The sequence below is a fragment of the Pseudophryne corroboree genome, chromosome 2 (assembly GCF_028390025.1).
Source record: "Pseudophryne corroboree isolate aPseCor3 chromosome 2, aPseCor3.hap2, whole genome shotgun sequence".
NCBI classification, from domain to species: Eukaryota; Metazoa; Chordata; class Amphibia; order Anura; family Myobatrachidae; genus Pseudophryne; species Pseudophryne corroboree.
This window is the reverse complement of record NC_086445.1, coordinates 345281505-345425683: the sequence shown is the minus strand read 5'-3', so window position 1 is coordinate 345425683 and position 144179 is coordinate 345281505. Positions and strand designations below refer to the sequence as shown.

Genomic DNA, 144179 nt, shown 5'->3' with positions numbered 1-144179 from the left:
CAATGGCATCCTGGCCGCCATTATGCCAGCAATGGAGCAAGCACAAAGAGTCCCCTTGCGGGTTCGCTGCGCTCACCATGCTGTGGGCTAGGGTTCACGAGTGGGAATGGCCCATTTGTCGGGAATCTGGTTGGCGGCATTGTCAGCTGTCGGGATTCCAGCGCCGGTATCCAGACTGCCGGGATCCCGACAGCCGGCAAACTGTGTGTATGTATATATATATTTTATATATATATATATATAATTTTTTTTTTATCCCCCCATCTTGGAGTCTTCTGTGGCAATTTATCCTGGAAGATTCATGTACCCTGGGATGGGATACAGGATACTTGACTACTTTTGGGACATGAGGCCTAAAGAATTTAATCTGTGATTAGATTACATCAATTGTATGACCTAGAGCAGACCTGGGCAAAGTACGGCCCGCGGGCCACATACGGCCCTATGGCAATCCCTGTCCGGCCCACAGGCTCCCTGCACCATGGATGCTCGGGTCCTGCACGACGCGCTGTGAATCACAGTCCTGTGTGTGCCTCAGCCAATACTGAAATGCTATTGGCTGAGGCGCACACATGATGAGTGACTCACAGCGCATCCTGCAGGACACAATCGTTCCCCATTGCCCGCCTCCCCTGTCAGTCACAGCATGTTCCCAAGGCGCCTCCTGATACGTCCGTCGTCCTTCCTTGCCTGACAGCGCGCCGCTCAGTCAGCACCATGCTGTGGGACAACTGCACACAGCAAGATCACTGTCCGGGGCCGGCACGTACTGTATGTAATGTTGCTGACTAGAGGACCGTTCTCCTACCGCCAATATAGAGATCCTGGGCAGGTACTCATTATATCCCCTGTACATAAAAAAAAAAAAATAATAATAATAATAATAATAATAATAATAATAATTGTGTGTGTGTGTATCCTAAATTGTGTAGTAGTACTGCTTGTAGAACTACAAGTCCCAGGTTCGATTGTATCTTAATTTTCTCCTATAAATATCCAGCGCTGGATCTGGTGCACTTAAGACCTTCTTAATTAGGTTGGCGTCTTCCCCTTATTCCCGTATCCACCGTCAGGTAATGTGTGCAACTCAATTAAAAAGAAGGGGTGTGCACCACAGTGCATAAAACCACTAATTTATTAGGACAACCACATACAATTAAGTATAGAATCACGTACTAACAGTGGCGGTATAAACCACCGCAAGTAACATCAGCATCATTGGTTCAGTTCAGATTTTTCATGTGGCCCCCTATAGAAATTAATTGCCCACCCCTGACCTAGAGGGATACTTACTAAAAATCTATTTTGATCAATTTAAAAATCAATGTTGTACTTCCACTTTTTTCCCACACTTGGAGGGAAACTTACTAAAATACACATTTATTAATATTGAAAAGTAGAAATAAAAAATCACCTGGCTTAATGTGGACTCTTCCTGGTGTAATGCGTTTTACAGGCTCTGCCTGGCATAATGTGGGTCAATGTGGCATAATGTTTATCAGGGGCTCTGCCTGGCATAATGTGGGCTCTTGCTGGCGTAATGTGTATATTACTGGCTCTGCCTGGCATAATTTGGGCTTCACGTGGTGTAATGCGCATCAGGGGCTCTGTCTGGCTTAATGTGGGCTCTTCCTTTAGTAATGCATATCAAAGGCTCTGCCTTGCATAATGTGGGCTCTACCTCATCAGGAGTTCTACCTGGCATAATGTGTGCTCTTCCTGGTATAATGTGTATCAGGGGCTCTGCCTGGCATAATGTGTATCAGGGGCTCTGCCTGGCATAATGTGGGCTATTCCTGGTGTAATGTGTATCACTGGCTCTGCCTGGCATAATGTGGGCTTACATGGCGTAATGCGTATCAGGGGCTGTTTGACTTAATGTGGGCTCTTTCTGGTGTAATGCGTATCACAGGCTCTACCTGGCTTAATGGGGATTGGGGTTCTACTGTTGTGTAATTTGTGTAAAGGCCTCTACTGTAGTGTAATGTGTGTAAGGGGTACTACTGTGTGGCGTAATGTGAATAACAGATACAATTGTGCCATGTAATGTAATTGGTACTATTCTGTGACCACATCTCTTCCCAGTAAAGATACGCCTCTATTTGCAATATGGCGGGAGAGGGGGCACCAATTATTTTTCTGGCACAGAGCACCAAAATGTCTAATTACGGTACTGGCAAAAACAGGAGTGTCATTGCCGTTTTCAAGGCTTGTATCTGCTGTCAGCTGCGGGCTCCAACGTACAAAGAATAGGATTTTAATAACCTACCCGTAAATCCTTTTCTCGTAGTGCGTAGAGGATGCTGGGGTCCATTTTAGTACCATGGGGTCTAGACGGTTCCGCAGGAGCCTTCGTTAAGACTTTTCAACAGTGTGAACTGGCTCCTCCCTCTAGGCCCCTCCTCCAGACCTCAGTATAGGAACTGTGCCCGAGGAGACGTACATATTCGAGAGAGGATTTACTAATAAACTTGTGGCGAGATTCACACCAGCTCACACCATATACAAAAAACATGTCAGCTAACACGGCCTTTAACATAACTCATGCCAACCAGCATGTATAATGTAACAGCAACAGCTGTCAACTTCTAAACACGTGTGTAAATTTTTTTAAACGTAATCAGCAGGAAAATGGAGCACTGGGCGGGCGCCCAGCATCCTCTACGGACTACGAGAAGAGGATTTACCGGTAGGTTATTAAAATCCTATTTTCTCTTACGTCCTAGAGGATGCTGGGGTCCATTTTAGTACCATGGGGATATACCAAAGCTCCCAGTATGGGCGGGAAAGTGCTAATGTTCCTTTTTTAGGTCGTCAGCAGCCAAGGTGTCAAACTTAGCAAACGTGTTTGCACCTGACCAAGTCGCAGCTCAGCCGATTTGCAATGCCGAAACACCCCGGGCAGCCGCCCAGGACGAACCCACTTTCCTTGTAGAGTGAGCTTTCATCGAAGTCGGTAACGGCAATCCTGCCGTGGAAAATGCGTGCTGAATGGTACCCCTGATCCAGCAAGCAATAGTCTGCTTAGAAACAGGACCCCAATCTTCATAGAGAACAAACATTCCGTTTTCCTTCTCCTAGCCGTTCTTGCGACATAAGTCCTCAATGCTCTGACGACATCCAAGGACTTTGGGACGGCTGAGGTGTCAGAAGCCACTGGCACCACCACTGGTTGAAAAGAAGACACAACCTTCGGAAGAAAGTGCTGACGTGTTCTCAGTTCAGCCCTATCTTCATGAAATATTAAGTAAGGACTCTTGTGTGACAGAGCTCCTAACTCAGACACTGGTCTGCCTGAGGCCAAGGCCGACAGCATGACCACTTTCCAAGTGAGAAACTTCAACTCTATCTCTTGTAGAGGCTCAAACCAGTCCGATTTAAGGAACTGCAACACCACATTAAGATCCCATGGCGCCGCAGGAGGCACAAAGGGAGGTTGGATGCGCAGAACCCCTTTCACAAAGGTCTGAACCTCAGGCAGAGAAGCCAATTGTTTCTGAAAGAAAACTGACAAGGCCGAGATCTGAACCTTGATAGATCCTAATCTCAATCCAGCATCCACACCCGCCTGTGGAAATAGGAGAAGTCGTCCTAATTTAAACTCCACCGCAGGAGACTTCTTGGATTCACACCAAGATACATATTTTCTCCAAATACGATGGTAATGTTTGGACGTCACCCCTTTCCTGGCCAGAATAAGTGTGGGAATGACTTCATTGGGAATACCCTTACGGGCTAGGATCTGGCCATCAACAGCCATGCCGTCAAACGCAGCCACGGTAAGTCCTGATAAAACTAACGGCCCCTGCTGAAGCAGGTCCTAGCGAAGAGGAAGAGGCCGAGGATCTTCCAGTAATAACTCTTGAAGATCTGGATACCAAGCCTTCCTTGGCCAATCTGGAGCAATGAGTATTGCTCGAACTCTCGTTCTTCTGATGATTTTGAGAACTTTTGGAATAAGTGGAAGTGGAGGGAACAGATACACCGACTGAAACACCCACTGGGTCACAGGTGCATCTATCGCTATTGCTTGTGGGTCTCTGGACCTGGAACAATATTTCTGAAGCTTCTTGTTGAGGCGTGATGCCATCATATCCACTTGAGGAACGCCCCAACAACTTGCCACCTCCGAAAAGACTTCTGGGTGGAGGCTCCATTCTCCTGGATGGAGATCGTGTCTGCTGAGGAAGTCTGCTTCCCAGTTGTCCACTCCCGGAATGAAAATTGCCGACAGAGCTTCTGCATGTCTTTTTGCCCAGAGGAGTATCTTTGTCACCTCTGCCATTGCCGCTCTGCTTTTTGATCCGCCTTGCCGGTTTATGTAAGCTACTGTTGTTACCAAGTCTGACTCGATCTGTATGGGACGACCTTGAAAAAGGTGTGCCGCCTGATGAAGACTGTTGTACACAGCTCTCAATCTCAGAATGTCTATGTGAAGTCGAGTTTCTTGACTTGACCACCTTCCTTGGAAGCTTTTGCCTTGCGTGACTGCTCCCCATCCTCGGAGACTTCCATCCGTGGTCACCAGGATCCAGGTCTGAATCCCGAACCTGCGTCCCTCCAGGAGGTGAGAGATCTGTAGCCACCACAGGAGCAAAATTCTGGCTTTTGCTGACAAGATTATCTTTTGATGCATGTGGAGATGCGACCCGGACCACTTGTCCAGTAGGTCCCACTGGAAGACCCTGGCATGGAATCGGCCGTATTGTAGCGCCTCGTAAGCCGCTACCATTTTCTCCAACAGGCGAATGCACTGATGAATTGATACTGTTCTTGGTCTCAAAAGTTGTTTGACCATGCTCTGGATCTCCTGAGCCTTTTCCACCGGTAGAAATACTTTCTGTACCTCGGTGTCCAGTATCATTCACAAAAATGATAACCTCATCGTCGGTTCCAACTGAGATTTTGGAAAATTGATGATCCAACCGTGCTGTTGAAGTACCGTCAGGGATAATGCTATGTTCTGGATTAGCTTGTCCCTGGATCTCGCTTTTGTGAGGAGATCGTCCAAGTATGGAATTATGTTGACTCCTTGTTTGCGAAGGAGAACCATCATCTCCGCCATCACCTTGGTGAATATTCTCCGAGCCGTGGAGAGCCCGAACGGTAATGTCTGGAATTGGTAGTGGCAATCCTGAACCGCAAACCTCAGGTATGCTTGATGTGGCGGATAAATGGGGACATGCAAGTAAGCATCCTTGGTGTCCACTGACACCAGAAATTCCTTTTCTTCCAAGCTGGAAATTACCGCTCTCAAGGATTCCATTTTGAATTTGAATCTTTTTAAATAAAGATTCAGAGACTTTAGGCTTAAAATCGGCCTGACCGAGCCATCCGGCTTCGGTACTACAAACAGGCTTGAATAAAAGCCTTGATTCCTTTGTTCGGCAGGAACCAAGGCGATTACTTTGTCTTGACATAATTTGTGTATTGCATTCAAGACATTTGCGCTGTCCTGAGCAGAAACTGGTAAGGCTAATTTGAAATATCGGCATGGGGGAAGGTCTTGAAATTCCAACTTGTAACCTTGGGATATTATCTGTAAAGTCCAAGGCTGAAAAATAGTAGACGTACCCCCACCCGATCGAACTCCCGCAGAGGAGCCCTAGCGTCATGCTGTGTTTTTTTGCAGAAGTAGTTGCTGACATCTTTATCGACCGTGTCAATATTAACAATCACGTTATCTGCCCACTTTCGACTGCGTTACCTACCCACGCAGAAGCAATTGTGGGCCTGAGCAACGTACCCGTAGCAACATAGATGGACTTTAAATTAGTCTCTAATTTGCGGTCAGCAGGTTCTTTTAATGAAGCTGACCCTGGGGCAGGTAAAATGATTTTCTTTGACAACCTAGAAACTGAGGTGTCAATCATTGGGGGAGACTCCCATTTACGTCTATCCTCTTCTGGGAAAGGGTACGCTACCCGCAACCTTTTAGGGATAGCAAATTTATTTTCCGGGTTAGCCCAGGATTCCTCAAAAAATATATTTAAGTCCTTAGACGGAGGAAAAGTCACCACCTGTGTTTTATTTAAAATAATCTTTTTCCTCAGGTGGAGGTGTTGTGTCAGGAAATTCCAATACCTCTTTTATGGCGACTATCATACATTGAATGCTCTTAGCCAGTTTAGGATCTACCCCCCTCAAATCCACAGTGTCGACTTCAGTGTTGGAATCTGTGTCCGTGTCCCTTTGCATAATTTGGGCCAGGGACCTTTTCTGGGAACTGGAGGGGTCCCGAATGGATGCTGTGGAACAATCAGCAAATAGAGCATCTTCCACAGACTGTCCACAATGCTTTGTCTATTCCTCAGACTCAGAGAATTTCTTTGCTAGTTTAGCCATATTACTCTGCAGCTTTCTCACCCACACAGGCTCAGAACACTCTTGTGCCTCTAACATTTGTTCCTCTGGGGAAGAGCTTTCTCTAGACATGTTACACGCGTGTATAGTCACACCACTCACACTCACACGGGAGCTAATGGGGACAGACCTACACTAATGTCTGTCAGAGGGACCCAGAGGGAATTGCCAGTCCACACCACGCGCCTTTTATGTATTACATACAATGAATATACATATATACTAAAACAGCGCTTTTAATCCAATGTGAAGCCCGCAGACTTCAATAAATTATGTGCTCCCCTCCCCTTCTATAACACCCTGGTACTTGTATCAGCGATGTGTGAGGAGAAGTAGCCTGCAGGATCAGCGCTCCGGCGTCTCTGTGACGAGAAAATGGCGCCAAATGAGTGTTACAAGCAATTCTGTGAAGCCCTGCCCCCTGTAATGGCGCAGTTCAGCCACAGTAATATTTATACTGGCGGGGGTAGTGTACATCAGCGGCTCACATGTATGTACATTTTGCCAGTGAGAGTAAGGATTTATCATGCCCCTCAGAGCGCGCCCCCTCCCCGCGCGCTCTGCACCCTGTGTTGAGACGTGTTGCTGCGCAGCGTCCCGCGCTGCGCTGGTACCTTTATGCCGCCAAGATGACCGGAGGGCCCCTCTCTGCAGGTCTCCGGTATATACTCACCAGCCTTCTGACTTCTGGCTCTGTTAGGGGGTGGCGGCAGTGCTGTGGGAGTGAGCAGAAGCCAGGCAAGGGCTGTGTCCAGTACCCTTCAGGAGCTAATGGTGTCCTGTCAGCGGAAGCAGAGCCATTAAACTAAAGCTGGCCATACATCAGGACGATATCTTTCCAACCAATCAACTAGTTGGCTGGTTGGAAAGATAATCTGGCAGTGTGTGGGAGCAAACGATTATCAGCCGTTTGCTCCCACACGCTGAAAAACGGACAGAAACGGTCTGTCCAACTAGTTGGGAAAATCAAACCTGTTTGATTTTCCCAACCAATCGTTCAGGTGTAGGGGAAACTTTCCCCCCAACTGAACGATAAGTAGGCGGACACTGCCTGCTAGTGTCCGCCTACTGTGCCGGCAGCATGAAAAGCCCCCCTCCCCCCCCCAATCACCTGTGACAGCGGGCTGTGCAGTGCGGGGTCTGAAAAGGGGGCGGAGCTACGGCGGCACGAGGGGGCGGAGCTACACGGAATAGAGGGGCGGAGCTACACGGGACCAGACAGCTTTGCAGTGACGGCCAGCCAGACTTGGTAAGTGGAGGGTGAGAGAGAAGTGAGTGTGTGTGTGTTTGTATATATATGTGTGTGTGTGTGTGTTTGTATATATGTGTGTGTGTGTGTTTGTATATATGTGAAGTGTGTGTGTGTGTGTATGGTGGAGATGTGTGTGTGTGCAAGGTGGGGTGTGTGTGTGTGTCTGTATATATGTGTGAATTGTGTGTGTGTGAGGTATGTCTGTGTGTGCGCGCTTTATGGACGCCACTGCTAGGGGGGCCATTACATGCAAGGACGCTACTACTATAGGAGGGGCATTAGGTATAAGGACGCTACTACTATAGGGGGGGCATTACGTATAAGGACGCTACTATTGCTGGGGGGAGGGCATTACATATAACGATACTACTGCTGGGGGGGCATTATGTATAAGGACGCTACTATTACTGGGGGGGCATTACCTATAACAATGCTACTACTACTGGGGGGCATTATGTATAAGAACGCTACTACTACATGGGGGCATTACATATAACGATGCTACTACTACTGGGGGGGCATTATGTATAAGAACGCTACTACTACAGGGGGGCATTACATATAACGATGCTACTACTACTGGGGGGGCATTATGTATAAGGAGGCTACTAATACTGGGGGGGCATTACATATAAGGACGCTACTACTGGGGGGGCATTATGTATAAGGACTCTTACTACTGGGGGGCATTATGTATAAGGACTCTTACTACTGGGGGGCATTATGTATAAGGACGGTGCTACTACTACTGGGAGGGCATTACATGTAAGGATGCTACTACTACTGGGGGGGCATTATGTATAAGGACGGTACTACTACTGGGGGAACATTACGTATAAGGATGCTACTACTACAGGGGTGGCATTACGTATAAGGACGCTGGATCAGATGAGTATAATTATCTTTTATTTTCAGGTACCGGTGGATTCTACTTGGAGAAGAGGACCGACTGCTTCGTGTCAACATAGGTAAGTATGTGTGTGTCGACATGTGTGAAATAAAGTTTTACTGTCATGGTGTGTGTCTCCTGTTTTTATTTGGGTATTTTTTTTCCATTAGAACTGCAGGTACCAGCGGGCCCGTTTTTCTCCCGCATGCTGGTACTTGTGGTTCTCCAAGTACCAGCTTGCGGGGGAGGCTTGCTGGGACTTGTAGTACTACTGGAAAAAACAATATTCTTTACATTTTCTCAAGGCTATCAGCCCCCCATCCGCAGCCTTTGGATGGGGGGGGACAGCCTCGGGCTTCACCCCTGGCCCTTGGGTGGCTGGGGGGGGGACCCCTTGATTGAAGTGGTCCCCACTCCCCCAGGGTACCCCGGCCAGGGGTGACTAGTTGGATATTTAATGCCATGGCCGCAGGGCACTGTATAAAAGTGACCCCCGGCTGTGGCATTATCTGTCCAGCTAGTGGAGCCTGATGCTGGTGTAAAAAATATGGGGGACCCCTACTCTTTTTGTCCCCCGTATTTTTTGCACCAGCACCAGGCGCAGAGCCCGGTGCTGGTTTTAAAAATACGGGGGATCCCCTGTCCGTTTTTCCCCCGGATTTTTAGAACCAGGACCGGCTCGAAGAGCCCGAGGCTGGTTATGCGTTGGAGGGGGGACCCCACGCAAATTTTTTTCGGGTTTTTCCCATTCCATTAAAAAAAAAAAATATATATATATATATATATATATATATAATAATCTTTTTAAAAATATATAAATAATACTTGTGCCTCCAAAAAAGAGGGCACCAGGCAAGCTGTACATTTTACTACATTGGGAGTGCCGAATATCTACATCTTATATATATATACAGGTGGAGTATCCCTTATCCAAAATGCTTGGGACCAGAGGTATTTTGGATATGGGATTTTTCCGTATTTTGGAATAATTGCATACCATAATGAGATATCATGGTGATGGGACCCAAGTCTAAGCACATAATGTGTTTATGTTTCATATACACCTTATACACACAGTCTGAAGGTCATTTTAGCCAATATTTTTCATAACTTTGTGCATTAAACAAAGTGTGTGTACATTCACACAATTCATTTATGTTTCTTATACACCTTATACACACAGTCTGAAGGTCATTTAATACAATATTTTTAATAACTTTGTGTATTAAACAAAGTTTGTGTACATTGAGACATCAAAAAACAAAAGTTTCACTATCCTACTCTCACTCAAAAAAGTCCGTATTTCGGAATATTCTGTATTTCGGATATTTGGATATGGGATACTCAACCTGTATATATATATTTGCCTTGGCAGCCCAACCATGCTGGTATCCATAGTTCAGTATAAAAATAAGTAAATCTAATAAATGTATGGTGGTGAAAGAAAAGCCCAGTTTCACTGAAAAAAAGACACTTCTGCATGTTTTGAAATTAAAAAACAAAACAAAACTGAAGAACTGTAGGCAGGCACTGTCCGCCTACTTCGGTGACATCACAAGTTGGACAGAAGTTGGAAGGTTGGTTGTTCTGATGAAAAGTTGGTTAGATGTGTGGAGCACTGGTAAAAAGTTGGTGAGATGTGTGGGGCACTGTTTTAGTTGAACAGACAAGTTGGATGGTTGGAAGTTTGGAGTGTTGGAGAAAAGTTGGTCTGATGTATGGCTAGCATAACTGAGAAGTTGGTTCCTACTTCCCCCCCTAATGCTAGCCATACATCAGACCAACTTCAGACCAACTTTTCTCCAACACTCCAACCATCCAACTTGTCTGTTCAACTAAAACAGTGCCCCACACATCTAACCAACTTTTTTACCAGTGCTCCATACATCTAACCAACTTTTCATCAGACCAACCAACCTGCCAACTTCTGTCCAACTTGTGATGTCACCGAAGTAGGCGGACAGTGCCTGCCTACAGTAATTCAGTTTTTGTGTTTTTTTTTCAATTCAAAACATGCAGAAGTGTCTTTATTTCAGTGAAACTGGGCTTTTCTTTCAGACTGCTTACTCTCACCTACAAATGGGTGCCAGATATGCAGGGATAGAGTGAGTAGCGTCTCCCAGCAACGGCTTTTTGACATTATAAACGCTTTTGTTTATTTATAAGGACCGCCTGTGAACTTATCAATTAGAGCTATCGTTCGGATACATATATCCGAATAATTATAGTGGCTTATATGGACTTCAGCGGTTAAATAGCTCTGCTAAATATTAGATCATTTATATTCCTTCAGCTTCTTATCTGGACTGCATTTGAATGAGGAAAAAGGATACATGCACAGACTGAGTTGCAACATATGTAGAAGAATCAGCTACTATATAGTTTATCGCTACTTTTCATATTGTTACATGTATTTACAATTGGTCTTATTTGCTCTCCAGTAATGAGTACTTTTAGGGCGGTATTCAAATGATATATCACGCCTAATCTCCTTTCTAAAGTTATCCCCGTTATCGAGCATATCACGCCCATAGGGGTCAATTCTATTCAGCAACAGTTGAATAGCGCCGGGAGTTAGCTCCCGGCGCTATTCAATTCAGCTCATGTTAAGTCGGCGAAGGCCTGTTCTCGCCGACTTAACAGGTTGAATTGTCGGGAGAACGGGCATTCTCCGACTTAACTCCCCGCCGCGATGCTGATTCCCAACAGAATCAGTCTCGCGCCGGCCGCGCGGCAGCACTTTTGTCGTATTTCCTCTCTCATCCCCCAGTGGTGAGAGAAGAATTCCCGACAATTGGTGTCACTTGGCGCTGTATTGAATAGTGCCGGGAGCTAACTCCCGGCACTATTCAACTGTCGCTGAATAGAATTGACCCCATAGTAATCAGGTTTAGCTGCATAAAGGATTGGGTGCCCTCGCTACTGCGGGGGGTAGCGAGCTGAAAATAAGATTTTACTCACCGGTAAATCTATTATCTATTTCTCGTAGTCCGTAGTGGATGCTGGGAACTCCGTAAGGACCATGGGGAATAGACGGGCTCCGCAGAAGACTGGGCACTCTAAAAGAAAGATTAGGTACTATCTGGTGTGCACTGGCTCCTCCCACTATGACCCTCCTCCAGACCTCAGTTAGGATACTGTGCCCGGAAGAGCTGACACAATAAGGAAGGATTTTGAATCCCGGGTAAGACTCATACCAGCCACACCAATCACACCGTATAACTCGTGATACTATACCCAGTTAACAGTATGAAATATAACTGAGCCTCTCAACAGATGGCTCAACAATAACCCTTAGTTAGGCAATAACTACATACAAGTATTGCAGACAATCTGCACTTGGGATGGGCGCCCAGCATCCACTACGGACTACGAGAAATAGATTTACCGGTGAGTAAAATCTTATTTTCTCTGACGTCCTAGTGGATGCTGGGAACTCCGTAAGGACCATGGGGATTATACCAAAGCTCCCAAACGGGCGGGAGAGTGCGGATGACTCTGCAGCACCGAATAAGAGAACTCAAGATCCTCCTCAGCCAGGGTATCAAATTTGTAGAATTTAGCAAACGTGTTTGCCCCTGACCAAGTTGCGGCTCGGCAAAGTTGTAAAGCCGAGACCCCTCGGGCAGCCGCCCAAGATGAGCCCACTTTCCTCGTGGAATGGGCTTTTACTGATTTAGGATGCGGCAATCCAGCCGCAGAATGCTCCAGCTGAATTGTGCTACAAATTCAGCGAGCAATAGTCTGCTTAGAAGCAGGAGTACCTATTTTGTTGGGTGCCTACAGGATAAAAAGCGAGTCAGTTTTCCTGACTCCAGCCGTCCTGGAAATATAAATTTTTAAGGCCCTGACAACGTCCAGTAACTTGGAATCTTCCAAGTCCCTAGTAGCCGCAGGCACTACAATAGGTTGGTTCAAGTGAAAAGCTGATACCACCTTAGGGAGAAACTGGGGACGAGTCCTCAATTCTGCCCTATCCATATGGAAAATCAGATAAGGGCTTTTACATGACAAAGCCGCCAATTCTGAGACACGCCTGGCCGAAGCCAAGGCCAATAACATGACCACTTTCCACGTGAGATATTTCAAATCCACAGTTTTAAGTGGCTCAAACCAATGTGATTTTAAGAAACTCAACACCACGTTGAGATCCCAAGGTGCCACAGGAGGCACAAAAGGGGGCTGAATATGTAGCACTCCCTTTACAAATGTCTGAACTCCAGGCAGTGAAGCCAGTTCTTTCTGGAAGAAAATCGACATAGCCGAAATCTGGACCTTAATGGAACCCAAGTTTAAGCCCATAGTCACTCCTGACTGTAGGAAGTGCAGAAAACGACCCAGCTGAAATTCCTCTGTTGGGGCCTTCCTGGCCTCACACCACGCAACATATTTTCGCCAAATACGGTGATAATGGTTTGCGGTTACTTCTTTCCTGGCTTTTATCAGCGTAGGAATGACTTCCTCCGGAATGCCCTTTTCCTTTAGGATCCGGAATTCAACCGCCATGCCGTCAAACGCAGCCGCGGTAAGTCTTGGAACAGACAGGGCCCCTGCTGTAGCAGATCCTGTCTGAGCGGTAGAGGCCATGGGTCCTCTGATATCATTTCTTGAAGTTCTGGGTACCAAGCTCTTCTTGGCCCATCCGGAACCACGAGTATCGTTCTTACTCCTCGTTTTCTTATTATTCTCAGTACCTTTGGTATGAGAGGCAGAGGAGGGAATACATAAACCGACTGGTACACCCACGGTGTCACTAGAGCGTCCACAGCTATTGCCTGAGGGTCCCTTGACCTGGCGCAATATCTAGTTTTTTGTTTAGGCGGGACGCCATCATGTCCACCTGTGGCCTTTCCCAACGGTTTACCAACAGTTGGAAGACTTCTGGATGAAGTCCCCACTCTCCCGGGTGTAGGTCGTGTCTGCTGAGGAAGTCTGCTTCCCAGTTGTCCACTTCCGGAATGAACACTGCTGACAGTGCTAACACGTGATTTTCCGCCCATCGGAGAATCCTTGTGGCTTCTGCCATCGCCATCCTGCTTCTTGTGCCGCCCTGTCCGTTTACATGGGCGACTGCCGTGATGTTGTCTGATTGGATCAGTACCGGCTGGTTTTGAAGCAGAGGCCTTGCCAGACTTAGGGCATTGTAAATGGTCCTCAGTTCCAGAATATTTATGTGTAGGGACGACTCCTGACTTGACCAAAGTCCTTGGAAATTTCTTCCCTGTGTGACTGCCCCCCAGCCTCGAAGGCTGGCATCCGTGGTTACCAGGACCCAGTCCTGTATGCCGAATCTGCGGCCCTCTTGAAGATGAGCACTCTGCAGCCACCACAGTAGAGATAACCCTGTCTCCAAGGACCAGGGTATCAGCCGATGCATCTGAAGATGCGATCCCGACCATTTGTCCAAGGGGTCACACTGAAAGGTTCTTGCATGGAACCTGCCGAATGGAATTTTGCTTCGTAAGAAGCTACCATTTTTCCCAGGACTCGTGTGCAGTGATGCACCGATACCTGTTTTGGTTTCAGGAGGTCTCTGACTAGAGATGACAGCTCCTTGGCTTTCTCCTGCGGGAGAAACACTTTTTTCTGTTCTGTGTCCAGAACCATCCCCAGGAACAGTAGGCGTATGGTAGGAACCAGCTGTGACTTTGGAATGTATAGAATCCATCCGTGCTGTTGTAGCACTTCCTGAGATAGTGCTACTCCGACCAACAACTGCTCCTTGGACCTCGCCTTTATAAGGAGATCGTCCAAGTACGGGATAATTAAAACTCCCTTTTTTCGAAGGAGTATCATCATTTCTGCAATTACCTTGGTAAAGACCCTCGGTGCCGTGGACAGTCCAAACGGCAGTGTTTGGAATTGGTAATGGCAATCCTGTACCACAAATCTGAGGTACTCCTGGTGAGGATGGTAAATGGGGACATGTAGGTAAGCATCCTTGTAATCCCCCTCCTCCAGGCTTGCAATAACCACCCTGAGCGATTCCATCTTGAACTTGAATTTTTTTATGTATGTGTTCAAGGATTTCAAATTTAAAATGGGTCTCACCGAACCGTCCGGTTTCGGTACCACAAACAGTGTGGAATAGTAACCCCGTCCTTGTTGAAGTAGGGGCACCTTGACTATCACCTGCTGGGAATACAGCTTGTGAATTGCCTCTAGCACAGCCTCCCTGCCTGAGGGAGTTGTCGGCAAGGCAGATTTGAGGAAACGGCGGGGGGGGGAGACGCCTCGAATTCCAGCTTGTACCCCTGAGATACTACTTGAAGGATCCAGGGATCCACCTGTGAGCGAGCCCACTGATCGCTGAAATTTTTGAGGCGGCCCCCCACCGTACCTGGCTACGCCTGTGGAGCCCCCGCGTCATGCGGTGGACTCAGATGAAGCGGGGGAAGAATTTTGATTCTGGGAACTGGCTGACTAGTGCAGCTTTTTCCCTCTTCCCTCGTCTCTGTGCAGAAAGGAAGCGCCTTTGACCCACTTGCTTTTTCTGAAGCCGAAAGGACTGTACCTGATAATACAGTGCTTTCTTAGGCTGTGAGGAAACCTGAGGTAAAAAAATTTTCTTCCCAGCTGTTGCTGTGGATACGAGGTCCCAGAGACCATCCCCAAACAATTCCTCAGCCTTATAAGGCTCTATGTGCCTTTTAAAGTCAGCATCACCTGTCCAGTGTCGGGTCTCTAATACCCTCCTGACAGAATGGACATTGCATTAATTCTGGATGCCAGCCGGCAAAATATCCCTCTGTGCATCCCTCATATATAAGACGACGTCTTTAATATGCTCTTATGTTCGCAAAATAGTATCCCTGTTTGACAGGGTCACAGACCACGCTGCAGCAGCACTATCTGCAGGTCTCAGTCTAGTACCTGAGTGTGTAAATACAGACTTCAGGATAGCCTCCTGCTTTTTATCAGCAGGTACCTTCAAAGTGGCCGTATCCTAAGACGGCAGTGCCACCTTTTTTGACAAACGTGTGAGCGCCTTATCACCCTAGGGGGTATCTCCCAGCGTAACTTATCCTCTGGCGGGAAAGGGTACGCCATCAGTAACTTTTTAGAAATTACCAGTTTCTTATCGGGGGAACCCACGCTTTTTCACAGTTCATTCACTCATTTGATGGGGGAACAAAACACTGCCTGCTTTCCCCAAACATAAAACCCTTTTTTTTTTAGTGGTACTTGGGTTAATGTCAGAAATGTGTAACACATTTTTTATTGCCGGGATCATGTAACGGATGTTCCTAGTGGATTGTGTATATGTCTCAACCTCGTCGACACTGGAGTCAGACTCCGTGTCGACATCTGTGTCTGCCATCTGAGGGAGCGGGCGTTTTTGAGCCCCTGATGGCCTTTGAGACGCCTGGGCAGGCGCGGGCTGAGAAGCCGGCTGTCCCACAGCTGTTACGTCATCCAGCCTTTTTGTAAGGAGTTGACACTGTCGTTTTATACCTTCCACCTATCCATCCACTCTGGTGTCGGCCCCACAGGGGGCGACATCACATTTATCGGCATCTGCTCTGCCACCACATAAGCCTCCTCATCAAACGTGTCGACACAGCCGTACCGACACACCGCACACACACAGGGAATGCTCTGAGGACAGGACCCCAGACAGCCCTTTGGGGAGACAGAGAGAGAGTATGCCAGCACACACCAGAGCGCTATATAATTTAGGGATTAACACTATATTGAGTGAATTTTTCCCAATAGCTGCTTGTATATACAATATTGCGCCTAAATTTTGTGCCCCCCCTCTCTTTTTAACCCTTTGAGCCTGCAAACTACAGGGGAGAGCCTGGGGAGCTGTCTTCCAGCTGCACTGTGAAGAGAAAATGGCGCCAGTGTGCTGAGGGAGATAGCTCCGCCCCTTTTTCGCGGACTTTTCTCCCGCTTTTTTATGGATTCTGGCAGGGGTATTTATCACATATATCGCCTCTGGGGCTATATATTGTGATATATTTGCCAGCCAAGGTGTTTTTATTGCTGCTCAGGGCGCCCCCCCCCCAGCGCCCTGCACCCTCAGTGACCGGAGTGTGAAGTGTGTATGAGGAGCAATGGCGCACAGCTGCAGTGCTGTGCGCTACCTTGGTGTAGACTGATGTCTTCTGCCGCCGATTTTCCGGACCTCTTCTTGCTTCTGGCTCTGTAAGGGGGACGGCGGCGCGGCTCCGGGAACGAACACCAAGGCCAGTTCCATGCGGTCGATCCCTCTGGAGCTAATGGTGTCCAGTAGCCTAAGAAGCCCAAGCTAGCTGCAAGCAGGTAGGTTCTCTTCTTCTCCCCTTAGTCCCTCGATGCAGTGAGCCTGTTGCCAGCAGGTCTCACTGTAAAAATAAGAATTTACTTACCGATAATTCTATTTCTCATAGTCCGTAGTGGATGCTGGGACTCCGTCAGGACCATGGGGAATAGCGGGCTCCGCAGGAGACAGGGCACATCTAAAAAAGCTTTTAGGTCACATGGTGCGTACTGGCTCCTCCCCCTATGACCCTCCTCCAAGCCTCAGTTAGGTACTGTGCCCGGACGAGCGTACACAATAAGGAAGGATCTTGAATCCCGGGTAAGACTCATACCAGCCACACCAATCACACCGTACAACTTGTGATCTGAACCCAGTTAACAGTATGATAACACAAACGAAGTAGCCTCTGAACAGATGGCTCACAACAACAGTAATAACCCGATTTTTGTAACAATAACTATGTACAAGCATTGCAGACAATCCGCACTTGGGATGGGCGCCCAGCATCCACTACGGACTATGAGAAATAGAATTATCGGTAAGTAAATTCTTATTTTCTCTAACGTCCTAGTGGATGCTGGGACTCCGTCAGGACCATGGGGATTATACCAAAGCTCCCAAACGGGCGGGAGAGTGCGGATGACTCTGCAGCACCGAATGAGAGAACTCCAGGTCCTCTTTAGCCAGAGTATCAAATTTGTAAAATTTTACAAACGTGTTCTCCCCTGACCACGTAGCTGCTCGGCAAAGTTGTAATGCCGAGACTCCTCGGGCAGCCGCCCAGGATGAGCCCACTTTCCTTGTGGAATGGGCCTTTACAGATTTAGGCTGTGGCAGGCCTGCCACAGAATGTGCAAGTTGGATTGTACTACATATCCAACGTGCAATCGTCTGTTTAGACGCAGGAGCACCCAACTTGTTGGGTGCATACAATGTAAACAACGAGTCAGATTTTCTGACTCCAGCTGTCCTTGAAATATATATTTTTAATGCTCTGACAACGTCCAGTAACTTGGAGTCCTCCAAGTCGCTAGTAGCCGCAGGCACCACAATAGGCTGGTTCAAGTGAAATGCCGAAACCACCTTAGGGAGAAATTGAGGACGTGTCCTCAATTCTGCCCTGTCCGAATGGAATATCAGATATGGGCTTTTGTATGACAAAGCTGCCAACTCCGAAACTCTCCTGGCTGAAGCCAGGGCCAACAGCATGGTTACCTTCCATGTAAGGTATTTTAAATCTACCGATTTTAAAGGCTCAAACCAATGAGATTTGAGAAAATTTAGAACCACGTTCAAATCCCACGGTGCCACTGGAGGCACTATTGGGGGTTGTATATGTAGTACACCTTTGACAAAAGTTTGTACTTCAGGCACTGACGCCAATTCCTTCTGGAAGAAAATTGATAAGGCCGAAATTTGAACTTTAATGGACCCCAATTTGAGGCCCATAGACAATCCTGCTTGCAGGAAATGTAAGAATCGACCCAATTGAAATTCTTCCGTTGGAGCCTTCTTGGCCTCACACCACGCAACATATTTTCTCCAAATGCGGTGATAATGTTGTGCGGTCACTTCTTTCCTGGCTTTAATTAAAGTAGGAATAACTTCCTCAGGAATGCCCTTCTCTTTTAGAATCCGGCGTTCAACCGCCATGCCGTCAAACGCAGCCGCGGTAAGTCTTGGAACATACAAGGTCCCTGCTGAAGCAGATCCCTTCTTAGAGGTAGAGGCCACGGATCCTCCGTGAGCATCTCTTGAAGTTCCGGATACCAAGTTCTTCTTGGCCAGTCCGGAGCTACCAGTATTGTTCTTACTCCTCTTTTCCGTATAATTCTCAGTACCTTTGGTATGAGAGGCAGAGGAGGGAACACATACACTGACTGGTACACCCACGGTGTTACCAGAGCGTCCACAGCTATTGCCTGAGGGTCTCTTGACCTGGCGCAATACCTGTCCAATTTTTTGTTGAGGCGAGACGCCATCATGTCCACCTTTGGTTTTTCCCAACGGTTCACAATCATGTGGAAAACTTCTGGATGAAGTCCCCACTCTCCCGGGTGAAGGTCGTGTCTGCTGAGGAAATCTGCTTCCCAGTTGTCCACTCCCGGGATGAACACTGCTGACAGTGCTACGACATGATTCTCCGCCCAGCGCAGAATCCTTGCAGCTTCTGCCATTGCACTCCTGCTTCTGGTGCCGCCTTGTCGGTTTACGTGGGCGACTGCCGTGATGTTGTCGGACTGGATCAACACCGGCTGACCCTGAAGCAGCGATTTTGCCAGGCTTAGAGCATTGTAGATCGCTCTTAGCTCCAGTATATTTATGTGAAGAGACGTCTCCAGGTTTGACCACACGCCCTGGAAGTTTCTTCCCTTTGTGACTGCTCCCCAACCTCGTAGGCTGGCATCCGTAGTCACCAGGACCCAGTCCTGTATGCCGAATCTGCGGCCCACTAATAGATGGGCAGTCTGCAACCACCACAGGAGAGACAACCTTGTTCTCGGTGACAGTGTTATCCGCTGATGCATGTGCAGATGCGATCCGGACCATTTGTCCAGCAGATCCCACTGAAATGTTCGTGCATGGAATCTGCCGAATGGAATCGCTTCGTACGAAGCCACCATCTTTCCCAGGACTCTTGTGCATTGATGTACTGACACAGTTCCTGGTTTTAGGAGGTTCTTGACAAGTTCGGATAACTCCCTTGCTTTCTCTTCCGGGAGAAATACCTTTTTCTGAACCGTGTCCAGAATCATGCCCAGGAACAGCAGATGTGTTGTCGGGGTCAATTGAGATTTTGGAAGATTTAGAATCCACCCGTGTTGCTGAAGCACTACTTGTGTTAGCGCTACACCGACTTCCAGCTGTTCTCTGGACTTTGCCCTTATCAGGAGATCGTCCAAGTAAGGGATAATTAATACGCCTTTTCTTCGTAGAAGAACCATCATTTCGGTCATTACCTTGGTAAAGACCCGAGGGGCCGTGGACAACCCAAACGGCAGCGTTTGAAACTGATAATGACAGTCTTGTATCACGAACCTGAGATACCCTTGGTGTGAGGGGTAAATCGGGACATGTAGATAAGCATCTTTTATGTCCAAGGACACCATGAAGTCTCCTTCTTCCAGATTCGCTATCACTGCTCTGAGTGACTCCATCTTGAACTTGAATTTCTTTATGTACAGGTTCAAGGATTTCAGATTTAGAATAGGCCTTACCGAACCGTCCGGTTTTGGTACCACAAATAGTGTGGAATAATACCCCTTTCCCTGTTGTAGGAGGGGTACCTTGACTATCACCTGCTGAGAATACAGCTTGTGAATGACTTCCAAAACCGACGTCCTTTCTGAGGGAGACGTTGGTAAAGCAGACTTCAGGAACCGGCGAGGGGGAGACCTTTCGAACTCCAGCATGTAACCCTGAGATACTATCTGCAGGACCCACGGGTCCACTTGTGAGTGAACCCATTGATTGCTGAAAATCTTGAGTCGACCCCCCACCGTTCCTGAGTCCGCTTGTAAAGCCCCAGCGTCATGCTGATGGCTTTGTAGAAGCCGGGGCGGGCTTCTGTTCCTGGGCAGGGGCTGCTTGCTGCCCTTTCTTACCCTTTCCTCTGCCTCGCGGCAGATAAGACTGTCCTTTTGGTCGCTTTTTATAGGAGCGAAAGGACTGCGGCTGAAAAGACGGTGTCTTTTTCTGTTGGGAGGGGGTCTGAGGTAAAAAAGTGGATTTGCCGGCAGTTGCCGTGGCCACCAGGTCCGAAAGACCGACCCCAAACAATTCCTCTCCTTTATATGGCAATACTTCCATATGCCTCTTGGAATCCGCATCACCTGACCACTGTCGCGTCCATAAACTTCTTCTGGCAGATATGGACATCGCGCTTACTCTTGATGCTAGAGTACAAACATCCCTCTGAGCATCTCGCATATAAAGGAAAGCATCCTTTAATTGCTCTAGAGTCAATAAAATACTGTCCCTATCCAGGGTATCAATATTTTCAGTCAGAGAATCCAACCACACTACCCCAGCACTGCACATCCAGGCTGAGGCTATTGCCGGTCGCAGTATAACACCAGTATGTGTGTATATACTCTTCAGTGTAGTTTCCAGCCTCCTATCTGCTGGATCCTTGAGGGCGGCCGTATCAGGAGACGGCAACGCCACTTGCTTTGATAAACGTGTGAGCGCCTTATCCACCCTAGGGGGTGTTTCCCAGCGCGCCCTAACCTCTGGTGGGAAAGGGTATAATGCCAATAACTTCTTGGAAATTAGCAGTTTTCTATCGGGGTTAACCCACGCTTCATCACACACGTCATTCAATTCCTCTGATTCTGGAAAAAATACAGGTAGTTTTTTCACCCCCCACATAATACCCCTTTTTGAGGTACCAGCAGTATCAGAGATCTGCAAAGCCTCCTTCATTGCCGTGATCATATAACGTGTGGCCCTATTGGAAAATACGTTTGTTTCTTCACCGTCGACACTAGATTCATCTGCGTCGGTACCCGTGTCGACTGACTGAGGTAAAGGACGTTTTACAGCCCCTGACGGTGTCTGAGACGCCTGAACCGGTACTAACTGGTTTGCCGGGCGTCTTATTTCGTCAACTGACTTTTGTAATGTGCTGACATTATCACGTAATTCCATAACTAAAGCCATCCATTCCGGTGTCGACTCCCTAGGGGGTGACATTACCATCATCGGCAATTGCTCTGCCTCCACACCAACATCGTCCTCATACATGTCGACACACACGTACCGACACACAGCAGCCACACAGGGAATGCTCTAATCGAAGACAGGACCCCCTAGCCCTTTGGGGAGACAGAGGGAGAGTTTGCCAGCACACACCAAAAGCGCTATAAATGTATATAAACAACCCTAGAAGGTGTTGTTTACTATATATTAGAGATGAGCGGGTTCGGTTTCTCTGAATCCGAACCCGCCAGAACTTCATGTTTTTTTTCACGGGTCCGAGCGACTCGGATCTTCCCGCCTTGCTCGGTTAACCCGAGCGCGCCCGAACGTCATCATGACGCTGTCGGATTCTCGCGAGGCTCGGATTCTATCGCGAGACTCGGATTCTATATAAGGAGCCGCGCGTCGCCGCCATTTTCACACGTGCATTGAGATTGATAGGGAGAGGACGTGGCTGGCGTCCTCTCCGTTTAGAATTAGAATAGATTAGAGAGACACTTGATTTACTAATTTTGGGGAGCATTAGGAGTACTCAGTAGTGTACAGTGCAGAGTTTTGCTGATAGTGACCAGTGACCACCACTTTTATTTATAATCCGTTCTCTGCCTGAAAAAAGCGATACACAGCACACAGTGACTCAGTCACATACCATATCTGTGTGCACTGCTTAGGCTCAGGCCAGTGTGCTGCATCATCTATTATCTATATATAATATTATATATATCTGTCTGACTGCTCAGCTCACACAGCTTATAATTGTGGGGGAGACTGGGGAGCACTACTGCAGTGCCAGTTATAGGTTATAGCAGGAGCCAGGAGTACATAATATATTATATAGTGAGTGACCACCAGACACACAGTGCAGTTTATTTAATATATCCGTTCTCTGCCTGAAAAAAGCGATACACACAGTGACTCAGTCAGTCACATACCATATCTGTGTGCACTGCTCAGGCTCAGGCCAGTGTGCTGCATCATCTATATATATATTATATATCTGTCTGACTGCTCAGCTCACACAGCTTATAATTGTGGGGGAGACTGGGGAGCACTACTGCAGTGCCAGTTATAGGTTATAGCAGGAGCCAGGAGTACATAATATATTATATAGTGAGTGACCACCAGACACACAGTGCAGTTTATTTAATATATCCGTTCTCTGCCTGAAAAAAGCAATACACACAGTGACTCAGTCAGTCACATACCATATCTGTGTGCACTGCTCAGGCTCAGGCCAGTGTGCTGCATCATCTATATATATATTATATATCTGTCTGACTGCTCAGCTCACACAGCTTATAATTGTGGGGGAGACTGGGGAGCACTACTGCAGTGCCAGTTATAGGTTATAGCAGGAGCCAGGAGTACATAATACTATATTAAAATTAAACAGTGCACACTTTTGCTGCAGGAGTGCCACTGCCAGTGTGACTAGTGACCAGTGACCTGACCACCAGTATATAATATTAGTAGTATACTATCTCTTTATCAACCAGTCTATATTAGCAGCAGACACAGTACAGTGCGGTAGTTCACGGCTGTGGCTACCTCTGTGTCGGCACTCGGCAGCCCGTCCATAATTGTATATACCACCTAACCGTGGTTTTTTTTTCTTTCTTTATACATACATACTAGTTACGAGTATACTATCTCTTTATCAACCAGTCTATATATTAGCAGCAGACACAGTACAGTGCGGTAGTTCACGGCTGTGGCTACCTCTGTGTCGGCACTCGGCAGCCCGTCCATAATTGTATATACCACCTAACCGTGGTTTTTTTTTCTTTCTTTATACATACATACTAGTTACGAGTATACTATCTCTTTATCAACCAGTCTATATTAGCAGCAGACACAGTACAGTGCGGTAGTTCACGGCTGTGGCTACCTCTGTGTCGGCACTCGGCAGCCCGTCCATAATTGTATATACCACCTAACCGTGGTTTTTTTTTCCTTCTTTATACATACATACTAGTTACGAGTATACTATCTCTTTATCAACCAGTCTATATATTAGCAGCAGACACAGTACAGTGCGGTAGTTCACGGCTGTGGCTACCTCTGTGTCGGCACTCGGCAGCCCGTCCATAATTGTATATACCACCTAACCGTGGTTTTTTTTTCTTTCTTTATACATACATACTAGTTACGAGTATACTATCTCTTTATCAACCAGTCTATATATTAGCAGCAGACACAGTACAGTGCGGTAGTTCACGGCTGTGGCTACCTCTGTGTCGGCACTCGGCAGCCCGTCCATAATTGTATATACCACCTAACCGTGGTTTTTTTTTCTTTCTTTATACATACATACTAGTTACGAGTATACTATCTCTTTATCAACCAGTCTATATATTAGCAGCAGACACAGTACAGTGCGGTAGTTCACGGCTGTGGCTACCTCTGTGTCGGCACTCGGCAGCCCGTCCATAATTGTATATACCACCTAACCGTGGTTTTTTTTTCTTTCTTTATACATACATACTAGTTACGAGTATACTATCTCTTTATCAACCAGTCTATATATTAGCAGCAGACACAGTACAGTGCGGTAGTTCACGGCTGTGGCTACCTCTGTGTCGGCACTCGGCAGCCCGTCCATAATTGTATATACCACCTAACCGTGGTTTTTTTTTCTTTCTTTATACATACATACTAGTTACGAGTATACTATCTCTTTATCAACCAGTCTATATATTAGCAGCAGACACAGTACAGTGCGGTAGTTCACGGCTGTGGCTACCTCTGTGTCGGCACTCGGCAGCCCGTCCATAATTGTATATACCACCTAACCGTGGTTTTTTTTTCTTTCTTTATACATACATACTAGTTACGAGTATACTATCTCTTTATCAACCAGTCTATATACTAGCAGCAGACACAGTACAGTGCGGTAGTTCACGGCTGTGGCTACCTCTGTGTCGGCACTCGGCAGCCCGTCCATAATTGTATACTAGTATCCAATCCATCCATCTCCATTGTTTACCTGAGGTGCCTTTTAGTTGTGCCTATTAAAATATGGAGAACAAAAATGTTGAGGTTCCAAAATTAGGGAAAGATCAAGATCCACTTCCACCTCGTGCTGAAGCTGCTGCCACTAGTCATGGCCGAGACGATGAAATGCCAGCAACGTCGTCTGCCAAGGCCGATGCCCAATGGCATAGTACAGAGCATGTCAAAACCAAAACACCAAATATCAGTAAAAAAAGGACTCCAAAACCTAAAATAAAATTGTCGGAGGAGAAGCGTAAACTTGCCAATATGCCATTTACCACACGGAGTGGCAAGGAACGGCTGAGGCCCTGGCCTATGTTCATGGCTAGTGGTTCAGCTTCACATGAGGATGGAAGCACTCAGCCTCTCGCTAGAAAACTGAAAAGACTCAAGCTGGCAAAAGCACCGCAAAGAACTGTGCGTTCTTTGAAATCCCAAATCCACAAGGAGAGTCCAATTGTGTCGGTTGCGATGCCTGACCTTCCCAACACTGGACGTGAAGAGCATGCGCCTTCCACCATTTGCACGCCCCCTGCAAGTGCTGGAAGGAGCACCCGCAGTCCAGTTCCTGATAGTCAGATTGAAGATGTCAGTGTTGAAGTACACCAGGATGAGGAGGATATGGGTGTTGCTGGCGCTGGGGAGGAAATTGACCAGGAGGATTCTGATGGTGAGGTGGTTTGTTTAAGTCAGGCACCCGGGGAGACACCTGTTGTCCGTGGGAGGAATATGGCCGTTGACATGCCAGGTGAAAATACCAAAAAAATCAGCTCTTCGGTGTGGAGGTATTTCACCAGAAATGCGGACAACAGGTGTCAAGCCGTGTGTTCCCTTTGTCAAGCTGTAATAAGTAGGGGTAAGGACGTTAACCACCTCGGAACATCCTCCCTTATACGTCACCTGCAGCGCATTCATAATAAGTCAGTGACAAGTTCAAAAACTTTGGGTGACAGCGGAAGCAGTCCACTGACCAGTAAATCCCTTCCTCTTGTAACCAAGCTCACGCAAACCACCCCACCAACTCCCTCAGTGTCAATTTCCTCCTTCCCCAGGAATGCCAATAGTCCTGCAGGCCATGTCACTGGCAATTCTGACGAGTCCTCTCCTGCCTGGGATTCCTCCGATGCATCCTTGCGTGTAACGCCTACTGCTGCTGGCGCTGCTGTTGTTGCCGCTGGGAGTCGATGGTCATCCCAGAGGGGAAGTCGTAAGCCCACTTGTACTACTTCCAGTAAGCAATTGACTGTTCAACAGTCCTTTGCGAGGAAGATGAAATATCACAGCAGTCATCCTACTGCAAAGCGGATAACTGAGTCCTTGACAACTATGTTGGTGTTAGACGTGCGTCCGGTATCCGCCGTTAGTTCACAGGGAACTAGACAATTTATTGAGGCAGTGTGCCCCCGTTACCAAATACCATCTAGGTTCCACTTCTCTAGGCAGGCGATACCGAGAATGTACACGGACGTCAGAAAAAGACTCACCAGTGTCCTAAAAAATGCAGTTGTACCCAATGTCCACTTAACCACGGACATGTGGACAAGTGGAGCAGGGCAGGGTCAGGACTATATGACTGTGACAGCCCACTGGGTAGATGTATGGACTCCCGCCGCAAGAACAGCAGCGGCGGCACCAGTAGCAGCATCTCGCAAACGCCAACTCTTTCCTAGGCAGGCTACGCTTTGTATCACCGGTTTCCAGAATACGCACACAGCTGAAAACCTCTTACGGCAACTGAGGAAGATCATCGCGGAATGGCTTACCCCAATTGGACTCTCCTGTGGATTTGTGGCATCGGACAACGCCAGCAATATTGTGTGTGCATTAAATATGGGCAAATTCCAGCACGTCCCATGTTTTGCACATACCTTGAATTTGGTGGTGCAGAATTTTTTAAAAAACGACAGGGGCGTGCAAGAGATGCTGTCGGTGGCCAGAAAAATTGCGGGACACTTTCGGCGTACAGGCACCACGTACAGAAGACTGGAGCACCACCAAAAACTACTGAACCTGCCCTGCCATCATCTGAAGCAAGAAGTGGTAACGAGGTGGAATTCAACCCTCTATATGCTTCAGAGGTTGGAGGAGCAGCAAAAGGCCATTCAAGCCTATACAATTGAGCACGATATAGGAGATGGAATGCACCTGTCTCAAGTGCAGTGGAGAATGATTTCAACGTTGTGCAAGGTTCTGATGCCCTTTGAACTTGCCACACGTGAAGTCAGTTCAGACACTGCCAGCCTGAGTCAGGTCATTCCCCTCATCAGGCTTTTGCAGAAGAAGCTGGAGGCATTGAAGAAGGAGCTAAAAGGGAGCGATTCCGCTAGGCATGTGGGACTTGTGGATGCAGCCCTTAATTCGCTTAACAAGGATTCACGGGTGGTCAATCTGTTGAAATCAGAGCACTACATTTTGGCCACCGTGCTCGATCCTAGATTTAAAGCCTACCTTGGATCTCTCTTTCCGGCAGACACAGGTCTGCTGGGGTTGAAAGACCTGCTGGTGACAAAATTGTCAAGTCAAGCGGAACGCGACCTGTCAACATCTCCTCCTTCACATTCTCCCGCAACTGGGGGTGCGAGGAAAAGGCTCAGAATTCCGAGCCCACCCGCTGGCGGTGATGCAGGGCAGTCTGGAGCGACTGCTGATGCTGACATCTGGTCCGGACTGAAGGACCTGACAACGATTACGGACATGTCGTCTACTGTCACTGCATATGATTCTCTCAACATTGATAGAATGGTGGAGGATTATATGAGTGACCGCATCCAAGTAGGCACGTCACACAGTCCGTACTTATACTGGCAGGAAAAAGAGGCAATTTGGAGGCCCTTGCACAAACTGGCTTTATTCTACCTAAGTTGCCCTCCCACAAGTGTGTACTCCGAAAGAGTGTTTAGTGCCGCCGCTCACCTTGTCAGCAATCGGCGTACGAGGTTACATCCAGAAAATGTGGAGAAGATGATGTTCATTAAAATGAATTATAATCAATTCCTCCGCGGAGACATTGACCAGCAGCAATTGCCTCCACAAAGTACACAGGGAGCTGAGATGGTGGATTCCAGTGGGGACGAATTGATAATCTGTGAGGAGGGGGATGTACACGGTGATATATCGGAGGGTGAAGATGAGGTGGACATCTTGCCTCTGTAGAGCCAGTTTGTGCAAGGAGAGATTAATTGCTTCTTTTTTGGGGGGGGTCCAAACCAACCCGTCATATCAGTCACAGTCGTGTGGCAGACCCTGTCACTGAAATGATGGGTTGGTTAAAGTGTGCATGTCCTGTTTTGTTTATACAACATAAGGGTGGGTGGGAGGGCCCAAGGACAATTCCATCTTGCACCTCTTTTTTCTTTTCTTTTTCTTTGCATCATGTGCTGATTGGGGTTTTTTTGGAAGGGACATCCTGCGTGACACTGCAGTGCCACTCCTAGATGGGCCCGGTGTTTGTGTCGGCCACTAGGGTCGCTAATCTTACTCACACAGTCAGCTACCTCATTGCGCCTCTTTTTTTCTTTGCGTCATGTGCTGTTTGGGGAGGGTTTTTTGGAAGGGACATCCTGCGTGACACTGCAGTGCCACTCCTAGATGGGCCCGGTGTTTGTGTCGGCCACTAGGGTCGCTAATCTTACTCACACAGCTACCTCATTGCGCCTCTTTTTTTCTTTGCGTCATGTGCTGTTTGGGGAGGGTTTTTTGGAAGGGACATCCTGCGTGACACTGCAGTGCCACTCCTAGATGGGCCCGGTGTTTGTGTCGGCCACTAGGGTCGCTAATCTTACTCACACAGCTACCTCATTGCGCCTCTTTTTTTCTTTGCGTCATGTGCTGTTTGGGGAGGGTTTTTTGGAAGGGACATCCTGCGTGACACTGCAGTGCCACTCCTAGATGGGCCCGGTGTTTGTGTCGGCCACTAGGGTCGCTAATCTTACTCACACAGCTACCTCATTGCGCCTCTTTTTTTCTTTGCGTCATGTGCTGTTTGGGGAGGGTTTTTTGGAAGGGCCATCCTGCGTGACACTGCAGTGCCACTCCTAGATGGGCCCGGTGTTTGTGTCGGCCACTAGGGTCGCTAATCTTACTCACACAGCTACCTCATTGCCCCTCTTTTTTTCTTTGCGTCATGTGCTGTTTGGGGAGGGTTTTTTGGAAGGGCCATCCTGCGTGACACTGCAGTGCCACTCCTAGATGGGCCCGGTGTTTGTGTCGGCCACTAGGGTCGCTAATCTTACTCACACAGCTACCTCATTGCGCCTCTTTTTTTCTTTGCGTCATGTGCTGTTTGGGGAGGGTTTTTTGGAAGGGACATCCTGCGTGACACTGCAGTGCCACTCCTAGATGGGCCCGGTGTTTGTGTCGGCCACTAGGGTCGCTTATCTTACTCACACAGCGACCTCGGTGCAAATTTTAGGACTAAAAATAATATTGTGAGGTGTGAGGTATTCAGAATAGACTGAAAATGAGTGTAAATTATGGTTTTTGAGGTTAATAATACTTTGGGATCAAAATGACCCCCAAATTCTATGATTTAAGCTGTTTTTTAGTGTTTTTTGAAAAAAACACCCGAATCCAAAACACACCCGAATCCGACAAAAAAAAATTCGGTGAGGTTTTGCCAAAACGCGGTCGAACCCAAAACACGGCCGCGGAACCGAACCCAAAACCAAAACACAAAACCCGAAAAATTTCAGGCGCTCATCTCTACTATATATGCGCTCTTAATATATAAATATCGCCAATTTATGCCCCCCTTCTCTTTGTTACCCTGTTTCTGTAGTGCAGTGCAGGGGAGAGACCTGGGAGCCTTCCTCACCAGCGGAGCTGAGCAGGAAAATGGCGCTGAGTGCTGAGGAGAATAAGCTCCGCCCCTTTTTCGGCGGGCTTTTCCCCGGTTTTTAAGAAACTGGCCTGGGTTAAAATACATACATATAGCCTTAATGGCTATATGTGATGTATTTATTTTGCCACTAAAGGTAATTATATTGCTGCCCAGGGCGCCCCCAGCAGCGCCCTGCACCCTCCGTGACTGAGTCAGTGAGCCGTGTGACAACAATGGCGCACAGCTGCCGTGCTGTGCGCTACCTTCAAGAAGACTGAGGAGTCTTCTGCCGCCTGCTTTCCGGACCTCCGTTCTGCCGTCTCTTCAGCGTCTGTAAGGGGGATCGGCGGCGCGGCTCCGGGACGAACCCCAGGCTGACCTGTGTTCCGACTCCCTCTGGAGCTAAGTGTCCAGTAGCCTAAGACTCCAATCCATCCTGCACGCAGGTGAGTTGGAAATCTCTCCCCTAAGTCCCTCGATGCAGTGATCCTGTTGCCAGCAGGAATCACTGAGATTGAAACCTAAAAAAAAAACTTTTCTAAACAGCTCTTTAGGAGAGCCACCTAGATTGCACCCTCTCGGACGGGCACAAAAACCTAACTGAGGCTTGGAGGAGGGTCATAGGGGGAGGAGCCAGTACGCACCATGTGACCTAAAAGCTTTTTTAGATGTGCCCTGTCTCCTGCGGAGCCCGCTATTCCCCATGGTCCTGACGGAGTCCCAGCATCCACTAGGACGTTAGAGAAACAGGCATGTCCAAACTGCGGCCCTCCAGCTGTTGAGAAACTACAAATCCCAGCATGCCCTGACACAGCTTTAGCATTCTCTGACAGCAAAACTGTGTCAGGGCATGCTGGGATATGTAGTTTCACAACAGCTGGAGGGCCGCAGTTTGGACATGCCTGCTGTAAAATAAAAAACCTAAAATAAACTTTCTTTCTAGGAGCTCAGGAGAGCCCCTAGTGTGCATCCAGCTCGGCCGGGCACAGAAATCTAACTGAGGTCTGGAGGAGGGTCATAGTGGGAGGAGCGAGTGCACACCAGATAGTACCTAATCTTTCTTTTAGAGTGCCCAGTCTCCTGCGTAGCCCGTTTATTCCCCATGGTCCTTACGGAGTTCCCAGCATCCACTAGGACGTCAGAGAAATTATTATACCACGCCCATCAGCAGCAACAGAACGGGTGTGGAAGTGGGTGAAAAGAATTGAATACTGCCCTTAATGTCTTATTGTGTGTAAAATAAATGTGTATTAATTTGGAACCACCCGCATTTCTGAATATAATTATTGGCTCTCTAGCACGGCCCTTTATATTTTTAGCTTACCCTATTAATTGAGACCTGTGCAGATAAGTCTCTGGGGTCCGTCGTAATTTAACCAATTTATTGATTAATTTCATATCCACTTAATCCACATATTTGAAACATCCATTCACGCTACTAGGTATCTGTGTGTGTGTCACAGTGTACGCGTGTGTGTGTGTCACAGTGTACGCGTGTGTGTGTGTCACAGAGAACGCGTGTGTGTCACAGAGAACGCGTGTGTGTGTCACAGAGAACGCGTGTGTGTGTGTCACAGAGAACGCGTGTGTGTGTGTCACAGAGAACGCGTGTGTGTGTGTCACAGAGAACGCGTGTGTGTGTCACAGAGAACGCGTGTGGGTGACAGTGAACGCGTGTGTGGGTCACAGTGAACGCGTGTGTGGGTCACAGTGTGTACGTGTGTGTGGGTTACAGTGTACGTGAGTGTGTACGTACGTGTGTGTCACAGTGTATATACAGTAGGTGTATATGTGTCTATCACAGTGTACATATGTGTGTCAGTGTTTATATATATATATTTATATATATGTGTGTGTGTCAGTATGTGCGTGTATATCAGTGTATATGTGCTTGTCAGTGTATATATGTGTGTCAGTGTGTATATTGTGTGTGACAGTATATGTGTGTATCAGTGTATATAAGTGTGTGTGTGACTGTGTGCGTGTATGTGTGTGTGTCACAGTGTACGCGTGTGTCACAGTGAACGCGCGTGTGTGTCAGTGAACGTGTGTGTGTCACAGTGAACGGGTGTGTGGGTCACAGTGTACACGTGAGTGTGTACGTACGTGTGTCACAGTATACGTGAGTGTGTACGTACGTGTGTCAGTGTATATACAGTAGGTGTATATATGTGTCTATCACAGTGTATCTATCACAGTGTACATATGTGTGTCAGTGGGTGTGTGTGTCAGTATATGTGTGTATATCAGTGTATATGTGTGTGTGTCAGTGTATATATGTGTGTATCAGTGTATTTAAGTGTGTGTGTATCACAGTGTGCGTGTGTGTCACAGTGTACTGCAGCCTGTGTCCTCTCTGTGGCCGGCCCTTGCGGCAGGTGCGCTATGGAGGTTAGCGGCCGGTGCGGGGAAGATAGTGGTTCCGGCCGGTGGAGGCTGTGCCCTCTCTGCAGCCAGTGGATGATGGAGGCTGGTGGAAAAGAGGAAGGGGTGACTGGTCCCTGATGGAGCCTGGCCCTGTCCCTGCAAATGAAAGCAGCGGCGGGATGGATGAGGCGGCGGTGAGGAGATCCCGGCGCAGGTCAGAGATGGACGCAGGGGATTGAGGCTGGCGTCCGGTGCGGACAGAGATGGACGGTGCGGTGAGGCTGGCGGCTGTGAGGGAAAGATGCTGGGCGGTGAGGTGGCCGGAGGGATGGAGCATGGCAGCGCTGAAGGCAGCGGCGGGATGGACGAGGCGGCGGTGACGCGGTCCCGGCGCGGGACAGAGGCTGGCGGCCGGAGGGGGATTGAGGCTGGCGGCCGGTGCGGACAGAGATGGACGGTGCGGTGAGGCTGGCGGCTGTGCAGTGGCCGGTCACTGCGGCTGGAGCAGGAAAGGTGGGGGCTGTGAGGTGGCCGGAGAGTCCACTGCAGTCCAAGAGACAAAAGTAGGCGTACTCTAGCAGACAGTGTCCGCATAGTAATCGTTCAGTTGGGGGGAAAATTTCCCCTACACCTGAACGATTAGTTGGGAAAATCAAACAAGTTTGATTTTCCCAACTAATTGGACAGACCGTTTCTGGACGTTTTTTAGCGTGTGGGAGCAAACGGCTGATAATCGTTTGCTCCCACACACTGCCAGATTATCTTTCCAACCAGCCAACTAGTTGGCTGGTTGGAAAGATATCGTCATGATGTATGGTCAGCTTAAGTCCCACGAAGCAGGGAAGCTGTTGCCAGCAGCTTCCCTGTAAAATAAAAAAACCTAACAAAGTCTTTTTTTTAGCAGAACTCTGTAGAGCTCCACTGGTGTGCATCCAGTCTCCCGGGCACATTTTCTAAACTGAGGTCTGGAGGAGGGGCATAGAGGGAGGAGCCAGTTCACACTATTGAAAAGTCTTAAAGTGCAGAAGGCTCCTGCGGAACCGTCTATACCCCATGGCACTAAAATGAACCCCAGCATCCTCTAGGACGTAAGAGAAACATAGCTCCTGCCATCTCCAGTCTGCACAGCCATAGGCCTACCCTAGCATTCGATGTTCCTCATTTTTGCGTGTAGACTGAGGATGTGTATGCGATTGCGAATGAGTGTGCGATGGCTCTAGTGAGTGTCTTTTCTTTCCTGGACGGCAGCTTCAATTGCTAATACCGGCAGTTGCGAGCCAAGAAAATGGCATTTTCTATAGCATGTGCATACAAACATGAATTAGGTCCTACGTCATTATGCTTCCAGCCACTGAGGAGGATGAGCCTGGTTATGCAAGTCAAGCATTCTTTGCTTGGAGTCTGCGAGGTCTCACTCAAAGCTGGTAGAGTAGCCAGTAACAGGCAGAATTATTATTTTTTTTTGCCCCAAGTTTCAAAATGGTTTCCATAGAGAATAGTTTCCCTTGTCTTTATTTAAATATGAAACTCTACCTGCCTGTAGAGTTGCACACACCTATGAGTTGCACCGCCCCTATCCAGCCGCATGTATAAGTAGCAGTCATCACTACTAGTGTTCATTAGCATCAGTTTTGTACCTGGTTCAAGAGATCTGTGCAAAATCAGATGGATCATTGGGTGCGCTCGACTCAACACAGCCCACAATTCTACCTACCGGCCAATAGAACAATTAGCATATGTAGAAATGCTCCGCTGGCACCCAGTTACACCCATACAGCCACAAGCGGAGATGCACACAACTCTGAATGAACCCCTTAGTATGAAATGTTTAAGAAGTACCATCATAAGGTTTCATTATTTATTTTTACTTATGTAACAATATGGCATGTAAAATAAAAAAAACCTTTATTTAGACGGAAACACAATTTAAGTTAAATATAGTTTATTTGTTGCCAGTTGTTGAAAAATGTGTGCTGCAAAAACCAGAACACCTGTTCCTCTAATGATATTATGGACATCGACATCATTGCCATGTAATTACATGCAAAGACAGTTCCCAAATATAGAATCATTATAGGCAAATGCAAGATATTTAAAATTGTGTGTCCATCTTGGAGACTTTTCTATTCCTCATTCACGGAATAAAAAAAAAAAAAAAAAAAGCATATCCTTTTTTTTTTTTTAAATAAAATAAAAAATGTATTCTTAGTAAGCTCTTGTTTACCTTCAAGACTTGCAAAACACTCCAAGGGGATTGGAGCACAAACTTCTCAGTGCTAGAAAATGACTTAAATATTTATGGAGGTGTCAATCACATGTGCAAAATACAATATTTGACTGTAACATGTTGGAACAAATTACAAGAGATGTAGCTAGATAACAGTACATTCTGGTCATATTTACTTCACTGAACAAAAATAAATTGCTAAATGATGCAATAAAGTTGTTATTTTGGAGCGGTTGAGGAAGAACAGAAATATGCGATATATAGAGGTAAACAAATCTTGTACATGTGATAGAAGCAAAATTTCAAAATGTTCTAATTTTGTTAGAGCCCACTGTCCTCAGCCCAAGCAGGGAAGAAGAAAACCCAATGCATTTTCTGTGTAACAGACACAACACATATTTATTCTGAGCCACAAAAAAATTATAAAAAAACCCCAAAAATTTCTCCGGATATTGTCATGTACACGTTTTACGCTGTGCAGCAAAACACAAGGAACCTCAGCTCGAATCTCAAATACAGTAATTGTAAACCAACATACACGTATACTGTACATTCACACTGCTTCTCATTCCCACAAAATAAAGAAAACTATCCTAGTAAATATTAGAAGATGCTAGCTTGTAGCAGTAAGAGGGTGTTCTTTTTTTAATGACTGTAATGTCAATTTTCTGCTCCCAAGTGGTCAATCCATTGAAATTTAGTTTCAGACAAGATTAAGCAGGTAATTTGCATTTGTGCGCAGTTGCCCATGCAAATAATAAATACTCAAGTCAATCTAAATTATAGGTCAGAACTTCAGCACCTTGTCACGGCAACACTCACTTCACAATAGCCAGTCAGCATCAAATAAAAAATAGCATCATATTTTTAAGTCAAATTGTTTTTCTAAATAAAAACCAGCCACCAACAGTAGATGTTATAACAGCTTCAGAAGTATAGGGGTCCATGATCGTTGGGAAGCATACAGAAAATAAAGTTTGGCCCCTCCTCTGGTTACAACATGGCTTCATTTTCCAAAGCAAGACTATCCATGCGTACATTAACATTCCTATGTCTTCATCTTGTATATCCAGTCGCTTAAGTATCCTTCACGTATTTCTTGTCGGATGGGGTATTTCTGAATATGTCATTTTGCACTAAAACGCAGCTAGAAAGTGCCTCGTCTTTGTGTACATTTATGTTCCTCAATGTCCAGTTCAGGGATCAGACAACACGAACCAGTCTTACCTCCGGTGTTTGAGCATTCTGCGTTCTGAATTTAGCAAAAATTATGCCTGTCTAATCATGGTCTCTAATAATTAGATGTGGTGATAAAGTAAAGCTGTGACAGCTCTGTCAAAATTTAATTTTAGAGTAATTTACCAACAGGAATTCAATAAATCAAAATAACCTGGGTTACTTAAATGCTATTCAGATTTTAGATGCTCTGCACAGTTCTCTCTCAATGTTTTTCTTTGGGTAAACCACATGGAAAAAAAAAAATGTAAATCAGTATTTTTTTTTTTTTAACCATTGCTGCTAAAATAATCATGTCTACCTAAGTTACATAAAACCGCTATTGTATATTGCACGAAGAACAGCAAGGGTCATCTTTATCCGGCTGGGCTGCATAGTTCATTTGCCTTACAATTTCTGCAAATAGCTCATCCACCATTGTTTTACTCTTAGCTGATGTCTCCATGAAAGGGCACCCCCAGTCTTCTGCCAAAGCACGCCCCTCACTGGAAGATACCTCACGTTCACTTTCTAGGTCAACTTTGTTGCCAACCAAGATTACTGGCACCTTTTCATATCTGTAAGAAAAGAAACATAAATTTACATAATGAAATAGAAAATTAATGTTCCTTATTCAATTATTTTTAGAATATTTAAGGAAACTTAATTGGAATATAAATCTATAGCATATTTTTTTTTTACCATTCCACTGGTAAATCAAATAGAAGTAAAACGGCACCACTTCGTGAACTTAATATTTACACCATAACGTCCCTTAACTAGTTTTAGTAGTTGCTCACACTAGGTGGCATTGCAAATAAATGGCTTACAGGTATTGACAGGTTTTTAGCGAAGCTGACTGTGAAAAGGGAGATTTACTAAGCAGTGAAAAGGAGTGGAGGAGAAGTGAGCCAGTGGAGAAGTTGCCCATTGGAACCAATCAGCATTAAATTAACATTTATAATTTGCATACTATAAAATTGAATAGAGCAGCTGACTGGTTGCCATTGGCAAATTCTCCACTCTTAATCATTGCCTAGTACATCTCCATGTCTCATCAATGACAAAGACAGCAATTCACTGTACAATAACTATGTTTATATGGCATGTTCTAACATATATTTCAGTTTAGAGAAAGCTTACAATGATTATAATTATGAAAATAATCTCTTTATAAATCGAAAATAGGATTTTAATTACCTACCAGTAAATCTTTTTCTCGTAGTCCGTAGAGGATACTGGAGATCCATTTAGTACCATGGGGTATAGATGGGACGACTAGGAGCCATGGGCACGTTAAGAATTTAAAAGTGTGGGCTAGCTCCTCCCTCTATGCCCCTCCTACCAGACCCAGTCTAGAAAAATCTGTGCCCGAGGAGACGGACATACTTTGAGAGAAGGATAAAGAAAGATAGTGGTGAAATTCCGAACCAGCACACACAAAACAGAGGAAAGCTATGCTAACCCAACTTTAAACAGGAACAGCAACAGCTGAACCAACAATACTTACCAAGTAAAAGTGCAGGAAGAACGAAGCCCCGGGCGGGTGCCCAGTATTCTCTATGGACTACGAGAAAAGGATTTACCGGTAAGTAATTAAAATCCTATTTTCTCTTACGTCCTAGAGGATACTAGGGTTCCATTTAGTACCATGGGGATGTACCAAAGCTCCCAAACCGGGTGGGAGAGTGCTGAGGTTCCTGCAGAACTGATTGACCAAACTGAAGGTCATCAGAGGCCAAAGAATTGAACTTGTAGAACTTAGCAAACAGTGTTTGAACCTGACCAAGTAGCTACTTGGCAGAGCTGTAAAGCCGAGATACCTCGGGCAGCCGCCCAGGAAGAACCCACCGAACTAGTAGAGTGGGCCTGTACAGATTTTGGAACCGGCAAACCTGCCGTAGAATAAGCATGCTGGATAGTGAACCTGATCCAGCGTGCAATTGTCTGCTTTGAAGCAGGACACCCAATTTTATTGGGATCATACAGAACAAACAGCGAGCCGGATTTCCTGTGACGAGATGTCCTCTTTACGTATACCTTCAAAGCCCTCACAATATCCAAAGACTTTAAAGTAGCGGAAGTGTCGGTGACAACCGGAACCACAATAGGTTGGTTGATGTGAAACGCAGACACCACTTTTGGAAGAAATTGCTGACGAGTTCGGAGTTCAGCTCTGTCCTCATGGAAAATTAAATAGGGGCTCTTGTGAGACAAAGTCCCCAGCTTCGACACACGTCTTGCTGAAGCCAAGGCCAACAGTGTGACGGTCTTCCACATAAGATATTTTATGTCCACCTCCTGAAACAGTTCAAACCAGTCCGATTGGAGGAACTGCAGCACCAAATTGAGATCCCAAGGTGCCGTGGGAGGCACAAAGGGAGGTTGGATGTGCAGAACCCCTTTCAAAAAGTTTTGACCTCAGGGAGAGAAGCCAATTGTTTTTTAAAGAAAATGGACAAGGCCGAAATCTGGACCTTTATGGAGCCCAGACGTAGGCCCACATCCACACCTGCCTGCAGAAAAAGCAGGAAACGTCCCAGGTGAAATTCCACAGTAGAATATTTTCTGCTCTCACACCAAGAGACATATTTCTTCCAAATAGGGTGGTAATGTTTAGACGTTACCCCCTTTGTGGCTTGGATCATAGTTGGGATAACTTTGTTAGGCATCCCTCTTCTGGCTGGAATCAGCCGTTCAACTTCCTTGCTGTCAAACTTAGCAGTGGTAAGTCCTGATAGACCAGGCATTCCCAACCACGGTCCTCAAGGCACACCAACAGTGCAGGTTTTAGAGATATCCAGGCTTCAGCACAGATGGACTTAATTAGTAGCTCAGTTATTTTGATTTAACCATCTGTGCTGCAGCCTGGATATCACTAAAATCTGCACTGTTGGTGTGCCTTGAGGACCGTGGTTGGGAATGCCTGTGATTGAGGAATGGGCCCTGTTGCAGAAGATCCTCGTGAAGAGGTAGAGACCACGGATCTTTGAGGAGCATCTCCGAAAGTCTGCGTACCAGGCCCTTCTTGGCCAGTCCGGAGCAATGAGTATTGCTTGAATCTTTTCCCTTTTTATTCTTTTGAGAATTCTTAGGATCAGAGGAAGAGGAGGAAACATGTACACCATCTGATAGACCCATGGAGTCGTCAGAGCGTCTACCGCCACTGCCTGTGGGGCTCTCGGCCTGGAACAATACTGCTTGAGCTTCTTGTTGAGACGAGAAGCCATCATGTCGAATTGTGGATATGCCCACCGATGTGTCAAGCACCTGAAAACCTCTGGGTGAAGGCCCCATTCCCCCGCGTGCAGGTCGTGTTTGCGGAGAAAGTTTGCTTCCCAGTTGTCTACTCCCAGAATGAAGACTGCTGGCAACGCCACAGCGTTTTTTTCTGCCCAGAGGAGAAATCTTGACACCTCTGACATTGCTGCTCAGCTTTTCGTTTATGTACATCACTGCAGTCACATTGTCCGACTGGACCTGAATAACCCAATCATGAGGAAGATAAGAGGCCTGCAGAAGGGCGTTGTATATGGCCCTGAGTTCCAGAATGTTGACTGGAAGGATGACTTCCTGACTTGACCATCTTCCTTGAAACTGCACCCCTGGGTGACTGCTCCACAACCTCTGAGTCTTGCATCCGCGGTTCACAGGATCCAGTCCTGAATTCCAAACCTCCGACGAGGTGAGAAATCTGTAGCCACCACAGAAGGGAGATCCTGGCTTCTGGCGACAGACGGAACCTCTGGTGCATCCATTTCCCCCAGAAGGCGAATACATAGATGCACTGATATCTGGGTTGACTTCAGGACATCCCGAACCATCGACTGGATTACCAATGCCTTTTCGAAACAGAAGAAACATTTTCTGCGACTCCGTATCCAGTACCATTCCCAGTAATGGTAGCCTCCTTGTTGGCTCTAGGTGAGATTTCGGAAAGATCAGAATCCACCCGTGATCCTGGAGAAGTTTAGTTGAGAGGTCAGTGCTGTCTAGCAACCTCTCCCTGACTGGCACCTTTATTAGAAGATCATCCAGGTACGGAATTATGTTCACTCCCTGCGTGCAGAATATAAACATCATCTCTGCCATCACTTTGGTGAATACCCTCGGTGCCGTGGAGAGACCAAATGGCAGGGCCTGGAACTGGTAGTGACAGTCCTGCAGTGAAAACCGTAGATAAGCCTGATGAGGCGGCCAGATCGGAATGTGAAGGTATGCATCCTTGATATCCAGAGACACAAGGAATTCCCCTTCCTCCAGACCTGAGATCACCGCTCTCAGGGACTCCATCTTGAACGTGAACACTCTTAAGAATGGGTTCAGAATTGGTCGTACCGAACCATTCGGTTTCGGTATTACAAACAAGTTGGAATAGTACCCCTTGTTGTGCAGATGAGGTGGAACTGGAACAATGACTTGAGTCTGTACCAGTTTTTGGATGGCCTGCTGTAAAGTTATATTTACCTCTTGTGAGGCTGGTAAGCCTGATTTGAAGAATCTGTGAGGTGGGAGGTCTTGGAACTCCAGTCTGTAGCCCTGGGAAATAAGATCTATGACCCAGGGATCCCGGCACGAACTTGACCAGATGTGACTGAAGAATTTTAGTTGGGCTCCCACCTGACAGTCCTCCAGGCATCGCGGTCCACGTTCATCCTGAAGGCTTTGAGGAAGCAGAGCCTGAGCTCTGTTCCTGAGCACCTGCAGTTGCTGGTTTGCGTGGTTAACTTCTTGCACCTCTGGAAACCATAGAAGCACCTCTGGATTTTCCATTAAACTTGGCTGTCCGAAAGGACTGTAAATTTGAAGCTGAATAAGCTTTCCTGGTTGGGGAAGGTACGTAGACTTACCCGCAGTAGCTTTGGAGATCCATTTGTCTAGTCTGTCTCCAAACAAGGCCTCTCCTGTGAATGGCAGGCCTACCACGCCTTTTCTGGAGTCCGCATCAGTAGTCCACTGGCGTAGCCACAAGTTCCTGCGTGCTGACACTGCCATAGCGGTGGTGCATGCATTAAGCAAACCAATCTCTTTTATGGCTTCCACCATAAAGTTTGCAGAGTCCTGTATATGCTGCAGGAGTAAAACAACATCCCCCCCCTAGACAAGGAATCTAATCCCTCAATTAGGTTACATGACCATTTAACAATGGCTTTTGTGATCAACGCACATGCAATAGTGGGTCTTTGGGCCACCCCAGCAGCTTTGTACAATGATTTGAGTGTAGTCTCAATTATAGAATCAGCCGTATCTTTTAGGGAGGCTGCACCAGGGACAGGCAATACAATCTTTTGTGACAGCCTAGAGACTGATGCGTCCACTATTGGTGGCTTTTCCCATTTTTTCCTATCCTCCAGAGGAAAAGATGAGAGCAACCTTTTAGGGATTTAAAATTTCTTATCAGGATTAACCCACGGTTCTTCAAATAGGGAATTTAATTCCTTTGATGCAGGAAAAGTGACCGAGGACTTATTTTTTACAGTAAAATAAGATTCCTCACACTCCTCTGATACCTTATCAGGAATTTGCAGAACATCTCTGATAGAGGCTCTTATAGAGGCTATTCCCTGTGACAGAGCAGCATCCCCCCCCCCCCCTCCAATTCCACCTCACCCACCTCCATGTCTGACCCGTCAGCGTAAGATTGCAGGATATGAGCCAGAGATCGTTTTTGCGGACAAATGGGAGGGGGTTGGGACTGAGCCTCTATTCATAAACTCATCCACAGTCTGTCTTAAGTATTGCGTCTCTCTCATTGTGGGATAGCTTTGTAGAAATATTTGAGATCATTCCCTTAATGGAATTAACCCACTCCGGTTCAGCCCTGCTATTCTGGGAAGGTACACTGCCCGGAGGACCCATTAGTGAGCCCCCTGGTGAAGAGGAACACTCCGCTGTACAAGAAACACACTCTTTGTCTGACATAATGTAAATGTGACAGCACACACACAGGAAAAGGTTAAGCACAATTAACCCACAAAGAGCCCTTCAGGGAGACACAGAGTTATTTGGAGCCAGCCCCCACCACACCCTTATCGCTAATGCCAAGCTTAGCCGAGTCGCAGACTAAGTACCCTGATAAGGGACTTAGTACACTAATAATAGCTCCCCCTCTGCTATGACCCCTGGTACCGCCGAGGTAATCTGGAGTCTCTCCAGAGGAGCTGCGCGTCCCTGTCAGTCAGCATCTGTGTCCACTGCTGAGGAAAAAATGGAGCTGGTGAGCTGCTGGATCCGCTCATAGTGAAGGCCCCGCCCCTTCAATGGCACGCAGTCTTCCCGCTTTTTTCATACTGGCTGAGGTAATCTGGTGCTTAAAATGGAGAGAAAACCATTTTAAGGCTTTTTGTGCAGTGTGGGTACTGTGTACAGTGTACTGAGACGCAGCTGTGTACTGTGTCTGGAGACGCATTCCACCCCGGTTAGAAGCCGTGCGTCTCCATACCCTCATGCTGACATAATGGGCGGTGACCCGCTAGTTGGCACACCGGTTTAGTACTCACCACTCTTCTATCTTCTGTCTCTGTTAGGGGTGGCGGCGTGCTGAGGGAATGTACGCTCGCTGTGGTGGGGCTTGCGAATAGTTCCCTCATGAGCTCAGTGTCCTGTCAGCGGGGAATGGGACAATTAACCCTTCAAGAGGTTGGGCCGTCCAACCCCTAAGTCCCACGAAGCAGGCAGGCTGGTGCCAACCAGCCCTGCCTGAAAATAACAAACATAAAATAAATGCAGAAAACTCCTCCGCCCACATTTTCTAAATGGAGTCTAGTAGGAGGGGCATAGAGGGAGGAGCCAGCCCACACTATCAAATTTTTAAAGTGCCCATGGCTCCTAGTGGACCCATCTATACCCCATGGTACTAAATGGAACCCTAGTATCCTCTAGGACGCAAGAGAAAAATATGTTACTCATAACATATTCAAATTTAACAATTTTTTTTCTCCTCACATTTATTTGCATACTCATGCCATAGGCCAGTGGTTCCCAAACTTTTTTGAATCACGGCGCCCTAGAGTATCAGAATTTTTTTCACGGCATCCCTAGGCCTAATGTTTAATGAGAAATTTAGAAAGAAATCTTAAAATAAGTAAATTATGTATATGTCATCCTTATGTTCAATTATGTGGTGAGGGACAGGATTTGCTTCTGTTTTCCCACATATATTATGATTGGAAGCCACCAGCTCTGGTTTTGCCTATTACATTGACATAAATAATTTGAATTGGTCCTGGACCACCAATCCAAGGCACCCCAGGGTGCCACGGCACACAGTTTGAGAACCACTGCCATAGGCACTAAGCAGATAAAGCGAAACACATGAGATACTAAGCATGTTAAACATAAGTGTTCAGGTAAATGAGGTGTTACTACATTGTAACAGCAGCACTGTTATATGCTGGTGGTGTAAAAGGGGTATTAATCTGAAAGGTAACAGTACCAAATGAAATGAATACAAGGATATGCAAACTGCTAGACCATGGTATGACATCTAATTTGTATATTCTTCTGCTTGCTAGCTGGGAGATCAATACTCGCCCTACATTCCCAAACAAAGGATATCCTAAATCTCTTCAGTTCTGACAAGATCCAAAATAATGCCCAATATTTTGTATATACCAAGGTGTAGGTAACTACAGAAGTGGGTGACAGGCTGTTCTGGGAATAGGAAAATTAAATTAGATTAGAATTAGCAAGTATGTTTGGGCTAATGCTAGATCTCAGGCAATTGCCACCCTTTGGAGTCACTGGCACATGGCTGATATCAATGAAGATATGAGAAAAGTTTTAACTCCTAGTTTAGTTAAGTTGAATGATGATGATAATAATAATAATAATAATAATAATATTTATACAGCACTTTTCTCCTAACAGGGCTCAACGTGCTTGACATTTACCTTTACAGCAAAAAATACAACACAAGCTTAACGGTAGATCTTAGTGAAACGCGTGAGTAAATAGGCAAGTCTGGAGTCTATTTTTAAGGATTTAGAGTGGAAGCTTCTCGCACTGTGCGGGGAAGAAAGTTCCATAGGGTCAGAGCCACAGTAATCGTGTGGGACAGTAAGGAATCAGAAGCTGCTTCTAGTACCTTGGGCCCTGGTCATGTACTTGGAGCCATGTTTCAGTAATTTCATTAAGAAAGCTGCTGATAAAGACTTTTTATTTACAAGCAAAGCCATGCTCCAGCATTATTATTACCAATGACATGTATAACAAGTACGATTTCTATAACAGAATGGGGCAGAATTACATTCCGGCAGGCGCAGAATCATTCAGGATCACCGGCACCGCTAGGCTGAAGGTCAGATAAATGCAGCTACTGTGACAATTGGAACATTCCAAGTACACAAACACATGGCAAAGAACACTCTGGCAAATTACTTGGTGACAAAACAAGTTACCCTATATAGCAGAAGCTGTAAAGTTATGTATAGGGTAGACATGAGGCCAATTATGTTGCAATAAGACTGTGTATAATGTAAATAGGTAAGCATGTGTAGAGGGATGAATTATTTACATTGGCACAGAGTGTTGTACATACAGTGTACATGCAAAAACAATCAGATCTGCTATGTATACTGTTACAGCCACTGGCGTTTCTATTATGGGTGCAATGTTTGCGGTGCTGGGCGCTGCAGCAGTTGCGGAAAAGACACACATCAAAAAAATAGATTGTAAGCTTGCGAGCAGGGCCTTCCTACCTCTATGACTGTTATCACCCAGTTTGTTATTGTTATTTCAAATTGTAAAGCGCAACGGAATTTGCTGCGCTATATAAGAAACTGTTAATAAATAAATAAATAATGGCCGCCGCGCATGCGCAGTTCGACTTTTGTCTCCAAAACACGGCGGGCGCCATGTTTCATGAGACCTGACACCGGGGGGTATGCGACCATAGTATGGTGAGACTTACAGGAGCAGTTTGGTACATACAATACCAATGCTTCCTAGCTAAAACCATCATGGTGACTATTTTTTAATTAAAATAACAAACATATAAAAACACATATGGCCTGCAAAGGAAAAAAACAGAGGCCTAGCACATTTTCCATTGTTTAATTTAGTGTTCATTCGAGCACCCTGCACCTGTCGCAACCTGTGCAGTTCCTCTGTCCTGTCTGGGGTGTCGCTACCTGCTTTGGTGCTTCTAGCACACTCTGGTCTGTATCACTCTGAGAAACAGAACAAACAGAACTTTCTCCCTGCACTATTTATCTATAAGAAGCAGGGCAGCATGGATTCACTTGACTCACACACTTATATAATAAAATATTTAATTTTAATCAATAATGACTAGTCATACATATATTAAAAAGGTCAGTAAAATAAAATAAAGCAGTATGATATACTACTTTATATTTGATTCCTAAGAGAGGTGGTTCATATCAAAAATTTTAAAATTAATAAAGGTTAAAACTAGCTGTCCATATGAGAATTTACTTGTAACTAAAGTTGCAGTATATTTGGATTGCTCCCAATTTAATAGCTGTCACTGGTAAAGTCATTCAGGATTAAACCCGTGTAGTGACTACATAGCTGAACTTTGCAACTGGAAATAAAAGTCCTCCACTACGGGAGCATTACGTGTAATCCCAGCGAGGTAGTGTATCTGGAGGAGGGAGAGACATGTCCTCAGACCATAGAAGGTTTAGTCCAGCTGCGGGACTCGCCATACCGCAGGTACCTGTAGCTGAATGAGCTCCCATCTTACTACTGCTGTATGTATCGTCTTCCACCTCAATAGCGCTTGCTCCAATATTTGTTGATGCATGTCCTCGCGGCTTTACAGCACTTATATCAACAGGTTTAAATCCAAATCAGGGTCCCAAATAGGTAGCCGCTGATGCGTTTCGCTCCAACTGGTGCTTTTTCAAAGAATCTGGGGTGTCGCTACCTGCTTTGATGCGTCTAGCACACTCTGGTCTGTATCACCCTGAGAAACAGACCAGTGTGTGCATGAAGGACCAGAGCAGAGAGCGACAAACCAGCCATGAACGAGGAACTGCATGGGTTATGACAGGCGCAGAGTTCTAGAAAGAGGACATGGTTAGACATACCCTACATAAATAGTATATACTTATGTGACTTTTAGATGTATTCTGGGGGTGGTCTTCAGGTTGCCGGCTGCCGGGCTCCCGGCGACCACCATACCGGCGCCGGAATACCGACAACTATTCTCCCTCTTGGGGGTCCAGGTCCCCCGTGGAGGGAGAATAAATAGCATGGCACCATGCCCTCAGTGTGACGAGTGCAAGGGGCTTATTTGCGCTCGCCCAGCTGTCAGTATGCCGGCGGTCGGGATTCCGATGCTGGTATGCTGGCCGCCGGGAGCCCGACCGCCGGCATCACATACTACACCCGTATTCTGGGTATATATAAAAATAAATCTCTACATACATACATACAAACAAACGTAACAAAACAAAACTAGAGGTATTGCACAATACAGGACTATTGTAACAGGTGAACTGTATCCAAGCAGATTTCAGCTCCCTTTTTGCACATACAGATGTCTAGACAGTCTGATGTTACACAATATTTCTTGCAATAGTGATGCAGTGTGTACAAATAAACCACAATGCTGGATAACAAAGGTGAAGACTTGCGCAGCCCTGATACTTTATTATAATTGAAATCTAAGCATCACACATTTTTATATCCACATTCTGACAAATAACACATACATTAGTAAGCTTCAGTAGGGTGGTCTTCAGGTTGCCGGCGGCCGGGCTCCCGGCGACCACCATAGCGATGCCGGAATCCTGACCGCTGGCATACCGATATCTTTTCTCCCTCTTGGGAGTCCACGACCCCCCTGGAGGGAGAATAGATAGCTTGCCAACGCGCCCGCAGCAGGCTCATTTGCGCTCGCCCAGCTGTCGTATGCCGGCGGTCGGGATTCCGGCGCCGGTATGCTGGTCACCAGGACACCGACCGCCGGCAAACCATACTACACCCCTTCAGTAGACTGGTATGACAATAAGTATACAATAAGAAAAGCTAACATATATTACATGTAGAGTTCTATATTACAAAGTTTGCTAGATCCACTGCATGTCATTTCAACTTTGCATTTAAAATAAGAATTTACTTACCGATAATTCTATTTCTCATAGTCCGTAGTGGATGCTGGGGACTCCGTAAGGACCATGGGGAATAGCGGCTCCGCAGGAAACTGGGCACAAAAGTAAAAGCTTTAGGACTAGCTGGTGTGCACTGGCTCCTCCCCCTATGACCCTCCTCCAAGCCTCAGTTAGGATACTGTGCCCGGACGAGCGTACACAATAAGGAAGGATATTGAATCCCGGGTAAGACTCATACCAGCCACACGAATCACACCGTACAACCTGTGATCTGAACCCAGTTAACAGCATGATAACAGAGGAGCCTCTGAAGAGATGGCTCACAACAATAATAACCCGATTTTTGTAACAATAACTATGTACAAGTATTGCAGACAATCCGCACTTGGGATGGGCGCCCAGCATCCACTACGGACTATGAGAAATAGAATTATCGGTAAGTAAATTCTTATTTTCTCTAACGTCCTAAGTGGATGCTGGGGACTCCGTAAGGACCATGGGGATTATACCAAAGCTCCCAAACGGGCGGGAGAGTGCGGATGACTCTGCAGCACCGAATGAGAGAACTCCAGGTCCTCCTCAGCCAGGGTATCAAATTTGTAGAATTTAGCAAACGTGTTTGCCCCTGACCAAGTAGCTGCTCGGCAAAGTTGTAAAGCCGAGACCCCTCGGGCAGCCGCCCAAGATGAGCCCACCTTCCTTGTGGAATGGGCATTTACAGATTTTGGCTGTGGCAGGCCTGCCACAGAATGTGCAAGCTGAATTGTACTACAAATCCAGCGAGCAATAGTCTGCTTAGAAGCAGGAGCACCCAGCTTGTTGGGTGCATACAGGATAAATAGCGAGTCAGATTTTCTGACTCCAGCCGTCCTGGAAACATATATTTTCAGGGCCCTGACTATGTCCAGCAACTTGGAGTCCTCCAAGTCCCTAGTAGCCGCAGGCACCACAATAGGCTGGTTCAAGTGAAATGCTGAAACCACCTTAGGGAGAAATTGAGGACGAGTCCTCAATTCTGCCCTGTCCGTATGAAAAATTAGGTAAGGGCTTTTATAGGATAAAGCCGCCAATTCTGAGACACGCCTGGCTGAAGCCAGGGCTAACAGCATTACCACCTTCCATGTGAGATATTTTAAGTCCACAGTGGAAAGTGGTTCAAACCAATGTGATTTTAGGAATCCCAAAACTACATTTAGATCCCAAGGTGCCACTGGAGGCACAAAAGGAGGTTGTATATGCAGTACCCCCTTGACAAACGTCTGTACTTCAGGAACTGAAGCCAGTTCTTTTCAGAAGAAAATCGACAGGGCCAAAATCTGAACCTTAATGGACCCTAATTTTAGGCCCATAGACAGTCCTGTTTGTAGGAAATGCAGGAAACGACCCAGTTGAAATTCCTCTGTAGGGGCCTTCCTGGCCTCGCACCACGCAACATATTTACGCCAAATACGGTGATAATGTTGTACGGTTACATCCTTCCTGGCTTTGATCAGGGTAGGGATGACTTCATCCGGAATGCCTTTTTCCTTCAGGATCCGGCGTTCAACCGCCATGCCGTCAAACGCAGCCGCGGTAAGTCTTGGAAGAGACAGGGTCCCTGCTGGAGCAGGTCCTTTCTTAGAGGTAGAGGCCACGGGTCCTCTGTGAGCATCTCTTGAAGTTCCGGGTACCAAGTCCTTCTTGGCCAATCAGGAGCCACGAGTATAGTCCTTACTCCTCTCCTTCTTATGATCCTCAGTACCTTGGGTATGAGAGGCAGAGGAGGGAACACATACACTGACTGGTACACCCATGGTGTTACCAGAGCGTCCAAAGCTATTGCCTGAGGGTCCCTTGACCTGGCGCAATATCTGTCTAGTTTTTTGTTGAGGCGGGACGCCATCATGTCCACCTTTGGTTTTTCCCAACGGTTCACAATCATGTGGAAGACTTCTGGGTGAAGTCCCCACTCCCCCGGGTGGAGGTCGTGTCTGCTGAGGAAGTCTGCTTCCCAGTTGTCCACACCCGGAATGAACACTGCTGACAGTGCTATCACATGATTTTCTGCCCAGCGAAGAATCCTTGCAACTTCTGTCATTGCCCTCCTGCTTCTTGTGCCGCCCTGTCTGTTTACGTGGGCGACTGCCGTGATGTTGTCCGACTGGATCAGCACCGGCTGACCTTGAAGCAGAGGTCTTGCTAGGCTCAGAGCATTGTAGATGGCTCTTAGCTCCAGGATATTTATGTGAAGTGATGTCTCCAGGCTTGACCACAAGCCCTGGAAATTTCTTCCCTGTGTGACTGCTCCCCAGCCTCTCAGGCTGGCATCCGTGGTCACCAGGACCCAGTCCTGAATGCCGAATCTGCGGCCCTCTAGAAGATGAGCACTCTGCAACCACCACAGGAGAGACACCCTTGTCCTTGGAGACGGGGTTATCCGCTGATGCATCTGAAGATGCGATCCGGACCATTTGTCCAGCAGATCCCACTGAAAAGTTCTTGCGTGGAATCTGCCGAATGGAATCGCTTCGTAAGAAGCCACCATTTTTCCCAGGACCCTTGTGCATTGATGCACTGACACTTGGCCTGGTTTTAGGAGGTTCCTGACTAGCTCGGATAACTCCCTGGCTTTCTCCTCCGGGAGAAACACCTTTTTCTGGACTGTGTCCAGAATCATCCCTAGGAACAGCAGACGTGTCGTCGGAATCAGCTGCGATTTTGGAATATTTAGAATCCACCCGTGCTGTCGTAGCACTACTTGAGATAGTGCTACTCCGACCTCTAACTGTTCTCTGGACCTTGCCCTTATCAGGAGATCGTCCAAGTAAGGGATAATTAAGACGCCTTTTCTTCGAAGAAGAATCATCATTTCGGCCATTACCTTGGTAAAGACCCGGGGTGCCGTGGACAATCCAAACGGCAGCGTCTGAAACTGATAGTGACAGTTCTGTACCACAAACCTGAGGTACCCTTGGTGAGAAGGGCAAATTGGGACATGGAGGTAAGCATCCTTGATGTCCAGAGACACCATATAGTCCCCTTCTTCCAGGTTCGCTATCACTGCTCTGAGTGACTCCATCTTGAATTTGAACCTTTGTATGTAAGTGTTCAAGGATTTCAGATTTAAAATAGGTCTCACCGAGCCGTCCGGCTTCGGTACCACAAACAGCGTGGAATAATACCCCTTTCACTGTTGTAGGAGGGGTACCTTGATTATCACCTGCTGGGAATACAGCTTGTGAATGGCTTCCAATACCGCCTCCCTGTCGGAGGGAGACGTTGGTAAAGCAGACTTCAGGAACCGGCGAGGGGGAGACGTCTCAAATTCCAATTTGTACCCCTGAGATACTACCTGCAGGATCCAGGGGTCCACTTGCGAGTGAGCCCACTGCGCGCTGAAATTCTTGAGACGACCCCCCACCGTACCTGAGTCCGCTTGTAAGGCCCCAGCGTCATGCTGAGGACTTGGCAGAAGCGGGGGAGGGCTTCTGTTCCTGGGAAGAGGCTGCCTGCTGCAGTCTTTTTCCCCTTCCTCTGCCCCGGGGCAGATATGAGTGGCCTTTTGCCCGCTTGCCCTTATGGGGACGAAAGGATTGAGCCTGAAAAGACGGTGTCTTTTTCTGCTGAGAGGTGACCTGGGGTAAAAAGGTGGATTTCCCAGCCGTTGCCATGGCCACCAGGTCCGATAGACCGACCCCAAATAACTCCTCCCCTTTATACGGCAATACTTCCATATGCCGTTTGGAATCCGCATCACCTGACCACTGTCGCGTCCATAACCCTCTTCTGGCAGAAATGGACAGCGCACTTACTCTTGATGCCAGAGTGCAAATATCCCTCTGTGCATCTCGCATATATAGAAATGCATCCTTTAAATGCTCTATAGTCAATAATATACTGTCCCTGTCCAGGGTATTAATATTTTCAGTCAGGGAATCCGACCAAGCCACCCCAGCACTGCACATCCAGGCTGAGGCGATTGCTGGTCTCAGTATAACACCAGTATGTGTGTATATACTTTTTAGGATATTTTCCAGCTTTCTATCAGCTGGCACCTTGAGGGCGGCCGTATCCGGAGACGGTAACGCCACTTGTTTTGATAAGCGTGTGAGCGCCTTATCTACCCTAGGGGGTGTTTCCCAACGCGCCCTAACCTCTGGCGGGAAAGGGTATAATGCCAATAATTTTTTAGAAATTAGCAGTTTTTATCGGGGGAAACCCACGCTTCATCACACACCTCATTTAATTCATCTGATTCAGGAAAAACTACGGGTAGTTTTTTCACACCCCACATAATACCCTTTTTTGTGGTACTTGTAGTATCAGAAATGTTCAAAACCTCCTTCATTGCCGTGATCATGTAACGTGTGGCCCTACTGGAAAATACGTTTGTTTCCTCACCGTCGACACTGGAGTCAGTGTCTGTGTCTAGGTCGACCATCTGAGGTAACGGGCGCTTTAGAGCCCCTGACGGTGTTTGAGACGCCTGGACAGGTATTAACTGTTTTTCCGGCTGTCTCATGTCGTCAACAGTCTTTTGTAAAGTGCTGACGCTATCACGTAATTCCTTCCATACGACCATCCAGTCAGGTGTCGACTCCCTAGGGGGTGACATCACTATTACAGGCAATTGCTCCGCCTCCTCACCAACATCGTCCTCATACATGTCGACACAACGTACCGACACACAGCACACACACAGGGAATGCTCTGATAGAGGACAGGACCCCACTAGCCCTTTGGGGAGACAGAGGGAGAGTTTGCCAGCACACACCAGAGCGCTATATATATACAGGGATAACCTGATATAAGTGTTTTTCCCTTATATAGCTGCTGTATTATTAATCTGCCAAATTTAGTGCCCCCCCTCTCTTGTTTTACCCTGTTTCTGTAGTGCAGGACTGCAGGGGAGAGTCAGGGAGCTTCCCTCCAACGGAGCTGTGAGGGAAAATGGCGCTTGTGTGCCGAGGAGATAGGCCGCCGAGAAGGGGGCGGAGCCTTTCTCCCGCTTTTTTAAGGAAAAACTGGCAGGGGTTAAATGCATCCATATAGCCCAGGAGCTATATGTGATGTATTTTTAGCCATCTAAGGTGTTTTTATTGCGTCTCAGGGCGCCCCCCCCCAGCGCCCTGCACCCTCAGTGACCGGAGTGTGAAGTGTGCTGAGAGCAATGGCGCACAGCTGCGGTGCTGTGCGCTACCTTATTGAAGACAGGACGTCTTCTGCCGCCGATTTCCCGGACCTCTTCAGTCTTCTGGCTCTGTAAGGGGGCCGGCAGCGCGGCTCTGGGACCCATCCATGGCTGGGCCTGTGATCGTCCCTCTGGAGCTAATGTCCAGTAGCCTAAGAAGCCCAATCCACTCTGCACGCAGTTGAGTTCGCTTCTTCTCCCCTTAGTCCCTCGGTGCAGTGAGCCTGTTGCCAGCAGGTCTCACTGAAAATAAAAAACCTAAAACTTTTCACTAAGCAGCTCAGGAGAGCCACCTAGTGTGCCCCCTTCTCGTTCGGGCACAAAAATCTAACTGAGGCTTGGAGGAGGGTCATAGGGGGAGGAGCCAGTGCACACCAGGTAGTCCTGAAGCTTTTACTTTTGTGCCCAGTCTCCTGCGGAGCCGCTATTCCCCATGGTCCTTACGGAGTCCCCAGCATCCACTTAGGACGTTAGAGAAAAACAAATACCCAAACTGCCCTATAGTAGAAATGAGCCCTTACCCTGTCAAACCATATTACGCATACATGACTTAATTATTAGTTCTAGCTCCTGCCTAATCCATTTGGTAAAGGTAGTCTTTGACAAATGTGGATAAGCAAGTTTATTTAAGATACAATCACTGATAACAGATAGCAATTAAGCTAAAGTGACATTCATTAGAATGCCAATCCTTCCTATATAGGCTTCTAAGAGAAGTTATTTTACCCCCAACTGATGCCACCAACTTGTAATGAAAGAGAGTAGGGGGCCCCTGTGCACACTTCGTGTGGGCCCCCTCCTCTCCATGGCGCCGTAGGCCCCTGCAATATGCCGGAGTCTACTGTGCATGCGCAGGTCTCCTTAAACATGGCGCCCGCCATGTTTTGGAGACAAAAAATTAAAAACTGCGCATGCGAAGCGGGCATTTTTATGTTTTTTGGCAGCGACAGCTGCCGCTGCAGCGCCCGGCGATGGACTTCGGATGGTGAGTATGAAAATATGGGTGCAATGTGTGCGGTGTGGGTCCCCCCTGGACCCAGGGGCCCGTGTGCACCGCAAACATTGCACCCATGATGGAAACGCCAGTGTGTGTGTGTGTATGATGACACAGTGCGGACAGTATGAGAAACAGGACATAGACAAAATATACAGACGTAGCATTTACATTACAATTGGAAGGCATAATGAGAGGGATGAGGGTAGCTCAGAGTAGACACAGGGAAGATGGGAGGGTGCATTAGTAGGTCTAAGTTAAGCTCTAATAAAACAGACAGTATTTAAAGACTGGGGGAACCTGATCGGTATGGTGAGGAATTCCATGGGTGAGATTCAAATGATATATCACGCCCAATTTCCTTTCTAAAATGATCTCCGTTATCGCGCATATTGCGCCCATAGTAATCAGGTTTAGCTGTGTAAAGGGTTGGGTGCCTCGCTACTCCGGGGGTAGCGAGCTGAAATAATGATACAATGTCCCTGAGGGAAGAAACAGAATGGGTGTGGAAAGGGGTGAAAAGAATTGAATCCCGCCCCATGTGTTTCAGTATAGAAGTCTTGTTCCCTGCAGAAATGGTTAGCAGAGGGCAGGCTCAGATTAGAGGTAGGTCTAAGATAGCCAATGGGAGTGTGTTTTGAGATTAGACTTTTGCAGGGGTGGTGTTGAGGGCTTTGTAGGTTAGTGTGAATAATTTGAAATGGATTTTGGAGGGCATGGAAAGCCAGTGCCCTGCACTGGCTTGTGGGAGACATTCAGCGGCATGAGGTCCGGTCAGTCTTGATGTGGGTGAATAACAAGTATGAGGAAATGTCAGTTGTTTCTTTTGTAAGATAAAATGCATATTATGGAAATGTGACAGTGGTGACAAACAAGTTGAATAGGTGAGCTAATGATGAGCATGCAATGTAGGAGAGAGAACAGAGATTAAGGGAGGGGAAGGTTGTAGGGAGAGAAGATCATTGTGTCTATCATGTCTCTATTACATTTTGGAAAATGAGAGACAAAATCATGGACTGTTATGGAGGAAGGTGGAGGTGGGCAAAGAAGTGAGTTAAAGGTGGCAAAGAGGCGACAGTGGGTAAGGTAACTTGGTGGATATTGAATAGCAAAGTATGTTTATCTATTTTAGCATGTTATAACACTTCCCTTTGATTTTCCAAATAAATGCTATAATAGAAAATATTAATTCACGTGCAGACCCATTATGACCGTTTCTCATCAGAAATTCATAAAAATTCATAATAGTATAATATATTTTGTAATTATCTCCTATATTGCTGTTTTAGAGCATAAATAATACCGGTAAATCCTTTTCTCTTAGTCCGTAGAGGATGCTGGGGACACGCCAAGAACCATGGGGTATAGACGGGATCCGCAGGAGACAGGGGTACTTTAAGACCTTTAAGGGGCGTGAACTGGCTCCTCCCTCTATGCCCCTCCTCCAGACTCCAGTTATAGGAACTGTGCCCAGGGAGACGGATATTTCGAGGAAAAGGATTTATTGTTAAACTAAGGTGAGATACATACCAGCTCACACCACAAACACGTCGTCCAAAATGGCATTTAACAGAATTCCAGTCAAAGGCATGAACCATGTCAGCAACAGGCTGACTATAACAGAAACACAACCTGTGTGCAAACCTAACTAATAACAAATAACTGCAGACAGAGTCCGCACTGGGACGGGCGCCCAGCATCCTCTACGGACTAATAGAAAAGGATTTACCGGTAGGTATTAAATTCCTATTTTCTCATACGTCCTAGAGGATGCTGGGGACACTTCAAGAACCATGGGGTTTATACCAAAGCTCTAGAACGGGCGGAAGAGTGCGGATGACTCTGCAGCACCGATTGACCAAACATGAGGTCCTCATCAGCCAGGGTATCAAACTTGTAAAATTTGGCAAAAGAATTTGAACCCGACCAAGTAGCTGCTCGGCAGAGTTGTAATGCAGAGACTCCGCGGGCAGCCGCCCAGGATGAGCCCACTTTCCTGGTAGAGTGGGCCTTCACTGATTTCGGTAACGGCAATCCAGCCGTAGAATGAGCATGCTGAATTGTATTGCAGATCCAGCGCGCAATAGTCTGCTTTGAAGCAGGCGTTCCAATCTTGTTGGCAGCATACAGGATAAACAGAGCTTCCGTTTTCCTAAGTTGAGCCGTTCTGGCGACATAAATCTTCAAGGCCCTGACAACATCGAGAGATTTTGACTCCGCGAAGGCGTCCGTAGCCACTGGTACCACAATAGGCTGGTTCATGTGGAACGATGAAACCACCTTCGGCAGAAATTGTTGACGAGTCCTCAACTCCGCTCTATCCTCATGGAAGATTAAATAAGGGCTCTTGTGAGACAAAGCCGCTAACTCAGACACCCGCCTTGCGGATGCTAAGGCCAATAGCATGACTACTTTCCAAGTGAGAAATTTAAACTCAACCTTCTGTAAAGGTTCAAACCAATGTGATCGAAGAAAATGCAACACCACGTTAAGATCCCATGGTGCCACTGGGGGCACAAATGGAGGTTGGATGTGCAAAACTCCTTTCACGAAAGTCTGAACTTCTGCAAAGGAGGCCAATTGTTTTTGAAAGAAAACCGATAAGACCAAAATTTGCACTTTAAATCGAGCCTAACTTTAGGCCCGCATCCACACCTGCTTGCAGAGAATGGAGAAAACGCCCTAGCTGAAATTCTTCCGTAGGAGCCTTCTTGGATTCGGGCTAGGATCCGGCGTTCAACCGCCAAGCCGTCAAACGTAGCCGCGGTAAGTCGTGGTACACGCACGGTCCCTGCTGTAACAGATCCTCTTGTAGAGGAAGAGGCCAGGGATCTCTTATGAGTAATTCCTGAAGATCTGGATACCAAGCCCTCCTTGGCCAGTCCGGAGCAATGAGGATCACCTGAACCTTTGTTCTTCTTATGATCTTTAGCACCTTTGGAATGAGTGGAAGTGGAGGGAACACGTACATCATGTCTATTTGAGGAATTCCCCAAAGACTTGTCACTTCTGTGAAGACCTCTTGATGAAGACCCCACTCTCCTGGATGGAGATCGTGTCTGCTGAGGAATTCTGCTTCCCAGTTGTCCACTCCTGGAATGAAGATTGCTGAAAGAGCGCTTGTATGTCCTTCAGCCCAGTGGAGAACATTTGTGGCCTCCGCCATTGCCGCCCTGCTCTTTGTTCCGCCCTGGCGGTTTATGTGCGCTACTGCTGTTATGTTGTGTGACTGTATTAGGACGGGCAGGTTGCGAAGAAGATGTTCCGCTTGAAGAAGGCCGTTGTAAATGGCCCTTAACTCTAGAACGTTTGTGTGTAAACAAACTTCCTGGCTTGACCATTTTCCCTGGAAGGTTTCCCCCTGTGTGACTGCTCCCCAGCCTCGGAAACTCGCATCCGTGGTTACTAGGATCCAGTCCTGGATCCCGAACCTGCGTCCCTCTAGAAGGTGAGAGCTGTGCAGCCACCACAGGAGTGAGATTCTGGTCTTGGAGGTTAGGATTATTTACCGGTGCAGGTGCAGATGGGATCCGGACCACTTGTCCAAAAGGTCCCACTGAAACACTCTGGCATGGAATCTGCCAAACTGAATGGCCTCGTAGGCCGCCACCATCTTCCCCAGCAATCGAGTGCATTGATGGATTGATACTCTCGCTGGTTTCAGAATTTGTTTGACCAAACTCTGAATTTCCAGAGCCTTCTCTTCTGGAAGAAAAACACTGTAATTCCGTGTCCAGAATCATTCCCCAAAACGACAGCAGTTTCGTCAGATTCAACTGTGACTTCGGCAAGTTTAGGAGCCAACCATGTTGCTGTACAACTGTCAGGGAGAGCGCAATGTCCTGCTCCAGCTTGTCTTTGGATCTCACCTTTATCAGGAGATCGTCCAAGTAAGGGATAATTGTGACTCCTTGTTTCCGAAGGAGAACCATCATTTCCGCCATTACCTTGGTGAAAATCCTCAGAGCCGTGGACAGACCAAACGGCAACGTCTGAAATTGGTAATGACAATCCTGAATAGCAAACCTCAGGTAAGCCTGATGCGGAGGATATATGGGGACGTGTAAGTAGGCATCTTTTATGTCAACCGACACCATGAAATCCCCTTCCTCCAGACTGGAAATCACTGCTCGGAGAGATTCCATCTTGAATTTGAATTTTCTTAGGTAAAGATTGAGGGACTTTAGGTTCAGAATTGGTCTGACCGAACCGTCCGGTTTCGGGACCACAAACAGGCTTGAATAAAAGCCTTCTCCCTGATGCGACGGGGGAACCCTGATAATGACTTGATTTAGACACAACTTTTGTATCGCATCGCTTACAACCTTCCTATCCGGAAGAGAAGCTGGTAGGGCAGATTTGAAAAATCTGTGAGGGGGCACGTCTTGAAACTCCAGTTTGTACCCCTGGGACACTATTTCTAAAACCCATGGGTCCAGGGCCGAACGAGACCAGAATTGACTGAAGAGCTTAAGACGTGCCCCCACCGGTGCGGACTCCCGCAGGGGAGCCCCAGCGTCATGCGGTGTATTTGGAAGAAGCCGGGGAGGACTTCTGCTCCTGGGAACCTGCCACAGCCGGAGATCTTTTACCTTTTCCTCTTCCTCTATTGGCAAGGAAAGAATAACCTCAGCCTTTTTTGTATTTATTTGGCCGAAAGGACTGTATCTGAAAGTGGTGAGCTTTCTTTTGTTGTGGAGGAACATAAGGCAAAAATGATGACTTACCCGCGGTAGCCGTAGATACCAAATCAGCGAGACCCTCACCAAACAAGATACTACCTTTATATGGGAGAGACTCCATAGCTTTCTTAGAGTCAGCATCAGCATTCCATTGATGAATCCACAATGCTCGTCTAGCTGAAATTGCCAAGGCATTGGCTCTTGATCCCAAAATGCCAATATCTCTCGCCGCCTCCTTTAGGTACGCCGCAGCGTCCCTGATATAAACCAGAGTTAACAGGATGTTATCCCTATCTAGGGTATCTATATCAAATGACAAGTTATCTGCCCATTTTTCAATAGCACTACTCACCCACGCCGATGCAATGGTTTGTCTGAGCAGCGTACCTGTGGCGATGTAAATGGATTTTAACGTAGTCTCCGGTCTACGATCTGCAGGATCCTTAAGGGCTGCCGTGTCAGGAGACGGTAAAGCCACCTTTTTAGACAACCGTGATAGAGCCTTGTCCACAATGGGAGAGGATTCCCACTTATCTCTATCCCCAGAGGGGAACGGATACGCCACCTGAATCCTTTTGGGAATCAGAAACTTTTTGTCCGGATTTTCCCACATTTTTTCAAAAAAGGTATTCAGTTCATGAGAGGGCGGAAATGTTACCTCAGGTTTTTTCCCCTTAAACATACAGACCCTAGTATCAGGAACAGCAGGGTCCTCAGTGATATGTAACACGTCTTTTATTGCCACAATCATGTACTGTATGTTCTTTGCCAATTTTGGGTCTAATTTGGCATCACTATAGTCGACACTGGAGTCAGTGTCCGTGTTGGTATCTGTGTCTGCCAACTGAGCAAATGAACGTTTATGTGACCCCGAAGGGGTCTGGACCTGTGATAACACATCCTCCACAGATTTCTTCCATGCCTGGTTCTGAGATTCAGATTTATCTAATCTTTTATTAATAAGAGCCACATTAGCATTCAACACATTTACCCAATCAGGAGTTGGCGGTGCCGACAGGGTCACTCCCACAGCCGTTTCTGTCCCTACCACAGCATCCTCCTGGGAAGAGCACTCAGCCTCAGACATGCCAACACACGTGTACCGACACCCACAGACACACTGGGCAAATAGGGGACAGACCCATAGTAAAGCCTGTCAGAGAAACACAGAGGGAGTTTGCCAGCTCACAACCCAGCGCTCAATCCCAGATCTGAAACTCTAATATAAAGCCCCAGAAAAGTAGCGCTTTTATATTTGCACCAAATTATGTGCCCCCCCCCGTTTTGCACCCTGTTACTTGTACAGCAGTGTTTGGAAGAGAGGTTCAGCGTCTCTGCAGCTTCTGTGAAGAGAAAATGGCGCTGGTGAGAGCTTAACGGGGCGCTTCAGCCCCGCTATTTTTTAATATATAATACTGGCGGGGGTTCAGATCTTATGCCCCGGCACTCCAATCCACTCTTGCCAGCCTTAAAATGATGATTTTATGCTGCCAAGGGACCCCCCCCCCCCCCGCACCCTGTAGTGCCTGTGTGGGAGCATGGCGCGCAGCGCGATCGCTGTGCGGTACCTCAGAAAGCAGTCACTGAAGTCTTCTGATCTACTTCTACTCACCTGTCTTCTGACTCTGCAAGGGGGGTGACGGCGGGCTCTGGGAGTGAACCCCTAGGCGTACCTAGTGTTCCAAACCCTCAGGAGCTAATGGTGTCCTGTAGCCAAGAAGCAGAGCCTTTAAACTCATTACAGGTAGGTCTGACTTCTCTCCCCTAAGTCCCACGATGCAGAAAGTACCGTTGCCAGCAGCCTCCCTGAAAATAAAAAACCTAACAAAGTATTTTCAGAGAAACTCAGTAGAGCTCCCCTGTGTGTGACCAGTCTCCCTGGGCACAATTCTAAAACTGGAGCCTGGAGGAGGGGCATAGAGGGAGGAGCTAGTTCACGCACCTTAAAGGTCTTAAAGTGCCCATGTCTCCTGCGGATCCCGTCTATACCCCATGGTTCTTGAAGTGTCCCCAGCATCCTCTAGGACTTATGAGAAAATATAACATTAAGTTTTCAATATACTTTTAAAATGAGCATTTAGCTTATGTTGTAGCAGTTGCCCACATTAACAAAACTTTAAACAGAATAGCATAAGCTCCTATTCACAGGTGTCTTGTGTCAGGATTTGTGCAAATGCATGTAGACTTTAACATTTCCATAGGCTACAGGGGATCAGTACTAAATGCCGCTGGTCGAAATACCGACGCCGGAATCCCGACCACACAATGCCGACAGGGGTGGCGAGCGGAACGCAGCCCCTTGCGGGCTCGCTTCGCCCGCCACGCTGCGGGCACGGTGCCTCGCTACGCTCGGCACACTATTATATTCTCCCTCTATGGGTGTCGTGGACACCCACGGAGGGAGAATATGTCGGGATTCCGGCGGTCGGGATTCCGGCGTCGGTATTTCGACCGCCGGGATTCCGTCCGGCGGCATCTTGACCGGATCCCGGCTACAGAGCAGCAACAAGCAACGGGCGGACTAATGTGGTGTGAGGACGTTCCTTGCAAAGCACAGAGTAGGAGAACTGCAGCACCTAGGATTTCAGGATAGTGCAAGAATTTCATTTGCTACCAAGATCATTGAAATGAGATGATGGACCTAGGACCTCATTCGGCTTGGATCGCTATTAAGACAGAAGTTACTATTTTCTCAATCCTACTACTAACAATCACATGTAGAGCCGCCAAGAAAGGTAAGAGACGCCCACCGACGCAATCGCAAAATTGTATATACAATCACAGAATTGCGATGCATATACTGAAATAGAGTACCATCAACATTTGCAGCTGACCCAGGGCTCCTAGGAATAATGAGAATGCAGTCACATCAGCCCCATTTTTAGTCGCAATCCATTGCAACTGTCGTCAGATACACGCCCTAAAAACAGCCATGATCAGTCTGCGTTTTTCCAACCACTCCCCACAAACACCATGTTAACACCCACAAATACCTGTGGGTATTGCAATTTACCTGTCAAATTGCGATCGCAATTTAGCCTTCGCAGTGCATGCACAGTCTGCCGATAATCACATGAAGTGCTATTTGGCAAATGTACTGATTTATTGGCAATTTTTTGCAGGATTTAAAGCAGTGGTTAAATGGCCACTAGCCATTCACTTCATATTTAATATCCCACCAAACTGGCATACTGTTTCTGTCCCCACTTCCCCCGTTGCACAAGACTTTGATGAGCTGTCAAAGCCCCATATTGTGAATACTATTGCTCAGAAAGGGCTGTCTGAACGACATTGTTCACAATATCGCCTAGTGTGTACACTCATTATCGTTAACAATGTGTGCTCCCACGCTCCGTTAACGACCCCCTCCCTCGTCTGACTATGTACAGACGAGGGATGTCCTTGTTAATGATAGCCATGCTGCAGATGTAGCATGGGTGGCGTAGCCCACAACCTCACTCCCTTCCCCGCTGGCATCAGCAAGTGTGTATGCCAATATCAGTGTCAGCGGGGGCTCAGCTAGTGTGTACGGGGCTTTACTGTGGTAATATTGTTACTGTATTATCTTATTGCAACCTATCTTCAGCCAGTCAGCAGTGTGTGCTAGTGTACAGTCGGCTGCCCAAGATGAAATGCGCACCCCTTTTTCTGTTTTTACACAAGAAAAAGTGGGGAACATAACTACAATGCTGCAAGCCTGCTCATAACACTGCATGTCATCATTCCTGTCCCTACCTCATTTTCTGTTCTAAACACCGACATGTCATTAATTTGGGATGGAGACATTCTATAACTCCCTTTTAGCTACCTCGAGGCGCAATTAAGCTCATCTATGTGCACCTCCAGACTTGATGATTTTTGTTGCCAACCCCATAGGGTTGCGCTCAAATACCCACGAATCTGGGATGAGTTCAGGTCACGTCGTTTGCAAGTTGCCCTTGCTGGCATTTCCACAACTGCTGCAAAGGCAACTCGTCCCCCTCATACTTAATACGATTGACCTCTAACTATTTTAATATATCATTCAAGTATCACACACAGAAGATTGATTAATTGTATATCACTATCTTGGCAGAAAATTAAATCATCCACATAGAACTTTGTAGACTCCAACTACCATTATCAAAGTCAGCATCAAAGAAAAATCTAATTTTGTCCTATGAATCAGATTTTGATGAGCGAGCAAGAAATTGCTTTTCTATATATAAAAGTTAAGTGTTTTTGAATTTGTCAATGCTTTACCCTTATGGATTACATCAGTGTATTGCCCTAAGGTTTCAGTTGACAGACCCACTGCTCTTTGAATTGTAACACTGGACAATATACAGTAGGATGCCCTTATTCTTGTGTTCGCTTATGTTGTGTAGTTCCAGTGTCAGTGCATTAAAGATTGCCCAGTGGTTCTCAACCTTAACCCTCAAGTTTGCCCAACTGGTCCTGTTTGGAAGACTTATGTCGGTAGCAGCAGGTAGGGTAATTACTGACCCAGCACCATAGATTAATTTACCTGTGTGTGATTAAATAAATTCCTAACACATGATCTGTTGGTTGTACTTAAGGACTATAGGTGAGAACCCCTGACTATTCAGATTTTGCAGGCAATCAGTAGTAGCCTATTGTCCAATGTAGACATAGTTACCCAACAATAATGTAAGTTTCAAGATGACAATGCCCCCCATACACACAGCCAGTCTTTAGTTTTGGCTTGAGGAGCACTGCAGTCAGTAGAGTGAGAAGCAGATTCTCTCCATCATCTCTCGGGCAACCTGAAGAGGTTATTCATGAAGAGCGACACAACATTACATTAAATTCAGAACTTCTACACACCTATTCCAATAAGGATACAAGTTGTATTACAGGCAAATGGTGGCCCAACTTCATACTAATAAAGAAAAAGTGTATATCACAACTGTTTCAGTTCTTTTGTCTACATCCTGTATATACACATTTTTATATCACTTTTCTATATTACTGCAAACAGCAATGTGGCATCTTGAATTGTAACTTAAGGGCCCTACACACTAGAAGACATGACCAATGTGACAAATGAACAATGTGGAAGATGAACAATTTCCCTTGAACTTCCCAGAAACGAAAATGAGTGTACACACGAAGCAATTTTTCAAACACTTTCAAAGACAAAAGATATCTTTGGAATTGGCACCTTTTTTTTAATGTATTTTAATATTGGGGAGGCATTTCTGGGTGTGTGGGCAGGGCTGTAGAAGGGGAAGCCAATGAAGTCTTTATCACCCACTGCCCCACCAATTTACACTGTACCACAAACATTATATATATATATATATATATATATATATACACACACACACACACACATATACCATTATAATGCATTTTTTATTACGTTGGTGGGGCAGTGGGGGAAAATACATTGGTGGGGCAGTGGGAGAAATCACCCATCGTGGCTCCGTACATACATGCCGTGATGAGCGATATCATACAACGTGTGCACGCATCGTTGATTGGAGGGCCATACACACTAGATGATGTGGACGTTATATCTTTCACAATCGTCATTATCGTTCATATCTGCTGCAACTATCGTCTAGTGTGTATGGCCCTTAAGGTGAATAGACTGTTGCAGATCTTTGTTTTGTGAATGAAGTCCAGATTGATGTCCGATTGGCTATGGGTTATTCAAATAGTGGGCCTCTCCCCATTTCTATGATGACATTTCTGGGCACAAACTCATATACTAATTGAGCTGCCTGCTTGCATGTGAACTTTGGATTCATAGGGGTATATTTACTAAGGTGTGAGGTTTTTTTTTTTTAGAAGTGGAAATGTTGCCCATATAAACCAGACTCCAGTTAACATTTATCTAGCTGCTTCTAGAAGATAAGAGCTAGAATCGGATTGGTTGCTATGGTCAACATCTCCACTTCTAAAAAAAACTCACACCTTAGTAAATAATAATATACCCCATTGTCTGCTCACGCCACCTTGCTTACCAACAGATTAAACTTTCTCTTAGGTCACCCAGGATCAGGAGTCAATGTTTGGAAGCATGGTCCTCTCTGAGCAGATGCAGTTTATATCTGCACACTGCTGTTCCTAAATATAGTGGATTTATATATTAGTTTTCCTCAGTGACTCTGATATGCTGCATTGCCTCTGGGACTGCATCTAAACAGTCTATCCTGTGTTATGTGACTGGCTCAGCCAGCTTTAAACAGTTTTACATGCGCGCAGTGCTTTCAGGCTTGAATATCACTTCAGCACCGGGTACGTTTTCTATTACGATCCAGTACAGATTGAATGTTTCTACTTTATTTTTTATACAGTTGACAAACATTAATAAAAATTTATGGAAAAAAATAGTCAGTACAACAATAAACTTGCACATTATTTGCATAGATCATGCTAGAAGTTTAATAATAAGAATTTACTTACCGATAATTCTATTTCTCGGAGTCCGTAGTGGATGCTGGGGTTCCTGAAAGGACCATGGGGAATAGCGGCTCCGCAGGAGACAGGGCACAAAAAGTAAAGCTTTAGGATCAGGTGGTGTGCACTGGCTCCTCCCCCTATGACCCTCCTCCAAGCCTCAGTTAGGTACTGTGCCCGGACGAGCGTACACAATAAGGAAGGATTTATGAATCCCGGGTAAGACTCATACCAGCCACACCAATCACACTGTACAACCTGTGATCTGAACCCAGTTAACAGTATGATAACAGCGGAGCCTCTGAAAGGATGGCTCACAACAATAATAACCCGATTTTTGTAACTATGTACAAGTAATGCAGATAATCCGCACTTGGGATGGGCGCCCAGCATCCACTACGGACTCCGAGAAATAGAATTATCGGTAAGTAAATTCTTATTTTCTCTATCGTCCTAGTGGATGCTGGGGTTCCTGAAAGGACCATGGGGATTATACCAAAGCTCCCAAACGGGCGGGAGAGTGCGGATGACTCTGCAGCACCGAATGAGAGAACTCCAGGTCCTCCTTAGCCAGGGTATCAAATTTGTAGGATTTTACAAACGTGTTTGCCCCTGACTAAATAGCCGCTCGGCAAAGTTGTAAAGCCGAGACCCCTCGGGCAGCCGCCCAAGATGAGCCCACCTTCCTTGTGGAATGGGCATTTACATATTTTGGCTGTGGCAGGCCTGCCACAGAATGTGCAAGCTGAATTGTATTACACATCCAACTAGCAAAAGTCTGCTTAAAAGCAAGAGCACCCAGTTTGTTGGGTGCATACAGGATAACAGCAAGTCAGTTTTCCTGACTCCAGCCGTCCTGGAACCTATATTTTCAGGGCCCTGACCACATCTAGCAACTTGGAGTCCTCCAAGTCCCTAGTAGGCGCAAGACACCCCAATAAGCTGGTTCAGGTGAAACACTGACACCACCTTAGGGAGAGAACTGGGGACGAGTCCGCAGCTCTGCCCTGTCCGAATGGACAAACAGATATGGGCTTTTTTGAGAAAAAAACCACCAATTTGACACTCGCCTGGTCCAGGCCAGGTCCAAGAGCATGTTCACTTTTCATGTGAGATGCTTCAAATCCACAGATTTGACTGGTTTTAAACCAATGTGTTTTGAGGAATCCCAGAACTACGTTGAGATCCCACAGTGCCACTGGAGGCACAAAAGGGGGTTGTATATGCAATACTCCCTTGACAAACTTCTGGACTTCAGGAACTGAAGCCAATTCTTTCTGGAAGAAAAATCGACAGGGCTGAAATTTGAACCTTAATGGACCCCAATTTGAGGCCCATAGACACTCCTGTTTGCAAGAAATGCAGGAATCGACCAAGTTGAAATTTCTTTGTGGGGCCTTCCTGGCCTCACACCACGCAACATATTTTCGCCACATGTGGTGATAATGTTGTGCGGTCACCTCCTTTCTGGCTTTGACCAGGGTAGGAATGACCTCTACCTGAATGCCTTTTCCCTTAGGATCCGGCGTTCCACCGCCATGCCGTCAAACGCAGCTGCGGTAAGTCTTGGAACAGACATGGTACTTGCTGAAACAAGTCCCTTCTTAGCGGCAGAGGCCATAAGTCCTCTGTGAGCATCTCTTGAAGTTCCGGGTACCAAGTCCTTCTTGGCCAATCCGGAGCCATGAGTATAGTTCTTACTCCTCTACGTCTTATAATTCTCAGTACCTTAGGTATGAAAAGCAGAGGATGGAACACATACACCGACTGGTACACCCACGGTGTTACCAGAACGTCCACAGCTATTGCCTGAGGGTCTCTTAACCTGGCGCAATACCTGTCCCGTTTTTTGTTCAGACGGGACGCCATCATGTCCACCTTTGGTAATTCCCAACGGTTTACAATTATGTGGAAAACTTCCCCATGAAGTTCCCACTCTGCCGGGTGGAGGTCGTGCCTACTGAGGAAGTCTGCTTCCCAGTTTCCATTCCCGGAATGAAACACTGCTGACAGTGCTATCACATGATTTTCCGCCCAGCGAAAAGTCCTTGCAGTTTTTGCCACTGCCCTCCTGCTTCTTGTGCCGCCCTGTCTATTTACGTGGGCGACTGCCGTGATGTTTTATCCCACTGGATCAATACCGGCTGACCTTGAAGCAGAGGTCTTGCTAAGCTTAGAGCATTATAATTTTACCCTTAGCTATATTTATGTGGAGAAAAATCTCCAGACTTGATCACACTCCCTGGAAATTTTTTCCTTGTGTGACTGCTCCCCAGCCTCTCGGGCTGGCCTCCGTGGTCACCAACATCCAAAACTGAATGCCGAATCTGCGGCCCTCTAGAAGATGAGCACTCTGTAACCACCACAGGAGAGACACCCTTGTCCTTGGATATAGGGTTATCCGCTGATGCATCTGAAGATGCGATCCGGACCATTTGTCCAGCAGATCCCACTGAAAAGTTCTTGCATGAAATCTGCCGACTGGAATTGCTTCGAAGGAAGTCACCATTTTTTTACCATGGCCCTTGTGCAATGATGCACTGATTTTAGGAGGTTCCTGACTAGCTCGGATAACTCCCTGGCTTTCTCTTCCGGGAGAAACACCTTTTTCTGGACTGTGTCCAGAATCATCCCTAAGCACAGGAGACTTGTTGTCGGGATCAGCTGCGATTTTGGAATATTTAGAATCCACCCCTGCTGTTGTAACAGTATCCGAGATAGTGCTACTCCGACCTCCAACTGTTCCCTGGACTTTGCCCTTATCAGGAGATCGTCCAAGTAAGGGATAATTAAGACGCCTTTTCTTCGAAGAAGAACCATCATTTCGGCCATTACCTTGGTAAAGACCCGGGGTGCCGTAGACAATCCAAACGGCAGCGTCTGAAACTGATAGTGACAGTTCTGTACCACGAACCTGAGGTACCCTTAGTGATAAGAGCAAATTTGGGACATGGAGGTAAGCATCCCTGATGTCTCGGGACACCAGATAGTCCCCTTCTTCCCGGTTCGTTATCACTGCTCTGAGTGACTCCATCTTGATTTGAACCTTTGTAAGTGTTCAAATTTTTTTAGATTTAGAATAGGTCTCACCTAGCCTTCTGGCTTCAGTACCACAATATAGTGTGGAATAATACCCCTTTTCTTGTTGTAGGAGGGGTAATTTAATTATCACCTGCTGGGAATACAGCTCGTGAATTTTTTCCCATACTGCCTCCTTGTCGGAGGGAGACCTTGGTAAAGCAGACTTCAGGAGCCTGCGCAGGGGAAACGTCTCGACATTCCAAACTGTACCCCTGGGATACTACTTGTAGGATCCAGGGGTCCTGTACGGTCTCAGCGTCATGCTGAGAGCTTGTCAGAAGCGGTGGAACGCTTCTGTTCCTGGGAATGGGCTGCCTGCTGCAGTCTTCTTCCCTTTCCTCTATCCCTGGGCAGATATGACTCTTATAGGGACGAAAGGACTGAAGCTGAAAAGACGGTGTCTTTTTCTGCAGAGATGTGACTTAGGGTAAAAACGGTGGATTTTCCAGCAGTTGCCGTGGCCACCAGGTCCGATGGACCGACCCCAAATAACTCCTCTTCCTTTATACGGCAATACACCTTTGTGCCGTTTGGAATCTGCATCACCTGACCACTGTCGTGTCCATAAACATCTTCTGGCAGATATGGACATCGCACTTACTCTTGATGCCAGAGTGCAAATATCCCTCTGTGCATCTCGCATATATAGAAATACATCCTTTAAATGCTCTATAGTCAATAAAATACTGTCCCTGTCAAGGGTATCAATATTTTTAGTCAGGGAATCCGACCAAGCCACCCCAGCTCTGCACATCCAGGCTGAGGCGATCGCTGGTCGCAGTATAACACCAGTATGTGTGTATATACTTTTTATGATATTTTTCCAGCCTCCTGTCAGCTGGCTCCTTGAGGACGGCCCTATCTATAGACGGTACCGCCACTTGTTCTGATAAGCGTGTGAGCGCCTTATCCACCCTAAGGGGTGTTTCCCAACGCGCCCTAACTTCTGGCGGGAAAGGGTATACCGCCCATATTTTCTATCGGGGGGAACCCACGCATCATCACACACTTCATTTAATTTATCTGATTCAGGAAAAACTACGGTAGTTTTTTCACATCCCACATAATACCCTCTTTTGTGGTACTTGTAGTATCAGAAATATGTAACACCTCCTTCATTGCCCTTAACGTGTGGCCCTAATAAGGAATACGTTTGTTTATTCACCGTCGACACTGGATTCAGTGTCCCTGTCTGTCTCTGTGTCGACCGACTAAAGTAAACGGGCGTTTTAAAACCCCTGACGGTGTTTTTGAGACGTCTGGACCGGTACTAATTGTTTGTCGGCCGTCTCATGTCGTCAACCGACCTTGGCGCGTGTTGACATTATCACGTAATTCCCTAAATAAGCCATCCATTCCGGTGTCGACTCCCTAGAGAGTGACATCACCATTACAGGCAATTGCTCCGCCTCCTCACCAACATCGTCCTCATACATGTCGACACACACGTACCGACACACAGCACACACACAGGGAATGCTCTGATAGAGGACAGGACCTACTAGCCCTTTGGAGAGACAGAGGGAGAGTTTGCCAGCACACACCAAAAACGCTATAATTATATAGGGACAACCTTATATAAGTGTTTTCCCTTATAGCATCTTTTTTATATATTTCTAACGCCAAATTAGTGCCCCCCCTCTCTGTTTTAACCCTGTTTCTGTAGTGCAGTGCAGGGGAGAGCCTGGGAGCCTTCCCTCCAGCCTTTCTGTGAGGGAAAATGGCGCTGTGTGCTGAGGAGATAGGCCCCGCCCCTTTTTCGGCGGCCTCGTCTCCCGCTCTTAACGGATTCTGGCAGGGGTTAAATATCTCCATATAGCCCCCGGAGGCTATATGTGAGGTATTTTTAGCCAAAAAAGGTTTTCATTTGCCTCCCAGGGCGCCCCCCTCCCAGCGCCCTGCACCCTCAGTGACTGCCGTGTGAAGTGTGCTGAGAGGAAAATGGCGCACAGCTGCAGTGCTGTGCGCTACCTTAAGAAGACTGAGGAGTCTTCTGCCGCCGATTCTGGACCTCTTCTCGTTTCAGCATCTGCAAGGGGGCCGGCGGCGAGGCTCCGGTGACCATCCAGGCTGTACCTGTGATCGTCCCTCTGGAGCTAATGTCCAGTAGCCAAAGAAGCCAATCCATCCTGCACGCAGGTGAGTTCACTTCTTCTCCCCTAAGTCCCTCGTTGCAGTGATCCTGTTGCCAGCAGGACTCACTGTAAAATAAAAAACCTAAGCTAAACTTTTCTAAGCAGCTCTTTAGGAGAGCCACCTAGATTGCACCCTTCTCGGCCGGGCACAAAAATCTAACTGAGGCTTGGAGGAGGGTCATAGGGGGAGGAGCCAGTGCACACCACCTGATCCTAAAGCTTTACTTTTTGTGCCCTGTCTCCTGCGGAGCCGCTATTCCCCATGGTCCTTTCAGGAACCCCAGCATCCACTAGGACGATAGAGAAATTACAATAAATATACATACAAGCCATACTTTATGTATATTAACCGGGTGTGGTTCGTTTTATCGACAGTATCTAGGTCGACACTGTTAAGGTCGACCACTATAGGTCGACAGTCACTAGGTCGACATGGATGGAAGGTCGGCAGGGTTTTTAGGTCGACAGGTCTAAAGGTCGACATGAGGATTTTTTTTTTTTTGTCGTTTTCTTCGCAGAGTGACCGGGATCCCAAATTAGTGCACCGCGTCCCCTCGCATGGTGCCTTCGCTCCGCTACCGCTTCGCTCGGCACACTTTACCGTTCCAATCGTAGTCCACGTGGATCGTTAAGTATGAAAAAATAAAAATAAAAATGTGAAAAACTCATGTCGACCTTGAGACCTGTCGACCTAGCACATGTCGACCTTCCATTCATGTCGACCTAGTGACTGTCGACCTATAGTGACTGTAGACCTAAACATTGTCGACCTAGACACTGTCGATCTTCAGACCGGATCCCATATTAACCATGAGCACCTCAATCCATCCTCACTTTTGAAAAAAGTGCACTTCGGGTGAGCGAGACTAGATGACTGGCAAGGTCTCAGCACATAGTTTTTTCTACTTGACTGATGTTTCAACATATTAAGAGGTCTGTCCTCTGCAGAATTTCCATTTATGTAAAAGTGAGTATTTACCGAAACAATGGCAGCTGGGGACTCAAATAAAAAAATTACCAGGTCTCACTAGATGTGCTCAGCCAATCAGCAACATGTCTTGCACACTGCCTACAAATCATAGAAAGGAGGAGGAGAATGGAAAGTCGGCTCTCCCATCTGCTCCACAAGATCCAGTCAATAAGGGAAAGCCTCCTATAGTCTGGCTGAATACAATCAGTGGGCGGAGCTCACTGGGCCAGTCGGGTATTAGCCATCCCAACTAATCAGCATGTGTTCCTACAGCTACTGAGAACTACAGCTCCCAGCATTCCATTCGGTGGCAGTGCTGTAGACTCATCAAAAATTACTGACTTTGGATGTGTTTGAGTTCGCTGACCAGTGAGATGGTACTGTTCTTGTATAAACTGCAGCACTTAAACTGGTAAATACCCAAACCCGCTATCTATCAGGCCCTCTACTGCGCAACTGTTGGAAGGAAAAAATACATTTTTAACCATCTGCAGCACAGGCATTACCCCCGCATCACCTAAAGAGTGGACTAAGCAGATGCTGTATATAGAGGATTCACTATAATGAGACAGGAGCACTTGTCCGTTTTTATCCTGACATATAGCTTAAATTTTATTGTCCTTTTATTGCTCATTTGTTTTGTACTTTATAGGCCTTTTAACAGCATTTACTGAAGAATAGAACAGTTTGTTTTTACAATTTTATGTTATTACAATTTAAAAAATAAGAATTTACTTACCGATAATTCTATTTCTCGTAGTCCGTAGTGGATGCTGGGGACTCCGTCAGGACCATGGGGATTAGCGGCTCCGCAGGAGACAGGGCACAAAAGTAAAAGCTTTAGGATCAGGTGGTGTGCACTGGCTCCTCCCCCTATGACCCTCCTCCAAGCCTCAGTTAGGATACTGTGCCCGGACGAGCGTACACAATAAGGAAGGATTTTGAATCCCGGGTAAGACTCACACCAGCCACACCAATCACACTGTACAACCTGTGATCTGAACCCAGTTAACAGCATGATAACAGCGGAGCCTCTGAAAAGATGGCTCACAACAATAATAACCCGATTTTTGTAACAATAACTATGTACAAGTATTGCAGACAATCCGCACTTGGGATGGGCGCCCAGCATCCACTACGGACTACGAGAAATAGAATTATCGGTAAGTAAATTCTTATTTTCTCCGACGTCCTAAGTGGATGCTGGGGACTCCGTCAGGACCATGGGGATTATACCAAAGCTCCCAAACGGGCGGGAGAGTGCGGATGACTCTGCAGCACCGAATGAGAGAACTCCCGGTCCTCCTCAGTCAGGGTGTGCCCCTGACCAAGTAGCTGCTCGGCAAAGTTGTAAAGCCGAGACCCCTCGGGCAGCCGCCCAAGATGAGCCCACCTTCCTTGTGGAATGGGCATTTACATATTTTGGCTGTGGCAGGCCTGCCACAGCATGTGCAAGCTGAATTGTACTACACATCCAACTAGCAATCGTCTGCTTAGAATCAAGAGCACCCAGTTTATTGGGTGCATACAGGATAACAGCAAGTCAGTTTTCCTGACTCCAGCCGTCCTGGAAACCTATATTTTCAGGGCCCTGACAACATCTAGCAACTTGGAGTCCTCCAAGTCCCTAGTAGCCGCAGGTACCACAATAAGCTGGTTCAGGTGAAACACTGACACCACCTTAGGGAGAACTGGGGACGAGTCCGCAGCTCTGCCCTGTCCGAATGGACAATCAGATATGGGCTTTTGTGAGACAAAGTCGCCAATTCTGACACTCGCCTGGCCGAGGCCAGGGCCAACAGCATGGTCACTTTCCATGTGAGATATTTCAAATCCACAGATTTGAGCGGTTTAAACCAATGTGATTTGAGGAATCCCAGAACTACGTTGAGATCCCACAGTGCCACTGGAGGCACAAAAGGGGGTTGTATATGCAGTACTCCCTTGACAAACTTCTGGACTTCAGGAACTGAAGCCAATTCTTTCTGGAAGAAAATCGACAGGGCCGAAATTTGAACCTTAATGGACCCCAATTTGAGGCCCATAGACACTCCTGTTTGCAGGAAATGCAGGAATCGACCGAGTTGAAATTTCTTCGTGGGGTCTTCCTGGCCTCACACCACGCAACATATTTTCGCCACATGTGGTGATAATGTTGTGCGGTCACCTCCTTCCTGGCTTTGACCAGGGTAGGAATGACCTCTTCCGGAATGCCTTTTTCCCTTAGGATCCGGCGTTCAACCGCCATGCCGTCAAACGCAGCCGCGGTAAGTCTTGGAACAGACATGGTACTTGCTGAAGCAAGTCCCTTCTTAGCGGCAGAGGCCATGAGTCCTCTGTGAGCATCTCTTGAAGTTCCAGGTACCAAGTCCTTCTTGGCCAATCCGGAGCCACGAGTATAGTTCTTACTCCTCTACGTCTTATAATTCTCAGTACCTTGGGTATGAGAAGCAGAGGAGGGAACACATACACTGACTGGTACACCCACGGTGTTACCAGAGCGTCCACAGCTATTGCCTGAGGGTCTCTTGACCTGGCGCAATACCTGTCCAGTTTTTTGTTCAGGCGGGACGCCATCATGTCCACCTTTGGTCTTTCCCAATGGTTCACAATCATGTGGAAGACTTCCCGATGAAATCCCCACTCTCCCGGGCGTCGGAATGAACACTGCTGACAGTGCTATCACCTGATTTTCCGCCCAGCGAAGAATCCTTGCAGTTTCTGCTATTGCCCTTCTGCTTCTTGTGCCGCCCTGTCTGTTTACGTGGGCGACTGCCGTGATGTTGTCCCACTGGATCAATACCGGCTGACCTTGAAGCAGAGGTCTTGCTAAGCTTAGAGCATTGTAACTTGCCCTTAGCTCCAGTATATTTATGTGGAGAGAATTCTCCAGACTTGATCACACTCCCTGGAAATTTTTTCCCTGTGTGACTGCTCCCCAGCCTCTCAGGCTGGTATCCCTGGTCACCAGGACCCTTCCTGAATGCCGAATCTGCGGCCCATTAGTAGATGAGTACTTTGCAGCCACCGCAGAAGAAACACCCTTGTCCTTGGAGACAGGGTTATCCGCTGATGCATCTGAAGATGCGATCCGGACCATTTTTCCAGCAGATCCCACTGAAAAGTTCTTGCGTGAAAACTGCCGAATGGAATCGCTTCGTAAGAAGCCACCATTTTTCCCAGTACCCTTGTGCAATGATGCACTGACACTTTTCCTGGTTTTAGGAGGTTCCTGACTAGCTCGGATAACTCCCTGGCTTTCTTCTCCGGGAGAAACACCCTTTTCTGGACTGTGTCCAGAATCATCCCTAGGAACAGCCGATGTGTCGTCGGAAACAACTGCGGTTTTGGAATATTTAGAATCCACCCGTGCTGTCGTAGAACTACTTGAGATAGTGCTACTCCGACCTCCAACTGTTCTCTGGACCTTGCTCTTATCAGGAGGTCGTCCATTTTCTTTGAAGAAGAATCATCATTTCGGCCATTACCTTGGTAAAGACCCAGGGTGCCGTGGACAATCCAAACGGCAGCGTCTGAAACTGATAGTGACAGTTCTGTACCACGAACCTGAGGTACCCTTGGTGAGAAGGGCAAATTGGGACATGGAGGTAAGTATCCCTGATGTCCCGGGACACCCTATAGTCCCCTTCTTCCTGGTTCGCTATCACTGCTCTGAGTGACTCCATCTTGATTTGAACCTTTGTAAGTGTTCAAATATTTCAGATTTAGAATAGGTCTCACCGAGCCTTCTGGCTTCAGTACCACAACATAGTGTGGAATAATACCCCTTTCCTTGTTGTAGGAGGGGTACTTTGATTATCACCTGCTGGGAATACAGCTTGTGAATTGTTTCCAATACTGCCTCCCTGTCGGAGGGAGACGTTGGTAAAGCAGACTTCAGGAACCTGCGAGGGGGAAACGTCTCGACTTTCCAATCTGTACCCCTGGGATCCTACTTGTAGGATCCAGGGGTCCTGTACGGCCCCAGCGTCATGCTGAGAAACTTGGCAGAAGCGGTGGAGGCTTCTGTTCCTGGGAATGGGCTGCCTGCTGCAGTCTTCTTCCCTTTCCTCTATCCCTGGGCAGATATGACTCTTATGGGGACGAAAGGACTGAGGCTGAAAAGACGGTGTCTTTTTCTGCAGAGATGTGACTTAGGGTAAAAACGGTGGATTTTCCAGCAGTTGCCGTGGCCACCAGGTCCGATGGACCGACCCCGAATAACTCCTCCCCTTTATACGGCAATACTTCTTTGTGCCGTTTGGAATCTGCATCACCTGACCACTGTCGTGTCCATAAACATCTTCTGGCAGATATGGACATCGCACTTACTCTTGATGCCAGAGTGCAAATATCCCTCTGTGTATCTCGTATATATAGAAATGCATCCTTTAAATGCTCTATAGTCAATAAAATACTGTCCCTGTCAAGGGTATCAATATTTTTAGTCAGGGAATCCGACCAAGCCACCCCAGCTCTGCACATCCAGGCTGAGGCGATCGCTGGTCGCAGTATAACACCAGTATGTGTGTATATACTTCTTAGGATATTTTCCAGCCTCCTATCAGTTGGCTCCTTGAGGACGGCCCCATCCGGAGACGGTACCGCCACTTGTTTTGATAAGCGTGTGAGCGCCTTATCCACCCTAAGGGGTGTTTCCCAACGCGCCCTAACTTCTGGCGGGAAAGAGTATACCGCCAATAATTTTCTATCGGGGGAAACCCACGCATCATCACACACTTCATTTAATTTATCTGATTCAGGAAAAACTACAGGTAGTTTTTTCACACCCCACATAATACCCTTTTTTGTGGTACTTGTAGTATCAGAAATATGTAACACCTCCTTCATTGCCCTTAACAAGTAACGTGTGGCCCTAAAGGAAAATACGTTTGTTTCTTCACCGTCGACACTGAAATCAGTGTCCGTGTCTGTGTCTGTGTCGACCGACTGAGGTAAATGGGCGTTTTAAAGCCCCTGACGGTGTTTGAGACGCCTGGACAGGTACTATTTTTTTTTTTTTTTTCCCGGCAGTCTCTGTTGACATTATCACGTAATTCCTTGAATAAGCCATCCATTCCGGTGTCGACTCCCTAGAGAGTGACATCACCATTACAGGCAATTGCTCCGCCTCCTCACCAACATCGTCCTCATACATGTCGACACACACGTACCGACACACAGCACACACACAGGGAATGCTCTGATAGAGGACAGGACCCCACTAGCCCTTTGGGGAGACAGAGGGAGAGTTTGCCAGCACACACCAAAAACGCTATAATTATACAGGGACAACCTTTATATAAGTGTTTTTCCCTTATAGCATTTTAATATGTATAGTCATATCGCCAAATAAGTGCCCCCCCTCTCTGTTTTAACCCTGTTTCTGTAGTGCAGTGCAGGGGAGAGCCTGGGAGCCTTCCCACCAGCATTTCTGTGAGGGAAAATGGCGCTGTGTGCTGAGGAGAATAGGCCCCGCCCCCTTTTCGGCGGGCTTCTTCTCCCGTTTTTCTGAGACCTGGCAGGGGTTAAATACATCCATATAGCCCCCAGGGGCTATATGTGATGTATTTTTAGCCAGAATAAGGTACTATCATTGCTGCCCAGGGCGCCCCCCCCCAGCGCCCTGCACCCTCAGTGACCGCTGCTATGAAGTGTGCTGACAACAATGGCGCACAGCTGCAGTGCTGTGCGCTACCTTATGAAGACTGAAAAGTCTTCTGCCGCCTGTTTCTGGACCTCTTCACTTTTCGGCATCTGCAAGGGGGTCGGCGGCGCGGCTCCGGGACGAACCCCAGGGTGAGACCTGTGTTCCGACTCCCTCTGGAGCTAATCGTGTCCAGTAGCCTAAGAAGCCAATCCATCCTGCACGCAGGTGAGTTCACTTCTCTCCCCTAAGTCCCTCGATGCAGTGAGCCTGTTGCCAGCAGGACTCACTGAAAATAAAAAACCTAACAAAACTTTTACTCTAAGCAGCTCTTTAGGAGAGCCACCTAGATTGCACCCTTCTCGGCCGGGCACAAAAATCTAACTGAGGCTTGGAGGAGGGTCATAGGGGGAGGAGCCAGTGCACACCACCTGATCCTAAAGCTTTTACTTTTGTGCCCTGTCTCCTGCGGAGCCGCTAATCCCCATGGTCCTGACGGAGTCCCCAGCATCCACTTAGGACGTCAGAGAAATATTGTTAGATTTACTTGAAGGATCCCTAGTCCGTACACATTTGTATTCATACAACTGTACGCCAGGGAAAATGCAACCATATATCTATTCAGACCTTGCAAACATAAGGAATCTTTTTTATCATTATTTTACCTAGATAGGCAGCACATTATTATACACTAAACAACTGCAATATCTACATACAAACATAAGTGGAAGCTACGCATTTTTTCTATTTTCCAGGTTAATTCTGAGTGTACCTCAATACCAGAGTACCAGCCACCATATTACATATCCTGTAGTTGACAGCCACTGTCCTGAATGGTTCAGCTCTTGTGTATCAGCCAATGAAGGCAGGCTGATCTGTTCCCCCTCCTGTTCCTACAAACATGGGCCACCCCCATCCATTATTATAAGATGTGCAATACATCATATTGAAGCTTTGTAGTGTGTATGGGAGTGTAGTTATATACTTTTTGCCATTTGTACATTAATTAGGTGGGTCTATTACTGAAATGTAGGGACTAGTTGTATTGTACACATGGTTATGGGGTTATTATAATAATGTGACCGTTATTCATGTACTGTATCAAACTGCTACTCTAATATAGAGTATCCTATTAATGCGAAGCATGTTCAGGGAAATGGGGTTAAATGTGGCTAATATTCATTCAATGTCAGGGCTAGTTCGTGGGAGACCTAGAACTTGTTGCTCTGCTTTCTAGATACTGAATTATACAGTTTACTTGCCCAAAGAGTACCCCAACATTCTAGGATCATGCCAAGCATCAAATTACCGTAAGACATTAGTAGCACAAGGTAAATCAAAGTTGCAACAGAAAAAAGGGTTGGAGAGAGAAGCACAATCTGTCAATGGTAGCGATTCTGGTGGGTTACCTGTCCTTCCAGCTCTGAGGGGTATATTTAGTAAAGTTTAGCTTTGAGTCGTGGAGATGTTGCCCAATCAGATTCTAAATGTTATTTATCTAGCACCTGCTAGAAGATAATAGCTAGAATCTGATTGGTTGCTGTAGCCAGCTTCTCCACTTCTAAAAACCTGCACTTTGGTAAATATACCCCTTGGAGTCTGCTCTGGAGTCCCCTGAAGAAAGGGTCAGAGTGCTGCAGTAATGCTCACCTTGTTACATTATTAATTGGGCAATCTACTGAATGCATCGGTGAAACCATCAAACAAGGTTGCTGGGAAGACCAGGGCTATCATCCACCAGACATCATAACCAATATGGGTGTGGGGCTTAGGCCACACATGACCATGGGAGAAAGCGCATTTGTGACAAAAGGAGAGTGGGGTGGGCACATTATATGACGACATAATAAAAAGCTTCTTAGAAAAGTGTGATAAGTACCAATGTTCATGAACTTTCAATTAATTGAGGGCATAATAAAAACAAAGGACAGGTGTGATAATAAAAGAGTAGTAGGAAGATGGATGGACTTCGCTTTGACATATACATTTTTGCACAGAGCACCACTGACTATCAGGCACACTACTAGCTTGCAACGTCATTGCCCAAGAAATGAGAGCAGGTGAGCATTAGATCTTGTGCTTCGAGGATAAAGCAGTGGCAGTTCTTTGTGTGCTTCGTAAATTATGACCACTAGGTTTTATATACTGAAAATGTATTATTTTTTTCTTACACGTAACCATTAACAAAGTTTAGGGTTTAATTCCCTACACTAATATTCCTAACAGTGCAATTCCAACTATTTGGGTCACACAAACATACCAATGAATGTCAGGAAAGACATTTTCCCACTCAAAGATCTGTTCTATAAAATGCACTAGGGCTGGGAATCTTAACGGAGCTTCATTTTATTATGGACTGTAATTAAGGATTAGGAGCACAGTTCAGCAAACAAAGTGTCAGCTTCATAAGGCTCTAACAAAATAAATAAAATCACTGGAAACTATAAATTGGGATGCAGTTGATTTGTCGGCTGCCGGGATCCTGGCGGTCAGGATAGAGATGACGGAATTCCAATGCTGCAGGGCTATTCCCACTCATAGGTATCCACGACACCCATAGAGTGGGAACAGATCCTGTGGCGAGCATAGCAAGCCCGCAAGTGGACTCTTAGTGCTCGTCCCACTGCAGGCATTCTGACAGAAGAGATGCCGCATTCGGGATACTGACAGCAGACATCCCATCCACCGCCAAATCATATGTAATCCCATAAATCAGAAACCTACACCTGTATACAAATTTCTGGTTCCAAAGGATGAGCCTCACCACACCCAAACTACCAGCTCTTCCAAATGGCACAGCCAACCTTGGCACTGACCATTTCTCCTAGGTTCCGCACCCATCTAAAAATGACTGTAGTTATATTCCAGACTGGAGTACTGGAGTATAAAAGGACAGCAGTAAAAAGATCTACACTATACAACTTGTATAGATTTGTAGTTCTACGAACAGGGTATTTAAACTAAAGCCATTCTAGTGTTCACTCTAGGAGCGAAAAGGGGCAGGGCGCCGGACTCAGGGGGGCACATGTGCGCACGCGGAGAAGCCGCGCGCGCGCCCGAAATGGGGGCGCGGCCGCGCAAATTAGGGGGAGTGGCCACGCCTCCGTCATTTTAGGGGGCGGTGCGGCCCACAGACGCTACTATAGAGAGCGTCTGTGGCCGGCGACGTCACTGTTGGGGGCGTGCCCAGCACCTCCGTCGGTGGTGGGCTTCCCCCAGCCCTCTCCCAATGCGTGAATGGATGCCGCGCGCATGCGCACGGCATCTATACACGCCGGGAGGGCAGGGAGCGGGCGGCTGTTCTAGCAGGGCGCCGCAAAAGGGGCAGGGCGGGTTTTGCCTGTTTAAAAACGGGAAGGGCGCGGCGCCCTGCTAAAACAGCCTAGAGTGAACACTACCATTCATTTAATGAGGAGTTTGGCGTTATTATATGGAATGCCAGAAACTAGATGTGTGGTCAGCCTGCCGCCCATACACACTGAGCGATATGACCGCTCAGTGACATCAAGCAGCCGCCGGCCGTGCATGCAACTCCTGGACGACAGTCCAGATAGAGCATGCATGGCCGACAGCGACGACCCACGCATCGATAGTCGCTGGCAGCATACACACTTGGCGACATCGCTCATTTTCTCAGCAAGTATGTATGGGCCTATACTACATTAACATAATAGCAATATTTATATGTTGGTGGATTCTCACAACAGAAGCAAGCAAAATTACTATGGCATGTAAGAGGTTCCTAATTGGATACAGGAGTGACTAAAATCACCCGCTCACATTAGGGAATAAATTGATGTGTATGGATAATGTATGCTGGTAATTGCAAGTTAAAATATGCTGGCCTTTGTGTAGCATAAATAATGTGTGAGATACTGAAGTCTAGAAGCTTTGCAATGAAATATTCTGTGAAATGAGAGTATTGTGGATCTGCTCACATCTGTAAAACCTCTTTAATTGAGGTGTACTGTAATGGAAGTACATTTGGTATATACAGAGGATAGTGCAAGTGAACGAGATCGTTAAAATATTACCAAAGAGGGAAGCATGCAAAACAGAGGAGCAATACAGCATCTCAATGAACTGGCGTGCACTTTAGACAGTATCAATTCTTAAAACCCAATCTCTATTAATATGCATTAAAATAAATTGGTGAACTTATCTGCATTCAAAAGTTACAGCAGCAAAATAAAGATAGTTTCAGAAGTAAATAAAAATGTGCTTTAAAATCAGCTCTGTACCATGTATTTCATGTACAAATAGTCTCATCTTGTTTATATACTGTAGGATCAGAATGCTAATCACAACTAAATCTGATTTCCAGGACAGATAAACAGTGATACATTGTAGTTGATTCAATAATTAATAGTTCTGTATTTCATTTCTATCTAATTTCTGTTAATGCTGGGAACATAAGATTACTACTTCACAATTGATGATACTGGTGTATATGTAGTAAGCATTAGCAATGTCTGTGCCAGGTAGCAGTACTGGAACACTGTTTTGGTTCATTCCCAGAGATATAGGGCTCAATTCAGATATGTAAGTAAAGCAAAAAAATAAGAATTTACTTACCGATAATTCTATTTCTCATAGTGCGTAGTGGATGCTGGGGACTCCGTAAGGACCATGGGGAATAGCGGCTCCGCAGGAGACTGGGCACATCTAAAGAAAGCTTTAGGACTAACTGGTGTGCACTGGCTCCTCCCCCTATGACCCTCCTCCAAGCCTCAGTTAGGATACTGTGCCCGGACGAGCGTACACAATAAGGAAGGATTTTGAATCCCGGGTAAGACTCATACCAGCCACACCAATCACACCGTATAACTTGTGATCTGAACCCAGTTAACAGTATGATAACAGAGGAGCCTCTGAAAAGATGGCTCCCAAAAATAATAACCCGATTTTTGTAACAATAACTATGTACAAGTATTGCAGACAATCCGCACTTGGGATGGGCGCCCAGCATCCACTACGGACTATGAGAAATAGAATTATCGGTAAGTAAATTCTTATTTTCTCTAACGTCCTAAGTGGATGCTGGGGACTCCGTAAGGACCATGGGGATTATACCAAAGCTCCCAAACGGGCGGGAGAGTGCGGATGACTCTGCAGCACCGAATGAGAGAACTCCAGGTCCTCCTCAGCCAGGGTATCAAATTTGTAGAATTTAGCAAACGTGTTTGCCCCTGACCAAGTAGCTGCTCGGCAAAGTTGTAAAGCCGAGACCCCTCGGGCAGCCGCCCAAGATGAGCCCACTTTCCTTGTGGAACGGGCTTTTACAGATTTTAGCTGTGGCAGGCCTGCCACAGAATGTGCAAGCTGAATTGTACTACAAATCCAACGAGCAATAGTCTGCTTAGAAGCAGGAGCACCCAGCATGTTGGGTGCATACAGGATAAACAGCGAGTCAGATTTCCTGACTCCAGCCGTCCTGGAAACATATTTTCAGGGCCCTGACAACATCCAGCAACTTGGATTCCTCCAAGTCCCTAGTAGCCGCAGGCACCACAATAGGTTGGTTCAGGTGAAAACGCTGGAACCACCTTAGGGAGAAACTGAGGACGAGTACTCAATTCCGCCCTGTCCGAATGGAAAATCAGATAAGGGCTTTTACAGGATAAAGCCGCCAATTCTGACACGCGCCTGGCCCAAGCCAGGGCCAACAGCATGACCACTTTCCATGTGAGATATTTTAACTCCACAGATTTAAGTGGTTCAAACCAATGTGACTTTTGGAACCCAAACTACATTGAGATCCCAAATTGCCACTGGAGGCACAAAAGGAGGCCGTATATGCAGTACCCCTTTTACAAACGTCTAAACTTCAGGGACTGAAGCTAGTTCTTTTTTGGAAGAAAATTGACAGGGCCGAAATCTGAACCTTAATGGACCCCAATTTCAGGCCCATAGACTCTCCTGTTTGCAGGAAATGTAGGAATCGACCCAGTTGAATTTCCTCCGTCGGGCCTTACTGGCCTCGCACTACGCAACATATTTTCGCCAATTGCGGTGATAATGTTTTTGCGGTTACATCCTTCCTGGCTTTTGATCAGGATAGGGATGACTTCATCCGGAATGCCTTTTTTCCTTCAGGATCCGGTGTTCAACCGCCATGCCGTCAAACGCAGCCGCGGTAAGTCTTGGAACAGACAGGGTCCTTGCTGGAGCAGATCCCTTCTTAGAGGTAGAGGCCACGGATCCTCCGTGAGCCTCTCTTGAAGTTCCGGTTACCAAGTCCTTCTTGGCCAATCCGGAGCCACGAATATAGTGCTTTCTCCTCTCCATCTTATCAATCTCAGTACCTTGGGTATGAGAGGCAGAGGAGGGAACACATACACTGACTGGTACACCCACTGTGTTACCAGAGCGTCTACAACTATTGCCTGAGGGTCTCTTGACCTGGCGCAATACCTGTCGAGTTTTTTAATCATGTGGACGACTTCTGGGTGAAGTCCCCACTCTCCCGGGTGGAGGTCGTGCTGAGGAAGTCTGCTTCCCAGTTGTCCACTCCCGGAATGAATACTGTTGACAGTGCTATCACATGATTTTCCGCCCAGCGAAGAATCCTTGCAGCTTCTGCCATTGCCCTCCTGCTTCTTGTGCCACCCTGTCTGTTTACGTGGGTGACTGCCATGATGTTGTCCGACTGGATCAACACCGGCTGACCTTGAAGCAGAGGTCTCGCTAAGCTTATAGCATTGTAAATGGCCCTTAGCTTCAGGATATTTATGTGAAGTGATGTATCCAGGCTTGACCCTAAGCCCTGGATATTCCTTCCCTGTGTGACTGCTCCCCAGCCTCGCAGGCTGGCATCCGTGGTCACCAGGACCCAGTCCTGAATGCCGAATTTGCGGCCCTCTAGAAGATGAGCACTCTGCAACCACTACAGGATGGATACCCTTGTCCTTCGTGACAGGGTTATCCGCTGATGCATCTGAAAATGCGACCCGGACCATTTGTCCAGTAGGTTCCACTGGAAAGTTCTTGCGTGGAATCTAACGAATGGGATTGCTTCGTAGGAAGCCACCATTTTTACCCAGAACCCTTGTGCATTGATGCACTGAGACTTGGTTCGGTTTTAGGAGGTTCCTGATTAGCTCGGATAACTCCCTGGCTTTCTCTTCCGGGAGAAACACCTTTTTTCTGGACTGTGTCCAGGATCATCCCTAGGAAACAGAAGACAAGTCGTCGGAACCAGCTGCGATTTTGGAATATTGAGAATCCAATCGTGCTGCCGCAACACTACCTGAGATAGTGCTACACCGACCTCCAACTGTTCCCTGGATCTTACCCGTATCAGGGAATCGTCCAAGTAAGGGATAACTAAAATTCCCTTCCTTCGAAGGGATATCATTTCGTCCATTACCTTGGTAAAGACCCGGGGTGCCGTGGACCATCCCTACGGCAGCGTCTGAACTGATAGTGACAGTTCTGTACCATAACCTGAGGTACCCTTGGTGAGAAGGGTAAATTTTGACATGAAGGTAAGCATCCTTGATGTCCCGAGACATCATGTAGTCCCCTTCTTCCAGGTTCGCAATCACTGCTCTGAGTGACTCAATCTTGAATTTGAACCTCTGTATGTAAGTGTTCAAAGATTTTAGATTTAGAATCGGTCTCACCGAGCCGTCTGGCTTCGGTACCACAATAGTGTGGAATAATACCCCGTTCCCTGTTGCAGGAGGGGTACCTCGATTATCACCTGCTGGGAATACAGCTTGTGAATGGCTTCCAAAACTGCCTCCCTGTCAGAGGGAGACGTCGGTAAAGCCGACTTTTGGAAACGGCGAGGGGGAGACGTCTCGAATTCCAATATGTACCCCTGAGATATTACCTGAAGGATCCAGGGGTCTACTTGCGAGTGAGCCCACTGCGCACTGAAATTCATTGAGAACGGGCCCCCACCGTGCCTGAGCTTGTAAAGCCCTAGCGTCATACTGAGGGCTTGGCAGAGGCGGGAAAGGGTTTCTGTTCCTGGGAACTGGCTGATCTCTGCAGCCTTTTTCCTCTCCCTCTGTCACGAGCAGAAAAGAGGAACCTTTTGTCCGCTTGCCAAAAAAGGACTGCGCTTGATAATACGGCGTCTTATTTTGAGAGGCGACCTGGGGTACAAACGTGGATTTCCCAGCTGTTGCCGTGGCCACCAGGTCAAAAAGACCGACCCCAAATGTCCCCTTTCAAAGGCAATACTTCCAAATGCCGTTTGGAATCCGCATCACCTGACCAATTTACTGGTAGACTTGGACAACGCACTTATACTTGATGCCAGTCGGCAATTATTCCGCTGTGCATCATGCATATATAGAAATGCATCTTTTAAATGCTCTATAGGCAATAATATACTATCCTTATCTAGGATATCAATATTTCCAGTCAGGGAATCCGACCATGCCAACCCAGCACTGCACCTCCAGGCTGAGGCGATAGCTGGTCGCAGTATAACACCAGTATGTGTGTAAATACCTTTTTGGATACCCTCCTGCTTTCTATCAGCAGGATCCTTAAGGGCGGCCATCTCATGAGAGGGTAGAGCCCTTGTTCTTACAAGCGTGTGAGCGCCTTATCCCCCCTAGGGGGTGTTTCCCAACGCACCCTAACCTCTGGCGGGAAAGGGTATGCAGCCAATACTTTTTAAGAAATTTGTTATCGGGGGTAAACCCACGCATCATCACACACCTCATTTTATTTCTCAGATTCAGGAAAACTACAGGTAGTTTTTCCCTCACCGAACATAATACCCCTTTTTGGTGGTACTCGTATTATCAGAAATGTATAAAAACATTTTCCATTGTCTCAATCATGTAACGTGTGGCCCTACTGGAAATCACGGTTGTCTCTTCACCGTCGACACAGGAGTCAGTATCCGTGTCGGCGTCTGTATCTGCCATCTGAGGTAACGGCCGCTTTAGAGCCCCTGACGGCCTATGAGACGTCTGGACAGACACAAGCTGAGTAGCCGGCTGTCTCATGTCAACCACTGTTTTTTTATATAGAGCTGACACTGTCACGTAATTTTCAACAGTACATCCACTCAGGTGTCGACCCCCTAGGGGGTGACATCACTGTTACAGACACTCTGCTCCGTCTCCACATCATTTTCCTCCTCATACATGTCGACACAAACGTACCGACACACAGCACACACACAGGGAATGCTCTGATAGAGGACAGGACCCCACTAGCCCTTTGGGGAGACAGAGGGAGAGTATGCCAGCACACACCAGAGCGCTATATATATACAGGGATAACCTTATATAAGTGTTTTTCCCCTTATAGCTGCTGTATGTTTTAATACTGCGCCTAATTAGTGCCCCCCTCTCTTTTTTTAACCCTTTCTGTAGTGTAGTGACTGCAGGGAAGAGCAGGGAGCTTCCCTCCAACTGAGCTGTGAGGGAAAATGGCGCCAGTGTGCTGAGGAGATAGGCTCCGCCCCCTTTTCGGCGGCCTTTTCTCCCGTTTTTTTGTATATTCTGGCAGGGGTTAAATGCATCCATATAGCTCAGGAGCTATATGTGATGTATTTTTGCCATGTAAGGTATTTCTGTCATGTTTTATTGCGTCTCAGGGCGCCCCCCCCCAGCGCCCTGCACCCTCAGTGACCGGAGTATGAAGTGTGCTGAGAGCAATGGCGCACAGCTGCAGTGCTGTGCGCTACCTTATTGAAGACAGGAACGTCTTCTGCCGCCGATTTTTCCGGACCTCTTCGCTCTTCTGGCTCTGTAAGGGGGCCGGCGGCGCGGCTCCGGGACCCATCCAGGCTGGACCTGTGATCGTCCCTCTGGAGCTAATGTCCAGTAGCCAAGAAGCCCAATCCACTGCACGCAGGTGAGTTCGCTTCTTCTCCCCTTAGTCCCTCGATGCAGTGAGCCTGTTGCCAGCAGGTCTCACTGAAAATAACAAACCTAAACTAAAACTTTCACTAAGAAGCTCAGGAGAGCCCCTAGTGTGCACCCTTCTCGTCGGGCACAGAAATCTAACTGAGGCTTGGAGGAGGGTCATAGGGGGAGGAGCCAGTGCACACCAGTTAGTCCTAAAGCTTTCTTTAGATGTGCCCAGTCTCCTGCGGAGCCGCTATTCCCCATGGTCCTTACGGAGTCCCCAGCATCCACTTAGGACGTTAGAGAAATAAAAAGATAAAGCAAGTAACTTTGTATCTGAATAAACCATGGTGCAATGCAAGGGGAGCAAATACATTTATATTTTTTTCTGTGCAGGGTAAATACTGCCTGCTTTTGCATGCAGCCCACAAATGCATACCTCCCAACTGTCCTTTTTCCAGCAGGAGAGTCCCACTATTTGGACACTGTCCCGCGGGCAGAGGGGCAATTTGGGAAAGCCTGTGATCACTGCTGCTCTGCTATGCAAAGCAGCCAGGGGTCACTGAATAGTTGCAGAACGCATGTACACGGCATCTCACAGTGCGGAGAGTGATCAGGGGGATGCCCAGCAAGTGCTAGGCAGGCCCCCAAAGTGACAATAATGGGGATCGAGAAGCGAGACCCTGCGCATTTATGCTGAGGCCCTGCCCCTTTTCAGCCACAGGTGCGACAAGTCAAGATTCACCACTTGTTCAAGTTGGGAGGTATGCAAGCGTTAGCTTTATTTTTACACTGCAATTTAGATTTCTGTTTGAACACATCCCACACAAATCTATATCTCTCTGCACGTTATATCTCCCCCCCCCCCCCAGTGCAACATGGTTTTGCCCAGTTGCTTGCCTTTTTCTACTTTGCTTACAAATCAGAATCAGGCCCATAGTGACTATAGTACTTGAATAGGACACTTCAATAGTAATAAGGATGTTTAGCATCCCAAAGATACCCATCTGATATGTATAATTTAAGATTTAAAATATTAGAGGTGTGGTTGGGACACTAAATACATTTTTCACATTCCTCACATAAGGAGGGGGATTCATTTACTTTATTGCACTTATTATTGGTCTATGCTTTTGACAAATTAACATCTCTACTTAAAAATATGCACGGGGGAATTGAATCGTTTTATCCTGGCCGTAGCTCCTTTCTAAAGTAACGGGAGCTATTCAATGGTTTGTAACGCACATGCACCATCACACTTTGTGCATCTCTGCTTGCACCCTCCTATCGTACAAGCAGAAATCCGCTGAAAATAGGAATTTTGGGTGCCTTAACTGACTCTTTAGAGGGAAGTAGCCGCTTTACGTTGCTAATCTACATTTTGTGCTCGACATAGGCAATAAGCGATTGGTACCCAGTGGCACAAACATAGAGCTCCCGTCACTTAGCCGGGAGCTGCGGCCACAATAAAACAATTTAATCCCCCTATTTGACTGATTTTAATTATGTTGCAGACTAAATAAAAACTGAAATAATTCCTGATACCGGATGAGCTGAAATTGCCTGCTCACAAAAATAAGATTTTACTTACCGATAAATCTATTTCTCGTAGTCCGTAGTGGATGCTGGGGACTCCGTCAGGACCATGGGGATATAGCGGCTCCGCAGGAGACAGGGCACAATAATAAAAGCTTTAGGATCAGGTGGTGTGCACTGGCTCCTCCCCCTATGACCCTCCTCCAAGCCTCAGTTAGGATACTGTGCCCGGACGAGCGTGCATAATAAGGAAGGATATTGAATCCCGGGTAAGACTCATACCAGCCACACCAATCACACCGTACAACCTGTGATCTGAACCCAGTTAACAGTATGATAACAACGAAGGAGCCTCTGAAAAGATGGCTCACAACAAGAATAACCCGATTTTTGTAACAAAACTATGTACAAGTATTGCAGACAATCCGCACTTGGGATGGGCGCCCAGCATCCACTACGGACTACGAGAAATAGATTTATCGGTAAGTAAAATCTTATTTTCTCTGACGTCCTAGTGGATGCTGGGGACTCCGTCAGGACCATGGGGATTATACCAAAGCTCCCAAACGGGCGGGAGAGTGCGGATGACCCTGCAGCACCGAATGAGAGAACTCCATGTCCTCCTCAGCCAGGGTATCAAATTTGTAGAATTTAGCAAACGTGTTTTCCCCTGACCAAGTAACTGCTCGGCAAAGTTGTAAAGCCGAGACCCCTCGGGCAGTCGCCCAAGATGAGCCCCCTTCCTTTTGGAATGGGCTTTTACCGATTTTGGCTGTGGCAGGCCTGCCACAGAATGTGTAAACTGAATTGTATTACAAATCCAGCGAGCAATCGTCTGCTTAGAAGCAGGAGCACCCATCTTGTTGGGTGCATACAGGCTAAACAGCGAGTCAGATTTTCTGACTCCAGCCTTCCTGGAAACATATTTTTCAGGGCCCTGACAACGTCAAGTAACTTGGAGTCCTCCAAGTCCCTAGTACCCGCAGGTACCACAATAGGTTGGTTCATGTGAAAAACAGAAAACACCTTAAGGAGAAATTGAGGACGAGTCCTCAATTCTGCCCTGTCAGAATGAAAAATTAAGTAAGGGCTTTATATATGATAAAGCCGCCAATTCTGACACACGCCTGGCTGAAGCCAGGGCTAATAGCATCGTCACCTTCCATGTGAGATATTTTAAGTCCACAGTGGTGAGTGGTTCAAACCAATGTGACTTTAGGAAACTCAAAACAACATTGAGATCCCAAGGTGCCACTGGGGCACAAAAGGAGGCTGTATATGCAGTACCCCTTTTACAAACATCTGAACGTCAGGCACTAAAGCCAGTTCTTTCTGGAAGAAATTCGACAGGGCCGAAATTTGAACCTTAATGGACCCTAATTTTAGGCCCATAGACAGTCCTGTTTTCAGGAAATGTAGGAAACGACCCAGTTGGAATTCCTCTGTAGGGGCCTTCTTGGCCCCACACCACGCAACATATCTTCGCCAAATGCGGTGAAAATGTTTTGCGGTTACATCCTTCCTGTCTTCGACCAGGGTAGGGATGACTTCATCTGGAATGCCCTTTCAGGATCCGACGTTCAACCGCCATGCCGTCAAACGCGGCCGCGGTAAGTCTTGGAACAGACAAGGCCCCTGCTGGAGCAGGTCCTTTCTTAAAGGTAGAGGCCACGGGTCTTCCGTGAACATCTCTTGAAGTTTCGGGTACCAAGTCCTTCTTGGCCAATCCGGAACCACGAGTATCATTCTTACTCATCTCCCTCTTATGATTCTCAGTACTTTTTGTATGAGAGGCATAGGAGGGAACACATACTCTGACTGGTACATCCACAGTGTTACCAGAGCGTCCACCGCTATTGCCTGAGGGTCCCTTGACCTGGCGCAATATCTAGTTTTTTGTTCAGGCGGGACGCCATCATGTCCACCTTTGGTTTTTCACAACGGTTTACAATCATGTGGAAGACTTCCCGATGAAGTCCCCACTCTCCCGGGTGGAGGTCATGCCTGCTGAGGAAGTCTGCTTCCCAGTTTTCCACTCCCGGAATGAACACTGCTGAGAGTGTTATCACATGATTTTTCGCCCAGCGAAGAATCCTTGCAGTTTCTGCCATTTCCCTCCTGCTTCTTGTGCCGCCCTGTCTGTTTACGTGGGCGACTGCCGTGATGTTGTCCCACTGGATCAATACCGGCTGACCTTGAAGCAGAGGTCTTGCTAAGCTTAGAGCATTGTAAATTGCCCTTAGCTCCAGTATATTTATGTGGAGAGAAGTCTCCAGACTCGATCACACTCTCTGGAAATTTTTTCCTTGTGTGACTGCTCCCCAGCCACTCAGGCTGGCATCCGTGGTCACCAGGACCCAGTCCTGAATGCCGAATCTGCGGCCCTTTCATAGATGAGCACTCTGCAGCCACCGCAGAAGAAACACCCTTGTCCTTGGAGACAGGGTTATCCGCTGATGCATCTGAAGATGCGATCCGGACCATTTTTCCAGCAGATCCCACGTAAAGGTTCTTGCGTGAAATCTACCGAATGGGATCGCTTTGTAAGAAACCACCATTTTTCACAGGATCCTTGTGCAATGATGCACTGATACTTTTCCTGGTTTTAGGAGGTTCCTGACTAGCTCGGATAACTCCCTGGCTTTCTTCTCCGGGAGAAAACATCCTTTTCTGGACTGTGTCCAGAATCATCCCTAGGAACAGTAGACGTGTCGTCGGAAAAAACTGCGATTTTGGAATATTTAGAATCCACTCGTGCTGTCGTAGAACTACTTAAGATAGTGCTACTCCGACCTCCAACTGTTCTCTGGACCTTGCCCTTATCAGGAAAGCGTCCATATTTCTTTTAAGAAGAATCATCATTTCGGCCATTACCTTGGTAAAGACCCGGGGTGCCGTGGACAATCCAAACGGCAGCGTCTGAACTGATAGTGACAGTTCTGTACCACGAACCTGAGGTACCCTTGGTGAGAAGGGCAAATTTGGACATGTAGGTAAGCGTCCCTGATATCCAGTGACACCATATCGTCCCCTTCTTCCTGGTTCGCTATCACTGCTCTGAGTGACTCCATCTTGATTTGAACGCTTGTATGTAAGTGTTCAAATATTTTAGATCTCACCTAGCCGTCTGGCTTCAGTACCACAATATAGTGTGGAATAATACCCCTTCCCTTGTTGTAGAAGGGGTACTTTGATTATCACCTGCTGGGAATACAGCCTGTGAATTTTTCCCAATACTGCCTCCCTGTCGGAGGGAGACGTTGGTAAAGCAGACTTCAGGAACTTGCGAGGGGGAGACGTCTCGAATTTCCAATGTACACCTGGGATACTACGTGTAGGATCCAGGAGTCCACTTGTGAGTGAGCCCACTGCGTGCTGAAACTCTTGAGATGACCCCCTACCGCACCTGAGTCCGCTTGTACGGCCCCAGCGTCATGCTGCGGACTTGGCAGAAGCTGTGGAGGGCTTCTGTTCCTGGGAATGGGCTGCCTGCTGCAGTCTTCTTCCCTTTCCTCTACCCCTGGGCAGATATGACTGGCCCTTTTGCCCGCCTGCCCTTATGGGGACGAAAGGACTGAGACTGAAAAGACTGTGTCCTTTTCTGCTGAGATGTGACTTGGGGTAACAAAAGGTGGATTTTTCAGCTGTTGCCATGGCCACCAGGTCCGATGGACCGCCCCTTTATACGGCAATACTTCCATGTGCCGTCTGGAATCTGCATCACCTGACCACTGTCGTCTGGCAGATATGGACATCACATTTACTCTTGATGCCAGAATGCAAATATCCCTCTGCGCATCTCGCATATATAGAAATGCATCCTTAAAATGCTCTATAGTCAATAAAATCTTGTCCCTGTCAAGGGTATCAATATTTTCAGTCAGGAAATCCGACCAAGCCCCCTCAGCGCTGCACATCCAGGCTGAGGCGATTGCTGGTCGTAGTATAACACCAGTATATGTGTATATACTTTTAGGATATTTTTCAGCTTCCTATCAGCTGGCTCCTTGAGGGCTGCCGTATCTGGAGACGGTAACGCCACTTGTTTTTATAAGCGTGTGAGCGCCTTATTCACCCTAAGGTGTGTTTCCCAACTCGCCCTAACTTCTGGGCGGGAAAGGGTATACCGCCAATAATTTTCTATCGGAGGAAACCCACGTATCATCACACACTTCATTTAATTTATCTGATTCAGGAAAAACTACAAGTAGTTTATTCACACCCTACATAATACCCTTATTTGTGGTACTTGTAGTATCAGAAATATGTAACACCTCCTTCATTGCCCTTAACATGAAACGTGTGGCCCTAAAGGAAAATACGTTTGTTTCTTCACCGTCGACACTGGAGTCAGTGTCCGTGTCTGTGTCGACCGACTGAGGTAAATGGGCGTTTTTACAAGCCCCTGACGGTGTCTGAGACGCCTGGACAGGTACTAATTTGTTTGCCGGCCGTCTCATGTCGTCAACCGACCTTGCAGCGTGTTGACATTATCACGTAATTCCTAAATAAGCCATCCATTCCAGTGTCGACTCCCTAGAGAGTGACATCACCAATACAGGCAATTTGCTCCGCCTCCTCACCAACATCGTCCTCCTACATGTCGACACACACGTACCGACACACAGCACACACACAGGGAATGCTCTGACAGAGGACAGGACCCCACTAGCCCTTTGGGGAGACAGAGGGAGAGTTTGCCAGCACACACCAAAAACGCTATAATTATACAGGGACAACCCCTTATACAAGTGTTTTCCCTTATAGCATTTTTATATATGTAATCATATCGCCAAATAAGTGCCCCCCCTCTCTGTTTTAACCCTGTTTCTGTAGTGCAGTGCAGGGGAGAGCCTGGGAGCCTTCCTCACAGCAGAGCTGAGCAGGAAAATGGCGCCGTGTGCTGAGGAGAATAGGCCCCGCCCCCTTTTCGGCGGGCTCTTCTCCCGGAGTTTGTGAGATCTGGCAGGGGTTAAATACATCCATATAGCCTCAAGGGCTATATGTGATGTATTTTAGCCATAAAAAGGTATTATACATTGCTGCCCAGGGCACCCCCCCCAGCGCCCTGCACCCTCAGTGACAGTTGGTGACTGTTGGTGAAGTGTGCTGACAACAATGGCGCACAGCTGCAGTGCTGTGCGCTACCTTATGAAGACTGAAAGTCTTCTGCCGCCTGTTTCTGGACCTCTTCAACTTCGGCATCTGCAAGGGGGGTCGGCGGCACGGCTCCGGGACGAACCCCAGGGTGAGACCTGTGTTCCGACTCCCTCTGGAGCTAATGGTGTCCAGTAGCCTAAGAAGCAAATCCATCCTGCACGCAGGTGAGTTTTCTTCTCTCCCCTAAGTCCCTCGTAGCAGTGAGCCTGTTGCCAGCAGGACTCACTGAAAATAAAAAACCTAACTTAAACTTTTATTCTAAGCAGCTCAGGAGAGCCACCTAGATTGCACCCTTCTTGTCGGGCACAAAAATCTAACTGAGGCTTGGAGGAGGGTCATAGGGGGAGGAGCCAGTGCACACCACCTGATCCTAAAGCTTTTATTATTGTGCCCTGTCTCCTGCGGAGCCGCTATATCCCCATGGTCCTGACGGAGTCCCCAGCATCCACTAGGACGTCAGAGAAACTTTGTTACAGTTCTGTTGTTTATTTCAGTGATTACAGCTGAAGAAAACTTGCCTGTGAAATGTGTTTCGGAATTTATACACGCAATTTCAGATATAAGGCTATGTATACACTAGAACAATGTGCGCACAATGCAAGATCGTAAACGATTTTCCTTGAACTCCTGGACAGGCGATATCGCGCACACACATTGAACCATATCGCTTTCGATATCATTAAATGACGTCATCCTGCTTCATGCCTAACATGAGGTTTATGACTATATCGTCAGATTGACCTGCATGTTCGGACTATAGACGATATCATTTCCAACACACAGGAGCGCACATTGTATGCTATGTCGTGTGTACACACTAGACAAGATCGTTAGAAACCAAACTATATCAGCTGTATCGTACACAATATCACCTACTGTGTACGCACCTTAAGGGCAGTATTCAATTATTTTCACACCCTTCCACACCAATTCTGTTTCTGTTGACCCGTTCTGTTTCTGCTGACGGGTGTGGTATCATTTCAGCTCTCTACCCCTGGGGTAGCGAGGGCACCCAACCCTTTACACAGCTAAACCTGATTACAATGGGTGCGATATGCGCGATAACGGGGATGACTTTAGAAAGGAGACTGGGCGTGATACATCATTCGAATACACCCTCAGTCTTACTTCATTTATCAGGCGTTATTACAATAAAGTGTAGCAACCACTATCATTTAGTATGTAACTGTGCCCAGGGCAAATATCCCTTAGCAAGCACCTTACCCTTTTGCAAATCATTATATTTAAAATAACTATATTAAGACAAAGACAAACACACTTGTACAAATTATACTGTATAGATTTCTTACATTTTTAGAAATTGGGCAGGCAGCAAATAAAATAAAATTATTCAGATCTGGTTTAGTTTTAAACAAAAAAATATTTTGTTCAGACATTAAACAAACTATGGCTTGTATTAACTGGCTGCAAGTTTAACACAGATAAGTAAATGTCAGGACTATAGAAAGATTATAATTAAGATGTTTATTTGACACAGGATATTTTAAAATTAAAACAAGGGGTCAGGATCTTTCTAGAACACAAAGGAGTTCTGGTTAAGTTTTTATGCATTCCCCTACTCAATCTCCGTATTATGAAGCAAACATTTGAATGGAGTTAACCTTTAATATTTGCTTCAGGATTTCATGCAGACCTGATATTTTAGGTCCAGTTAATGTGTATAGAAGTCTACAACATGTCACAAATTTTCTCCTGTCTGAAAGCAATCTTAAGTGAAATCACTGGGATCAGCTAGTGAACTCTAAACATGAACCTCAAACGCTGCAATTTTTACAAACGACCAACGATATACAGGAGTCAAATATTACCAAATTGTTGGGTTTCTGCTTAAACATGTCGTCCACAAAGAACGATCTGCACCTTATGGTCAAAAGACAAACAGTAGTAGACATTGAGCTGCATGTATAGACGACAGGCGACCTCACTAGTGACCCACAGGAGAGCGCATCGTTGACGATATAGTGCGTACACACTGGACAATTTACATATAGTTTAGAAATGTCGGAATCTGCAATGTTGATCAAAAAGTCGTCTAGTGTGTTTCCAGCTATACACACATACAATCTACTTATTTTAAAAAAGATATTCTGATTTTTGCATATTATCAATTGGGATAAAGAAAAACAACTTCTGAAATCATTGGGGATTAGATATTTGTAATTTCTTGTGTCCCAAAAGCTTGTAATAGTCTCAAATATGAAAGCATCTCTTAGTACATTTCTAAGCTCCTTATTTTGAAGAGAGTATCAAGGAAATACAATAAAAAAAACTAGGCGTGAATATAACCTTCAAAGAATCTAGTAAAACCCAATAGTACTGTAAAGAGGATGTGCTACCACATCAAACCCCAAAAGGTGTGCTTTGTACTACAAAAATATTACTGCATTTGTCTGAATGGCTAAAGAATTGTATTATCCAATAAAAAATAAATAAATAAATAAAAAATAAGATTTTACTCACCGGTAAATCTATTTCTCGTAGTCCGTAGTGGATGCTGGGGACTCCGTAAGGACCATGGGGAATAGACGGCTCCGCAGGAGACTGGGCACATCTAAAGAAAGATTTAGGACTATCTGGTGTGCACTGGCTCCTCCCCCTATGACCCTCCTCCAAGCCTCAGTTAGGAACTGTGCCCGGAAGAGCTGACACAATAAGGAAGGATTTTGAATCCCGGGTAAGACTCATACCAGCCACACCAATCACACCATATAACACGTGATAGGAACCCCGGTTAACAGTATGATAACAATTGGAGCCTCTGAAGAGATGGCTCACAACAAAACCCGATTTTTGTAACAATAACTATGTACAAGTATTGCAGACAATCCGCACTTGGGATGGGCGCCCAGCATCCACTACGGACTACGAGAAATAGATTTACCGGTGAGTAAAATCTTATTTTCTCTGACGTCCTAGTGGATGCTGGGGACTCCGTAAGGACCATGGGGATTATACCAAAGCTCCCAAACGGGCGGGAGAGTGCGGATGACTCTGCAGCACCGAATGAGAGAACTCCAGGTCCTCCTCAGCCAGGGAATCAAATTTGTAGAATTTAGCAAACGTGTTTGCCCCTGACCAAGTAGCTGCTCGGCAAAGTTGTAAAGCCGAGACCCCTCGGGCAGCCGCCCAAGATGAGCCCACCTTCCTTGTGGAATGGGCTTTTATTGATTTAGGCCGCAGAATGCGCCAGCTGAATAGTGCTACAAATCCAGCGTGCAATAGACTGCTTAGAAGCAGGAGCACCCAGCTTGTTGGGTGCATACAGGATAAACAGCGAGTCAGTTTTTCTGACTCCAGCCTTCCTGGAACATAAATTTTCAGGGCCCTGACTACGTCCAGCAACTTGGAATCCTCCAAGTCCCTAGTAGCCGCAGGCACCACAATAGGTTGGTTCAAGTGAAAAGCTGAGACCACCTTCGGGAGAAACTGAGGACGAGTCCTCAATTCTGCCCTATCCATCTGGAAAATCAGATAAGGGCTTTTTCAAGACAAAGCCGCCAAATCTGAAACCTGCCTGGCCGAAGCCAGGGCCAACAGTATGACCACTTTCCACGTGAGATATTTTAATTCCACAGTCTTAAGTGGTTCGAACCAATGTGATTTCAGGAATGCCAAAACCACATTGAGATCCCAAGGTGCCACTGGGGGCACAAAAGGAGGCTGAATATGCAGAACTCCTTTGACAAAAGTCTGAACTTCAGGCAGTGAAGCCAGTTCTTTCTGGAAGAAAATCGACAGAGCCGAAATCTGGACCTTGATGGACCCCAATTTGAGGCCCAATGTCACCCCTGTGTTATGAGCCACGGCTGTGGCTCATTCCTGTTTTGCACTTTTGTTCTGTATTTCATGTTATACTTCTGTTTATGTTCCCCGTGGGTGTCATGGGGTGCTCGGAGCTCACCCTTAAGGAGGGGATAATGTTATGAACCACAGGTAGTGGTTCATTCCTATTTTATGTTTATAAAGTTGTCTTGCATGCCAGGATTTCCTGTTGCTCTGTTTTAGAATACTCTTGTCTGCTGCCGCTGGTGAGTCTGTGTAATTGCAGCTTGTTCCCTTGTGTTCAGCCTCACCTGGCTGCTAATTGCATCTGGTCAGTTTGGAATCATGCAACAAGGCAGCTGCATGGGATTATTAATTAGGCCTCTCTGTTATATGCTGGCTGTTTGCAATTCACAGATGCTGGTGATATTCCTGGGTTTTCAGTCTGCTTGAGTTCTGAGCTTGGTTCCTGAGCTTCCTGTGTCGATTCCTGTGTCAGTCCCTGTGTCGATTCCTATGTCTGATCCCGTGTCCTGCCGTGAGGCGTTCCTGTCCTGAGGTCCAGTACCTTTGCCTGTGCAAGTTTCTGGCTTCTTGGTGTCCACCGGTCTGTCGTTTGGGATTCTGCCTGTCCTCCAGTTCTGAGAGTCTGTGTCAGCAGCATTGGGAGTTCCTGTCCGTTTGCCAGTATTCGTACCGGTTCCGTGAGTAGCGGCACGGCCGCGTCCGTTGGCTTAGGCCGCTGTATTCCCTTATTATTTCTGTCACTGGTGTTTTGCAGAGGGTTCTGCTTATGCTGTCACCGCCGGTACACAAAAGTATTGTGTCGGCGTGTGGTCAGCATTTCCTTTGTTGTTCTTTTCCTTTGGCGGCAAGCCGCACATACTTTGGTTTTAGGTTTGTTAGTAGCCCCTGGCCTTGTTGTTTAGTCAGAGGGCCCCTTGTTATCACCCTGTCTCGGTTCACTCTTTGTCTCTCATTAAGACCTGAGGGGGCATCGAAGTTGGGCAGACGTAATCCGCCCTTCAAACGCGGCTGCCATGGGCTCAAGCAACCATAGTCTCGCAAGAGTGTACTGACAGCACGGGTGAGACAACGGAGATAGGGCGCCAGGGGATATTCCCTTTCCATTCCCCTTTCCCAGCATTACGTCCTGGTGCTCTGGACTCGCTTCATAACATCTCCCTTGTTCTGAGCACCAGGAACCTAACACCCTGCTTGCAGGAAGTGTAGGAATCGACCCAGTTGAAATTCCTCCTTCGGGGCCTTCATGGCCTCACACCAAGCAACATATTTCCGCCAAATGTGGTAATAATGTCTTGCGGTGACATCCTTCCTGGCTTTGATCAGGGTAGGGATGACTTCCTCCGGAATACCCTTTTCCTTTAGGATCCGGTGTTCAACCGCCATGCCGTCAAACGCAGCCGCGGTAAGTCTTGGAACAGACAGGGTCCCTGCTGCAGCAGGTCTTGTCTGAGCGGCAGAGGCCAAGGGTCCTCTGCCAGCATCTCTTGAAGTTCCGGGTACCAAGCTCTTCTTGGCCAATCCGGAACCATGAGTATGGTTTTCACTCCTCGCAGTCTTATTATTCTCAGCACCCTGGGTATGAGAGGTAGAGGAGGAAACACATAAACCGACTGGTACACCCACGGTGTCACTAGAGCGTCCACAGCGATCGCCTGAGGGTCCCTTGACCTGGCGCAATATCTTTTCAACTTTTTGTTGAGGCGGGACGCCATCATGTCCACCCGTGGTCATTCCCAACGGTTTACCCGCATTTTGAAAACTTCTGGAAGAAGTCCCCATTCTCCCGGGTGTAGGTCGCCCATCGGAGAATCCTTGTGGCTTCTGCCATCGCCATCCTGCTTCTTGTGCCGCCCTGTCTGTTTACATGGGCGACCGCCGTGATGTTGTCTGAATGGATCAGTACCGGCTGGTTCTGAAGCAGGGGCCTTGCTTGGCTTAGGGCATTGTAAATGGCCCTTAGCTCCAGAATAATTATGTGAAGCGAAATCTCCTTGGAAATTTCTTCCCTGTGTGACTGCACCCCAGCCCCGAAGGCTGGCCTCCGTGGTCACCAGGACCCAGTCCTGTATTCCGAATCTGCGGCCCTCTAGTAGATGAGCCCTCTGCAGCCACCACAGCAGCGACACCCTGTTTCTTGCCGACAGGGTTATCCGCTGTTGTACCTGTAGATGGGACCCGGACCATTTGTCCCACAGGTCCCACTGGAACGTCCTTGCGTGGAACCTTCCGAATGGAATTATGCTTCGTACGAAGCTACCATTTTTTCCAGGACTCGTGTGCTTCCACTGGAAGAAACACTCTTTTCTGGTCTGTGTCCAGAATCATTCCCAGGAACAGAAGACGTGTCGTCGGGACCAGCTGTGAATTTGGAATATTGAGAATCCAGTCGTGCTGTTGTAGCACTTCCCGAGAGAGTGCTACCCCTACTACCAACTGTTCTTTGGACCTCGCCTTTATCAGGAGATCGTCCAAGTACGGGATAATAAAAACTTCCTTCCTGCGAAGGAGTATCATCATTTCGGCCGTTACCATGGTAAAGACCTTCGGTGCCGTGGACAACTCCAACGGCTGGAACTGATAGTGACAGTCCTGTACCACACATCTGAGGTACTCCTGGTGAGGAGGGTAAATGGGGACATGCAGGTACGCATCCTTGATGTCCAGGGAGACCCTGTAATCCCCCTCGTCCAGGCTCGTAATAACCGCCCTGAGCGATTCCATCTCGAACTTGAATCTTCTGATATAAAAGTTCAAGTATTTTAATTTTAAGATGGGTCTCACCGAACCGTTCTGTTTCGGTACCACAACCATTGTGGAATAGTAACCCCTTCCTTGCTGAAGGAGGGGCACCTTGACAATCACTTGTTGTGATTATAGTGTTGAATAGCCACCAACACCGCCTCCCTGGCAGAGGGAGGTGCCGGTAAGGCAGATTTTAGGAAACGGCGGGGGGAAGAACGTCTCGAACTCCAGCCTGTACCCCTGAGATACTACTTGAAGGACCCAGGGATCCATGTGAGAGAGCCCACTGGGCGCTGACATTTCTGAGACGGGCCCCCACCGTACCCGGGTCCGCCTGAGCAGCCCCAGCGTCATGCTGTGGACTTACCGGACGCAGGGAGGACTTCTGCTCTTGGGAACTAGCTGTGCGCTGCAGCTTTTTCCTCTACCTTTGCCTCTCGGCAGAAAGGATGAGCCTCTAGCCCTCTTGCTTTTCTGGGGCCGAAAGGACTGTACTTGATGATACGGTGCTTTCTTTTGTTGTGGGGTAGCCTGTGGCAAAAAAGTCAATTTCCCAGCAGTAGCTGTGGAAACGAGGTCTGAAAGACCATCCCCAAACAGTTTTACCCCCTTATAGGGAAAAACTTCCATGTGCCGATTCGAGTCGGCATCGCCTGACCATTGGCGAGTCCATAACCCCCGTCTGGCGGCAATGGACCTAGCGCTTATTTTTGATGCCAGCCGGCAAATATCCCTCTGTGCATCACGCATGTATAAGACCACGTCTTTTATATGCTCTATTGTCAGCAAAATATTGTCCCTATCCATAGTTATTTTCCGACAGGGAATCTGACCACGCAGCGGGAGCACTGCACATCCATGCCGAAGCAATGGCTGGTCGCAATATAATGCCCGAGTGTGTGACTATATCTCTCAGGGTAACCCCCTGCTTTTTATCAGCAGGTTCCTTCAGGGCGGCCGTATCCGGAGACGGTAGTGCCACCTTTTCTGATAAGCGTGTAAGCGCTGTATCTACCCTATGGGGTGTTTCCCAACGTGACCTATCCTCTGGCGGGAAAGGGTACGCTGCCAATAACCGTTTAGAAATTATCAATTTCTTACCGGGGGAAGACCACGCTTCCTCACACACCTCATTTAATTTCTCAGATGCAGGAAAAACTACTGGTAGTTTTCTGTCACCAAACATAATACCCTTTTATGTGGTACCTGGGGTATTATCATAAATGTGTAATACATTTTTCATTGCCTCAATCATGTAACGGGTGGACCTATTTGGAGGGTACACTAGTCTCATCGTCGTCGACACTGGAGTCGGTATCCGTGTCGACATCTGTTTCTGCCATCTGAGGTAGCGGGCGTTTTTAGAGCCCCCCATGACATTTGAGACGCTGGAACAGGCACAAGCTGAGTAGCCGGCTGTTCTGTGTCGTCGACCTTTTGTGTAAGGAGTTGACACTTTCACGTAATCCTTCCATAAGTCCAACCACACCGGTGTCGATCCCGCAGGGGGTGACATCACATTTACAGGCATTCGCTCCGCCTCCACATCATTATCCTCCTCATACATGTCGACACAACCGTACCGACACACAGCATACACACAGGGAATGCTCTGACAGAGGACAGGACCCCACAAAGCCCTTTGGGGAGACAGAGGGAGAGTATGCCAGCACACACCAGGGCGCTATATATCACAGGGATATCACATATAAAGAGTGTTTTCCCTTATAGCTGCCTATATATATTGTATACTGTGCCTAAATTGTGCCCCCCCTCTCTTTTTAACCCTTTCTGTAGTGTATTGACTGCAGGGGAGAGCCAGGGAGCTTCCCTCCAAGGGAGCTGTGAGGGAAAAATGGCGCCAGTCTGCTGAAGGAGATAGCTCCGCCCCTTTTTCGCGGACTTTCTCCCGCATTTTTATGGATTCTGGCAGGGGTTAAAAAGCACCTATATAGCCTCTGGGGCTATATATGGTGCCAGTTTGCCAGCCAAGGTGTCAGTATTGCTGCTCAGGGCGCCCCCCCCCCAGCGCCCTGCACCCATCAGTGACCGGAGTGTGAGGTGTGCATGAGGAGCAATGGCGCACAGCTGCAGTGCTGTGCGCTACCTTGGATAAGACCGAAGTCTTCAGCCGCCGATTTTCCGGACCACCTTCTTGCTTCTGGCTCTGTAAGGGGGACGGCGGCGCGGCTCCGGGAACGGACGACGAGGTCGGGTCCTGTGTTCGATCCCTCTGGAGCTAATGGTGTCCAGTAGCCTAAGAAGCCCAAGCTACCACCACTTAGGTAGGTTCGCTTCTTCTCCCCTTAGTCCCTCGATGCAGTGAGCCTGTTGCCAGCAGGTCTCACTGAAAATAAAAAACCTAACAAACACTTTCTTCCTAGGAGCTCAGGAGAGCCCCTAGTGTGCATCCAGCTCAGCCGGGCACAGAAATCTAACTGAGGCTTGGAGGAGGGTCATAGGGGGAGGAGCCAGTGCACACCAGATAGTCCTAAATCTTTCTTTAGATGTGCCCAGTCTCCTGCAGAGCCGTCTATTCCCCATGGTCCTTACGGAGTCCCCAGCATCCACTAGGACGTCAGAGAAAAAGACTTACAAGTTTCAATATCTCCCTGTAATTAATTACAAGTTCACACTACCAGTGTGCTTAATATTCATAATACATGGCGAGACAAAAAACCTCCCAGATTCTACAGGTTAACAAACAAGGTATGGTAAATGCTATTCAAAATGTTAGTACCTAAACTAAAAGTGCATGTAATACAGTTAATTTTCAATGGGTTTTGAATATGATCTTGTCAAAGCAGCCTTCAGTTCATTAATGGTTCTTGGTCAATGTTTATAGACCTCAGCTTTCAGATGGCCCCGTTGGCTGTGTAGAGGCCTTTCATGAAGTTGATGGGGATTGTATTCCGCCTAGTAACAAAAATTCTGCTTGGTAACGTAGCCAGAGAAATGAAAGTGAGCTTTGTCAAGAAATTGCACTGATAGCACCGGGAATGACCCGCCGAGTGATGCAAAACTTCAGATATCGACTACAAATGTGTATAATGAATGGAGGCCACTGTCTGGACGATATATTCAAAACCAATTAAAAATAAACTGTATTCCATAGCATTTACCATACCTTTTTAACATTAAGAATCTAGGTTTTTCTGTTTCATCCTGTATGTTTGGAAAAACCCAGAAATAGTGTAACAGGTCAGATCCATGAAGATGGAAAAATAATGAAGGAATTAATTTTAACACACGTCCGAGTATAAATACCTACTGTAAGCCAAAGTGGCAGTATAATATTGGACCAGTGTATTACAGGTTGTTAAATTGTACATCATATTAACAGACTGCTCACTGCTGATACCAAAACAAGGTTTCTTATTGTGCCTATATTATTTATACAGATGTGTCTGTGTACTCATACACCTCTGCTCTGATCATGTCAAATAAAGTCCATGGCGCACCAAATGGGTCTAAAGGGCCCTACTCACTGGCCGACCCGCCGCCGAGCTGCCCGACGGCGGATACGGCCGACGAGCGACCCGGCGGCGGGGGGGCAGTGACGGGGGGAGTGAAGTTTCTTCACTCCCCCCGTCACGCGGCTGCATTGAAGTGCAGGCAAATATGGACGAGATCGTCCATATTGGCCTGCATGCACAGCCGACGGGAGTCCAGCGATGAACGAGCGCGGGGCCGCGCATCGTTCATCGCTGGAGTCTCCACACTGAAAGATATGAACGAGTTCTCGTTCATATCTTTCAAAAAATCGGCCAGTGTGTAGGGCCTTTAAGATTTATCTTACACAGCAACAACAAGCATAAACTGACCATTGGGACTGGCAGTACTTCTACTTCTGTGTACAATCTACTCTGAAATCGGTGTAAAAAAAAAAAAAAAGTTCCAATAGTACATTCCACCCACCACATTTCATTATGCTTAATATGTGACTTTATGCTAATTTTTTTGCAACAAAAGTAGTAACCTAGGCACCCTGGAACGCTGTGAGTGACTTAATATGTGGCAACAATATGACTAAGTATGGGTACACACTTGCCGATGTGCACCCGATATATCATCTGAACCGGCATATCAGACGATACATCGGCAAGTGTGTCTACCCTATATTATTAATGATGCGCGTTCCCGCGGGTCATTAACGAGGTACAATATCTTCAGTTTCCAACTTAAAATCTAAAGACAGCATGCACCTGGATGTGGGTGTTTGCCGTCACGGGACGCAAACGATATCGCTCAGTGTGTATGAATGATATTATTTGCGGGGGGATCTTGCACAATGTCACTGACATCGCCAAGTGTGTACCCAGCCTTAAAGTGCACACACACGGTGGGATCCTTGCTACAGACGATTTTGGCTATGCGATTTAGCTTGAACTCCCCCAGAGCCCAGAAGCACTGATTTTTACTATCTGTACTTTCAATTTTGTCTATGTACGATTTTGACTAAGTGCCTATTTAGACTTTACTTTGTACTAGATAGTACACTAGATAGTCAAGATTGACTTGCCTGCACAGTCTATCTAGCCTTACGATACTGACCCCGCGGGACCAAGCATCAGAATCTAATCGGTATCTCAAGCTGCCTAACACCTTGCGATTTGGACCAACTTTCCTTGAGATTTTGACTATCTAGTCAAATTGCAAGGATGTAGCTCACCATGTGTACACGCCTTTAGATACAGTATTTATGAGAAAGTACACTTCGCTACCTGTATAAGAACAGCGAAGATGTGCCAAGAGTCTCACACCATATGAGAATACATCTGTACATTGCAGACTTTTTAGGATCTCTGTCTATTCATAAATTGTTTTGTTTACTTCTCTACTAGATTTTAATGCTATGCCATGGGTTGTGTATGCGTGACTGGTGGTCAGCATAACTCAGCCGATATCCCGGCGCTACAATCCCCTTGCGCCACAGGTTCTATTCCCACTCCATGGGTGTTGTGGACACCCACGAGTGGGAATAGTCCCAGCTAGACAGCATGCCGACTGTCGGGAATGTCAGGGGGCGGGATGTAGGGGGAGGTGTTGTGTCTCATGACCGCCGGCCACATAACTACACTGCCTATGCCATGTATGGATGAAATTCAGGGAAGTTGGGTGGCATAGTGGTGAGCACTGCACTCACAGAATGCACAGGTTCAATTCTGACCAAAGCATAATGTGTGGAGCTTGTATGTACTCCCTGTGTTTACATGCGTATCCTCTGGGTGCTCTGGTTTTCTTTCACAGTACAAAAACGTACTGTAAGTTAATTAACTTCTGAGGAAATTAATTTTAGTGTGAATGGCAGAATCTTTAGACTGAGCACTAATGAGGCAGTGGCCGATACCAAAGATTAAATACGCTAAGTAAAATACTGCGTAACATGTATGTGTTAAATTAATAATGGTAAACAAAAATATAGTACATGGATTTATTCTAGCATATATTTTTATGCCGTGTTGGTTTCTATTTGCCTGTTTGAGCTTCACTTGCACTCCATATACACTGCTCAAAAAAATAAAGGGAACACAAACACCAAAATCTAACTCCAAGTCAATCACCCTTTATTGAAATCAAACTGTCCACTTAGGAAGCAACACTGATTCACAATCAATTTCACATGCTGTTGTGCAAATGGAATAGACAACAGGTGGAAATTATAGGCAATTAGCAAGACACCCCCAATAAAGGAGTTGTTCTGCAGGTGGTGACCACAGACTACTTCTCAGCTCCTATGCTTTCTGGCTGATGTTTTGGTCACTTTTGAAAGCTGGCGGTGCTTTCACTCTAGTGGTAGCATGAGACGGAGTCTACAACCCACACAAGTGGCTCAGGTAGTGCAGCTCATCCAGGATGGCACATCAATGCGAGCTGTGGCAAGGTTTGCTGTGTCTGTCATCGTAGTGTCCAGAGCATGGAGGCGCTACCGGGAGACAGGCCAGTACATCAGGAGATGTGGAGGAGGCTGTAAGAGAGCAACAACCTAGTAGCAGGACCGCTACCTCCACCTTTGTGCAAGGAGGAACAGGAGGAGCACTGCCAGAGCCCTGCAAAATGAACTCCAGCAAGCCTCAAATGTGCATGTGTCTACTCAATCAGAAACAGACTCCATGAGGATGGTATGAGGGCCCGACGTCCACAGGTGGGGGTTGTGCTTACAGCCCAACACCGTGCAGGACGTTTGGCATTTGCCAGAGAACACCAAGATTGGCAAATTCGCCACTGGCGCCCTGTGCTCTTCACAGATGAAAGCAGGTTCTCACTGAGCACATGTGACAGACGTGACAGAGTCTGGAGACACCAAGGAGAACGTTCTGCTGCCTGCAACATCCTCCAGCATGATTGGTTTGGCAGTGGGTCAGTAATGGTGTGGGGTGGCATTTCTTTGGGGGGCCGCACAGCCCTCCATGTGCTCGCCAGAGGTAGCCTGACTGCCATTAGGTACCGAGATGAGATCCTCAGACCCTTTGTGAGACCATATGCTGGTGTGGTTGGCCCTGGGTTCCTCCTAATGCAAGACAATGCTAGACCTCTTGTGGCTGGAGTGTGTCAGCAGTTCCTGCAAGACGAAGGCATTGATGCTATGGACTGGCCCGCCCGTTCTCCAGACCTGAATCCAATTGAGCACATCTGGGACATCATGTCTCGCTCCATTCACCAACACCACAGACTGTCCAGGAGTTGGCGGATGCTTTAGTCCAGGTCTGGGAAGAGATCCCTCAGGAGACCATCCGTCACCTCATCAGGAGCATGCCCAGCCATTGTAGGGAGGTCATACAGGCACGTGGAGGCCGCACACACTACTGAGCCTCATTTTGACTTGTTTTAAAGGACATTACATCAAAGTTGGATCAGCCTGTAGTGTTTTTCCACTTTAAATTTTGAATGCGACTCCAAATCCAGACCTCCATGGGTTAATAAATTTGATTTCTATTGATAATTTTTGTGTGATTTCATTGTCAGCACATTCAACTATGTAAAGAACAAAGTATTTAATAAGAATATTTCATTCATTCAGATCTAGGATGTGTTGTTTAAGTGTTCCCTTTATTTTTTTTGAGCAGTGTATATTCAATACAGAACGTCACATCGCAGCTGTTGCCATAAATGTGAGGGAAACCTTGGGATGTGGGCATTTTTTATAAATGGTTAGTACAGGTATGTGCATAGGCAGGTAGCACATCGCTCTGAATAGAATTCCCCCATAGAAAGTGTAAAGGAAGCTGAACAAAACCTCCAATGGAACAATTTTTTTTGTTTTGTGACAGCTCAGACATTACAATTAGTCACGCCAATTTTCACTTTTATGTACTGGCTGCTTCCAGAGGCAACATTTCTCATTGTATGGTAGCCGGCACTGTAGTCAAGTAATTATAGTCTTGTTTAATATGTATTATACTGTAAATATATATATATATATATATATATATATATATATATATATATATATATATATATATATATATATATATTTATTTTTAAACCCTCTTTTTCCCAAATTTCCTGTCAAATAAACCAACCCAAGACAAGGAACCATAATTTTATTCTGTTTTGTTCATTTTTTCATACTAACACAAACAAAAAAAGCACAGATATTAACTGCACAATTAGGCATCTGGATGAAGTTTGAAGTAACACTTGGGAAGTCTAGAGTAACCACAACAGTTTTGATACTTAAAAGGTATCTCTACCATTAGAAACAAAGGGGGTATTTTGGAGTTTCTAAAAACAAAACAAAAAAAAACTATTATTTTATGGGAAAGACTATGGGCCTAATTCAGAGTTGATCGCAGCAGCATATTTGTTGGCAGTTGGGCAAAACCATGTGCACTGCAGAGGGGGGCAGATATAACATGTGCAGAGAGTTAGATTTGGGTGGGGTGTGTTCAAACTGAAATCTAAATTGCAGTATAAAAATAAAGCAGCCAGTATTTACCCTGCACAGAAACAAAATAACCCACCCAAATCTAACTCTCTCTGCAAATGTTATATCTGCCCCGCCCCCCCTGCAGTGCACATGGTTTTGCCCAACTGCTAACAAATTTGCTGCTGCGATCAGCTCTGAATTACCCACTATGATAATTAAGATAAAATCAGAGTCAGACAATAAATGCCCATCCAATTTGTTCATTTTAGATATAAAATGGTCCAAAATTGACTATCAACACAAACAGAGCAGCAGCAGATGTTTTTTTTTTTTTTTTTTAAGACAATGCCTTGTGAGTAATTGCCCCTTTAAAAATCGTCTGAGATAGGCTGGCATTCTGCACTTCCGGCGATCTCAGACTCCATTACATCCTACCATTTAGGTTGTCTGGGACAGAGGGTCGACAGCACAAAGGTCGACACCAATTGGTCGACACACCTTAGGTCGACACACCTTAGGTCGACATGGACAAGGTCGACATGGAAAAAGGTCGACGTGAGTTTATGTTTTTTGGTGTCGTTTTCTTCGTAGAGTGACCGGGAACCCCAATTAGTGCACCGCTGCGCTCGCCATGCTTCGGGCATGGTGCCTTCGCTCGGCACACTTTACCATTCCAATCGTAGTCCACGTGAAAAGGTTCAAAAAAAAGAAAAAAAATCGTGAAAAACTCATGTCGACCTTTTTCCTGTCGACCTTTTGTCCATGTCGACCTAAGGTGTGTCGACCAATTGGCATCGACCTAAGGTGTGTCGACCTTTGTGCTGTCGACCTGGAGTCCGGATACAGTCTGGAACAGACTAGAAACTGGACTACCAGATATCTGTCACCAAGAGATCAAGTTGTAGTGCCAGAACATCTCTATGAAGGATTACAGTATGTACCTGGATTATGAAGTGGCTGCAAGGTAATAGGAGGCAAGAGATGTGAACAATAATTGCCAATACAAATACTTGGACATGGGCGGGATGTACTAAAATTATCTCATTCTATTTGCGATATCTATGCAGTAATGACATTATGGTGTCCCTGCTAACTTCGCTAGTATGAACCAAGATTTGCCTGGCTGCACTTCCGATGCGGTCACAGGCAGGTCTACAATGTGCAGGGTACACCCCCCCCCCCCATTCCTACTACCTATCAGCCAGATACACAGCGCTGAGACTCTGGAGCTGGCGGCAGGCATGTTTTCGGTACAGCATGAACCGTCTGCTTTCCAGTGCCGATAGCCTCCGCAGCCGGTATTCAGCCTGCACCCTTGGAGCTGAAGCCCCTGGCAGTGTACAGACATCCCCCAGATCACACGAAGCCCAAAGCAGAGGCAGCAGCCACTTGTTGCCGGTCAATGCTGCTGGTCTCGGTAATGCTGCTCCTGCCCGACCCCTGCCTGGCTCAGACACCAAGCAGCACCATGGCGAGAAGGGCATTGCTGGCGCACAGGACGGACTGTAGCTCCAAGAGTGCAGGCTGAATGCCGGCTCCAGAGGCTCTCCATACCTTAAAGCAGACAGTTCATGCTGTACAGAGAGCATGCCGCCAGCTCCAAAGCCTCTCAGCGCTGTGTATCCGGATGGCTCCAGGCAGGTAGTAGGAATGGTGTCCGGTCTCTAGGTCGATCACACTTAAGTCGACCACTATTGGTCGACAGTAAGTAGGTTGACATGGTCTCTAGATCAACACGAGTTTCACTTTTTTTTTTTAACTTTTTCATGCTTTACGATCCACGTGGACTACAATTGGGAATGGTATTGGGGCACTAATTAGGGTTCCAGGTCACTCTACGGAGAAAACACCAATTTTAAAAACCTCATGTCGACCTTTTGTCCTGTCGACCTTGTACATGTCAACCAATACTTGGTAATGGGGGGGGGGGGGGGGGGGGGGAGATGGAGAACACTGTTCATTGCAGAGCTACCTGTGATCGCAACGGAAGTGTGGCCAGGCAAATCTTGGTTCATACTGGCGAAGTTAGCAGGGACACCATTGCAAAGAGATCACAAATAGAATGAGATAATTTTAGCACATCCCATCCTTGGACATTATTAATAGTCTGGATTCAAAAGGCATTTGCCAAGAGGTAATGGGTCCTTTTTCGGACACAGAAGTCCTTCTGTGCATGCATTAGATGATGCGCGCACCGCAGAAGATACAGGAAGCAATTTGATTGGATTCCTCAGTGCACGTTGCAACAAGAAGCCTATAAGCTTCTATTAGATGCCATACACAGATGGTGTTGCCCACTTGGTCCAAGCTCCGGAATGTATTACAATATAATGCTATACATTCCGGAACCTGGTACATATGCAAACTCTGCAGTTTCTGAGTTTTTACAGCAAAATTACCTTTGATGCATCCTGCCCTGTGCGCTATGTGACATGAGCAGAGCAAATAAATGCCTATGCAGGAAATGAGTGCCGCTACCTACCCTACTGTTCGCCTACATGATTGGTACAGCAAACAGATCACAAGAGGATAACAAGGAAAATTAAGCATTTTATGACAGCACTTCAAAGCCTTACGATGACAATGTTTTACATGAAAGTAATGAGAACACAATGAAAAGCTTTAACATAATTTCGCTTTTATAAGACAAAGGCAGCAGGGCAGGTTTTATGACACACATGATTTAATGACCATGGGATTTATGCCATGTGGGTCTTAATCAAAGGAGATTCCAGAAATCTAGCAGTTAGCTGCAACAGATGTGACAGACAGGGGCCCAAATCCCATCCCCACACAGCGCTATTGTTCCCACACACTTACAGAAGTAATAGCATCTCATGGCCTGACCGCCACACAATAACCCCCCAATGCCAGTCACATCCCACACTCCTGCCCCAGCCACTGGCCCGCTGCTCTGTGCCTCTCTCACCCCCTCTGTCTGGCAACGCCCTGCACAATGACTGCTTGCCCCAGCAACACCTAGGTGAGACCCCGCCACCCCCGCTCGCCTTTTGACGCGGATGATCTGGTCCCTCATGGGCTTGATGTCCTGGAAGCTCTGCTGGTTGACCAGGCTGTACACCAGGATGAAGCCTTGGCCGTTCTTGATGTACAGATCCCGCATAGAGGCGAACTGCTCGGTACCGGCCGTGTCCAGGATCTCCAGCACAGAGGGGGACGAGTCCACCTCGATCTCCTTGCGGTAGAAGTCCTCGATGGTCGGGTCGTACTTCTCGATGAAGGTGCCGGTGACGAACTGCACGGTGAGAGCAGATTTGCCGACCCCGCCGCTCCCCAGCACCACCACCTTATACTCGCGCATCGTCCCCCGCCGCTCCCCGGCGGCATGCAACGGTCCTCACACCACCGCTTCTCCGCCTCCACCTCCGTCGTCGCCGCCGCCCCTCTGCAGCGGCTTCCCGAGGCATGGGAGAGAGGCCGGGCTGCGCGGCCCGGTACCCGGAGACCTGTCCCCGCCTCCTGCGCCTGGCACTGAGAGAATTGCTGCTGCTTGTCCGCTAGCCGCCCCCGGCGTATCGTGCAGCCGGCCTCGCCGCTCCCCCTCCTCCTCCGCTCCACTCGCAGGCCCCGCCTCCGGAGCGTCACCTCACACCTGCCCTGACTATTGGCTCCTATGTCTGTCACCATGGCAACTGTCTGTCCTCCCTAACCCAGGGCGGAGACAGCTACTGACAGGACCAACCGCCGCCTACTCTTCTCCGGATGATGGCAAAGGAACAAGAGCAGTATCCACAGCCCGAGCCAATGGTTACGTCAGGGTACAGACCAATCACAGCGAGCCCCGCCTCCCCAGTAATAACCGCCTCACAGCTCACACACTGACGCCACTGTCAGTGTTGCTGTGTTGCCTAGGATAGCAGTCGATAGCATCGATGGCAGGGAGACCATTTGGTTCTTCCCCATCGATGTAAAAAAAATTAAATATAACATTTGTATTTGACTTCAGGCATAGACCATCGATGAATTTGGGCCATCGGTCAGTGTGGTGCTCCCTAGCTGCAGTCACTTCTGTCATGCGGTGTGTAACACCGATGGTGAAGATGCGTTTTATACATTGCTGGGTTACGATTTAGGAACACTAATGCTGCTTTCACATCGCAAAACCTGCTTTTGAAACGGTTCTTTAAACGGTTCTTAAAACGGTTCTTAAAACGGGTCTGAGCAGTTAAACCCCCTTCACATCTCATGTTGTAACCAGTATATTACCATTTCATTACCGTTTTGGTACCTTTCACACTGAACCATACTTGCCTACCCTCCCGGAATGGCCGGGAGGCTCCCGAAAATCGGGTGACCCTCCCGGCCCCTCGGAAGAGCAGGCAAGTCTCCCGATTACAGGGGTCCCCCCCTGCCCGGCTGCCCACTTAGCGAGTGAAGTGGGCGGTCCGGGCAGGCGATGACGCGATTCTTGTTGAATAGCGTCATGCAAGCCACGCCCCCCACTGTATAATGCCGGTAATTGCGGCATTACACAGTGGGGGCATGGCTTGCATGATGCGATCCAGCAGCCACGCCCCTGTCCCTCCTCTGGCCCGCCCCCGTGCCACCTCCGGCCCACCCCCGTGCCGCCCACAGCCCGCCCCCCTCCTCACATCAGCTCACTGCCCGCCCCCCTGCTGAGCCGACTGGCTGCTCTCTCCCGGAGAGAACAGCCCAAAAGTCGGCAACTGTGCACTGAACCCGTTTCACCCATAGAAAACAGAGGTTGTCATTATAAATGGACTTTTCTGGCCCACGCATTATTAATAATTATTAATTAATTAATTATTAATAATTTGGATAGTCGTATGATGGAACCCAGCAGCTTGAAGCATTTTAACCATGTTTTTATATATGAGTGCATCCTTCACTGTCCCAGTTATTTGTCTGCAGATTTCCTCATCCCCTCTGATTCTTAGCAGCTCCCTCACCTCTTCATCACTCCAAGTTGCCTTTGTATAATACATTTGCAGTAAGAAAACGCTTCTAAACCCACTTTCATGTGTCTCATGTGTTTTTCCTCCAGCTTCCTGCTTCTGCCTGGTGACATCACGCATGGAGACAGCCTATCACCTCCTGTGGCTTGGAAATACCGTTTCAGAGCCTTTCACACTGCACAGTGAAACGGTTCTAAACCGGGTAGGACCCTGCATTTTAACCGTTTCAAAATACCAGTATTTTGAAAACGGTAAATTCAAGGTGGCCCTTTCACATCGCAGCTAGAACCGTTTAGGAAGGCTGAAAAATCGTCAATTTACCGGGTTAAAGCTGCAGTGTGAAAGGGGTATTAACTATCATATAATGCAGGTTAATTGCAGAATTTCTGGAAAGGGGGTGTAGGGTGGGTTCCGAATGTCTGATTTTAGAGCGATTGACGCAAATCGCAATCCCATGAAGGATGGATAATTACCATGTAACAAGTTATTTAGGGGGACATTTACTAAACAGTGATAAGAGCGAAGAAGTGAGCCAGTGGAGAAGTGACCATGGCAACCAATCAGCACTGAAGTAACATCTATAATTTGCACACTATAAAATTATACAAAGCTGCTGATTGGTTTATGGGGCAACTTCTCCACTGGCTCTCTTCTCCGCTCTTATCACTGCTTAGTAAATGTCCTCCTTAGTCTGCCACAAATAAAGTGCAGTTTATGTGATACAGTACATATGACACATGCAGGCACAATGGGGGTAATTCCAAGTTGATCGCAGCTATAACATTTGCAGAGAGAGTTAGATTTGGGTGGGTTATTTTGTTTCTGTGCAGGGTAAATACTGGCTGCTTTATTTTACACTGCAATTTAGATTGCAGATTGAACTCACCACACCCAAATCTATCTCTCTCTGCACATGTTATATCTGCCCCCCCCCCCCCCTGCAGTGCACATGGTTTTGCCCAACTGCTAAAAAAATTCCTGCTGCGATCAACTTGGAATTACCCCCAATGATCAGTAAGCCACTTACCACATTCTCTCTCTGGTGTGATGATTGAGCACTCAGATACACAGACACATACAGCAGACTTTGTAACAACTAATAATGAGAGCGCAGATACAATTGAAAGAATTATAAATTTAATTCACACATAGATAGTAAAACAAAATTACAATAAATTTGATTGCTTGTCTTCTATGGAGAATTAGAACACAGTTCTTTATATCCAGATTACCAGTTTAAAGGTATAATAATGTATCATTGGTAAAGTCAGTGGCGCACGCAGGGGGTTTCCCAAGTACCTGGAAACCCCCCCTGATGACCGGAGTTTAATGTTTTAGAGACGGAGACAGCCCTGTCTCCGTCTCAGCAAAAGCCGCGATCGCGGTGCCGCAACATCAGAGAGCTACATAGCTCTCTACAAACAGATTGTGCGGAGGGAGCTGCTGGCTGCGCATCCTCAACCACAGCAGCTCCCTCCTTCTTAGTGGCGCATGTCTCTTGCAAGCCCCTGGGCTGATATGCACAGTATAAATGTAGTACTGTACCTTATGTAAGTGTGTGTATGCAGTATATATGTTTGTGTGTGTGTGTGTGTGTGTGTGTGTGTGTGTGTGTTTGCTTGTTTATTCATGTATGTGTGTGCATAGGCGTGCGCAGCACATTTTATTAGGGGGTGCACTGTCGGAGGGGCGTGTCTAGCATCACTTACTGGGCGTGTCTCGCACCGCCTGTCGGGCGTATCTAGCACCGCCTATTGACATTCCTTTTCATTCCATATGCACCTTACCTATATGGTGGCTTCTCACAACGGGGAACCTCTGAAGACGCTGTCTGCCCAGGGAGGACATTTCTTCAGTCGGTATTCACTATTCATGTAGGATATCACATGGTACGGAAGATGCCTGTTTGTATAGGTATATAACCAATGTCATCATCATGCAACAGAGATTCAAGCAGACTTGTGTCACCTCCTGCTCCCTGCATTTCTCAGCCACAGCATCATCTCTTTCCTGCATCATTTCTCAGCCACACCATCATCTCCTCCCTGCGTCGTTTCTCAGCCACACCATCATCTCCTGCCTGCATCTCTCAACCACACCATTATATCATCCCTGCATTGTTTCTCAGTCACGCCATCATCTCCCGTCTGCATCTCTCACCATCCCCCTTCAACTCACACGTAACACCACATAGTAGTGGCCCTTACTTACATTAAACTGCACAGTAGTGTCTATTGTTCACATTACACCGCACAGTAGCGTCCCTTATACATGTTACCCCTTACCAAATCCCTTCTTACTGGCTGCACTTGCAATAGGTATGGACAATGAACTGTTATAAAACATATTTGGGAAGGTGTAGGGTGCAGGGAGGGAAGGCATAGGGTGCAAAGGAGGGCAGGTACAAGGTGCTGGGAGGGAAGGAATAGGGTGCAGAGGAGGGCAGGTACAAGGTGCAGAGAGGGAAGGCAAAGGGTGCAGAGGAGGGCAGGTACAAGGTGCAGGGAGGGAAGGCATAGGGTGCAGAGGAGGGCAGTTACAGGGTGCAGGGAGGAAAGGCGTAGGGTGCAGAGGTGGGCATTTACAGGGTGCAGGGAGGAAAGGCATAGGGTGCAGAGGTGGGCAGTTATAGGGAGGAAAGACGTAGGGTGCAGAGGTGGGCAGGTACAGGGTGCAGGGAGGGAAGGCATAGGGTGCAGAGGAGGGCAGTTACAGGGTGCAGGGAGGAAAGGCGTAGGGTGCAGAGGTGGGCAGGTACAGGGTGAAGGGAGGGAAGGCATGGGGTGCAGAGGAGGGCAGTTACAGGGTGCAGGGAGGAAAGGCGTAGGGTGCAGAGGTGGGCATTTACAGGGTGCAGGGAGGAAAGGCGTAGGGTGCAGAGGTGGGCAGTTATAGGGTGCAGGGAGGGAAGGCGTAGGGTGCAGAGGTGGGCAGTTACAGGGTGCAGGGAGGGAAGGCGTAGGGTGCAGAGGTGGGCAGTTATAGGGTGCAGGGAGAGAAGGTGTAGGGTGCAGAGGAGGGCAGATACAGGGTGCAGGGAGGAAAGGCGTAGGGTGCAGAGGTGGGCATTTACAGGGTGCAGGGAGGAAAGGCGTAGGGTGCAGAGGTGGGCAGTTATAGGGTGCAGGGAGGGAAGGCGTAGGGTGCAGAGGTGGGCAGTTACAGGGTGCAGGGAGGGAAGGCGTAGGGTGCAGAGGTGGGCAGTTACAGGGTACAGGGAGGAAAGACGTAGGGTGCAGAGGTGGTCAGTTACAGGGTGCAGGGAGGGAAGGCGTAGGGTGCAGAGGTGGGCAGTTACAGGGTGCAGGGAGGAAAGGCATAGGGTGCAGAGGTGGGCAGGTACAGGGTGCAGGGAGGGAAGGTATAGGGTGCAGAGGAGGGCAGTTACAGGGTGCAGGGAGGAAAGGCGTAGGGTGCAGAGGTGGGCATTTACAGGGTGCAGGGAGGAAAGGCGTAGGGTGCAGAGGTGGGCAGTTACAGGGTGCAGGGAGGGAAGGAGTAGGGTGCAGAGGTGGGCAGTTACAGGGTGCAGGGAGGAAAGGCTTAGGGTGCAGAGGTGGGCAGTTACAGGGTGCAGGGAGGGAAGGCGTAGGGTGCAGAGGTGGGCAGTTACAGGGTGCAGGGAGGAAAGGCGTAGGGTGCAGAGGAGGGCAGGTACAAGGTGCTGGGAGGGAAGAAATAGGGTGCAGAGGTGGGCAGTTACAGGGTGCAGGGAGGGAAGGCATAGGGTGCAGAGGAGGGCAGTTACAGGGTGCAGGGAGGAAAGGCATAGGGTGCAGAGGTGGGCAGTTACAGGGTGCAGGGAGGGAAGGCGTAGGGTGCAGAGTTGGCCAGTCACGGTGCAGGGAGGGAAGGCGTAGGGTGCAGAGGTGGCCAGTTACAGGGTGCAGGGAGGGAAGGCGTAGGGTGCAGAGGAGGGCAGTTACAGGGTGCAGGGAGGAAAGGCGTAGGGTGCAGAGGAGGGCAGTTACAGGGTGCAGGGATGGAAGGCATAAGGTGCAGAGGAGGGTAGTTACAGGGTGCAGGGAGGGAAGGCGTAAGGTGCAGAGGTGGGTAGTTACAGGGTGCAGGGAGGGAAGGCATAGGGTGCAGAGGAGGGCAGTTACAGGGTGCAGGGAGGAAAGGCGTAGGGTGCAGAGGTGGGCATTTACAGGGTGCAGGGAAGAAAGGCGTAGGGTGCAGAGGTGGGCAGGTACAGGGTGAAGGGAGGGAAGGCATGGGGTGCAGAGGAGGGCAGTTACAGGGTGCAGGGAGGAAAGGCGTAGGGTGCAGAGGTGGGCATTTACAGGGTGCAGGGAGGAAAGGCGTAGGGTGCAGAGGTGGGCAGTTATAGGGTGCAGGGAGGGAAGGCGTAGGGTGCAGGGGTGGGCAGTTACAGGGTGCAGGGAGGGAAGGCGTAGGGTGCAGAGGTGGGCAGTTATAGGGTGCAGGGAGAGAAGGTGTAGGGTGCAGAGGAGGGCAGATACAGGGTGCAGGGAGGAAAGGCGTAGGGTGCAGAGGTGGGCAGTTATAGGGTGCAGGGAGGAAGGCGTAGGGTGCAGAGGTGGGCAGTTACAGGGTGCAGGGAGGGAAGGCGTAGGGTGCAGAGGTGGGCAGTTACAGGGTACAGGGAGGAAAGACGTAGGGTGCAGAGGTGGTCAGTTACAGGGTGCAGGGAGGGAAGGCGTAGGGTGCAGAGGTGGGCAGTTACAGGGTGCAGGGAGGAAAGGCGTAGGGTGCAGAGGAGGGCAGGTACAAGGTGCTGGGAGGGAAGAAATAGGGTGCAGAGGTGGGCAGTTACAGGGTGCAGGGAGGGAAGGCATAGGGTGCAGAGGAGGGCAGTTACAGGGTGCAGGGAGGAAAGGCGTAGGGTGCAGAGGTGGGCAGTTACAGGGTGCAGGGAGGGAAGGCGTAGGGTGCAGAGTTGGCCAGTCACGGTGCAGGGAGGGAAGGCGTAGGGTGCAGAGGTGGCCAGTTACAGGGTGCAGGGAGGGAAGGCATAGGGTGCAGAGGTGGGCATTTACAGGGTGCAGGGAGGAAAGGCGTAGGGTGCAGAGGTGGGCAGTTATAGGGTGCAGGGAGGGAAGGCGTAGGGTGCAGAGGTGGGCAGTTACAGGGTGCAGGGAGGGAAGGCGTAGGGTGCAGAGGTGGGCAGTTACAGGGTACAGGGAGGAAAGACTTAGGGTGCAGAGGTGGTCAGTTACAGGGTGCAGGGAGGGAAGGCGTAGGGTGCAGAGGTGGGCAGTTACAGGGTGCTGGGAGGGAAGAAATAGGGTGCAGAGGTGGGCAGTTACAGGGTGCAGGGAGGGAAGGCATAGGGTGCAGAGGAGGGCAGTTACAGGGTGCAGGGAGGAAAGGCGTAGGGTGCAGAGGTGGGCATTTACAGGGTGCAGGGAGGAAAGGCGTAGGGTGCAGAGGTGGGCAGTTATAGGGTGCAGGGAGGGAAGGCGTAGGGTGCAGAGGTGGGCAGTTACAGGGTGCAGGGAGGGAAGGCGTAGGGTGCAGAGGTGGGCAGTTACAGGGTGCAGGGAGGAAAGGCATAGGGCGCAGAGGTGGGCAGGTACAGGGTGCAGGGAGGGAAGGCATAGGGTGCAGAGGAGGGCAGTTACAGGGTGCAGGGAGGAAAGGCGTAGGGTGCAGAGGTGGGCAGTTACAGGGTGCAGGGAGGGAAGGCATAGGGTGCAGAGGAGGGCAGTTACAGGGTGCAGGGAGGAAAGGCTTAGGGTGCAGAGGTGGGCAGTTACAGGGTGCAGGGAGGAAAGACTTAGGGTGCAGAGGTGGGCAGTTACAGGGTGCAGGGAGGGAAGGCGTAGGGTGCAGAGGTGGGCAGTTACAGGGTGCAGGGAGGGAAGGCATAGGGTGCAGAGGAGGGCAGTTACAGGGTGCAGGGAGGAAAGGCGTAGGGTGCAGAGGTGGGCATTTACAGGGTGCAGGGAGGAAAGGCGTAGGGTGCAGAGGTGGGCAGTTACAGCGTGCAGGGAGGGAAGGCGTAGGGTGCAGAGGAGGGCAGTTACAGGGTGCAGGGAGGAAAGGCGTAGGGTGCAGAGGTGTGTATTTACAGGGTGCAGGGAGGAAAGGCGTAGGGTGCAGAGGTGGTCAGTTATAGGGTGCAGGGAGGGAAGGCGTAGGGTGCAGAGGTGGGCAGTTACAGGGTGCAGGGAGGGAAGGCGTAGGGTGCAGAGGTGGGCAGTTACAGGGTGCAGGGAGGAAAGGCTTAGGGTGCAGAGGTGGGCAGTTACAGGGTGCAGGGAGGGAAGGCGTAGGGTGCAGAGGTGGGAAGGTACAAGGTGCAGGGAGGGAAGGAATAGGGTACAGAGGAGGGCAGTTACAGGGTGCGGGGATCGAAGGCGTAGGGTGCAGAGGTGGGCAGGTACAGGGTGCAAGGAGAGAAGGTGTAGGGTGCAGAGGTGGGCAGTTACAGGGTGCAGGGAGGGAAGGCATGGGGTGCAGAAGAGGGCAGTTACAGGGTGCAGGGATCGAAGGCATTAGGGTGTAGAGGAGGGCAGTTACAGGGTGCAGGGAGGAAAGGCGTAGGGTGCAGAGGTGGGCAGTTACAGGGTGCAAGGAGGGAAGGCGTAGGGTGCAGAGGTGGGCAGTTACAGGGTGCAGGGAGGGAAGGCGTAGGGTGCAGAGTTGGCCTGTTACAGGGTGCAGGGAGGGAAGGTGTAGGGTGCAGAGGTGGGTAGTTACAGGGTGCAGGGAGGGAAGGCGTAGGGTGCAGAGGTGGGCAGTTACAGGGTGCAGGGAGGGAAGGTGTAGGGTGCAGAGGTGGGTAGTTACAGGGTGCAGGGAGGGAAGGCGTAGGGTGCAGAGGTGGGCAGTTACAGGGTGCAGGGTGGGAAGGCGTAGGGTGCAGAGGTGGCCAGTTACAGGGTGCAGGGATGGAAGGTGTAGGGTGCAGAGGTGGGTATTTACAGGGTGCAGGGAGGGAAGGCGTAGGGTGAAGAGGTGGGCAGTTACAGGGTGCAGGGAGGGAAGACGTAAGGTGCAGAGGTGGGTAGTTACAGGGTGCAGGGAGGGAAGGCGTATGGTGCAGAGGTGGGCAGTTACAGGGTGCAGGGAGGGAAGGCGTAGGGTGCAGAGTTGGCCAGTCACGGTGCAGGGAGGGAAGGCGTAGGGTGCAGAGGTGGCCAGTTACAGGGTGCAGGGAGGGAAGGTGTAGGGTGCAGAGGAGGGCAGTTACAGGGTGCAGGGAGGAAAGGTGTAGGGTGCAGAGGAGGGCAGTTACAGGGTGCAGGGATGGAAGGCATAAGGTGCAGAGGAGGGTAGTTACAGGGTGCAGGGAGGGAAGGCGTAAGGTGCAGAGGTGGGTAGTTACAGGGTGCAGGGAGGGAAGGTGTAGGGTGCAGAGATGGGCAGTTACAGGGTGCAGGAAGGGAAGGCGTAGGGTGCAGAGGTGGGCAGTGACAGGGTGCAGGGAGGAAAGGCATAGGGTGCAGAGGAGGGCAGTTACAGGGTGCAGGGAGGAAAGGCGTAGGGTGCAGAGGTGGGCAGGTACAGGGTGAAGGGAGGGAAGGCATGGGGTGCAGAGGAGGGCAGTTACAGGGTGCAGGGAGGAAAGGCGTAGGGTGCAGAGGTGGGCAGGTACAGGGTGCAGGGAGGGAAGGCATAGGGTGCAGAGGAGGGCAGTTACAGGGTGCAGGGAGGAAAGGCGTAGGGTGCAGAGGTGGGCATTTACAGGGTGCAGGGAGGAAAGGCGTAGGGTGCAGAGGTGGGCAGTTACAGGGTGCAGGGAGGGAAGGTATAGGGTGCAGAGGAGGGCAGTTACAGGGTGCAGGGAGGAAAGGCGTAGGGTGCAGAGGTGGGCAGTTACAGGGTGCAGGGAGGAAAGGCATAGGGTGCAGAGGTGGACAGGTACAGGGTGCAGGGAGGGAAGGTATAGGGTGCAGAGGAGGGCAGTTACAGGGTGCAGGGAGGAAAGGCGTAGGGTGCAGAGGTGGGCATTTACAGGGTGCAGGGAGGAAAGGCGTAGGGTGCAGAGGTGGGCAGTTACAGGGTGCAGGGAGGGAAGGCGTAGGGTGCAGAGGTGGGCAGTTACAGGGTGCAGGGAGGAAAGGCTTAGGGTGCAGAGGTGGGCAGTTACAGGGTGCAGGGAGGGAAGGCATAGGGTGCAGAGGAGGGCAGTTAGAGGGTGCAGGGAGGAAAGGCGTAGGGTGCAGAGGTGGGCATTTACAGGGTGCAGGGAGGAAAGGCGTAGGGTGCAGAGGTGGGCAGTTATAGGGTGCAGGGAGGGAAGGCGTAGGGTGCAGAGGTGGGCAGTTACAGGGTGCAGGGAGGGAAGGCGTAGGGTGTAGAGGTGGGCAGTTACAGGGTGCAGAGAGGAAAGGCTTAGGGTGCAGAGGTGGGCAGTTACAGGGTGCAGGGAGGGAAGGCGTAGGGTGCAGAGGTGGGAAGGTACAAGGTGCAGGGAGGGAAGGAATAGGGTACAGAGGAGGGCAGTTACAGGGTGCGGGGATCGAAGGCGTAGGGTGCAGAGGTGGGCAGTTACAGGGTGCAGGGAGGGAAGGCGTAGGGTGCAGAGGAGGGCAGGTACAGGGTGCAAGGAGAGAAGGTGTAGGGTGCAGAGGTGGGCAGTTACAGGGTGCAGGGAGGGAAGGCATGGGGTGCAGAAGAGGGCAGTTACAGGGTGCAGGGATCGAAGGCATTAGGGTGTAGAGGAGGGCAGTTACAGGGTGCAGGGAGGAAAGGCGTAGGGTGCAGAGGTGGGCAGTTACAGGGTGCAAGGAGGGAAGGCGTAGGGTGCAGAGGTGGGCAGTTACAGGGTGCAGGGAGGGAAGGCGTAGGGTGCAGAGTTGGCCTGTTACAGGGTGCAGGGAGGGAAGGTGTAGGGTGCAGAGGTGGGTAGTTACAGGGTGCAGGGAGGGAAGGCGTAGGGTGCAGAGGTGGGCAGTTACAGGGTGCAGGGAGGGAAGGTGTAGGGTGCAGAGGTGGGTAGTTACAGGGTGCAGGGAGGGAAGGCGTAGGGTGCAGAGGTGGGCAGTTACAGGGTGCAGGGTGGGAAGGCGTAGGGTGCAGAGGTGCCCAGTTACAGGGTGCAGGGAGGGAAGGTGTAGGGTGCAGAGGTGGGTAGTTACAGGGTGCAGGGAGGGAAGGCGTAGGGTGAAGAGGTGGGCAGTTACAGGGTGCAGGGAGGGAAGACGTAAGGTGCAGAGGTGGGTAGTTACAGGGTGCAGGGAGGGAAGGCGTAGGGTGCAGAGGTGGGCAGTTACAGGGTGCAGGGAGGGAAGGCGTAGGGTGCAGAGTTGGCCAGTCACGGTGCAGGGAGGGAAGGCGTAGGGTGCAGAGGTGGGCAGTTACAGGGTGCAGGGAGGGAAGGTGTAGGGTGCAGAGGAGGGCAGTTACAGGGTGCAGGGAGGAAAGGCGTAGGGTGCAGAGGAGGGCAGTTACAGGGTACAGGGATGGAAGGCATAAGGTGCAGAGGAGGGTAGTTACAGGGTGCAGGGAGGGAAGGCGTAAGGTGCAGAGGTGGGTAGTTACAGGGTGCAGGGAGGGAAGGTGTAGGGTGCAGAGATGGGCAGTTACAGGGTGCAGGAAGGGAAGGCGTAGGGTGCAGAGGTGGGCAGTGACAGGGTGCAGGGAGGAAAGGCATAGGGTGCAGAGGAGGGCAGTTACAGGGTGCAGGGAGGAAAGGCGTAGGGTGCAGAGGTGGGCAGGTACAGGGTGAAGGGAGGGAAGGCATGGGGTGCAGAGGAGGGCAGTTACAGGGTGCAGGGAGGAAAGGCGTAGGGTGCAGAGGTGGGCAGGTACAGGGTGCAGGGAGGGAAGGCATAGGGTGCAGAGGAGGGCAGTTACAGGGTGCAGGGAGGAAAGGCGTAGGGTGCAGAGGTGGGCATTTACAGGGTGCAGGGAGGAAAGGCGTAGGGTGCAGAGGTGGGCAGTTACAGGGTGCAGGGAGGGAAGGTATAGGGTGCAGAGGAGGGCAGTTACAGGGTGCAGGGAGGAAAGGCGTAGGGTGCAGAGGTGGGCAGTTACAGGGTGCAGGGAGGAAAGGCATAGGGTGCAGAGGTGGACAGGTACAGGGTGCAGGGAGGGAAGGTATAGGGTGCAGAGGAGGGCAGTTACAGGGTGCAGGGAGGAAAGGCGTAGGGTGCAGAGGTGGGCATTTACAGGGTGCAGGGAGGAAAGGCGTAGGGTGCAGAGATGGGCAGTTACAGGGTGCAGGGAGGGAAGGCGTAGGGTGCAGAGGTGGGCAGTTACAGGGTGCAGGGAGGAAAGGCTTAGGGTGCAGAGGTGGGCAGTTACAGGGTGCAGGGAGGGAAGGCATAGGGTGCAGAGGAGGGCAGTTAGAGGGTGCAGGGAGGAAAGGCGTAGGGTGCAGAGGTGGGCATTTACAGGGTGCAGGGAGGAAAGGCGTAGGGTGCAGAGGTGGGCAGTTATAGGGTGCAGGGAGGGAAGGCGTAGGGTGCAGAGGTGGGCAGTTACAGGGTGCAGGGAGGGAAGGCGTAGGGTGCAGAGGTGGGCAGTTACAGGGTGCAGAGAGGAAAGGCTTAGGGTGCAGAGGTGGGCAGTTACAGGGTGCAGGGAGGGAAGGCGTAGGGTACAGAGGTGGGAAGGTACAAGGTGCAGGGAGGGAAGGAATAGGGTACAGAGGAGGGCAGTTACAGGGTGCGGGGATCGAAGGCGTAGGGTGCAGAGGTGGGCAGTTACAGGGTGCAGGGAGGGAAGGCGTAGGGTGCAGAGGAGGGCAGGTACAGGGTGCAAGGAGAGAAGGTGTAGGGTGCAGAGGTGGGCAGTTACAGGGTGCAGGGAGGGAAGGCATGGGGTGCAGAAGAGGGCAGTTACAGGGTGCAGGGATCGAAGGCATTAGGGTGTAGAGGAGGGCAGTTACAGGGTGCAGGGAGGAAAGGAGTAGGGTGCAGAGGTGGGCAGTTACAGGGTGCAAGGAGGGAAGGCGTAGGGTGCAGAGGTGGGCAGTTACAGGGTGCAGGGAGGGAAGGCGTAGGGTGCAGAGTTGGCCTGTTACAGGGTGCAGGGAGGGAAGGTGTAGGGTGCAGAGGTGGGTAGTTACAGGGTGCAGGGAGAGAAGGCGTAGGGTGCAGAGGTGGGCAGTTACAGGGTGCAGGGAGGGAAGGTGTAGGGTGCAGAGGTGGGTAGTTACAGGGTGCAGGGAGGGAAGGCGTAGGGTGCAGAGGTGGGCAGTTACAGGGTGCAGGGAGGGAAGGCGTAGGGTGCAGAGGTGGGTAGTTACAGGGTGCAGGGAGAGAAGGCGTAGGGTGCAGAGGTGGGCAGTTACAGGGTGCAGGGAGGGAAGGTGTAGGGTGCAGAGGTGGGTAGTTACAGGGTGCAGGGAGGGAAGGCGTAGGGTGCAGAGTTGGCCTGTTACAGGGTGCAGGGAGGGAAGGTGTAGGGTGCAGAGGTGGGTAGTTACAGGGTGCAGGGAGGGAAGGCGTAGGGTGAAGAGGTGGGCAGTTACAGGGTGCAGGGAGGGAAGACGTAAGGTGCAGAGGTGGGTAGGGGAAGGGAGGGAAGGCGTAGGGTGCAGAGGTGGGCAGTTACAGGGTGCAGGGAGGGAAGGCGTAGGGTGCAGAGTTGGCCAGTCACGGTGCAGGGAGGGAAGGCGTAGGGTGCAGAGGTGGCCAGTTACAGGGTGCAGGGAGGGAAGGCGTAGGGTGCAGAGGAGGGCAGTTACAGGGTGCAGGGAGGAAAGGCGTAGGGTGCAGAGGAGGGCAGTTACAGGGTGCAGGGATGGAAGGCATAAGGTGCAGAGGAGGGTAGTTACAGGGTGCAGGGAGGGAAGGCGTAAGGTGCAGAGGTGGGTAGTTACAGGGTGCAGGGAGGGAAGGTGTAGGGTGCAGAGATGGGCAGTTACAGGGTGCAGGAAGGGAAGGCGTAGGGTGCAGAGGTGGGCAGTTACAGGATGCAGGGAGGAAAGGCATAGGGTGCAGAGGAGGGCAGTTACAGGGTGCAGGGAGGAAAGGCGTAGGGTGCAGAGGTGGGCAGGTACAGGGTGAAGGGAGGGAAGGCATGGGGTGCAGAGGAGGGCAGTTACAGGGTGCAGGGAGGAAAGGCGTAGGGTGCAGAGGTGGGCAGGTACAGGGTGCAGGGAGGGAAGGCATGGGGTGCAGAGGAGGGCAGTTACAGGGTGCAGGGATCGAAGGCGTTAGGGTGCAGAGGAGTGCAGTTACAGGGTGCAGGGAGGAAAGGCGTAGGGTGCAGAGGTGGACAGTTACAGAGGGAAGACGTAGGGTGCAGAGGTGGGCAGTTACAGGGTGCAGGGAGCGAAGGCGTAGGGTGCAGAGGTGGGCAGTTACAGGGTGCAGGGAGGAAAGGCGTAGGGTGCAGAGGTGGGCAGTTACAGGGAGGAAATACGTAGGGTGCAGAGGTGGGCAGTTACAGGGTGCAGGGTGTCACAATCCTGACTGTAGGTTTCATATTTGGTGACTTACCCCTGCCATCTGTCCCGGATCCTGTGTCTTTTTACCCACTGAGTTAAACAGCTTGTCAGCACTATGAGTTTTCCTGAGTTCTCTGCCTGAAAGGTAATAGTTAATTAGCTCCACCTGTGGTGATCTCCTGTGTGAGGCTGAATTCAGTAATCTGAAGTTTAGGCCTAAAAGCCAGCATCCTATGTTCTGCAGAAGTTCAGGCTTCAGTGTTCTCTCGGCCTGCTAGGCCTCACTCTACATCACAGCCTAGTCTAGAGTACTCACATGACAGTGACTGTTCACCTGACCCAGAGTTGTCCAATCCTCTGCCAGCCTGAGACTCTCTGCATCACCTAATCCTGCTCACCAATCACCAAGGACCAGGAAGTATAAGTTGGGAGACTGAGTTGGAAACTGGACCAGTTCCTTGTGTCACACACAGCTCTGTGTGAGCCTTAAAGCTGAGCTCCCTAAAGGTAACCTTTGTACTTTAGTTCCTGTGGAAACTCTGTTCCCTTGTTACCCCGTTTGGTTTACTTTTGTGTTGCCACTGATATTCACTATTTCCACGAGTCTCAATGTAAAGGCACAGCTGCAGTGGTTCATCTTAAAGGCACAGTACTGTATTCCATAGTCTCAACTGAAAACCACAGCTGCCGTGTTTCATCTTTACTGCTGTTGTAGTTGTGATCTCCAGAGCTCCCGTATCCCTGTCACTTCCGTGCCTCCAAGCACCTCAGTGTCTCAGCACCTCCGTGCCTCAGCACTTCCGTGCCTCCAAGCACCTCAGTGTCTCCAGGCACTTCTGCACCTATAAGCACCTCAGTGCCTCCAAGCACCTCAGTGCCTCCAGGCACTTCTGCACCTACAAGCACCTCAGTGCCTCCTAGCACCTCAGTGCCTCCAAACACCCAGTGCTCACAAGCGTAGTTGGTGTCTCCAGCATCCGGTACTCCTTAATTCATTCCTCAGCACCTTTTCAAGCTCTGTCTTTCAGGAGACCTCCAGCATCCATACGTGCTTCCTGTCTGCCGACCAAATCCTGCATGAGGAAAACCTAGATTCGGCCATCTCTACTGCGGTTCCTCTTCCCGGTCACCGGAAGAAAACCCCGAGCCCACAACACTCCCAAACCAGGTCAGTGAAAGTATTCACATAGTCCTCCAGTCGCCCGCACAGACTTCACTAACACCGGGGTTCACAAAACCACAGTCATGACAGTAGGAACTGGCCACATGGACCCGGCCGAAAGTGTTTGTCTGATGCAGGACCTCCTAAACAATATTGCAGGACACTTGGAAGGTCTGGAGTCGACTCAGCATCAATTGGCACAGTGTCTGTAGCGGAATTCGTTCTCCAGAGATTCTCTGACCTTCTGCACTAAGACTCCTGACCAACTGCAGATTTTCTACTAGATGTTATTACAGTTACAAGACATTTTGTCTAGTATTCTTTCTGTGATGCCTGATCTCTTCAGGAATACTACCAACGTTGTTGATCCTGTTTTGTCCCATCCAGTTAATAGAGTCTCTTCCTCTGTGCAAGGAAAAGTTGTTCATCAGAGCTATCCACGGCCCAAACTCTCTGAAGCTGAACGTCAGCGGCGTAGGGAGCTACACCTCTGTCTTTACTGTGGAAATTCCGGTCATTTTGTTAAAGACTGCATTCTTCGTAAGCCAGGGAATGGTGACAAATCCCAGTATCACAGTGCTCATGTCTACAAGTCATCCACAGTAGCCGATCCTGCTACTGCTGACAGGGGTATCAAGATGGCTACTCTGAAAGAGACTCAAATTTATGACTGGGGTCCGGTGATTAAAAGACCTTATCCCAAGTTGGGTGTCCAGAGAAGAATGTTCAAGCCATTTAGAGTCACAGAGGAGTCCGTGTCTACAGCCCAAGGAGTGTCGTCCGTGTCTACAGCCCAAGGAGTGTCGTCCGTGTCTACAGCCCAAGGAGTGTCGTCCGTGTCTACAGCCCAAGGAGTGTCGTCCTTGTCTACAGCCCAAGGAGGGGCATCCGTGTCTTCAGCCCCAGTGAGGGGTTCAGAGTGTCCAGCCCCAGGAGGGGGTTCTTCAGAGTGTCCAGCCCCAGGAGGGGGTTCTTCAGAGTGTCCAGCCCCAGGAGGGGGTTCTTCAGAGTGTCCAGCCCCAGGAGGGGGTTCTTCATAGTGTCCAGCCCCAGGAGGGGGTTCTTCAGAGGATCCAGCGCCAGAGAGTCTTCAGAGCGCTGCCCAGCCGGAGAGACTACAGAGCGCTGCCCAGCCAGAGAGACTACAGAGCGCTGCCCAGCCAAAGAGTCTACAGAGCGCTGCCCAGCCAGAGAGTCTACAGAGCGCTGCCCAGCCAGAGAGTCTACAGAGCGCTGCCCAGCCAGAGAGTCTACAGAGCGCTGCCCAGCCAGAGAGTCTACAGAGCGCTGCCCAGCCAGAGAGTCTACAGAGCGCTGCCCAGCCAGAGAGTCTACAGAGTGCTGCCCAGCCAGAGAGTCTACAGAGTGCTGCCCAGCCAGAGAGTCTACAGAGTGCTGCCCAGCCAGAGAGTCTACAGAGTGCTGCCCAGCCCCGTGAAGTGGGGGCTCTTGCCTCTGCCCAGCCCCGTGAAGTGGGGGCTCTTGCCTCTGCCCAGCCCCGTGAAGTGGGGGCTCTTGCCTCTGCCCAGCCCCGTGAAGTGGGGGCTCTTGCCTCTGCCCAGCCCCGTGAAGTGGGGGCTCTTGCCTCTGCCCAGCCCCGTGAAGTGGGGGCTCTTGCCTCTGCCCAGCCCCGTGAAGTGGGGGCTCTTGCCTCTGCCCAGCCCCGTGAAGTGGGGGCTCTTGCCTCTGCCCAGCCCCGTGAAGTGGGGGCTCTTGCCTCTGCCCAGCCCCGTGAAGTGGGGGCTCTTACCTCTGCCCAGCCCCGTGAAGTGGGGGCTCTTGCCTCTGCCCAGCCCCGTGAAGTGGGGGCTCTTGCCTCTGCCCAGCCCCGTGAAGTGGGGGCTCTTGCCTCTGCCCAGCCCCGTGAAGTGGGGGCTCTTGCCTCAGCCCAGCCCCGTGAAGTGGGGGCTCTTGCCTCAGCCCAGCCCCGTGAAGTGGGGGCTCTTGCCTCAGCCCAGCCCCGTGAAGTGGGGGCTCTTGCCTCAGCCCAGCCCCGTGAAGTGGGGGCTCTTGCCTCAGCCCAGCCCCGTGAAGTGGGGCTCTTGCCTCAGCCCAGCCCCGTGAAGTGGGGGCTCTTGCCTCAGCCCAGCCCCGTGAAGTGGGGGCTCTTGCCTCAGCCCAGCCCCGTGAAGTGGGGGCTCTTGCCTCAGCCCAGCCCCGTGAAGAGGGGGCTCCTGCCTCAGCCCAGCCCCGTGAAGAGGGGGCTCCTGCCGGTCCAGCAATATTCCAGGCTCCGCCTGGTCAGTCCGTCCCGGTTCCAGCCGGTCCAGCAATACTCCAGGCCCTGCCTGGTCAGTCCGTCCCGGTTCCATCCGGTCCAGCGATACTCCAGGACCAACCTGGTCAGTCTCCGTTGGCTCCAGCCAATTCAAGTATCCTCGGATCCAATCCAGTCCTACTCGTCCAGCCAAAGATTTCTCCAGTTTTAGCCTCTAAGCTTTCGTCTGATGGTTTACCACCTGTTTACTTTGATGGAGATTTATTTCAATATGCCGCTCTGGTTGAACAATTTCTCTCTCTGATGGAGTCTGATCCTTCAGGTTCAGTAACTCCTTCCAACGTTACTCAATATCTGTTCCTGGCATTCAGAGGAAGAGCTTTGGAGTGGGCCAACATGCTTTTTGAGAGTAATGATCCTGTGTTCCATAACTTACGGACTTTTAGTAATGCTGTGGTTAAAGAATTTAGTCCTAAACCTTTGGAATCTGACTCGGTAAAAGAATCGTGCTCTAAAGGGAATGCAGAAGGAAGTTTGTGCTATCCTCCCAGGGATAGTCTAAGAATCTCCTTCGGTAAGAATCCGACCATTAAAATTGCTCATGTAGGAGTCTCTCCTAGCCCAGAGAATTTAAAACTCCAGTGCACCTCCTTTTCATCTGCAAACTGTGTATCTAAGGGGGATTCATATCTTCCATTAGACTTGGACTCAGACTCTGAATTTGATCCAGTTCATGATGCTACTCCTTTCTTGGGAGGTCCCATGTTTTCTAAGGAAGGTTTTTCTTTACAGGAGATTCCACTCTCCTTGGTCAAAACCAAATGTTCCCGTAAGAAGAAGAGGCATCAACGAAGGTCCTAAATTCTTCTGTATGAATTTCTCAAGTTCCTCGAAGATTCAAGATGGGTGTCCGGAGTCCACCCTTGAAGAGGGGGGTACTGTCACAATCCTGACTGTAGGTTTCATATTTGGTGACTTACCCCTGCCATCTGTCCCGGATTCCTGTGTCTTTTTACTCACTGAGTTAAACAGCTTGTCAGCACTATGACTTTTCCTGAGTTCTCTGCCTGAAAGGTAATAGTTAATTAGCTCCACCTGTGGTGATCTCCTGTGTGAGGCTGAATTCAGTAATCTGAAGTTTAGGCCTAAAAGCCAGCATCCTATGTTTTGCAGAAGTTCAGGCTTCAGTGTTCTCTCGGCCTGCTAGGCCTCACTCTACATCACAGCCTAGTCTAGAGTACTCACATGACAGTGACTGTTCACCTGACCCAGAGTTGTCCAATCCTCTGCCAGCCTGAGACTCTCTGCATCACCTAATCCTGCTCACCAATCACCAAGGACCAGGAAGTATAAGTTGGGAGACTGAGTTGGAAACTGGGCCAGTTCCTTGTGTCACACACAGCTCTAGACTGGGGATCAGGGGACACTGGGGACACAGTTCCTTGTGTCACACACAGCTCTAGACTGGGGATCAGGGAGGACAGGCAATGAACGCCTGACGCTGCACCCCCTCCTCCCCCCGTGAGTGCCGGCGATCACTACAGCAGGCGTGCGTGAGGGGGGTGCCGCACATTAGGGGGTGCCTGTGCGCACCAGGCCCCCCCCTGTGCGCACGCCTATGTGTGTGTGTGTGATTGTCTATGTATTTGTGAACTGTATGTATGTACAAATGTGTGTGTGCGATATAGATATATATATATATATATATATATATATTTTATATAGCACACACACATTCGTACAGACATACAGTTCACAAATAAATATATATATCGGAAAACACAATTCCTGAGTGCGCTGTATTGATTGTATAGATTTGACGGAAGTCCTTCCCAATGGGTATATCTTAAACTGTGCAGGATTTTCTGGGTTCCTAAAATGGATAACCCCTCACCAGAAAGTCACCCAAACAAATGGCCCAAGGCCAATTAGAATAAAGCTGAGCTCCCTAAAGGTAACCTTTGTACTTCAGTTCCTGTGGAAACTCTGTTCCCTTGTTACCCCGTTTGGTTTACTTTTGTGTTGCCACTGATATTCACTATTTCCACGAGTCTCAATGTAAAGGCACAGCTGCAGTGGTTCATCTTAAAGGCACAGTACTGTATTCCATAGTCTCAACTGAAAACCACAGCTGCCGTGTTTCATCTTTACTGCTGTTGTAGTTGTGATCTCCAGAGCTCCCGTATCCCTGTCACTTCCGTGCCTCCAAGCACCTCAGTGTCTCCAGGCACTTCTGCACCTACAAGCACCTCAGTGCCTCCAGGCACTTCTACACCTACAAGCACCTCAGTGCCTCCTAGCACCTCAGTGCCTCCTAGCACCTCAGTGCCTCCAAACACCCAGTGCTCACAAGCGTAGTTGGTGTCTCCAGCATCCGGTACTCCTTAATTCATTCCTCAGCACATTTTCAAGTTCTGTCTTTCAGGAGACCTCCAGCATCCATACGTGCTTCCTGTCTGCCGACCAAATCCTGCATGAGGAAAACCTAGATTCGGCCATCTCTGCTGCGGTTCCTCTTCCCGGTCACCGGAAGAAACCCCGAGCCCACAACACTCCCAAACCAGGTCAGTGAAAGTATTCACATAGTCCTCCAGTTGCCCGCACAGACTTCACTAACACCGGGTTCACAAAACCACAGTCATGACACATGGAGGGAAGGCGTAGGGTGCAGAGGAGGGCAGTTACAGGGTGCAGGGAGGGAAGGCGTAGGGTGCAGAGGTGCGCAGTTACAGGGTGCAGGGAGGAAAGGCGTAGGGTGCAGAGGTGGGCAGTTACAGGGTGCAGGAAGGAAAGACGTAGGGTGCAGAGGTGGTCAGTTACAGGGTGCAGGGAGGGAAGGCGTAGGGTGCAGAGGTGGGCAGTTACAGGGTGCAGGGAGGGAAGGCGTAGGGTGCAGAGGTGGGCAGTTACAGGGTGCAGGGAGGAAAGGCGTAGGGTGCAGAGGTGGGCAGTTACAGGGTGCAGGGAGGAAAGACGTAGGGTGCAGAGGTGGTCAGTTACAGGATGCAGGGAGGGAAGGCGTAGGGTGCAGAGGTGGACAGTTACAGGGTGCAGGGAGGGAAGGCGTAGGGTGCAGAGGTGGCCAGTCACGGTGCAGGGAGGGAAGGCGTAGGGTGCACAGGTGGGCAGTTACAGGGTGCAGGGAGGGAAGGCATAGGGTGCAGAGGTGGGCAGTTACAGGGTGCAGGGAGGAAAGACGTAGGGTGCAGAGGTGGTCAGTTACAGGGTGCAGGGAGGGAAGGCGTAGGGTGCAGAGGTGGGCAGTTACAGGGTGCAGGGAGGGAAGGCATAGGGTGCAGAGGTGGGCAGTTACAGGGTGCAGGGAGGAAAGGCGTAGGGTGCAGAGGTGGGCAGTTACAGGGTGCAGGGAGGAAAGGCGTAGGGTGCAGAGGTGGGCAGTTACAGGATGCAGGGAGGGAAGGCGTAGGGTGCAGAGGTGGACAGTTACAGGGTGCAGGGAGGGAAGGCGTAGGGTGCAGAGGTGGCCAGTCACGGTGCAGGGAGGGAAGGCGTAGGGTGCACAGGTGGGCAGTTACAGGGTGCAGGGAGGAAAGGCATAGGGTGCAGTGGTGGGCAGTCACAGGGTGCAGGGAGGGAAGACGTAAGGTGTAGAGGAGGGCAGTTACAGGGTGCATGGAGGGAAGGTGTAGGGTGCAGAGGTGGGCAGGTACAGGGTGCAGGGAGGGAAGGTGTAGGGTGCTGGTTGAAGGTGCATATTGTTGGTAGGTACATGTAGGGTACAGGGATGTAAGATGCAGGGGTGTCATTTGCAGGGAAGGCAGTTTCAAGGTGCAGGAGGACTGGTGCACAATAGGAGAGTGGTTAGAAGTGGGGTAAAACAATACCTTAGAGGTGGTGTAGATAACATAAGGGTCTGCCTGCAGCAACAGGAGCATTCCACAGCAGCAGCAAGAAGTCATAAGAAATGGTTCTTGCGCAGGGGCCAGAAGCCAAAGTGTCCATTCACAGCAGCAGCCAGGAGATCAAAGGGGAGACCAGCACTGAACAGACTCGGGCACATCAGCATAGCCTTCCCTGACAGCGGGAGGCACCCGCGACCCCCCCCCTCCCTTCACGGCCGCGGGCAGAAGTCTCCGCATGGCAGGTACATTCAGCCGCCTCACAGCTTTCCCGCCACCACGCTGCTGCTAAGCAGGCAGGAGAAAGAGCCAATCTACAGAAAGCGCCCGCCCCCACTCCCCACGCGCCAGCACCGGAGCCTGTCACCTGCTAGACTGGGGATCAGGGAGGACAGGCAATGAACGCCTGACGCTGCACCCCCTCCTCCCCCCGTGAGTGCCGGCGATCACTACAGCAGGCGTGCGTGAGGGGGGTGCCGGACATTAGGGGGTGCCTGTGCGCACCAGGCCCCCCCCCCTGTGCGCACGCCTATGTGTGTGTGTGTGTGATTGTCTATGTATTTGTGAACTGTATGTATGTACAAATGTGTGTGTGCGATATATATATATATATATATATATATATATTATATATAGCACACACACATTCGTACAGACATACAGTTCACAAATAAATATATAGATATATATATATATATATCTCTCTCTATCGGAAAACACAATTCCTGAGTGCGCTGTATTGATTGTATAGATTTGACGGAAGTCCTTCCCAATGGGTATATCTTAAACTGTGCAGGATTTTCTGGGTTCCTAAAATGGATAACCCCTCACCAGAAAGTCACCCAAACAAATGGCCCAAGGCCAATTAGAATAAAATATTTAATAATAAAATATTCATAAAAAATCATTTACATAAGATCTTTCAAAAATGTTATACATAGACAATTTCTTAATAATTCCATCAGTGAAAAGAGTGTCCGGTAAGTGATGTAGATATATATACTCCTTCACCTTCAAAGGTGTGAGTTCAACAAAGGGAGTATTTCCACGGACCGGATTCCTGACCAATGGCTGACAAACCCAACGCGTTTCATCTGTTAGACTTCATCAGGGGTAACAAAATATTTTTTTTTTAGTAGGGATAGATCTTATATCAATAAATCTGTATAATTGGTGTTCTTCTAAGCCACCTTTTATATAAATAGGCTCTTCATGTAAAAAGTAGTTCTTAAGAATGACTTCTTAATCAGACCCTATTTAGAGCCTCTATGGGGTATATGCAATTCACGGCGAATCGCGGCAAATTATCGCCGTTTTTTAATTCGACACAATTCGACAGGTGAATTCCGGCAGGTGGCTGCCGGAATTCACCATATTCAATGAAAAACGGATTCGACAGTCCCGCGGGCGAAAAACGGCCGATTTGCCGGATTTTGCCGCAAATTAAAAAAACGGGGAAAAAGCCGGAAAAAATGGCGTGGGGTCCCCCCTCCAAAGCATAACCAGCCTCGGGCTCTTCGAGCTGGTCCTGGTTCTAAAAATGCGGGGTAAAAATTGACAGGGGATCCCCCGTATTTTTAAAACCAGCACCGGGCTCTGCACCTGATGCTGGTGCAAAAAATACGGGGGACAAAAAGAGTAGGGGTCCCCCGTATTTTATACACCAGCATCGGGCTCCACTAGCTGGACAGATAATGCCACAGCCGGGGGTTACTTTTATACAGCGCCCTGCGGCCGTGGCATTAAATATCCAACTAGTCACCCCTGGCCGGGGTACCCTGGGGGAGTGGGGACCCCTTCAATCAAAGGGTCCCCCCCCCCAGCCACCCAAGAGCCAGGGGTGAAGCCCGAGGCTGTCCCCCCCATCCAATGGGCTGCGGATGGGAGGCTGATACCCTTGTGAAAAATGTCAGAATATTGTTTTTTCCAGTAGTACTACAAGTCCCAGCAAGCCTCCCCCGCAAGCTGGTACTTGGAGAACCACAAGTACCAGCATGCGGGAGAAAAACGGGCCCGCTGGTACCTGTAGTACTACTGGGAAAAAAATACCCAAATAAAAACAGGAGACCGACACCGTGACAAGTACAACTTTATTACACACTGCCGACACACACATACTTACCTATGTTGACACGCCGACTGCCACAGTCTCCGACGATCCGAGGTACCTGTGAAAAAAATTAGACTCACCTCAATCCAGTGTCCGGGAGATAATCCACGTACTTGTTAAAAAAAAAACACGAACACCCGGACCAGCGGACTGAAAGATGTCCCATGTTTACATATCAGACCCCTTTCCCCGAATGCCGGGACACCACGTGACTCCTGTCACTGAGGTCCCTTCAGCCAATCAGGAAGCGCTACTTCCGTGGCGCTCACCTGATTGGCTGTGCGCGTGTGACCTCAGACAGCGCATCGCAAAGCCTCTCCCATTACTTTCAATGGTGGGAACTTTTCCGTCAGCGGTGGGGTTACCCGCGGTCAGCCGCTGACCGGCGGGTGACCCCATCGCTAGCCGCAAAGTTCCCACCATTGAATATAATGGAGAGGCTTTGCGATGCGCTGTCAGCTCAGACACGCACAGAGCCAATCAGCAGAGTGCAAGGACGTTGCGCTCGCTGATTGGCTTACGAGACCTTTCAGTGACAGCTGTCACGAGGGGGTCTCTCTGCATTCGTGGAAAGGTGTCCCATGTGTCAACATGGTACCCCTTTCAGTCCGTGTGGTACGGGTGTCCGGTTTGTTTTTTTGACAAGTTCGTGGATTTACCTCTGGACCATGGATGAGGTGAGTGTATTTATCTTTTCTTTTCAGGTACCCCTGGATTCTACTTGGAGAAGAGGACCGATGTCGGCGTGTGAACATAGGTAAGTATGTGTGTGTCGACGTATGAAATAAAGTTTTACTTTCACGATGTCGGTCTCCTGTTTTTATTTGGGTATTTTTTTTCCAGTAGAACTACAGGTACCAGCGGGCCCGTTTTTCTCCTGCATGCTGGTACTTGTGGTTCTCCAAGTACCAGCTTGCGGGGGAGGCTTGCTGGGACTTGTAGTACTACTGGAAAAAACAATATTCTGACATTTTTCACAAGGCTATCAGCCTCCCATCCGCAGCCCATTGGATGGGGGGGACAGCCTCGGGCTTCACCCCTGGCCCTTGGGTGGCTGGGGGGGGGGACCACTTGATTGAAGGGGTCCCCACTCCCCCAGGGTACCCCGGCCAGGGGTGACTAGTTGGATATTTAATGCCACGGCCGCAGGGCGCTGTATAAAAGTGACCCCCGGCTGTGGCATTATCTGTCCAGCTAGTGGAGCCCGATGCTGGTGTATAAAATACGGGGGACCCCTACTCTTTTTGTCCCCCGTATTTTTTGCACCAGCATCAGGCGCAGAGCCCGGTGCTGGTTTTAAAAATACGGGGGAACCCCTGTCAATTTTCCCCCCGCATTTTTAGAACCAGGACCAGCTCGAAGAGCCCGAGGCTGGTTATGCTTTGGAGGGGGGACCCCACGCCATTTTTTAAAGGGATTTTACCATTCCATCCACACACAAAAATAAAAAAAAATAAAAAAAATATTTTTAAAAATATATAAATAATACTTGTGCCTCCAAAAAAAGACAAACCAAGTACCTAATCCCTTCTAATATAAATAGATATGATATTACCAAGAAAAAAAACGAAAAAAAAAAACATGTTTTAATTTTTTTTTATTAGTTTCACCCTCCAAAGTGTGGCGGATTGAAAATGACGAATTTACTGTCTAAAAGCACTGTTGTCGAATTTCCAAACTTCCATTGAATAGGCTTTGGTCGAATTGCAGCATGTGTATCATTGCAAAAAAGTCGAATTTGTCAAAAGTCGAATTTCAAAAAGTCGAATTTTGAAAGTCCGTTTTTTTGTCGGAAAGTACTGAATTGCATTGTCGATTTTTTTTTTTTTGGCGAAAAATTCCCGAAATTCGACAATTTCGGGAATTCGACCGCAATTGCATATACCCCTATATCTTTAGTGGTGAATCCACCTGAACAAAACTATCCGTTCAGTACGCTGAATTTGGAATTTTTATGAATGTGTACAGAAGTGTCAAAAGATATATCCAGAGACAAAGATCAATAATTGTAATAAAGTGCTGGAACTCCCAAAGAGGACCCACAGTTGTATCCAGAGACTTTCTCAGACTGCAACCATGTGTGAGGAAGCTTCAGAAATATATATATATATATATATATATATATATATATATATATATATACACACACACATTGCACACACACATTCATACATTCTGTGGAATATATATATATATATATATATATATATATATATTACACAGAATGTATGTGTGTGTACTATGTATATCTATCTATCTATCTATCTATCTATATATATATATATATATATATATATATATATATAGCAAAAAATGAGGCGGCACTCAGAGGCTTGAAAGTGCAAAAAAACTTTAGTGCAAACACTGCATGGTTACAGCAACGCTTCAAGGCACGCAGCCCCTTCATCAGGATCCTGATGAAGGGGCTGCGTGCCCCGAAACGTTGCTGTAACCATGCAGTGTTTGCACTAAAGTTTTTTTGCACTTTCAAGCCTCTGAGTGCCGCCTCATTTTTTGCTGTTTATATGGAGGTAGATACCTCGGTGGAGGGCACCAGAGCCAGAGAGCCTGTGGAGGCAGACCGAGTGCCGGCGACAACAGGGTATTGTGTTGTCGCCGGCACTCGGCATGTGCCCTCCACCAATGCCATAATGGGTAGCGGAATATATGTGTGTGTGTGTGTGTGTGTGTATATATATATATATATATATATATATATATATTATACAGGTTGAGTATCCCTTATCCAAAGTGCTTGGGACCAGAGGTATTTTGGATATCGGATTTTTCCGTATTTTGGAATAATTGCATACCACAATGAGATATCATGGTGATGGGACCTAAGTCTAAGCACAGAATGCATTTATGTTACATATACACCTTATACACACAGCCTGAAGGTAATTTTAGCCAATATTTTTTATAACTTTGTGCATTAAACAAAGTGTGTGTACATTCACACAATTCATTTATGTTTCATATACACCTTATATACACAGCCTGAAGGTCATTTAATACAATATTTTTAATAACTTTGTGTATTAAACAAGTTTGTGTACATTGAGCCATTAAAAAACAAAGGTTTCACTATCTCACTCTCACTCAAAAAAGTCCGTATTTCGGAATATTCCGTATTTCGGAATATTTGGATATGGGATACTCAACCTATATATATATATATATATATATATACATACATTTGGAAACCCCCCCCAAAGAAAATCCTGCATTTGCCCCTGAAAGTATCCACATTAGACTTGTATAAGGCCGCAGTTGTTTAGCGTGATAAATCCCACACTGCAACTGCAGTCAGCACTGTAGTCGACCTCCCTCACCAAAGTTGTTTCAATGCTCACCGCTACTGGGGTTCCTTTGCAAAAACTCCCGATATTGCAGTTCAACGGTGATGATCAATGTGCACCTGTTGCTATAGCAATGTGGCATGAGCAAGTGTAGATGGTTGGAGATAGCACCGCCAGAAGCCTCCGTCAGGATGCGTCGCCCAGATGCAGATCACCAGGAGTGGATGGACGTGGTGGTAGAGCAGCATCCAGCAACTGAGCAGAAAAATCTGCTGCCACTGGGCATGTGCAGCAGCTCCATTCCACCTTTTATACTGCATGTAGTGGCCGCTGGCCAGGCTGTGGGGAAGGGGGGTTTCAGGGCAACTAGAAACCCACCCACCCTGGGTTTGCCTATGTTATCATGCATCATATATTGTGTGTGATACATCCTGCCACTTATTGCACGCATAGCAGTGTTTATTAACACCATATGCATGAGTAAACACAAATAACTCTTCCAGTTAGAACTGTCCGTTGCATTTATGACCCGGGAGACAAAGCTACTTCATGCAGGTCTACACGGTTCTACAAGATCACCCATCACAGCTGCCTGGGAGAGGGGGGTACTATGCTGCAACACAGTCTGAGTGGCCCCAGATAGAGGGCCACCCATGGCTGCATTTAGTTCCTAGAGCAGACACGGGTAGCCCATCTGGCTGGTGCGAGGAGCAGGGCGTGTGGGCTTAGCCCGGCTGCTGCCATAAAATCAGCTTACAGCAGTTGCAGACATCTCCTCTGATAGGGAAAGCCCAGCCTGGCGAGCATGCATCTTATGCGACCACACCAGGCAAGTGAATAAGGTAACTTCCAACTTTATTCACTTTGAATTGTGGGGACTTTGGTATTTATATTATTACATGTCCCATTATAATACATTGTAATGTTTTTATTACATCTGTTGAAATGCACCTAAAAGTGCAGTTCCCTGCATAAGTTGTGCTTGGAGGATGCAAAAGGAGTTCCTCTGAAAGCGTGGCTTGAGATCTGGATGTGTAATAAATTAGGGGGAAAACTAGATTGGTCAAGTTGTTCTTATCTGCCGTCAAATTCTATGTTTCTATGTAAGTTCTTTTGCTGAAAGTCCTATGATAATTGGAAGCCTTCCAAGTTAAATGTATCCTTTCCAATACTTGGAGTTTTTCCAAATATAAATGAAATCTTGTTCTTTCTTGAGAGCAATACACAAGTGTACCTATCTTGCATTTAGCAAGGGGCAATTCCATGGAGCATAAAACATAAAAAAGTCAACACAGGTACAAGATATTGGCATTATTAATCAGTTAAAGTGCTCTATTTTGCTAATGGAGAAAAATAATTTTGGTTATTGATCTAGTACTTCATATTAGAGCTCTTTAAACTATCAGTGTTCACCAAACAAAAATAACATTATGGGCAGGCTATCATTCATTTGCATATAAAGCATGAAAACAGAAGTCTGACTAAATTATCACATAATGGGCCTAATTCTGAGTTGATCGCAGCAGCAATTTTGTTAGCAATTGGGCAAAACCATGGTGGTGATTCCGAGTTGTTCGCTCGCTAGCTGCTTTTAGCAGCATTGCACACGCTAAGCCGCCGCCCTCTGGGAGTGTATCTTAGCTTAGCAGAAGTGCAAACGAAAGATTAGCAGAATTGCGAATAGAAATTTCTTAGCAGTTTCTGAGTAGCTCGAGACTTACTCACACATAGCGATCAGTTCAGTCAGTTTCGTTCCTGGTTTGACGTCGCACAAGCCCAGCGTTCGGCCAGCCACTCCACCGTTTCGCCAGACACTCCCGCGTTTTTCCCTGACACACCTGCGTTTTTCCGCACACTCCCAGAAAAAGGCCAGTTTCCGCCCAGAAACACCCACTTCCTGTCAATCACACTCCGATCACTTCAACAATGAAAAATCTTCGTTCGGGCGTGAGTAAATCTACTAAGTTTCGTGTTAAAATACTAACCGCATGCGCACTGCGAACCATGCGCATTTTTGCCTTAATCGCTCCGTTGCGAAAATCGACAACGAGCGAACTCAGAATGACCCCCCATGTGCACTGCAGGAGGGGCAGATATAACATGTGCATAGAGAGTTAGATTTGGGTGTGGCGTGTTGAAACTGAAATCTAAATTGCAGTGTAAAAATAAAGCAGCCAGTATTTACCCTGCACAGAAACAAAATAACCCACCCAAATCTAACTCTCTCTGCACATGCTATATCTGCCCCCCCCCCCCCCCCCTGCAGTGCACATGGTTTTGCCCAATTGCTAACAAACTTGCTGCTGCGATCAACTCAGAATTACCCCCAATATTTCAATATCAGTGTGTTAAATGTAATTATTTTCATTCTATTAACAGCCATAAATAATTCTCTCTTCATGATATGATTAAATGAAAACATACAACAGTAAAGGTGATTCCATTACCGAAAAAGGTAAAAAAAGTTTTATTATTTATTCAGACTTTGAGATATTACCTTAAAATTCAGTTCTATAGTAAAGTTTCTAAAGACAAGCTCATTTTTAAAAGGAGATGATCCCAATATTTCTGTCCAGGCTGTACCTTGCGGTAATGGAATCACCATATTTTTTGTAACGGAATCACATTACAGATATGTCCTCAAACAACTAGCCTCAATACGCCATATGACATAAGACACTTGGTGCAAGTGAGAAATCAAGTCCATATATCAAATTAGTCAGACAAGCGTATCTACCCCTTGGCCAGGATGGCACTCGCCAGGGGCGCAGCCGATTGGGGGTGCCACCCAGCGGTGCCACGTACCAAGGTGACTGCCTGGAGCCCAGGTGATGCATGGCCAGTTGAAACTAGATGGCTGTGTCACTGTCACTAGGCAAAGCTCCCTGACTACCAAACGGGTAGTCACGGCTCCGCCCACTACACCAATAGGGTGACAGCATGGAAACGCAGTGCAGCTGACTCGTGCGTGCTCCGGAGCAGGGGGAGACACATGAGTAATGGGGGTAGAGCAATGAGAAGATGACTCACCAAGGAGCTGGATGTAAGGTTACCACGTACTGTGAGAGGAAGCTGGCTGATGACAACTGCTTCACCTTTCTGTTAACAGGGCAACACGTAATGCAGTTGCTGCAGAAACTTTTGGATGTTTCTTCAGAGTGCTGTTCAGTTATGCCTGTCAAGAGTATATGCTAGGGATGTGCACTTGAAATTTTTCGGGTTTTGTGTTTTGGTTTTGTGTTCGGTTCCGCGGCCGTGTTTTGGGTTCGAACGCGTTTTGGCAAAACCTCACCGAATTTTTTTTGTCGGATTCGGGTGTGTTTTGGATTCGGGTGTTTTTTTCAAAAAACCCTAAAAAACAGCTTAAATCATAGAATTTGGGGGTCATTTTGATCCCAAAGTATTATTAACCTCAAAAACCATAATTTCCACTCATTTTCAGTCTATTCTGAACACCTCACACCTCACAATATTATTTTTAGTCCTAAAATTTGCACCGAGGTCGCTGGATGACTAAGCTCAGCGACCCAAGTGGCCGACACAAACACCTGGCCCATCTAGGAGTGGCACTGCAGTGTCACGCAGGATGGCCCTTCCAAAAAACACTCCCCAAACAGCACATGACGCAAAGAAAAAAAGAGGCGCAATGAGGTAGCTGTGTGACTAAGCTCAACAACCCAAGTGGCCGACACAAACACCTGGCCCATCTAGGAGTGGCACTGCAGTGTCACGCAGGATGGCCCTTCCAAAAAACACTCCCCAAACAGCACATGACGCAAAGAAAAAAAGAGGCGCAATGAGGTAGCTGTGTGACTAAGCTCAACGACCCAAGTGGCCGACACAAACACCTGGCCCATCTAGGAGTGGCACTGCAGTGTCACGCAGGATGGCCCTTCCAAAAAACACTCCCCAAACAGCACATGACGCAAAGAAAAAAAGAGGCGCAATGAGGTAGCTGTGTGACTAAGCTCAGCGACCCAAGTGGCCGACACAAACACCTGGCCCATCTAGGAGTGGCACTGCAGTGTCACGCAGGATGGCTCTTCCAAAAAACACTCCCCAAACAGCACATGATGCAAAGAAAAAAAGAGGCGCAATGAGGTAGCTGTGTGACTAAGCTCAACGACCCAAGTGGCCGACACAAACACCTGGCCCATCTAGGAGTGGCACTGCAGTGTCACGCAGGATGGCCCTTCCAAAAAACACCCCCCAAACAGCACATGACGCAAAGAAAAAAAGAGGCGCAATGAGGTAGCTGTGTGAGTAAGCTAAGCGACCCTAGTGGCCGACACAAACACCTGGCCCATCTAGGAGTGGCACTGCAGTGTCACGCAGGCTGGCCCTTCAAAAAACTACTCCCCAAACAGCACATGACGCAAAGAAAAAAAGAGGCGCAATGAGGTAGCTGTGTGAGTAAGCTAAGCGACCCTAGTGGCCGACACAAACACCTGGCCCATCTAGGAGTGGCACTGCAGTGTCACGCAGGATGGCCCTTCAAAAAAATACTCCCCAAACAGCACATGACGCAAAGAAAAATTAAAGAAAAAAGAGGTGCAAGATGGAATTGTCCTTGGGCCCTCCCACCCACCCTTATGTTGTATAAACAGGACATGCACACTTTAACCAACCCATCATTTCAGTGACAGGGTCTGCCACACGACTGTGACTGAAATGACGGGTTGGTTTGGACCCCCACCAAAAAAGAAGCAATTAATCTCTCCTTGCACAAACTGGCTCTACAGAGGCAAGATGTCCACCTCATCATCATCCTCCGATATATCACCGTGTACATCCCCCTCCTCACAGATTATCAATTCGTCCCCACTGGAATCCACCATCTCAGCTCCCTGTGTACTTTGTGGAGGCAATTGCTGCTGGTCAATGTCTCCACGGAGGAATTGATTATAATTCATTTTAATGAACATCATCTTCTCCACATTTTCTGGAAGTAACCTCGTACGCCGATTGCTGACAAGGTGAGCGGCGGCACTAAACACTCTTTCGGAGTACACACTTGTGGGAGGGCAACTTAGGTAGAATAAAGCCAGTTTGTGCAAGGGCCTCCAAATTGCCTCTTTTTCCTGCCAGTATAAGTACGGACTGTCTGACGTGCCTACTTGGATGCGGTCACTCATATAATCCTCCACCATTCTTTCAATGGGGAGAGAATCATATGCAGTGCCAGTAGACGACATGTCCGTAATCGTTGGCAGGTCCTTCAGTCCGGACCAGATATCAGCATCAGCAGTCGCTCCAGACTGCCCTGCATCACCGCCAGCGGGTGGGCTCGGAATTCTGAGCCTTTTCCTCGCACCCCCAGTTGCGGGAGAATGTGAAGGAGGAGATGTTGACAGGTCGCGTTCCGCTTGACTTGACAATTTTCTCACCAGCAGGTCTTTGAACCCCAGCAGACTTGTGTCTGCCGGAAAGAGAGATCCAAGGTAGGTTTTAAATCTAGGATCGAGCACGGTGGCCAAAATGTAGTGCTCTGATTTCAACAGATTGACCACCCGTGAATCCTTGTTAAGCGAATTAAGGGCTCCATCCACAAGTCCCACATGCCTAGCGGAATCGCTCTGTGTTAGCTCCTCCTTCAATGTCTCCAGCTTCTTCTGCAAAAGCCTGATGAGGGGAATGACCTGACTCAGGCTGGCAGTGTCTGAACTGACTTCACGTGTGGCAAGTTCAAAAGGTTGCAGAACCTTGCACAACGTTGAAATCATTCTCCACTGCGCTTGAGACAGGTGCATTCCACCTCCTATATCGTGCTCAGTTGTATAGGCTTGAATGGCCTTTTGCTGCTCCTCCAACCTCTGAAGCATATAGAGGGTTGAATTCCACCTCATTACCACTTCTTGCTTCAGATGATGGCAGGGCAGGTTCAGGCGTTTTTGGTGTTGCTCCAGTCTTCTGTACGTGGTGCCTGTACGCCGAAAGTGTCCCGCAATTCTTCTGGCCACCGACAGCATCTCTTGCACGCCCCTCTCGTTTTTTAAATAATTCTGCACCACCAAATTCAAGGTATGTGCAAAACATGGGACGTGCTGGAATTTGCCCAGATTTAATGCACACACAATATTGCTGGCGTTGTCCGATGCCACAAATCCACAGGAGAGTCCAATTGGGGTAAGCCATTCCGCGATGATCTTCCTCAGTTGCCGTAAGAGGTTTTCAGCTGTGTGCGTATTCTGGAAACCGGTGATACAAAGCGTAGCCTGCCTAGGAAAGAGTTGGCGTTTGCGAGATGCTGCTACTGGTGCCGCCGCTGCTGTTCTTGCGGCGGGAGTCCATACATCTACCCAGTGGGCTGTCACAGTCATATAGTCCTGACCCTGCCCTGCTCCACTTGTCCACATGTCCGTGGTTAAGTGGACATTGGGTACAGCTGCATTTTTTAGGACACTGGTGACTCTTTTTCTGAGGTCTGTGTACATTTTCGGTATCGCCTGCCTAGAGAAATGGAACCTAGATGGTATTTGGTACCGGGGACACAGTACCTCCAACAAGTCTCTAGTTGGCTCTGCAGTAATGATGGATACCGGAACCACGTTTCTCACCACCCAGGATGCCAAGGCCTCAGTTATCCGCTTTGCAGCAGGATGACTGCTGTGATATTTCATCTTCCTCGCAAAGGACTGTTGGACAGTCAATTGCTTGGTGGAAGTAGTAAAAGTGGTCTTACGACTTCCCCTCTGGGATGACCATCGACTCCCAGCAGCAACAACAGCAGCGCCAGCAGCAGTAGGCGGTACACTCAAGGATGCATCGGAGGAATCCCAGGCAGGAGAGGACTCGTCAGAATTGCCAGTGACATGGCCTGCAGGACTATTGGCATTCCTGGGGAAGGAGGAAATTGACACTGAGGGAGTTGGTGGGGTGGTTTGCGTGAGCTTGGTTACAAGAGGAAGGGATTTACTGGTCAGTGGACTGCTTCCGCTGTCGCCCAAAGTTTTTGAACTTGTCACTGACTTATTATGAATGCGCTGCAGGTGACGTATAAGGGAGGATGTTCCGAGGTGGTTAACGTCCTTACCCCTACTTATTACAGCTTGACAAAGGCAACACACGGCTTGACAAATGTTGTCCGCATTTCTGTTGAAATACTTCCACACCGAAGAGATGATTTTTTTGGTATTTTCACCAGGCATGTCAATGGCCATATTCCTCCCACGGACAACAGGTGTCTCCCCGGGTGCCTGACTTAAACAAACCACCTCACCATCAGAATCCTCCTTGTCAATTTCCTCCCCAGCGCCAGCAACACCCATATCCTCCTCATCCTGGTGTACTTCAACACTGACATCTTCAATCTGACTATCAGGAACTGGACTGCGGGTGCTCCTTCCAGCACTTGCAGGGGGCGTGCAAATGGTGGAAGGCGCATGCTCTTCACGTCCAGTGTTGGGAAGGTCAGGCATCGCAACCGACACAATTGGACTCTCCTTGTGGATTTGGGATTTCGAAGAACGCACAGTTCTTTGCTGTGCTTTTGCCAGCTTGAGTCTTTTCATTTTTCTAGCTAGAGGCTGAGTGCTTCCATCCTCATGTGAAGCTGAACCACTAGCCATGAACATAGGCCAGGGCCTCAGCCGTTCCTTGCCACTCCGTGTGGTAAATGGCATATTGGCAAGTTTACGCTTCTCCTCCGACAATTTTATTTAAGATTTTTGAGTCCTTTTTTTACTGATATTTGGTGTTTTGGATTTTACATGCTCTGTACTATGACATTGGGCATCGGCCTTGGCAGACGACGTTGATGGAATTTCATCGTCTCGGCCATGACTAGTGGCAGCAGCTTCAGCACGAGGTGGAAGTGGATCTTGATCTTTCCCTATTTTTGGAACCTCAACATTTTTGTTCTCCATATTTTAATAGGCACAACTAAAAGGCACCTCAGGTAAACAATGGAGATGGATGGATACTAGTATACTTATGGATGACGAGCGACTGCCGACACAGAGGTAGCTACAGCCGTGGACTACCGTACTGTGTCTGCTGCTAATATAGACTGGATGATAATGAGATAAAATTAAAATATATATATATATCACACTAGTACTGCAGCCGGACAGGTATATATTATGTAATGACGGAC

The 144179-nt window shown here is 48.3% G+C and overlaps 1 protein-coding gene across 1 annotated transcript; it reads right to left on the bottom strand.

The window, feature by feature from the left end:
* Positions 1-33558: 33558 nt before the first annotated feature.
* On the bottom strand, positions 33559-109909 carry RAP2A (RAP2A, member of RAS oncogene family). Its single transcript, XM_063953052.1, has 2 exons — positions 109191-109909; positions 33559-35653 (listed from the first exon to the last, which is right to left on the bottom strand). The coding sequence occupies exons 1-2, from the start codon at positions 109502-109504 to the stop codon at positions 35416-35418; spliced, it is 552 nt and encodes a 183-aa protein (XP_063809122.1). The 5' UTR covers positions 109505-109909; the 3' UTR covers positions 33559-35415.
* Between the last annotated feature and the right edge of the window lie 34270 nt (positions 109910-144179).

Bases quoted from the DNA above. Each gene is read 5' to 3' on its own strand.
- RAP2A (XM_063953052.1), bottom strand. From the start codon at position 109,504: ATGCGCGAGTATAAGGTGGTGGTGCTGGGGAGCGGCGGGGTCGGCAAA. The intron at 35,654-109,190 runs GCGAGCGGGGGT...CTTTTCTTACAG, and splicing joins CAGATCATCCGCGTCAAAAG to ATATGAAAAGGTGCCAGTAA.